The sequence below is a fragment of the Sminthopsis crassicaudata genome, chromosome 4 (assembly GCF_048593235.1).
Source record: "Sminthopsis crassicaudata isolate SCR6 chromosome 4, ASM4859323v1, whole genome shotgun sequence".
Classification (NCBI taxonomy): domain Eukaryota; kingdom Metazoa; phylum Chordata; class Mammalia; order Dasyuromorphia; family Dasyuridae; genus Sminthopsis; species Sminthopsis crassicaudata.
This window is the reverse complement of record NC_133620.1, coordinates 440,993,179-441,130,741: the sequence shown is the minus strand read 5'-3', so window position 1 is coordinate 441,130,741 and position 137,563 is coordinate 440,993,179. Positions and strand designations below refer to the sequence as shown.

General features: G+C 40.2%; 1 long non-coding RNA gene and 37 other non-coding genes across 38 annotated transcripts; 19 read left to right on the top strand and 19 right to left on the bottom strand.

The window, feature by feature from the left end:
* The first annotated feature begins 14,515 nt into the window (after nucleotides 1-14,515).
* TRNAK-CUU (transfer RNA lysine (anticodon CUU)) lies at nucleotides 14,516-14,589 on the top strand. Its single transcript has one exon. It is a non-coding gene; the product is annotated as a tRNA-Lys (tRNA).
* A 2,083-nt stretch (nucleotides 14,590-16,672) lies between these two features.
* TRNAV-CAC (transfer RNA valine (anticodon CAC)) lies at nucleotides 16,673-16,745 on the bottom strand. The gene has a single exon. It is a non-coding gene; the product is annotated as a tRNA-Val (tRNA).
* A 16,435-nt stretch (nucleotides 16,746-33,180) lies between these two features.
* Nucleotides 33,181-33,254, top strand: TRNAI-AAU (transfer RNA isoleucine (anticodon AAU)). The gene has a single exon. It is a non-coding gene; the product is annotated as a tRNA-Ile (tRNA).
* A 3,930-nt stretch (nucleotides 33,255-37,184) lies between these two features.
* TRNAG-CCC (transfer RNA glycine (anticodon CCC)) lies at nucleotides 37,185-37,255 on the top strand. The gene has a single exon. It is a non-coding gene; the product is annotated as a tRNA-Gly (tRNA).
* Nucleotides 37,256-39,168: 1,913 nt separating this feature from the next.
* TRNAQ-CUG (transfer RNA glutamine (anticodon CUG)) lies at nucleotides 39,169-39,240 on the bottom strand. The gene has a single exon. It is a non-coding gene; the product is annotated as a tRNA-Gln (tRNA).
* Nucleotides 39,241-42,511: 3,271 nt separating this feature from the next.
* Nucleotides 42,512-42,582, bottom strand: TRNAG-CCC (transfer RNA glycine (anticodon CCC)). The gene has a single exon. It is a non-coding gene; the product is annotated as a tRNA-Gly (tRNA).
* A 1,936-nt stretch (nucleotides 42,583-44,518) lies between these two features.
* On the top strand, nucleotides 44,519-44,589 carry TRNAG-CCC (transfer RNA glycine (anticodon CCC)). Its single transcript has one exon. It is a non-coding gene; the product is annotated as a tRNA-Gly (tRNA).
* Nucleotides 44,590-48,729: 4,140 nt separating this feature from the next.
* Nucleotides 48,730-48,801, top strand: TRNAQ-CUG (transfer RNA glutamine (anticodon CUG)). The gene has a single exon. It is a non-coding gene; the product is annotated as a tRNA-Gln (tRNA).
* Nucleotides 48,802-50,794: 1,993 nt separating this feature from the next.
* Nucleotides 50,795-50,866, top strand: TRNAQ-CUG (transfer RNA glutamine (anticodon CUG)). Its single transcript has one exon. It is a non-coding gene; the product is annotated as a tRNA-Gln (tRNA).
* A 610-nt stretch (nucleotides 50,867-51,476) lies between these two features.
* On the bottom strand, nucleotides 51,477-51,547 carry TRNAG-CCC (transfer RNA glycine (anticodon CCC)). Its single transcript has one exon. It is a non-coding gene; the product is annotated as a tRNA-Gly (tRNA).
* A 3,776-nt stretch (nucleotides 51,548-55,323) lies between these two features.
* On the bottom strand, nucleotides 55,324-55,397 carry TRNAI-AAU (transfer RNA isoleucine (anticodon AAU)). The gene has a single exon. It is a non-coding gene; the product is annotated as a tRNA-Ile (tRNA).
* Nucleotides 55,398-65,578: 10,181 nt separating this feature from the next.
* TRNAI-AAU (transfer RNA isoleucine (anticodon AAU)) lies at nucleotides 65,579-65,652 on the top strand. Its single transcript has one exon. It is a non-coding gene; the product is annotated as a tRNA-Ile (tRNA).
* A 1,161-nt stretch (nucleotides 65,653-66,813) lies between these two features.
* TRNAI-AAU (transfer RNA isoleucine (anticodon AAU)) lies at nucleotides 66,814-66,887 on the top strand. Its single transcript has one exon. It is a non-coding gene; the product is annotated as a tRNA-Ile (tRNA).
* Nucleotides 66,888-68,992: 2,105 nt separating this feature from the next.
* Nucleotides 68,993-69,066, top strand: TRNAI-AAU (transfer RNA isoleucine (anticodon AAU)). Its single transcript has one exon. It is a non-coding gene; the product is annotated as a tRNA-Ile (tRNA).
* A 4,094-nt stretch (nucleotides 69,067-73,160) lies between these two features.
* On the top strand, nucleotides 73,161-73,234 carry TRNAI-AAU (transfer RNA isoleucine (anticodon AAU)). Its single transcript has one exon. It is a non-coding gene; the product is annotated as a tRNA-Ile (tRNA).
* A 2,115-nt stretch (nucleotides 73,235-75,349) lies between these two features.
* TRNAI-UAU (transfer RNA isoleucine (anticodon UAU)) lies at nucleotides 75,350-75,445 on the bottom strand. Its single transcript has 2 exons — nucleotides 75,408-75,445; nucleotides 75,350-75,385 (listed from the first exon to the last, which is right to left on the bottom strand). It is a non-coding gene; the product is annotated as a tRNA-Ile (tRNA).
* Nucleotides 75,446-76,011: 566 nt separating this feature from the next.
* Nucleotides 76,012-76,093, top strand: TRNAS-UGA (transfer RNA serine (anticodon UGA)). Its single transcript has one exon. It is a non-coding gene; the product is annotated as a tRNA-Ser (tRNA).
* Nucleotides 76,094-76,488: 395 nt separating this feature from the next.
* On the bottom strand, nucleotides 76,489-76,561 carry TRNAK-CUU (transfer RNA lysine (anticodon CUU)). Its single transcript has one exon. It is a non-coding gene; the product is annotated as a tRNA-Lys (tRNA).
* A 234-nt stretch (nucleotides 76,562-76,795) lies between these two features.
* On the bottom strand, nucleotides 76,796-76,868 carry TRNAK-CUU (transfer RNA lysine (anticodon CUU)). The gene has a single exon. It is a non-coding gene; the product is annotated as a tRNA-Lys (tRNA).
* Nucleotides 76,869-78,213: 1,345 nt separating this feature from the next.
* TRNAK-CUU (transfer RNA lysine (anticodon CUU)) lies at nucleotides 78,214-78,286 on the top strand. The gene has a single exon. It is a non-coding gene; the product is annotated as a tRNA-Lys (tRNA).
* Nucleotides 78,287-78,542: 256 nt separating this feature from the next.
* TRNAK-CUU (transfer RNA lysine (anticodon CUU)) lies at nucleotides 78,543-78,615 on the top strand. The gene has a single exon. It is a non-coding gene; the product is annotated as a tRNA-Lys (tRNA).
* Nucleotides 78,616-78,811: 196 nt separating this feature from the next.
* On the bottom strand, nucleotides 78,812-78,893 carry TRNAS-UGA (transfer RNA serine (anticodon UGA)). The gene has a single exon. It is a non-coding gene; the product is annotated as a tRNA-Ser (tRNA).
* A 560-nt stretch (nucleotides 78,894-79,453) lies between these two features.
* On the top strand, nucleotides 79,454-79,549 carry TRNAI-UAU (transfer RNA isoleucine (anticodon UAU)). The gene is made up of 2 exons: nucleotides 79,454-79,491; nucleotides 79,514-79,549. It is a non-coding gene; the product is annotated as a tRNA-Ile (tRNA).
* A 1,494-nt stretch (nucleotides 79,550-81,043) lies between these two features.
* TRNAI-AAU (transfer RNA isoleucine (anticodon AAU)) lies at nucleotides 81,044-81,117 on the bottom strand. The gene has a single exon. It is a non-coding gene; the product is annotated as a tRNA-Ile (tRNA).
* Nucleotides 81,118-83,087: 1,970 nt separating this feature from the next.
* LOC141539907 (uncharacterized) lies at nucleotides 83,088-91,854 on the bottom strand. Its single transcript, XR_012481409.1, has 3 exons — nucleotides 91,707-91,854; nucleotides 88,486-90,085; nucleotides 83,088-83,102 (listed from the first exon to the last, which is right to left on the bottom strand). It is a non-coding gene; the product is annotated as an uncharacterized LOC141539907 (long non-coding RNA).
* Nucleotides 91,855-98,757: 6,903 nt separating this feature from the next.
* Nucleotides 98,758-98,829, bottom strand: TRNAH-GUG (transfer RNA histidin (anticodon GUG)). The gene has a single exon. It is a non-coding gene; the product is annotated as a tRNA-His (tRNA).
* Nucleotides 98,830-101,794: 2,965 nt separating this feature from the next.
* Nucleotides 101,795-101,867, top strand: TRNAV-CAC (transfer RNA valine (anticodon CAC)). Its single transcript has one exon. It is a non-coding gene; the product is annotated as a tRNA-Val (tRNA).
* Nucleotides 101,868-102,457: 590 nt separating this feature from the next.
* On the bottom strand, nucleotides 102,458-102,530 carry TRNAV-CAC (transfer RNA valine (anticodon CAC)). The gene has a single exon. It is a non-coding gene; the product is annotated as a tRNA-Val (tRNA).
* Nucleotides 102,531-103,142: 612 nt separating this feature from the next.
* On the bottom strand, nucleotides 103,143-103,215 carry TRNAK-CUU (transfer RNA lysine (anticodon CUU)). The gene has a single exon. It is a non-coding gene; the product is annotated as a tRNA-Lys (tRNA).
* Nucleotides 103,216-103,470: 255 nt separating this feature from the next.
* TRNAK-CUU (transfer RNA lysine (anticodon CUU)) lies at nucleotides 103,471-103,543 on the bottom strand. The gene has a single exon. It is a non-coding gene; the product is annotated as a tRNA-Lys (tRNA).
* A 661-nt stretch (nucleotides 103,544-104,204) lies between these two features.
* TRNAK-CUU (transfer RNA lysine (anticodon CUU)) lies at nucleotides 104,205-104,277 on the top strand. The gene has a single exon. It is a non-coding gene; the product is annotated as a tRNA-Lys (tRNA).
* A 386-nt stretch (nucleotides 104,278-104,663) lies between these two features.
* Nucleotides 104,664-104,736, top strand: TRNAK-CUU (transfer RNA lysine (anticodon CUU)). The gene has a single exon. It is a non-coding gene; the product is annotated as a tRNA-Lys (tRNA).
* Nucleotides 104,737-105,348: 612 nt separating this feature from the next.
* On the top strand, nucleotides 105,349-105,421 carry TRNAV-CAC (transfer RNA valine (anticodon CAC)). The gene has a single exon. It is a non-coding gene; the product is annotated as a tRNA-Val (tRNA).
* Nucleotides 105,422-106,011: 590 nt separating this feature from the next.
* On the bottom strand, nucleotides 106,012-106,084 carry TRNAV-CAC (transfer RNA valine (anticodon CAC)). The gene has a single exon. It is a non-coding gene; the product is annotated as a tRNA-Val (tRNA).
* Nucleotides 106,085-120,181: 14,097 nt separating this feature from the next.
* Nucleotides 120,182-120,253, top strand: TRNAH-GUG (transfer RNA histidin (anticodon GUG)). The gene has a single exon. It is a non-coding gene; the product is annotated as a tRNA-His (tRNA).
* Nucleotides 120,254-125,199: 4,946 nt separating this feature from the next.
* TRNAI-UAU (transfer RNA isoleucine (anticodon UAU)) lies at nucleotides 125,200-125,293 on the bottom strand. The gene is made up of 2 exons: nucleotides 125,256-125,293; nucleotides 125,200-125,235 (listed from the first exon to the last, which is right to left on the bottom strand). It is a non-coding gene; the product is annotated as a tRNA-Ile (tRNA).
* Nucleotides 125,294-130,371: 5,078 nt separating this feature from the next.
* On the bottom strand, nucleotides 130,372-130,445 carry TRNAI-AAU (transfer RNA isoleucine (anticodon AAU)). Its single transcript has one exon. It is a non-coding gene; the product is annotated as a tRNA-Ile (tRNA).
* Nucleotides 130,446-133,510: 3,065 nt separating this feature from the next.
* TRNAV-CAC (transfer RNA valine (anticodon CAC)) lies at nucleotides 133,511-133,583 on the bottom strand. The gene has a single exon. It is a non-coding gene; the product is annotated as a tRNA-Val (tRNA).
* Nucleotides 133,584-137,563: the final 3,980 nt, after the last annotated feature.

The window sequence follows — 137,563 nt, the reverse complement described above, 5'->3', positions numbered from 1 at the left end:
ACAGTTTTTACCTCATACTTTTTTTTTTTATCAAAGTGGTATTTAAATGTTATTATTTTTGCATTTTACCAATAGATGTAGGCACAAATCTTCAAGAATAACAACCCCTATCAAACCTTAGTCATCAAGCTAATGACTGGATCATTCTCACCAGCTTCTGTTAAGTTTGTTATTTTCCTTTTTTTTTTTTTTTTCCTGAGGCTGGGGTTAAGTGACTTGCCCAGGGTCACACAGCTAGGAAGTGTTAAGTATCTGAGACCAGATTTGAACTCCAGTCCTCCTGAAGTCAGGGGTGGTGCTCTATCCACTGCCCACCCACTGCCCCAAGTTTGTTATTTTCCTAAGTCAAAGGGTCCTTTATTCTAATGAGGGGTGTATGGGTGTTCAAGGAAGACCCACCTCTTATGTGAGTGCTGTTTTCATCTTCCATGTTCTTCTGTCAGTCAGCTTTCACCTGTGGTTTCAAGAAGCTATATCGTGCACAGCAACCACACCCTGGTAAAATATTTTTTAGCTTTAAAAAAGGACTAAACCAGATTGAGGGTAAACCCGGAACCTCAAACCTCTCTGTGAGTTGGGGAAGAGATGGTCTATCCCAAACATGTAAAGACTTCCCTGCTAGAATAGGTGGATTGAAGAAGCAGTGGAATTTAGCAACCCCCTGGGTGTCTCAATATTCTTTTTTTTTCCTTTTTTTTTTATTATAGCTTTTTTTATTTACAAGATATACGCATGGGTAATTTTTCAGCATTGACAATTGCAAAACCTTTTGTCCCAACTTTCCTCCTCTTTCCCCCCACCCCTTCCCCCAGATGGCAGGTTGACCAATACATGTTAAATATGTTAAAATATAAGTTAAATACAATATATGTATACATGGCCATACAGTTATTTTGCTGTACAAAAAGAATCAGACTTTGAAATAGTGTACAATTAGCCTGTGAAGGAAATCAGAAATGCAAACAGACAAAAATAGAGGGATTGGGAATTCTATGTAGTGGTTCATAGTCATCTCCCAGAGTTCTTTCAATGTGTGTAGCTAGTTCAGTTCATTACTGCTCTATTGGAACTGATTTGGTTCATCTCATTGTTGAAGAGAGCCACATCCATCAGAATGTGATCATACTATATGATCATATAGTATTGTTGTTGAAGTATATAATGATCTCCTGGTCCTGCTCATTTCACTCAGCATCAGTTCATATAAGTCTCTTCAGGACTTTCTAAAATCATCCTTCTGGTCATTTCTTATAGAACAATAATCTGAATATTCTTTTTAAAGAACCACACTGCTCACCTTCTGACATGAAGAAAGAGCCAAAAAAATTGTTTGTTTTAACCTAATCTAACTCTGGTCGCCTTACTGTGGCAACTGGAGAATCCTACCTTGTGGATGAAACACAGAAAAAGAAAGAGAAAGAAAGGAAAGAAAGGAAAGAAAGGAAAGAAAGAAAAGGAAGGAAGGAAGGAAGGAAGGAAGGAAGGAAGGAAGGAAGGAAGGAAGGAAGGAAGGAAGGAAGGAAGGAAGGAAGGAAGGAAGGAAGGAAGGAAGGAAGGAAGGAAGGAAGAAAGGAACAAAAACAAAAACTTTTCCAAAAATGATTCCTCTTATCATTGGTACATAAAAGATGTGCACATAAAATCCAGTAGATCCATAAGATGACCAGCTCTTGTTTCAAGACAACTTAAGAGGCATTGCATTCAAATAGTAGCCCCCCGGTGAAACAGTGTGAGCAAATAAAAGCCAGCTTACTGAAGTCAGAGGTGGATACATGTTTTTTTTTGTTTGTTTGTTTGTTTTTGGAGTGGTAACAGTGATGGGGAATACCACGAAGCTAGAATATGTTTCGAAATTAAAAGTAATCTAGTCAGTTTGTGTAACACCCAAAAGTAGTGAATGATGGCTCATGACAATACAATTGTCACTTGCAGGAAAGCACCACACCACCATCATCAATGTGTATAGTGTATATAATGAACCCTGATGAAATCAAAGTAAAATGTTATGAAGAACTGGAAACTATCATCATCAATGTACCAAAAGAGAATAAGCTTATAATTCTGGACAACTAACACCAAAGTAGGCACAGACTTATGAGTTATGATAGGAGATCCTTGGGAGAAAGGGAATCAGAAACAACAACAGACATTCATTAATGAAAAATTGTGAATCTCACAACCTTCTCATTACCAATACTGCCTTCAATTTATATAAATACAATAAAACTTAGTGGCTGCACTCTTACAGCAAACCTTGGCATTTAATAGATTGTCACTGCAAGAAGAGACAGACAAGATATGAGAGTAATGAAGGTGATCTGTATGCTGGAAAATCGTAAATTTAAATCATAAAATCACAAATTCACAAAATCAGTGGTCTCAAGGCAAGACAACTACCAGAAGACTTAATGTCATAAGATTAGAGTCCTTCTCTGAAAGTGTAGAATTCATTGCTAATTTGGAAGAAAAACTGAGCCAATACATAATTACAGCAACAGTGATTTAGAAAAGGAATGAGAGCAGCTTTCAGAGATTTGAGGTATAGCACCACATTTATTCATCTGTCCCAGAACATTCATAAACATCAAGATTGGTTTGACAGAAATGAAGGGGAAATTCAGAAGCTGCTAAACCAAAAGAAACCAAGGGGAAATTCAGAAGCTGCTAAACCAAAAGAAACCAAACAAACAAAAAAAGAATTCTACAGGATCTATCAGCAGATAGTTTGTCCATCTCTAAGAAAGCTTTTCACTCCATCAAAAGTAAAATGCAAAGATTATATGATGGTCAATTCTGATGAATTTCATTAACAATGAAATCATTCAGGTCAGTTCCAATGGTCTTGTGATGAAGAGAATCATCTACACTCAGAGAGAGGACTGTGGGAACTAAGTGTAGATCACAACGTAGTATTTTCCTTTTTTGTTGTTGTTTGCTTGAATTTTGTTTTCTTTCTCATTTTTTCTATTATGATCTGATTTTTCTTGTGCAGCATGATAACTATGGAAATATGTATGAAAGAATTACACATGTTTAACATATATTGGATTACTTGCCATGGAGAGGGGGGGAGAGAAAAATTTGGAACACAAAGTTTTGTAAGATTTAATGTTGAAAATTATCTATGCATATATTTTGAAAATAAAAAGGTTTAATTTAAAAAGTGAACTAGGGAAAAAATGGGGAATAGCTAAAAAAGAAAAAAAAAAAAAAAGGAAAGAAAAAGAAATTGCCCTTGCCTATAAGGAATATTGGGCCCCCAGATGACTGACAGAACCTTTTATGAGGTTCTGAAAATGCTCAAAAATGTTTTCATAAATAGCAGTCTAGGTAGAATAGGTGCTTTTCTTCTCAAAGTGATTTTTTCTAAGGATAAATTCACTTGGCTCAAAAATCTTGGTATTTTAAAATATACAAATCATTTAAATAGTGAGAAAGAAGAAAAAAATCACTAATAATTCCAGTACAAGCAAATGACAACTATCTTGTCAATACTGAATATAATAAAAACTGTTTGAATAGATGATTTAAAAAAAAAGTAAAGTGAAAACAAAACTTAGAGAGATGCAAGATTCTTGGCTCAGTAAGAAGGCAAATGAAATTCAATTTTACACTAATAGTAACAATCCAAAAAAACTTTTGTGATGTCTTGAAGGCTATTTGTGGACCAAAGATCCATAAATATTTATGTCAACCACTTGAAGCTAATAGCACCACAATGATTAATAAAAGAACATGATCCTGGAGAGAAGAGCTGAACACTTCCATAGTATTTTCAACAGACTGTCATCAGTGCCGAAGCCATTGACCATATCCTCAGGTTCATGTTAATACGTATCTCTCTAGCCAAATCTGAAACTGAAGAAGAAGAGGTTTTGAATACCATTAGGCTCTTCTCCTGTGACAAAACACCTGGTGTTCATTCTATTTCAGTAGAGATTTACAAGATAGGGGTCCACTGTTCATACAAAAGCTGACTGAAATCTTCCAGATTATATGGCAAGAGGAGGTTTCCCAGAAGTTAAAGGATGCCTTCACTGTTCATCTCTATGAAAGAAAAGAAAAATGGGTTAAACTGTGAAAATCATAAGAGAAGGGAGAGAGGGATTAGGGGAAGGTGAAGGGAAGGGGTAAAATCCTCTTTCTTAGGGATTGCTGTCAAGATTTTTGCCAGAATACTCTTTAATAAGCTTATCCTTCACCTGGAAGGTGGCCATCTATCTACCTGAGAGCCAGTGTGGTTTCAGAAAGGGTTAAGGAAAGGTAGACATTGGTATTAGCTGCCCAATAACTCCAGGAGAAATAATAGAAGCAGAACAGAGGTTTGTATAAATGTTCATTGGTCTGATCAAGGCCTTTGATACTGTCATGATAATTTGTAGAATATCATGACAAAACTTTGTTGCTTGTAGAAGTTTATTAGTATTGTATTCCAATTCCATCCATCGTGCCAGCATGGATTCTGGATAACAGACAATGGTCTTGAGCTTTCCCAGTCATCAATGAAGTGAAATCAGGTCTCTGTGCTTCCTTTTAGTGTGCTGTTTTCAGGTGCCTTCAATAAGGACAAAAATGGCATCAAAGTCCATTATCACGCTGGCCATAGATTATTTAAATTGAAAAATCTACAAGCCAAGATCAAAGTGGAGAGAGTTGGCTTAACTTTTTTGTTTGAAGATGTCTATGCACTCATGCACTTACTCTGAAGCTGAAATATAGCAAAGTAGAAGTGAAGTCTCTGCTGCTTGTGCTAATTTTGACCTGACAACACCAAGAAAAGTTTTTCCATTTGCCAGCACTGAACCAGCCATACAAGGAACCACTGGTTACAGCAATTTTGACCTGACAACACCAAGAAAAGTTTTTCCATTTGCCAGCACTGAACCAGCCATACAAGGAACCACTGGTTACAGCAAATGGAAAAATTATGAATATGGTGGATTAGTTCACTTACCCTGACAGCATACTTTCTTAGATGATGAGGTTGGTACACAAGTTGACAGAGCTAGCTCAGTGTTTGGGAAGCTCCAAAAGGGAAGTATGGGAGAAAAAAGAGGTATTATGTTGCCTATCAAACTGAAGGCATACAGAACCTTTGTGCTGACCTCATTGTTGTATGTCTATGAAACTTCCATTTGAATTACAATTTGAGTTAAAGATTGAGAAGATCATTTAGTAAGAAAAGGTACCAGAAGTTGTGATCCTTTCTTGAGCTAAGCTGCCAAGCATTCAAATTCTACTACAGAGAGCATAACTTCAGTGGGCTGACCACTTTGTTCTAAAGTCAAATCTAAATTTTCTTCAAAGACTGTTGTACAAAGAATTCACACAAGGAAAGTGCTCACATGGAGGTTTCTCTCAAGATTTCTCTGAATAACTTTGTAAGTGATTGTGAGACATAGAAAAACACAGGACTACCTAGCATGGTGTATCTACATCAGAGAAAGTGCTGTGTTCTATGAGCAAGCCAGAATGAGATGAACAAATTTAGAGTCACTCTGCTTCAGATGTTCATATAAACTATTTGTATCCTAGCTGTCATAGAGCCTTCTGAGCTCATATCGGTCTGATTGGCCACTTTGATGTCATTTTGTTCCTCTTCAAGCAGAAAAGGCAACAATCATTAAGTTACTCTACTAAGCAATGGTGATACTAAAACAAGATTTAAATTTTAATAGAGTTCCCCCAATTACATGTCAAAATTATTTTTAACATTCATTTTTCAAAATTTTGAATTCCAAATTCTCTCATTCCCTTTCTACCATCATTGAGAAAGTAAACAATTTGATATAGTTATACATGTGCAGTCATACAAAACATATCTCCGTGTTAGTCATGTTGTGAAAGAAAACATGGACAAAAAATAAAACAAAAAAATAGAATAAATGGCCAAAAGATAAGAACAGACATTTTTGCAATGAAGAATTCAAAACAATTCAGGGTCATATGGGAAAATGCTCTAAATCATTATTGATTAGAGAAATGAAATTAAAACAACCTTAAGATATAGTTTTACAACTATCAGATTAGCTAAACTGATTGAAAGGAAAAGCAACAAATATTGGAAAGGATATGGAAAAATTAGGATACTAATTCATTTTGATAGAATTGTGAACTGATATAACCATTTGGAAGAGCTATCTGGAATTTTGACTAAAGAATTATTAAACACTTATTTTTAATTATAACAATTATTATTAAATTATTAACACTTACTATGTGACCCTGGGCAAATCACTTAACCCCAATTTCATTAGGAGAAAAAAAAAAAGAAAAAAAAATTGCCAATACAATTTGATCCAACAATACCACTACTGAGGGAAAATTAAGAAATTAACAATAAATTTTTTTTTTGCTTTTATCTGCATTCAGACTCCATGAGTTCTTTCTCTAAAGGTGGACATATATATTTAATCATAAGTCCTTTAGAATTGTCTTGGATCATTGCATTGATGAAAATAGTTGTCATTTGTAGATGACTGTCACACAACATTGCTGTTACTCTGTAAATTCTTCTCCTAGTTCTGCTCATTTTACAACAGTTCATGTTAAGTTTTTCCAGGCTTTTCTGAAAGCATCCTACTCATCATTTCTTATAGCACAATAATATTCCATCTCAATTATATACCATAACTTATTCAACCATTTCCCAATTGTTGGGTATCCCCTCCATTTATAATTCTTTGCCACCACAACAAGAGCCACTATAAATATTTTTGTACAAATAGGTCCTTTTTGGGTTCTTTTTTTTTTTTAAGTCTCTTTGGGATACAGACCTCATAATGGTATTACAGGGTCAAAGGGAATGCATAATTTTATAGTCCTGTGGGCATAGTTCCAACAGGTTCAATCAGTTTACAACTCCACCAATGCTTTAGTGTCCCAGTTTCCCCACATCTTCATTTTCCCTTTTTGTCATATTAATCAATGTGATAGGTATCAACTACCTCAAAGTTGTTTTAATTTGTATTTCTCCAATCAACAGTGATTTAGAGTATTTTTATATGACTATTAATAGCTTTGATTTCTTCATCTGAATATTACCTATTCATATCTTTTGACTGTTTATCACTTGGGGAATGACTTATTTTCTTATAAATTTGACTCAGTACTCTATATAGATTTGAGAAATGAGGTCATTATCAGAGAAATTGTTGTAAGACTTTTTCCACATAAGTTTGGAAATGACTATTACTACTATGTTATGTATTTCCCTCCATCCTATTTTCCCCCATTTATCCTCTCTTCCTCTCTCTTCTCTCTTCTCTCTTTATCGTCCCCCTACCTGTCTCTACTTCTCCTTTGACAATCCCTCTTCAAAAGTGTTTTGCTTCTAACTACCACATCCCCTAATCCTCCCTCCCTCCCTTCTATCAGGTCACCCTTGAATTTCCCATCCTCTTCCTCTCCTACTTTCTTTGAGATAAAATAGATTTCTATACATAACTGAGAGTTGATATTATTCCCTCTTTAAACCAATTCTGATAAGGTTCATTCTTCTATTTTTTTTTTTTTTCTTTTTCTGAGGCTGGGGTTAAGTGACTTGCCAAGGGTCACACAGCTAGGAAGTGTTAAGTGTCTAAGACCAGATTTGAACTTGGGTCCTCCTGAATTCAGCGCTGGTGCTCTATCCACTGTGCCACCTAGCTGCCCCCACCATCTTCTATTTAAAAAAAAAAAAAAAAAAAAAAAGTTCTCATCACTTTATATTCTTTCCCCCTTACCCCAGGGAATCCCTCTTTCTCACTTCTTAATTTTATTGCTTTTTAGCTAACATACCATCATTGTCATCTTGCTTTCTCACCCTTTATTTTTTATAACATCTCTAATAATCAACTCATATCAGTATTCTCTTTCTATAAATACTCCTTCAAACTTCCCTAATAATGATTATCTTAAGAGTTGTAAATACCATCTTCCTATGTGAGTGGTTTAACTTTACTGAATACCTTATGATTTCTCTTTCCTGCTTACCTTTTTATGCTTTTCTCAAGTCTTGTATTTGAAAGTCAAATTTTCTATTTAGCTCTTCTTCAGGAATGCTTGGAAATCCTCTATTTCATTAAATATCCATACTCAGTTTTGCTGGATAGAACTTGCAACCAAGAATCTCCAAACTCTATTATCATCCAGAATTTCATATTCCAAACCCTCCAGTCCTTTAATATGTGTTTGTTGAGTCATTTCAGTCATTTCAGATTCTTTGTGACTCCGTTTGGGATTTTCTTTAAAAAGATATTGGAGTAGTTTGCAGTTTTCTCCAGCTCATTTTACATATGGTAAAACTGAGGTCAATAGGGTTAAGTGATTTGCCCAGGGTCACATATATGAGAAGTGTCTGGATTTGAACTTAGGTTTTCCTGAGCCATCTAGCTGCCTTGATCCTCTAATGTAGAAGCTGCTAAATCTTGTGTGATGCTCCCCTCTTTTCACCCCCACCCTCTACCAGCAAGGAGTTCTCTTTAATCTTCTTCTGATCAGTTATCCAATTCCCTTATCATCCATGGGCTATTTCAGACATCTCCACAACCTGCTACTGGCTTGCTGGGGTGTACCCGTATCTGGCTAGGCCCATATTTCTCAGATATGCCTTTTCTTTTTATCAACCTTCTAAGTTTTCTTGGGCTGGAAAATTGTTTCACTTCACTCTTTTGTTGGTTCTACTATTCCAGAATTCATTTTAAAAATCATTTGGAGGGGAATTTGACAGAGTGCAGGAGAGTATTCCTTTATCCCTTGGCTTCATCCTCCAGTCCCTGCTCTCATAATACTCACAGCTTAATGAAGAAGACAGCATTCAAACAACTATATACAAATAGACTATAAACGAGCTAAATTTGAAAGGGCAAAGGGCAAAATACAGTGCCTGCTCTCAAAATTGTGTTCTATTGAGATAATATAATAAGCAAACAACTATGTATAAAAAGGATAAAATATAAACAGGATAATTAGAAATAATCTTGGAAGTCAATAAGATTAAGGAGAAAAATCTTTTTTTTTATTAATTTTATAATTATAACATTTTTTACAACATTATCCCTTGTACTCCCTTCTGTTCCTCCTCCCCTAGATGGCAGGCATTCCCATACATATTAAACATGTTATAGTATATCCCAGGTACAATATATATGTGCAGAACCGAATTTTGTTGTTGTTGTTGCAAAGGAAGAATTGGATTCGGAAGGTAAAAATAACCTGGGGAGAAAAACAAAAAAAGCTAACAGTTTACACTCATTTCCCAGTGTTCCTTTTCTGGGTATAGCTGATTCTGTCCATCATTGATCAATTAGAATTGGATTAGCTCTTCTCTATGTTGAAGATATCCACTTTAAGGAGAAAATCTTAATAGTAGAAACAAACACCTACTTAGCAAATAGGTATGGAATTTCACTGCTGAATGTCCTTTCTCTTTCTCAGTATACTTGTAGGGAAAGTTGGTTCTATGCTAAATTGGAGTACTCACAGGAAAGACGGGATTGTTTGTGCTGCAAAGATGGACTACACTGAGGACAAATTAACCAGAGTTTGGGGGTCAAGAAAGTCTTCCTTTGAACTCAATGATTTCTCTCATCATGCTCTTACCTAGTAGGGTAATAATTCCTTCAAGACTTCAAAAGGAATAGAAACCCTTAGTATAGAATCTGCAGGAGTTTCTCCAGTTCTGCTCCTTTGGATGAGTTGTAAAGGAGTTTCGTTTTCCAAGAGGCAAATGACGGTACAGAGAAGTATACAGACATTTCTCATCTTATCCAAATGTACCATTCAGTAGACCTCTATGTAAATGGATTTTTATGTAATGCAAATAGGAAAGAGAGGGAGGGAGACTAGATGAGGGGCCTGTGCCCTAGAAGCAGGGGGTTAGTCACATGGTTTAAGGACATGTATGGGCCAAAAGCATTGAAACAAGACCAGGAAGAACATGCAGCAAAACTAGCCATAAGCAGTCGTGGTCCAAACCAAAGGAAAAACATGGTGCACTGAAACGAGAAAACAAGAGATCTTGCTCCTATTTAGGGTTATTGAGGCAGGATATTGGTGTTTGTTCAAAGATATTAGATGCTAATTGACCTCTAAAATTGCAAAAGGAAGTTAACTTAGTCTTTGTGTAGAAAGAATATTCAGCAAGGATGTAAGATGTTGCTTTAGTAGATGCAGTCCACCTTGTTTCCATACAAATATTCTGATTCAGATGTGATGTGACTTTTGTGTCTTTGGTACAATTTTCAAGACTGAAGTGTCTTGATTCTGCAAATTTAAACCTCTCATATATTTTTAAGTGAGCAGAAAGATGCATTTCTGTCAACAGAGATCACCAGAAAGCTGTATAAATGGAAATGTGACTTGCCTCTTTAACCAGTGAAGTCTGGAAGACATCTTCATTGCATTTTAGAAAACGAATCAGCCTAATCTACCTGGAGGAATGGAACCCTAATAGATATAGATCCAACTACAGATATGAAATTATGAGTTGCCTATTCAGAGTTTGGAAAAGAAGTATAAAGAATTTACAGTTGTTTAACAGATAGGAAGAAGTTCCTCCAATTATTTGATGAAATTGTAGCATTACTAACTACTAGTTGTCTGAAAGATCAGCCTTGTATAGCCTTTAAAAATCCAGCTATCTGTGCAGGCAGAAACATTCTCTAAGGTTTCAGCCATTAGAGCTAGTCCTTAGGAACAATTGTGGAGAGGAGGAAATATTTCTCTTCAATGTTTCCATGGTAGCATCTGGTAGACTCAAGGGAGTAAATAAAAAGAATCAAGAGTCCTGGAAGTCATTAAGTACATCTCTACAGGGAGGCAGATTGAAGGAGCCCACCAAAATGACTTGTCCAGAAAAGATATCACACCAAAAAGGGAGAAGAATGAAGAGAAAAGGCATTGGAATTCTGCAAAATCAGAGGAATTAGTTAACCAGGGTACATGTGTCTCCTAAACGTGTGGCTCTATCAATACTATAGCATCCTATACATGTACACATTCTTCCTAATGATGAATATGTTTCTGTGGGAGAATACACTCCTCAGATTTATAGGGGAAATGTTTTGATATTAACATTCATGATATGTTGTTTTCAAATTGTCAGTGACTCTTTGAAAGGTTGAATCAAAGCCCCCTGAGCTATTGTATCACTTGCAGTATCAATCCTGGGTTGGATCACCAGAGAATAGATGCTGCCTTAGGTTCCCAGATTATTTCTGAAATTATTCTCTCAAAATGAAAAAAAGGTCTCTACCAGACTAGACAGACTTCTCATTATCTTAGCACATCCAGGAGGGGCGAAAGAAAGGGAAAAAATACACAATTATTGTACACAAATGTGAATACATAATGTGTAATCCTCTCTGGAACCATTTAGGTATCATTTCTATCATAACCATTTTCTCCATGTGCTAACTTTTCTGGATTAGTGTTTGTTAGGATTCTTGCAGATTTTGTTCTTTGGAGTCAGAATCTGGGCGACTGTCACCAGATTGCTTATTAGGGGTATGTAATAATAAGCCTGATGCTACTACTTCTCTTGGTTGATAAATTACATTTTGTCTACCTGTGTTAGTGACTGGGATACTAGTTCCACATTCTCCAGTTTCCCATATCAGTGTATGGATGAACACTACTCTGTAAGCACTCTCAGGAGGTGAAATGGTCAAGCCTACTGTTCCTGGAGGCAAAGAATCCATAGGCTGAATAGGAACAAATTTCACCTCTCCGGGGAATATCTCAGTAGTCTCTACTGCATACAACTCTATTTTTCCTAATTTCAATCCCTTTCTTCTGTCTTTCAGTTCAATAATCCCAAAATATCATCCATATAACATAACAATATTACTTTTGGAAATGCTTTTCTTACTGGAGCAAGAGCAGCAGCAATATACATTTGGCTTCACATTTTGGCACCCAAACCGGGACAGACACAATCCTGATTCCAGTGGAAAAACCTTGGATCCAGATTTCAGTGGAAAAGTCTCTTTGACCCAGAAATTTGGGTGAGTAAAACAAGGAAACTTTGTTAAAGAGTTAAAGTAGAATTTCAGTGAAATGGGGCAAAGTTTTAGAAAACAGCTTTCTGTTTCTGTTCAAGGAAAATGTTTAGAGAGCATTGTCAAGGTTATGAAAAGCCAAGGACTGATTATAATTTTGGAGATCACTGAACTTTTAGAAACTGTACAGTACAAATCTCCTTGGTTCTCCAAGGAAAAAGAATTGGATATAGATGAGTGGAAATTAGTAGGAGAGCAACTAAGAGAACACTAGAATTCCAAACCAAACTGATACACTTCATATATACAATTTAATTCAAGTAGCTTTAAAAAGTATTAGACTAAAGAAAAGGAAGAAAGAAGGGGGAGGAGGTGTCAACTAAATTATGAGAAAAGGAGGAAGAATCAGCTAAGAATTCACAGCAGGAGAAATTAAATCATTTCCAATCCCCTGAGTTACCTCTCTCAATTAACCCTTCATGGGTGGAGGGAAAAAGAGGAGGGGAAGAGGCAGAAACACAAACATAATCACCTGTGAAGCAGCCTATGACAAGATTAGAAAAAGCATTAGTTAAGGCAAAAAAGGATGTAAGTGAGGACAGGATGTAAGTGAGTTTATAGATGTATACCCTATTATTGAAGAGCTTGACTCTTCAGGTCAAAAACGGAGAAGATATACTCCTTTTGATTGATAAAATTAAGGATTTGAAAAAAGGTTGCACTATTTATGGGGCTACATCATCTTATGTTAAGATGTTACTAGATAGTTTGGCTTATGAAATCCTAATAATTGACCTCAGGTACTATTTCTTCTTTTTCTTATGATGGAATGCTTCCTTACTTACATAAGGCCTTTCCAGAGAATCATGGGAATTGGTAGAAGCCTCTTTCTCAGTTGTATCCTTTGGGATGTAGGTTCCCCCCTTAACCTCAGCTGGGAGGAGAAAGAAAATAAAGCCAGAGTGAGGAAGAATTTGAAAAAAATGCATTTGGTAAGGAACTGGAAGAAACTGTTAACCCCATCAAAAAAAAAAAAAAAAAAAAAAAAAGGTGGAAATTTTCTTCTGCCAATAGAGTCAGTTTGCTGAGGTTGAGATGATTCTATTTTGAGGGGAGAGGAGGGATGAAGACAAGACTTCCTTGGTGAAAAGCTGATAGACACTTCACTGTGAGTAAAAGAGGAAAGAGAGAGAAGGGGAGGAGCATCAATGTAAATGGCAGCAAATGTCTGTTTAACTGAAAACCTTGTCATTTCTTGAAAAATTAAAGTACAAATTAGTGTGGATTGTATATTCCAAATGTCAAAGCAAAATAGTAAAAGATAACATTTCTTATAGTAGATCCATGTTTCAGTGGCCAACCCCTAGAACTTGAAAGCCAGTGGTCCTAATTCTCACTGGAACCATTTAAGTATCATTTCTACCATAATCATTTTCTCTATGTGCTAAACTTTCTTATTTACATTTTCAACCACCACAGGTCAATGGCTAAAGAGAAGAATTTTCCATGGTGATTATTATTGAGCCTGGAAACAGCAGAAAAAGGGGGTTCTGAAAGACAAGGATGGGATAGAGGGATTTGGCGACTTCAGAAGCAAAAATAGTGGAGAGAAGAGGGCTGTGAAAGAAGATTGATTATTTGTAGCTGAACTTCTCAGGTGACTGGAGATGCAAGATCAGCAGGGGATTTCACTGGGATCCTGGCAGCTTGCAGGATTACCTCCATGCCCCTCTGGGGATTGGTGCCCTGATAAAATCCATAGATCATCTCACCTTAGTCACAGAACTACACAATGTAATGTTCTTATCCAGGGACTAAGGAGATGATAGGAACTGAATCACATCAATCTTGGCTTTTCTGGGTTCTTTTAGAAAAACCCAGGAGACAAAAGGATGTTGCCGATTAGTGGAACTGGAGAAGTTGCTTTTATTTTGTATCCAAAGCCCCAAGAAAACATAATTTCAAGGAAGAATTGATGTTCATGTTGTCCCAAACTTTGGGAAGTCCGGAACATATTCTCTCTTCCGTTGTTTCCTTCAGTATAGTTCCGATTTCTTGTGAGCAGGAGCCCGATCCTAAGGGAGCCTTTCTGACCCTCTGTGCCAACTCCCCCACCACCTTTTGCATTTCCTGACTTGTCACTAGTCACACTTTACCAAAACAGTTACCTTTTTTGCACCTACTCACCTACTACCGAATACCGATAAAGTAGCTTGGGATCACGGAAGACTAATGCAGCTCCTGAGCAAGCTCCAATCAGACTTAAAATGGGAAGGTGAAAAATCCCTAAATGTTGTTTTTTGGGAACAAATGAGGTCTTACGTGGACTGGGCGTTGGAGATCTGTTGTTTCTTGGCCTTTCAATAGTCTTTCTTTGCCTCTTCCCTCTTAATCTTTTCCTACCCAACCTTCTTGTGACACAGAGCCCAAAGTGAAAATTCATTGGGAAACTGAAGATAAATGTATTTCACTTCCTGGACTCTAACACTAATATTTCTTTTGGAATACATGAAGGAAACCCTACACAGGGCGTCGCCCGGCTAGCTCAGTCGGTAGAGCATGAGACTCTTAATCTCAGGGGTCGTGGGTTCGAGCCCCACGTTGGGCGAAGATTTTTAACTTCTTGCCTTATTTTCTGTGAACTTGCTGGGTTCAGTTAATATAATAAACGTTAATAAATTGCCTACCTAGAAATCTGACAGTTCCAGTGAAGCAACTTCTTTCACTTCTTCCTTTCTTCTTTCCCTCCTACCTCTTTCCTTTCTCTTACCCCTCTGTTCATATAAGAAATCCTGCCTTTTCCTGCTGGTCCTCTGTTCAAAGAAATAGAAATTTTGATCGCTGAAACCTCGCAAGATTTCTTGGGGTTTAGGAATTAGATTTGTTGTTTGTGGCAGCCCTTTTCATAGTGGCAAGAAACTGGAAACTGAGTGGGTGCCCATCAGTTGGGGAATGGCTGAATAAGTTATGGTATGAATGCTATGGAATATTACTGTAATGCAAGAAACTATCAGGAGGAGGATTTTAGAGAGGCCTGGAGAGACTTACATGAACTGATGCTAAGGGAAGTGAGCAGAACCAGGAGGTCATTGTACACAGCAACATCAATATTGTATGACGATCAATTCTGATGAACTGGCTCTTCTCAACAATGACATAGTTGATGCCAGTTCCAATGATCTTGTGATGAAAAGAGTCATCTACACCCAGAGAGTGGGAACTGAATGTGGATCACAACATAATATTCTCACTTTTGGTTGTTGTTCGCTTGCATTTTGTTTTCTTGTTTACTTTCTTGTTTTGATCTGATTTCTCTTATGCAGCAAGAGAATTGTAGAAATATTTATACACAATTGGATTTAACATATATTTTAACATGTTTAACATATATTGAATTACTTGCCACCTAGGACAGGAGGTGGAAAGAAGGAGAAAACACAAGGCTATGCAAGAGTCACTGTTGTCAAATTATCCGTGCATATGTTTTGAAAATAAAAAAGCTTTATTTAAGAATAAAATAATTAAAATTAAAATTTTTGTAGAAAGGAATTTAGATTTATATTATAAAGGATCTTGCCTCTGGCTCTCATTAATTGGCCAACAATAAGTCCTAATCCAAGCCTCATTTGATCATTATTTAGGCTCAGATTTCTGTTTCGGCCAGAATCCCTAAGGGTCTTCCCTTCTCAGATTGAATTTTTTTTTTTTTTTTTTTTTTTAAGTAGGAAAGAAACCATTTCCTTGCTTTATACTTACTTAGTCTTAGTCACTGAACGGGAGTTGCCTAAGACAAACTGAGACCTGGAAAAGACCTTAGCTAAAAAAGGTCCAGGTCCCTCTGCATCCAGAGCCATCTCGAGTCATCCTGATCCCAAGTGGTCCCGGAGAGAAAGTGAGACAGCTCTTCCACACCTCCACCCAATTCACTTGTGTGTCATGGCATCACTCCCTGATGCTTTGATCCTTTTCGAGGACGAAGGACCAATCACAGTGACAAACTCAAATAACTGGACTAAGCTTCCCAAAGATTGATAAAGTGTGCAGAAAGATTGCACGTCAGACTGTAACCAAATTGCTTCTATCAAGAAAAGATTATCACCATAAAAACAAAACAACTAAAACAACAAACAAACAAAACCTATAGCCTCAAGCAATTTCTTCTCTTTTTCTCTGTATCTTCCAGGAACTGAACTGGAATAGAAAGTAGCTACTACTCAGAGCCCCTCCGGGGACAAGCATAAGAGAAAGAAATCTGCACTAAGAACATCTTTTTTTTCTTTTTCTTTGTTGAGTTTTCTATGAACCGCTAGGGAACTGACACATGGAACTGAAAAGGGAACGGTCCTCCTCTGGGATTTTTATACCTGGGTCACTGAGGCCAAAGAAAGGCGGGGAAGGTCTGGCGGGAAAGAGGGGCTTTTATTACTTTGATGTGGATGGGGCCGAACTCGGCCCTCGGACACATATCGCTAGAGGGTGCTCGCTTACTTCTCACTACCACGTCTCCAGAGGCCGGCGTGGGTGTCCTGGAAGTTACCCGCCGCGAGGAAAACACAGCAAAGTACACAGAAATATAACACAGAACCTCAAGAGCTCATTACGTGACGTAACCCTTCCTATATGGTTTATCCCACTTTCCCTAACAAATAATTGACAAGAATTTCAAAACCGAAAAAAAATTAGAGGGACCATGTTTCCGCCCGGTTTCGAACCGGGGACCTTTCGCGTGTGAGGCGAACGTGATAACCACTACACTACGGAAACTACCGCGGGAACTGCGTCTCCATTCTTCACAGCTGAAATTTGTTGCCCGCTTTCGGTTTGTTTTCAGAGATAGTTATGGTGCATTTCTTTGGAATTGTAAATGCAATCCGTACCTGAATCGCCCCACAAGCCTTCGGATGTTTGTCCTCCCGACTCTCCGCCAGTCGGGCAGCTGCTTTCCTTCCCCAGCGGTTTCACCTGAAGCTTCCCACGCCGGCAATCTCCAGCATACGTTTATTTCTCAGACCACTACTGGGTCCTACATGTTTACATTCCCTTTCTGATACAAGAGAAGGCTGGATGAAAGGCCTACGTCAGTTCAATACTAATTTATGCTACTACATATATCTCCACGAGAACTGGATAATGCAGCCTGTTGACAGGGATTTCTCTAGTGGAGAAGACAGAGTTGCTGGTTCCCAATTCATTGACAATACTCTCTCCCAAATCTATCTAAAATCTGAAAATGGTGTCATAGAACATATTTAAGGAATGGTTGAAAATGTACAGTAGTAATTAATTCCCACTCCAAAATGGACAGTTATAGATTATGAGGAGATACATTTTCAAAGAAGATAACAGTTTCCCTCAAAATCAGTCACTAATATTTATTAAGCTTCTATTATGTCCTATTCACAAAATGTTCTAAATCACTATTGATTAAATAAATACAAATTAAAACAACTCTGAGGTACCACCTGACATCTCCCAGATTGGCTAGGATGACAGGAAAAGATAATGATAAATGTTGGAAGGGATGTGGGAAAACTGGGACACTAATGCATTGTTGGTGGAGTTGTGAAAAGATCCAACCATTCTTGGAGAACAATCTGGAACTGTTAGGATTACAAGGCGAGAACTCAGGTTGTCTGGACAATTACAAGGTGAGAACTCTGGTTGACTTGACAGTTCTCTGGCTCAGACCTTTGGTTCCGGCCTTTAAAGGGAGTTTACACCTTAGGAATTTTAAGAGGAGCAAGTTTATTGGTGGATGTATTTCCCCACGCCCCATTGCGTTCTCACATGCCTATTCTCTGCGAGGATAAAAGAAGGACAGCATTGAAGCTGAGAGAATCGACTCTGGGATAGAGTTTTGATGCCAGGCAGGCTGAAAGGAGACCAGTCTGATTTGAGGAAGGACAAGAGTTGGAGGAGATTCAGAGCTCCCAAGAAAGCTGAGCACAGAGGAAAAGATTTTACAGATCTTTTATAGCCCAAAGGGCTATAAAACTGTGCATACCCTTTGACCCAGAAATGCTATTGCTGGGTCTGTATCTCGAGGAAATAAAAAAGAAGGGAAAGGACCCACATGTGCAAAAATGTTCTAAGAGAGCCATCTAAGGTAGACTGATTACCCTCCTTTTACTCTCCATGGCCACTGTTTCACTCTATTCGGTAATTAATGAACTAGTACAGCAAATAGAGTATAGAATCCAAAGAGTGGAAAGAGCCTTACACATTAGTTCATCCAAACCCCTCATTTTAAGAGATAAAAATGGAACCCAGAGATGATGTTTTTGACTGGAAGTTAAAAGAAAATAATCAAAACAGAGAAGGATCTAACAACTAGGTCATATTAGGAAGTGTTGAAGGGACTGGACATGTCTACTCCGGAGTAAAGAACATTAACCAGAAACATGAGGGATGTACTTAAATGCATGAATTCTTGTCTCTCTTCTCAATCATAAATGTGTGTGTACATAGAGAGAGACAGACAGATATAGAGACAGGGAGAGACAGAGCAGGAAAAAGAGGGGAAGGAGGGAGATTCAAATGGGGAAAGAAGAGAGAAAGAGGAGAGAGGATGAAGAGAAGAAATAGAAGAAAAAGAAAGAAGGAAAATGAGAGAGGGAGAAGAAGAAAAGGAGAGAGCTAAGTACAATGGTGGACACACACAAAAAGATATTCTTGCACTCAAGCAGCTTATAATATAATAAGAAAAATATATATTCAGTAAATATTAAAATATCACATGGCAACAGGCACAACTACCATAGAAATGAAATGAAGGATCAGAATAACCTTTATATATGAATGGCATTTGAGTTAGGCTTTAAAGGAGGTCTAATACCCACCACATCTAAAAGAGAACTCAATAACTTTTATCCCCTAAACCCACACTTCTTTAAAAATTCACCCTTTCTGAGGGCAACTTCCATAGTTCATAGAATTTTAAAGTTGGAAGAAACCCTAGCAAGTAGCCAGCTACTTTACCTCCTTCACAAAAAGGGATTGCTACTGTAGCATACCAGAAAAATGATCATCTAGCCTCTGCTGGAAGATTTTCAAAGGGAAGTTGTGTTTACTTTTAGATAGGTACAACTATTAGGAATATTAGGAATATTCCAACCACTCTGGAGAGCAATCTGGAATGTAGAAAGAGCTATAAAACTGTGTATACTCTTTAACCCAGCAGGTCTGTATCCCAAGGAAATCATAAAGGAGGGAAGAGGGCCCATATGTGCAAAGATGTTTGTAGCACCTCTTTTTGTAGTGGCAAAGAATTGGAAAAGGAATGAATACCCATCTATTGGGAAATGGCTAAACAAGTTGTGGTACATGAATGGAATATTATTTCTATTTTTAAAAAGTATAAATAAGCTGCTTATAGAAAGGCCTGTAAAGATTTACATGAACTAATGCTGAGTTAAACAAGCAGAAGCAGGAATGCACTGTACACAATTATAGCAAGAATGTGTGATGATCAACTATGAAAGACTTGATACTTCTCAGTGTTCAGTGATCCAAAGTAATCCCAATAGACTTTGGATAGAAAATGCCATCTTCTGGGAAAACTGGGACACTGATACATTGTTGGTGGATATATCCACCCATTCTGGAAAGCGATTTGGAACTATGCTCAAAAAATTATCAAACTGTGCATACCCTTTGATCCAGCAGTGTTACTGCTGGGTTTATATCCCAAAGAGATCATAAAAAAGAGAAAAGGACCCACATGGGCAAAACTGTTTCTGGCAGTACTTTTTGTAGTGGCCAGAAACTGGAAACCAAGGGGATGCCCATCAATTGAAGAATGGCTGAATAAATTGTGGTATATGGATGTTATGGAATATTATTGTTCTGTAAGAAATGAGCAGCAGGATGATTTCAGAAAGGTCTGAAGAGACTTACATGAACTGATGCTGAGTGAATTGAGCAGGACCAGGAGATATACTTCAACAACAACATGATGCGGCCCTCTTCAACAATGAGATGAACCAAATCAGTTCCATTTGTTCAATAATGAATAGAACAAACTATACCCAGGGAAAGAACTCTGGGAAATGAATGTGAACCACTACATAACATTTCCAATCCCTTTGTTTTTGTCCGCTTGCATTTTTTGTTTCCTTCACAGGTTAATTGGACATTATTTCAAAGTCCAATTCTTCTTATGCAGCAAAATAATTGTATGTATATGTATACATATATTGTATTTAACATATATTTTAACATATTTAACATGTATTGGTCTACCTGTCATCTAGGGGAGGAGTAGAAAAATTGGAAGAAAACATTTTGCAATTGTCAATGATGAAAAATTACCCATGCATATATCTTGTAAATAAAAAGCTATAAAAAAAGAAAAATGCCACTTGCATCCAAAAAAAGAACTAATGTAAATCAATACATGCTATGTTCATTTCTTTTTTCTGTTTTTTTTTTCTTTTTTAATCTCTCCCATGGTTTTTTGCTCTGATTTTTCTCTCCCAACATAAAGCAATGTGTATTAAAAATAAATAAACTTACTACAATTAAAAAATAAAGTCCTATTCACAAGTGCTAAGCACTGGGAATTTTTAAAGAGGTAAAAGACATCCCCCTGCCCTTAAGGATACTTCACAATCTTAGTCACCTCACCCACTACCTCATTTCCTATCACCCCCACCCCACCCTTATCTTAGTAGTGTGTTTTTTTTTTAACCCATTCTACCCATTATTTTATCTTCTATTACCCCTTCCTCCCTTCTCTTACCTTTTTCCATAGAGTTTCTGCCCTCCCTCCTATCCTGCCCCTCTCTTTTCTTTCTTCTTTCTCCTCCTACTTTTTTAGGGTTAGATAAATTTCTACACCCAACTAAATGATTAAATTATTTCTCCTTAGAACCAAAACTGATGACATCAAGCTTTAACAATGCTCATTTCCCTCCCTTCTTTCCCCCTTTCCCTTTCCTATTGTTATAGGTCTTTTGCATCCCTTTATGTGAACTAATTGTCCCATTATACCTCCCCTTTACTCTTTTTCAAATTCAGACCTTTCCCAGTCCTTCATGACTTCTTCTTTGATGTTATCACATCAGAGTCCAGTTGTAGCTACCCCTCAGTCCACGTGATGGCCCCCTCTGTCTGCATCAGTGACAGATACAGTTATCAAGAGTTACAGATATCATTTTCCCATCTAGGGATGTAAACAGTTTAACCTTTAATAATATATATATATATATATATATATATATATATATATATATATATATATATATATATATATATATATATATATATATATATATATATATATATATATAATATATACACCCCCCCTTTACCTTTCTATGCTTCTCATGAGCCTTGTGTTTGTAGATTAATTTTTCTGTTTAGTTCTCTCTTTTTCAATAGAAATGATTGAAAGTCTCAACTTAATTGAAGCTCCATCACCTTCCCTGAAAGATGATGCTGAATCTTGCTGGGTGGTTAATTCTTGGTTGTACATATTTAATATGTATGGGAATGCCTGCCATCTAGGGGAGGGGATGGAAGGAAGGAGGGGAAATTTTGGAACAGAAGGGAGTACAAGGGATAATGTTGTAAAAAAAATTACCTATGCATATGTACTATCAAAAAAAAAGTTATAATTATAAAAATAATAAAAAGAAAAAAAGAAAGAAAATTCTAGGTTGTAACCCTTTACCTTCTTTCCTTTGCCTTCTGGAATATGGTATTTCAACCCCTCCAATCCTTTATTGTAGAAGCTGCCAGATCCTGGGTAATCCTGATTATTGCTCCTCATTATTTGAATTGTTTTTGTCTGGCAGTTTGCAATATTTTTGACGTTCTGTATAATATTTCTGTGTATGTTGCTGTGTTTTTCTCGAAGTCAGTAACTTCCAGGACACATAGGCCAGGATTCTGGAGATGTGGTAGTGAGAAGTGTTCACCCTCTAGTCATATGTGTTCTAGATACAGTTCTAGAGTTTGTCAACAATGTTCCTGGGGTTTCCCTTGTGGGATCTTTCCAAAGGTGGTCAATGAATTCTTTCAATGACTAGTTCCTCCTGTTTCTAGAATGTCAGGGTAGTTTTACTTAAGGATCTCTTGAAGAATGCTATTCAGGCTTCTTTTTTTGGCCATGATCTTCAGGTAAGCCAAAAAAATCTATTTTCTAGGTCAGCTGTTTATTCCAATGAGGTATTTTACATTTTCTCCCATTTTTTCAGTATTTTTAGTTTGTTTAACTGATTCTTGCTATCTCACAGAGTCATTAACTTCCATTTGCCCTGTTCAATTTTTTAATGTGATTTTCTTCAGTTAACTTTTGTATCTCTCTTTCATTTGGTTAATTCTATTTTTTAACAGTTGTTTTCTAAAGAACATTTTTTTCTCCTTTCTTTTCCAAGCAATTTACTCTCTCATGCACACCTCTAATTTCCCTTTTCAATTTTTTTCTACCTCTCCTATTTGCCTTTTAAAGTCTTTATGAGCACTTCCAATAAGCCTCTTTGGGCTTGAGACCAATTCATATCACTCTTTGAAAATTCTTCTGTGCATGTATTTTGGTCTGCCGTATCATCATAGTAGCTTTGTATGGTCAAGGTTCTTTTCTGTTTCTTGCTCATTTTCTTTCCTTTTCTTTTGGTATTTTCTCTATTTTTACTTTTATGGTTGACCTCTACTCTACAGCAAAGGGGGTGCTGTCCCAAGCTTAGTTTTGAGCAGTGCGGCCCCTTGTGTTTGCAGTCAGTAGTTTGGCTGCTTTTTCCAGGAAAAGCCTGGTTTCCCAGAGTTTGCCTTCTGCACTGGAAACTGCCCCACTGATTTGCTCCTCTACTGACTTAAGCCTGAGGGACTTAGTTGCTAATTTGCTGTGGTCAAGACTCACTGGCTTTCCCAGAGTCAGCTGGGCTGAATACCCTTTTCACTCCACTGAGACTGACCTTTCTTGAAGTTTTTTCAGTTTGTCTTTCATTCTGTTAGTCTCTGTTCAGAGGCTTGGTTTCATGTGGTTTTTGAAAGAAACTGGGAAAGCTCAATCAGCTTCCTGGTTTTACTCCACCCCATCTTTGATCAGGACTTCACAATCTAATGGGGAGATAACACAAGCTACATACAGAACAATTAGGAGATAATTAAAAAGAGGGAAGGTATTAGAATTAAAAGGTGTTGAGAAAGGCTTCCTGTAGAAGAGATTTTAGTTGGGACTTGGAAGAAGCCAGAGAAGTTGGCAGGAAAAGATAAGGAGAGAAAGCATGGAGCACAGAGAAAATTCTCCAAGCTGAGGGATGGAGTGTCTTATTTGTGGAAGGGCAAAGGTGGCCAATGGACAGTGTTACTAGGTGAATGAAAATGTGTTGAAGAGGAGGATAAGAAAACTGGAATAGTGGTAGAGAGGGAAGGGAATGTGTTTTGAATGGTTTTAAATACCAGAGAGAATTTTGTATTGACTCTGGATGTGATTAAAAAGCCACTAGAGTCTATTGAGTAGAACCTCAGCTTTAAGAAAAATAACTTTTCTGCTGAATGAAGGATGAATTGAAGTGGGGAGAGACTTGAGGCAAGAAGACCTACTTAGATTATTAATATATTACAAGCATGAGGTGACATAAGTGGTAGCAGGTCAGAAGTATGAAGGGGGTTTGAGAGGTGTTGCAAAGATGAAATTGATAGACATTAGGCTCATATAGGATATGAGAATGAGAAATAGGAGTCTAGGATGATTCTTAAATTGTCAGCCTGAGAAACTGAGGTATTGTTTCATATAATATTAAGAAAGATAGGAAGGGGAAAGATTTAGGAAGAAAGATATTGAGTTCTGTTTTGAACATGTTCAATTTGTAGTGTCTATTGGACACCCAATTCAAGATGTCTGAAAAATGATTAGAGAAAAGATATTATTATTATGATGATGATGTTATTATATATATCTTCACATCCTTTTCTAGTCATCATTTCTTACAGCTCAGAATGGATTGTCAAAGAGAGTAAACAAGGAGTTGTAAAAAAAAAAAATAGAAATTCTTAACTATTATTGGCTAAGAAATAGACTAGTTGATCAGTGGCATAGGTTAGGTTCACAGGGCAAGATAGTGAATAAAAATAGCAATCTAATCTTTGACAAACCCAAAGATCCCAAATTTTGGGATAATAATTCATTATTTGACAAAAACTGCTGGGAAAACTGGAAATTAGTATGGCAGAAACTAGGCATGGACCCACATTTAACACCACATACTAAGATTAGATCAAAATGGGTCCAAGATTTAGGCATAAAGAACGAAATCATAAATAAATTGGAGGAACATGGGATGGTTTACCTCTCAGACTTGTGGAGGAGGAAGGAGTTTGTGTCCAAGGGAGAACTAGAGACCATTATTGATCACAAAATAGAACATTTTGATTACATCAAATTAAAAAGTTTCTGCACAAACAAAACTAATGCAAACAAGATTAGAAGGGAAGTAACAAATTGGGAAAAATTTTTTACAGTTAAAGGTTCTGATAAAGGCCTCATCTCCAAAATATACAGAGAATTGACTTTAATTTATAAGAAATCAAGCCATTCTCCAATTGATAAATGGTCAAAGGATATGAACAGACAATTTTCAGATGATGAAATTAAAACTATTTCCACTCATATGAAAGAGTGTTCCAAATCACTATTGATCAGAGAAATGCAAATTAAGACAACTCTGAGGTATCATTACACACTTGTCAGATTGGCTAAGATGACAGGAACAAATAACGATGAATGTTGGAGGGGCTGTGGGAAAACTGGGACACTGATACATTGTTGGTGGAGTTGTGAAAGAATCCAACCATTCTGGAGAGCAATCTGGAATTATGCCCAAAAAGTTATCAAACTGTGCATACCCTTTGACCCAGCCATACTACTACTGGGCTTATACCCCAAGGAACTACTAAAGAAGGGAAAGGGACCTGTATGTGCCAAAATGTTTGTGGCAGCCCTTTTCATAGTGGCTAGAAGCTGGAAGATGAATGGATGTCCATCAATTGGAGAATGGTTGGGTAAACTATGGTATATGAATGTTATGGAATATTATTGTTCTATAAGAAATGACCAACAGGAGAAATACAGAGAGGCTTGGAGAGACTTACATCAACTGATGCTGAGTGGAATGAGCAGAACCAGAAGATCATTATACACTTCAACAATGATACTGTATGAGGATGTATGGTGATGGAAGTGGATTTCTTCAACATAGAGAAGAGCTAATCCAATTCCAATTGATTAATGATGGACAGAACCAGCTACATCCAGAAAAGGAACACTGGGAAGTGAATGTAAACTGTTATTTTTACCTTCTGAATCCAATTCTTCCTGTGCAACAAAAAATTCGGTTCTACACACATATATTGTATCTAGAATATACTGTAATATATTTAACATATATAAGACTGCTTGCCATCTGGGGGAGGGGGTTGGGGGAGGAAGGGAAAAAATCTGAGTAGAAGTAAGTGCAAGGGATAATGTTGTAAAAAATTACCCATGCATATGTACTGTCAAAAAAATGTTATAATTATAAAATAAAATTTAAATTAAAAAAAAAAAAAAAAAAAAGAAATTCTTAACTATAAGACACTACTTCAGGGACTTCAAGACAAGATGGTGGCATGGAGGCAGATAGTTGCTTGAGCTCCGCATTTTCTCTCAGAACTTATTTCATGACATGCCTCAGAATTAATGCTTGACCGGAAAAGAAACCCACAAATAATCACCAACAGAAGACATCCTTGAAATTCACCAGAAAAGATCTGTGTTTGCTTGGGGGAGTGGATGAACAGACTGGGTGCAGACAAAGGGCAAGCAGAGCAAAACAGGCAGCTTACACTGCTCAGACCTGAAGGGAGAGGGGTGCAATCTCTTCCGTTTCTTTAAAACTACCTTTACCCCAGAGCACATACTCCATCTTGGCAGCAAGCCAGGACCAGCAGAGAAGGTGTAAACACCAGAGATGAAGAATAAAACCCCCGAACCTAGAGTCTCTCAGGACCGGCCACCCCCACCCCCACCCAGAATGACTCAGCGTATTGTTAGAGCCTCAGAGACCAGACACAGCACAGCCATCGCTGTCCTGCTAGTGCCTCACTGCTGTCTCTAGCAGTCTATAGAGAAAGCCCAGTAACACCATCCAGTCTCATCCCCCTGCCCAGAAACAGAACAATTGTTTCTCTTGTCAATTTATTTTCTTCGAGTCCCACTCCAACAAAATGAACAAAAAATGTAAAAGGGCTCTAACCATTGACAGCTTCTGTATGGATAGAGAGCAGACTTTGAACCCTGAGGAGACTAAAAGCAGACTGTCTCCAGAGGAATCCCATAAGGGAGATATGATCTGCTCCTCAATACACAAGAGTCTCATAGAGGAAATCAAAAAGGCTCTCACAAGAGAGCTAGAAGAGAAACAGGAAAAGGAAAGGGAAACTTAGCAAGAGAGTCTGGAGAAGTCATCCCATGTATTTAAAGACAGAGTGGATAAAGAAAACAAATCACTGAGAAATAAAATTAGTTAGTTGGAAAAAGAAAACAGCTCTCTAAAAAATAAAATGGATGAAATGGAAAAAAAATTCCATAGAAGAAAAAAACTTACTTAAAAACTCAATTGGACAATTACAAAAAGATAAAAAAAAGTGAGTGAAGAAAATACATTATTGAAAATTAGACTCCAACAAGTAGAAATGAATGACTCAAGGAGAAACCAAGAAGTAGTCGAGCAAAACCAGAAAATGAAACAATTGAAAAGAATGTCAAGTACCTTATTGGAAAGACAACAGACCTGGAAAACAGATCCAGGAGAGATAATTTGAGAATAATTGGACTCCCTTAAAAATGTGAGGAAAAAAAGAGCCTGGACACTATTTTCCAGGAAATTATCAAAGAGAAGTGCTCAGATGTTTTAGCAACAGAGGGTAAAATAAACACTGAAAAAATTCATCAATCACATACTGAAAGGGACCCTAAAATCAAAACGCCAAAAAATATAGTGGCCAATCAGATGAAGGAAAAAATATTGGAAGCTGCTAGAAAAAAGCAATTCAGATACAGAGGATCCACAATAAGGATAACCCAGGATCTAGCAGCATCAACATTAAAGGAACGAAGGGCCTGGAATATGATATTCCGAAAGGCTAAGGAAATTGGTATGCATCCAAGAATAACTTACCCAGCAAAAATGAGCATCCTTTTCCAGGGAAGAAGATGGACATTTAACAAAATAAATGAATTCCATCTATTCTCGATGAAAAAAAACAGATTTACACAAAATGTTTGATCTTCAAATACAGAACACAAGAGATTTCTAAAAAGGTAAAAAGAAATCTTGAGAACTATATTTCTCCCAAAAAGATATGTAAAGAACACATGTATAATTTGTCCTAGAAACCAGAAGTGGAAAGGAAATTATATCATAAAAAAGGGTAAAGTGGTGGTACTACATCTCATGAAGAGGCAAAGGTAACCTATTATATCTGAGAGAAAGAAAGGAGGGAACATAGTCTGTATCAATTGACATATTCGATTTATGGTGACACTTCTTCCACTTCATTGAAAAGTGGGTGGGAAGGAGTAAGCTAAGGGGAAGGGAATACAGTAATTTCAAGGAAAAGGGGTAAAATAAGGGGAGGATCTTTAAGGTGGGGGAGGGATCCTAAAAAGGGAGGGCTGTGAAAAGCAAGTGGTGTTCACCAGTTTAATACTGGATAGGAGTGTTTTATAGTTTTGCTCATATAATTCCTGACTTTCCTTTGGTAGATAGATTCCCAAATATTTTATACTATCGACCGTTATTTTGAATGAAATTTCTCTTTGTATCTCTTGCTCTTGGATTGTGTTGGTAATGTATAAAAATGCTGAGGATTTATGTGGATTTATTTTGTATCCTGCAACTTTGCTAAAATTCTGAATTATTTCTAATAATTTTTTAGCAGAGTCTTTGGGGTTCTCTAAGTATACCGTCATGTCAATTGGAACCCCCAAAACTAAAGGGGAAAACCTCCTTCAACTCTGCCTCAGTGGGGGGGACTGCACCCCAAGCACAAACAGTTTCATCTTTGTTATCTGGGTGGGGTTGGCTCAGTCCTGAAACCCATTGAATTCAATTCAAATTCTAGCCCTAATGAAACCCATGAGTCCCCTTCAGGTTGTAGCCAAAGCTCCTTATTACAAAAAAGAGCCAAATTAAAACCTTCTCTTTGCAGAGGTGCCAAACATGCCAGTCCTATGCTTGGTGTGTCAAGGGCCTCTGCCCACTGGAATACTGTTTCCAGTGCCCTCTTCTCTTTATCCTCACCTATTTCCTTAACCAGAACTTTACTTTCAATCCCCATAATAAACCTCTTATCAATCTAGGTTTTCAAGTCTGTAAATTCCTTTACAGAGAACTGCTTGCACTGCCACTAGACCTCATTTAACTCCCTACCCTTGTGCCAAATTCTGAGAAGTTGCAGGGGAGCTCCATTTGACTCCCTGAACCCCAAACCTGCCACTAGAACTCATCTAATTCCCTGTCCACCAGAAACCCTAATTTCATTTGGGTATCCCAAATGTAAACCTCATCAATGGGATCTTCACACAGTCTAAATTCTATTATTTCTGCTGAGAGAGGTGGGGAAAGATGAATGGAGGGTGGAGAGAAAGGGAATTTAATATCTGTCTAATTTCATAGCAAGTCCTTTGCCAGGAAATAACTATGAAGTTTAAAAAATATTTAAAAATATTTTTAAAAATTTAATGTTAGTACAAACAAAACCTCATAATTCATGAGCCCTTCCCCCACCAATGTCTTTAAACACCTTCCTTGGGGACACGTTAGTACATATCAAGGCACATTTAATAAGACAGCAATATAGCTTCTTCACTCATCTACTCCCCAAAATAAAACCCAACTATTTTTGTTTTGCCCTGCCATGCATAAATAATGTCTCCCACAAATTAAGACTGCATGGAAAATTCATGATCCAGCAATAGGCATAGAGGACACACTTGTATGGTTAAAAAAAATTTTTGGTGAAGATGCTTAAGCCAGAGATTTTTGTGGCCAGGGCATGGTGTTTTGTATATACATACACCCAGGGCAACTCACCCAACCAAAGCTTTATAGCAATTGATATCTCTGGTAATATCTCAATGATACACTCTGTTGCTCTTCTGATGAATATTTCTTTCCATTTGCCATTACATTGTTTCACTTTAACATCTCCTCTAATTTTGTAACTTTTCTTTGCAATCAATTTCTATGTTTATCTTTTTAGAATCATCTGTGGGAATCTCAGTTTCCATCTGCTAAAACAAAGTGACTAAAAAGTCTCTCCCAATAAGGATCACAATCCATAGTTATGAATACTGTATCTAGTTAAGGAAAACTTTACCAGAGCCAGACACAGTGACCCCCAGGTCTGAAGCGTCTGTAACTTGAGTTTCAGTTTACCTTTTATGCACATCCTTTGCCCACAAAATCTGTTTTAGGAGTCTCTTCTGAGGAAACCCCCAGAGTAATTTCATGGAAGCTAGAGGTATACCAAACTATTTTCTACTGATTTCACTCCAAATCTCTCTTCAGACTGTCATGAATGTAAATCTAAACAAAATAAAAATTGAGCAAAGAAGACATAGTCATTATCCTATACCCTGTAGCACCTTGATTTTATAGCCTATTTCTATCAACAGCAAAAGACAAACAACAACAAACCCAGTTTCAACCTCCCTCTTTTCCAGGATACCTTAACCTCCCCAACAACCCCAGTTTTTTTTTTTTTTTTTTTCCCAGTCTCACATCAAGCATAGATCTTTACTGTCTCCTTACATCCCTTCTGAGGACATAACATGCAGTTCCAACTAATTATATAGATAACACATGAACGTCTATGAACATACAATATAAGTAAATTAAAATAACCTAATTGACAGAAGAGATCATCCCAGTTACATAATATGATGTACAGGAAGGAACCTAATATCAGAAATTCATATTGTGATGAGATTTTAAATCTTTTACCTCTCTAGCTGAATGTGGGTGATGTATTTCATCTTTAGTCCTCTGGAATACTAGTTCATTTCATTAATCAAAGTATTTAGGTCTTTCAAAGTTGTTTCTCTGTATAATATTTCTGTCATCGTATAATTTGTTTTTGTAGTTCTGCTTCAGTTAGCTTCAATTCATAAAAGTCTCTCCATCTTCATCTGAAACTGTCGATGTTTTTCTTATGACACAATAATATTTTATTATGTTAATATATCATAATTTCTTAGGCATTCCTCAATAGATAGGCCCACTATTTGTTTCTACTTTTTGGCAACTATGAAAAGAACTGCTATAAATCTTTTTCATTTTCTTTGATCTCTTTGTTGTGTAGGCATAGAAGTAGTATAGCTGGGCCAATATGTACATATGATTTAATAATTTTTGCAGTTTAGTACCAAATTGCTTTCCAGAATGGCTAGACTAACTAACAGCTTCACCAACAGTATATTGTGATGCCCGTTTTCCAAAGAACCTTAACAATTGTCATTTTCCTTTTTTATTATATTTTTCAGTGTGACGAGTGTGAAGTAGAACCTCAGAGTTGCTTGAGTTTGCATTTCTCTAATTCTTTGTGATTTGAAGCATTTTTTAAATGTGGTTATTGAGAATTTGAATTTTTACTTTGAGAACTATCTGTTCTTATTCTTTGATCATTCATTTATTGGGGAACAATTCTTCATCCTATACTTTTGAATCAACTATTTGTATAACCTAAAAATGAAACCTTAATCAGAGAAACTTCATGCAAATATTCTTTCTCCATTACTTGTTTCCCTTCTGATTTTATCAACATAAAGTTCTTATCAACATAAAGTTTATTTAAACAAAATCTTTTAAATTTTACATAAACAAAATTCTCTGTTTTACTTTCTGTCATCCTTTCCATCACTTTTATAATCAGAAATTCTTCTCCCTGAAAGGTGATTTCTATTTTGCTCCTTTTAATTCACTGGTGAAATTACCTTTAGGTTTAAGTTACATAACCCATTTTAGAGTTTATCTTATGGTGTAAGATCTTGATTTACATTCAATATCTGCCCCAGTTTTCCCAGGGTTTTTTTTTTTTTTTTTTCCAAATAGTGAGCCTTTAGTCCTATAACTGGGGCACTTAGATTTATGGAACTACTATTTCTTTGCCTCTGTATACCTAATTTATTTCATTATTGGACTTCATATTTTTATTCTGTTTTAACCAAGACATTTTAATGATTATGGTACTGCCTTATTATAATTTGAGAACATATGCTTATCAGTACCAGATTTCCTTTCTTTCCAGACTTGTGGTTAACTGTTCACTGCAAAACATCCTACTTGTGTGCCCCATCTGTTTTACTCTCTATACTAATCCCTCTTCAACATTCTTCTTTGTAGTTTTTAGAATAAATTACCCCCTGCTTCTAAGCTGTGGGCTCCATTACCTGGTTGCTCCATCATGCATGACTAAAAACTTTCCCTTTTAACAAATACCCTCCCCCAATTCAACAGAAACTCCTCTGTATTCGGGGAATGGACTTCCACAGTTGACATTTGTGTTTTATTGATTGTATATAGAAATACAGGTGATTTAGGTGACTTATTTTATAACATGTGTCATATTGATTTTGTACAGCTTGATTGAATTTGTTTAAATTAATTTTTTGCTGAATTCCTTAAGATCCTCTAAATAAGTCATGTCATCTCCAAAAAGGCAAAAATTGTTTCCTCTTTGACCATGCTTATTCTCTTGAGTTCTTTTCCTTTTTTTAAAAAAAATTGCTTTAGCCCTCATTTCTAGGAGTTTCTTAAATAGGAAAGTATTCTTCCAATACTCTTTATCTTGTTAGAAAGCTTATCTCCATTACATATGTTTGATCTTGGTCTTTAGATAGCTAGGCCTCCTCTTCCTTGTTGTTTAGCAGAAATGGTTATTACATTTTATCAATAGTCATTTTTACCTCTGTTAATATAATCTTATTATTCCAATTATTTATATTGAGTGACATTATATTTATAATGTTCCTTATGTTGAATTCCTGCAACATTTTTGTTATAAATTCAAGTGATTAAAGTGTATAATTATTCTAATATGCTGTAGTCTATTTGCTAATATTCCATTTTCATCATATTTCCCCTCCTGATCAATCATACAAGGACAAAAAAAGCAAACATATTAGGTTGAAGACATTTCTCATTCACTGAAAGCATAGTCTTTGAGGAAAATGTTAGCAACAGATTTTGTTTTAAATTAGTATTTTCAGACTTCAAATCAGAACAAAGAAAAGGAAATGAAGGTCCTTCCTTTTAACAGTTAAATATAGTCAAGCAAAACAAGTTTAGTTATTGGCTGTTTCTGAAAATTTCTAGTTCACTGCCTCTGTTAGAAGATCTGGAATGCAAGGTTCATGATCAGTCTTCTGGAATCTTGATTGGGTTTTGCATCAGCCGTCTTTCTGAAAACTATGTAAGTTGTTTTTTGTTTGTTTTTTTTTTTTGTTTCCCCAAGATTCTCTGAATTCATCTCTTTTGCCATTTTTTGCAGCCCAAAGATATTCCTTTGTATTACTGTAGTATATATCCAGCCATTCTGCAATCAGAGGACACCCTCCTCACTTCCTGTGTGTGTGTGTGTGTGTGTGTGTGTGTGTGTGTGTGTGTTTTTCCTTAAGTGTTTCTATAAATTTTTTCTTATGCAGTCTTACTGCATCGCTGGGTCCGTCATTCCAAAATATGTAGGAAATGTTTGAATAAATTCCCATTTCCGACGACAATGAATTCATTCTTACTAAGTTGTATCCGATTCTTTGTGACCCTGTGGACCGCACAGTATATGAGGTTTATTTTGACAAAGATACTCCAGAATATTAAGGTAAACTAAACAGAAGGGACTTGCCCAGGTCACAGCCAAATTTGAATTCAAGTCTTCCCGATTCCATACCAAGAGCCATGAATTCATAATTTTGTTTTTATTCACATCCATTCCTTGGGGGGAGGAGAGAGGGAAAAGAAAAGGGGGGAAGGTTCCCAGAGAAAGAAAAACATTCTGTTATTGGTAGGCAAGTTTCTAGTGTGCAAAATACTATGGGAATGTTCAAAAAGTCCAGTCTGATGACATGGATTTATCTGACAAAATTAACTATTTTAGGAATCCCATAAACCTTTCAAGTATTCATGTAAGATTTGACTAAAGAGAGACATCATGTCAGGGCCGGTTAGCTCAGTTGGTTAGAGCGTGGTGCTAATAACGCCAAGGTCGCGGGTTCGATCCCCGTACGGGCCATCCTTTTTACGAAAGTCTATTTGTAAATCAATACCATCGGAAGCTGAAGGCCCTACTTGCTACACCTGCCCAAGGTAAATTTGAATGCTGCCTACTTAACCCAGCTAATGACAACCACAAATAAAGTTCCCAGCAACAAATTGGGCTGAAGGAGAATAGCAAAACCTCCCCAAGTAGAGTTACCTCACCTCCATTTCTGAAGATACTCCTTTTATTAGTAAACTGTACTTGCCCACTCACCTAAAGTTTCTAAAATACTTTTTATTTCAGGTCACTAGAATTTCTCTCTTGCCAAACCACTCCAGAAAACCATCCCATTTTACCAGCAATAGGCTTTACAGGAAAATAAATGAATGAATAAACAAACAAATAAATAAAAAGGGGAAGCAGAGGGAAGCAGAGCAAAACTGAACAAAACTTTAAAAAGAATAGAAACATGTGGAATGTGCCACCGCAGTGGACCTCCGACGCTTCCGCTAAAGAACGCAGGTCGGGATATCTTCTAAGGTCTCTCCTTTGAAGTTATGCTGTTTGTCATTTTGCAACATTCAGATCTGAAGGTTATGTGTGGTTGCTCTTTCCACTTTCGTCCGTGTAAATACCGTTTTATTGACTCTGCTTACTCACTGCATCAGAGTGTGGAAATCGCTCCATTCTTCTCTAAGCTCTAATGGGCTCTAACCTCGAACAATTAGTCCTTGTCTCTTACAGCACCGCCGTATTCCGCGACATTCATGCTCCCCCGTTGGTTCAGCTGCTCCTCCCGAACATCCGCATCTGATTCCTTGAAACCCTGCCGTGAGCAGTCCCTGACTGGTACATCCTCTGAAGCACGGTTGCTGTTCTCTTTCCCCAAAATACAGGGAACCAAAAGGACAAATGCACTCCGTGTCCAATGACACAAAGAGGGAGAAACCGTTGACGGGAACTAGGAAACACGCAGATTGGATTGTCCCAGTTGCTCAGCACTGAATCAACACCGTCCTCCGGATAAGTTGACAGGATTCGGAACTCAACAAGAATTTCTCTGGTCCAGAGGAGAACTAGAGATCATTATTGATCACAAAATAGAAGATTTTGGTTACATCAAACTAAAAAGTTTCTGTACAAATAATACTAATGCAAACAAGATTAGAAGGGAAGTAACAAATTGGGAAAATATTTTTAAAAACAAAGGTTCTGACAAAGGTCTCATTTCCAAAATATATAGAGAACTGACCATAATTTATAAGAAACCGAACCATTCTCCAATTGATAAATGGTCAAAGGATATGAACAGACAATTCTCAGAGGGAGAAATTGAAACTATATCCACTCACATGAAAGAGTGTTCCAAATCACTACTGATCAGAGAAATGCAAATTAAGACCACTCTGAGATACCACTACACACCTGTCAGATTGGCTAAGATGACAGGAACAAATAATGATAAATGTTGGAGGGGATGTGGGGAAATTGGGACACTAATACATTGCTGGTGGAGTTGCGAAAGAATCCAGCCATTCTGGAGAGCAATCTGGAATTATGCCCAAAAAGTTATCAAACTGTGCATACCCTTTGACCCAGCAGCGCTACTACTGGGATTATATCCCAAAGAAATACTAAAGAGCGGAAAGAGTCATATATGTGCCAAAATGTTTGTGGCAGCTCTTTTTGTTGTGGCTAGAAACTGGAAGATGAATGGATGTCCATCAGTTGGAGAATGGTTGGGTAAATTGTGGTATATGAAGGTTATGGAATATTATTGCTCTGTAAGAAATGACCAGCAGGAGGAATACAGAGAGGCCTGGAGAGACTTAAATCAACTGATGCTGAGTGAAATGAGCAGAACCAGAAGATCACTGTACACTTCAACAACAATACTGTATGAGGATGTATTCTGATGGAAGTGGAAATCTTCAACATAAAGAAGATCCAACTCACTTCCAGTTGATCAATGATGGACAGAGGTAGCTACACCCAGAGAAGAAACACTGGGAAGTGAATGTAAATTGTTAGCACTAATATCTGTCTGCCCAGGTTGCATGTACCTTCTGATTCTAATGTTTATTGTGCAACAAGAAAATGGTATTCACACACATGTATTGTACCTAGACTATATTGTAACACATGTAAAATGTATGGGATTGCCTGTCATCGGGGGGAGGGAGGGGGGGTAATTTGAAAAAATGAATACAAAAATTTAAAAAAAAAAAAAAAAAGAATTTCTCTGGTCCGTCGCCTTTAACTCCAAGCAAGAGAGCTGACTCGAGTGGGGCCGTCCAGCTAGCTAGCTGGGTGTTCGCCAGTTGGAATGGCCCAAAGAACGGTTCCGAGATCCTGCTGCACGCGAAGCCGTTACCCGCGAGGCGGGAAAGAAAAGCGAACTGCTCGGAGTATCGAGGAGCAGCAGCAGAGTTGAGGTGGTGTGTGGACACACTCAACCTGGAAAGAGACGCCACCCCATCCCCTCCTCCCGCGCCCACATCTAGTTTGCGGCTGCAGGAGCCCCAGCCCGGAGTCCCCAGAAGGGCACATGGCCTGCCACATCGGCGAGTACAGCCCAGTACTAGTAGCCTGAGAGCGTTCCGGAACGATGGCGCACTATTCTGTGCTTCGGGTGCCAGGAGCTAAGTGGGGTTGGCTGATACGAGGTCTACATCCCAGAGAGAACGAAGAAAGAGGGAAAGGACCCGCACGAAGCAACAGTTGTTATGGCAGCTCTTTCTGCAGAGACACAGAACTAGAAAATAAAGGCCTGCCCATGGATTGGGGAACGGCCCAACAGAGTGTGATATCTGAATGCAATGCATGCCAGTGTGCGGGAAGAAATGCAAAAAGAGTTTCAGGGAGAGCACAGATGTTATCCGATCCTTGACTTTTTACCGCCATTGTTTAAGGAGAGCGGTGAGACTGTCAGCAGTGCTTGGAGCAGTCGTACTGTTTCTCCCTTGCTTAAAACCCCTAGCTTCTCTTATTTATGAGACTGGTTTCGGCCTGGTTTTCTGACTGTCTTTATCGATCTTATTATTATGTTAAAAGCATCACCGATGCCGAGCCGAAGCCTGATCTCTCCCTCTCTGTCTGACTGTCTCTTTGTCTCAGTCTCCACCGTTGTCTCTCTTTCTGTCTCTACGTGTCTTTTGGTTTCTCTCCCTCTCTGTAGCATCGGGTTTGAAGTAGATACGTTAGCATGAACCGTGTGAAAATGTAACTGAGCCACAGTGAGCTGCAGAGCTCTCTCAGAAGCTTCTGGATCCGTTCTAGTCCCACCGCCCAATTAACCGCTGGGAAGCTGTGGTTACCTGAATCACTGACTTGTTTTCACTGAATATCTTTATTGAATGTCCTGTCAGAGTGTCAGAGTCTACTCCGAAGTATTCTGGGATCACTATGGCTGTACAACTCTCGGCACTTGGAGTTAGTGGTGTGGTCGTGTATTTCGGGCCCTCAGTGGACCCAGTGATCCAGAGCTCTCGGTTTTGTCTGGCACAAAGTCTTAGTCATCATTTTAACGCTTGTCCAAGAGGCAATGTGAGAACTGCGAATTTCCCAGACCTTCATGAATCAAGTCAGGGTAAGCTACTGTAATTGTTTTGGAGGGAGAGAGGGCTTTTTACGCATCCTGTCCTAGTTCCATTAAAAGCCAGATAGTTTATGCTCTCCATTGTATTGCGGTTGCTTATTATTCGTCAAGCCAAGAAAGAGAATGTAAGGGTGAAGCTAGAGAGTTCTATGTGGGAGCGACTCTAGTGAAGTCGGGCTTTGCAGTGGGTTGAGCCAGGTTGTGTGGACCGTAAGAGTTTGGAGGGGTGATCTTTAGAGCTATTTTGTATGAGTCCGTGAATTTACACAGCAGGAACGTGAGGCCTTGAAAGATGAACTGCCTTTAGAAAGAACTTCGAGTTTCTTTCCATCGAGGACCCTCCTAGGAAGCTGGGGTCTCTGTGTGCATTGGTGGTTCAGTGGTAGAATTCTCGCCTCCCACGCGGGAGACCCGGGTTCGATTCCCGGCCAATGCAGCATTGTTTTAGGAATCCAATCTCTTCCCTCTCTCCTACCGACCGCACTCGTTGCCCCTCCCCGTCCGCCCAAATAAGTTTCTCTGCAGCCTCTTTATATCTTGGACTAACTAGAACCTCCTGGCAGGTTGGAGACCTCACCCTGTTCCTGTTTTCTTTCTCTTTCTGGCCATTGCCATGCCATTTGTGTTCTTCGTCCTCCCCCCTCCCCCAATAGACTTTGTATTATTACAAAATATAATTATATTAAGTGCTCTTGGATAGGCCGAGCGAATATAATAAAGATGACAATACTCCCTAACTCCCTAAACTAATCTATTTAGTGCTATGCCAATCAGACTTCCAAGAAATTATTTTAATGACCTAGAAAAAATAACAACAAAATTCATATGGAAGAACAAAAGGTCGAGAATTTCAAGGGAATTAATGAAAAAAAAAATAATCAAATGAAGGTGGCCTAGCTGTACCTGATCTAGAACTATATTATAAAGCAGCAGTCACCAAAACCATTTGGTATTGGCTAAGAAATAGACCAGTTGATCAGTGGAATAGGTTAGGTTCACAGGACAAGATAGTGAATAAAAATAGCAATCTAGTGTTTGACAAACCTAAAGATCCCAACTTTTGGGATAAGAATAAGAATTCATTATTTGACAAAAACTCCCGGGAAAATTGGAAATTAGTATGGCAGAAACTAGGCATGGACCCACACTTAACACCACATACTAAGATAAGATCAAAATGGGTCCATAATTTAGGCATAAAGAACGAGATCATAAATAACAAAGGATAGTTTACATCTTAGACTTGTGGAGGAGGAAGGAATTTGTGACCAAAGGAGAACTAGAGATCATTACTGATCACAAAATAGAAAATTTTAACTACATCAAATTAAAAAGCTTTTGTACAAACAAAACTAATGCAAACAAGATTAGGAAAAAAAAAGTAATAAATTGGGAAAACATTTTTAGAGTTAAAGGTTCTGATAAAGGCCTCATCTGGAAAATATGCAGAGAATTGACTCTAATTTATAAGAAATCAAGCCATTCTCCAATTGATAAATGGTCAAAGAATATGAACAGACAATTTTCAGATAATGAAATTGAAACTATTTCCACTCCTATGAGTGTTCCAGATCACTACTGATCAGAGAAATGCAAATTAAGACAACTCTGAGATACCACTACACACCTGTCAGATTGGCTAAGATGACAGGAACAAATAATGATGAATATTGGAGGGGATGTGGGAAAAGTGGGACACTAATACATTGCTGGTGGAGTTGTGAAAGAATCTGGCCATTCTGGAGAGTAATCTGGAATTATGCCCAAAAAGTTATCAAACTATGCATACCCTTTGATCCAGCATTGCTGCTATTGGGCTTATATCCCAAGGAAATAGTAAAGAAGGGAAAGGGACATGTTTGTGACAAAATGTTTGTGGCAGCCCTTTTTGTAGTGGCTAGAAACTGGAAAATGAATGGATGCCCACAATTGGAGAATGGTTGGATAAATTGTGATATATGACTTTGTATTGAGCACCTACTGCCCCCTTAGTCTTTTGCTTGCGTACCTTTCTTCCAGAGCTTATAGGACGGGGCCTGGCAAACAGTGTTTAGATCCACTCACCACTTGAATGACTGTTTTGAGCTCCGTAAGACGAGTTCTGGATCCTCAGGGATCCTGGAATTTGAGAGTGAAGTCCAGAAATAGGAGTAAAAGATCAATTTCCTCCATATAGGCTTTCCCCAAATACACATTTCAAATCATGCACATTCCCGGTTCTCTCTTTCCAAAGTTTAACCACAACCCAGCCCACGAAGGAAAAAAAAAAAAAAAAGTAGTAATAATTGCAGTAGTCAGTCCATCACTTTGGATCCAATGTGACGTAACCGGGAAATCTTTTTCAAAAGAAGGTCCCACCGAGATTTGAACTCGGATCGCTGGATTCAGAGTCCAGAGTGCTAACCATTACACCATGGAACCACCTGAGGGGATTTTGTCTTTCACTCTTTTTCAGTAACATTCAGACCATTTACCTTCCGGTGAAAAGTTTTTTTTTTTTTTTTTTTTTTTTCCAATAAATTCAACCTCGTTCATGAATAAGAAACAACGTCCATGGCAACGAACACAGAACCAGACATTTCCTTTGACCGCCTGTTTGATTCTGAGAGTGCGCTCTGTAGTTCTGATTCTCGTCCTTCCTTTTTTCTGTCTCCGTCTCTAAAGGCCCTAGGTGGAAAGGAAACCAGGCCATCCCAAACGAGGAGAATTGATACTGGTCCTTCTGGACTGTGGTTCCGAGGGGCTAAAGTTATCAACGTGTTCCCTCTCCCGCAAGCTAAACGGGCTCTGCACCAGAACTTGTTGGTTGTGATCATTTTTGTGAACCCTTTTCGTAGTTGGATTCGAGGATGAATGCTTTAAGGAGATCGGTCTCAGACCTCTTTTCATTGTTTAAATCAGGGCTTCTTAAACTTTTCCAACTCGCGACCTCTTTCCACCCAAGTAATTTGTACGTGATTCCCGATATATAAGTATATCAAACATAAACAAATCAAATATTTGTTGAAAATGGATTATAATAAGTTTTGCTTACAATAGTTTCCATAGGATATTTGTTATCAGATCTTCCTATACTCCAAAATTCATGGATTCGAAATCCAGCCGAAACAGTTGTGTCCCCTCCTAACAGCACCCCCCCCCCAAATAAGCTCTAAGTCTGATTTTGGAAGAGGAAAGGAGTCTCTTTCACATAACTAGCTGTCTATAGTCCTTGAGAGCCCAACAGCATTTTCTTGAATCCAAGTTGATATTCTATTCTCGATAAAAATGCCTTTACTAGACATACGTATGAGGCGCACTTCTGGAAAAAGTCCCTGCTCTGACAGTTCCAGCGCTCCATCTCCTCAAATCACTCATCCTCCAGTCCAGCTATGATAGGAGTGCATAAAAAAGATCGTGACCACCAAGCTTTGGTGCAGAACCCCCTCAGAACCACAGTTCAGAAACGCCACCACCAACCCTCCTCCCCTTTTCCACTTAGGACCTTCCAGAGACATGTAAGAACCAGAAAAAGAGTTCTCAATCACAGGAGGGGAAGGAAAAGAAATGGAGAATGAGCGCATTTAGAAAGATGCTGGAGAGAAGGAATCAGTGTTGTCCAACAATTTTCCAGTTCTCTGCTCCAGAAGGAAGGGGAAAAAAATAGAAATGAGAATAGAGGGAAAGAGAAGAGGAGGACGAAGAGAACGAGGATGAAGACAGAGACAAACATGGAGACAGCGTGAGTCAGTAATTGAAGGCCTCATAATTTGCTCTTGCACAAAATAGAGCTGTTTAAGGAACGGAACTCCAAATTAAAGTGGGATGTACAAGCTCCAGATGTCGGTGAAAGCTGGTGAAATAGAGCAATGCTTTCAGAGGTTCGATGATCTACTTGTAGGCATTCTGGACACTGGACTCGCCTCTGAGTCTATCGTTTCAGGTTCACTCACTTGGGTTTCATTTTTAGGAAATTGCATTTCTCCGTGCATGGACAAATATGCTTTTAATCTTGATTCTTCTTTGGTTCCCATGGGACGGATTCTTCTACTTAGCCTTTCTTCCACTACTTTGCGTTGAGGCGCTATTTGACTAGAGCGCTCTGGGAGCATGGTTCTCCCAAGCTTTTCTGCCTCTTTACGCTGACTTCCGTGCTTCATCCACCAAGTGCTGCTCTCTTCCTTATCCGGATCTCAGCGTCTTTACGCATCTAAGTAAGGGTCTTGTGGGCATTTCTCTGACCTTAGTGTCCTTGGTTCCTAGTTTAGGACCTTGCATACTACGTGGTAATTTCTCGATGTTTTGGGATTTGAGCGTGTGCGCGTTTTCATGCGCCCGGGCGCCGAGTGCATCGAACTGATTATCTGTCCCCATTTCTGGGTCTTCGGCCCCCTGCTCCCCTCTCACCCTTTCCCCCTCCCCGCCCCCGCTCCAGAGAGTTCAGATACTAGCCAAGGTCTAATCCTGTAGCGTCAAAAGGTGCTCTTTTAGACTTTGAGTGAATGGGTTAATCCCAAAGAGAATATTATCAAAGACGTTAGAACACTCGTGCTTGTAAAATGTATAACGCCCCGCCCCCCAAAAAAAGTTATCAAAAAACTCGGATTGTGGAAACGGAGAGCAGAGAAATGGGTATAGCAGAGCCCATTTCCCAGTCAACTGTTTCCATAACTTAATTAAATTCCGGAGCCACCATAGTATTGCGAATGTAAGCATGTTTCTCCTCACCCTACCCATTCACTACACTCTACCTCAGTTCATATAAACTTTCCCAGTATATTCTGAAATGAGCTCATAAGTTACTTCTTGTGGTGGATTCCCTTGTATTTATATATCATATTTTGTTCAGCCACTCCCCATTTTAATGGGAAATCTCTCCTACTCTCAAGTTCTTTGTTACTTCAAAAACTATTTTTGTACACTTGTTTTTTCCTCTCATTTTTATCTCTTAGGATATAGATCTAGTGGTCAAAATTTTTCTATCAGCTTTATATAAATTTATATTTGTATAAATTTAGCTTAGACGTAGTTACACCCATTGGTTCTACCCTCTAAGACAAGTTTGTATAGAATAAATGAATTTAGTTGGGCCCCAAAGCATAGGTTAAGCTTATACCCTAGCAGTCTAACTTAGTTTCATTTAGATAAGCTTAGGTGGTCTCAAGGTACCGACGGAACTGTCCATACGTGTGCACCCCAGATAAAATGCCTTCTCCTCTTCTGAAACTTCTAAAAGTTGTATTTAAAGAAACTTCTAAAAGTTGTATTTAAAAAACCATGGTTTTGTTCACCTGTCAGCCGGCCTAAGCACTCCGTCACTCAACGCGACTCGCTAGCCTGGCAGGAAAGCCGGCCTAGATTCGGTCAAAGGAAATCCACAATCTCGCCTTGTTGGTAGTCGGGGTGATCCAGTACCCTTGATTTAAAATCTGTGACTTTCTATCCTTTGGAACATATCTGGGGGACTGAGATCGGGACAGGAAGTGGTGATTTGGCTTTGCCGGCAGCCTTAAGAGATCTTCCAAAACATCTGGTTAATTCAGGCAGCCCTAAGTGGTCTTACCTAGACAAACCCTTAAGCACCTGTTGTTTCAATAAATTATGTGTTGAAAATTAATCCCACCTGAAACTCAGTCACCTTCGGCACCAGTTCAGGACACTATAAAGAACCACTTAAAAGGAAAAAGGTGCTTAAGCGTTGAAAGAAAGAGCTTGCATTGGCCGGGAATCGAACCCGGGTCTCCCGCGTGGGAGGCGAGAATTCTACCATTGAACCACCAATGCTTTCTTGTAGTTTTTTGGCTTATCTACTTCTCTTCATTTATTTTAGGGGACTCTAATGAAGTAGGGATATCTTTATAAAATTACCTCAACTCTCTAGGCCTCAGGTACCTGATCTACAAACATAGCAGCACCAGTGTACTTCCTTGGCGCCTCGAAACTTATGGGCCTTTCCTCTCCTTAGCTTTCCTTGCTCTTGTCAGGGCTCAGTCCCCAAAGACTGTGTATTTCACTCATACCTGCATGCAATCTGGGTTCAGAAATACATTTCACTCAGACATAGGAATATCTCTAGCCCTGTATCCCTTCTCTGAAAAAATCGTTTGTTTTTGTTTTTGTTTTTGAGCTATAAAACTCTCCCTCGAAAACGGGTTGGCAGAAAATAGACACTCTAGAAAAATCCCCAGCCATGCCTTCTCCAAGCCACATCTAGTTAGACCATTGTGGACGTATATATAACTTACATGGAGAATACAATTTATATAAGCAATGGGCTTTTTTTCCCCATCCCTTTCTTCTTAACTTCCCTGAAGATTAATACTATTGAATATTGTTTTCCCCTGGACATCTTTTCCAAGCTTAGTTTTTTGTTTTTGCTTTTGTTTTTTTCCCTGGCACAATTGTATTATTTCTTTTCCTATCCGTCTATTTCTTCCTCAATTTCTTCCAGTTGTTCCTCATCCACATACCACATTTTAACTGAGGTTGTACCCCAAAGCTTTGTCCTGGACATTCTTGTCTTCTCTCTCTAAATATCATTTCTTTTTGGTAAAAAATAATACTAATGATAGACATGTTTCTTTTCCAACCCTTCCCCACATTAAAAAAAAATAAAAGGAAATCAAAAGCCCCATAACATATTTATAGTCTGGCAAAACAAATGCCTGCGCTATCCATATCCAAAATGTATGCCTCTTTTTACATTTTGGATTCATTGTCTCCCTGTCAGGGAATTGTCAAAAAACATTATCATCATTCCTCTGAAATCATTGTGGATCATTACAAAGGAAAGAAATCTGCAACCTTTCCCTGTTGTTTGTCTCTAGAATCTTGTTAGTCCATTAACTGTTTTCTCAGGTTCTCTCTGCCCATACTGTGTCACAGTTTATATAGACCTTCTCAGTATATTCAGAAATGAGCCCATCTTGTAGTGGATTTTCTTATATGTATATATCATATTTTATTCAGCCATTCCCCACTTGATGAGGCATCTCCCTTCCTTTCAAGTTCTTTGTTACTTCAAAAAGAGGTTACTTTTGTAAATTTTCCTTTTCCTCTCACTTTTATTTCTTTGGGATATAGATCTAGTGGTCCTTCAACATTTTCTTTCTATCAGCTTATCAGCTCCCATTAATTTGACTACCAATTCCAAGCAAAAGACTTAATATATGTATGTATTATTACATATATACATGTGCATGCATATTTGTAAATTATATACACATATATGTATGCATGCACGTATGCATAGACATATGTGCAAAGACATACACGTGTGCTATTTAAGTAAATACATGTGTACATATGAAATGGCTGGTTTCTGCTTTCTCCTTGAAAATTGACCTAGTGTGAAAATATAATTGAAGCCCAAGAAGAATTATGGCATTGTTGCTTTGGTGTGTGTGCGTGAGAGAGACAGAGACAAAGACACTCTAAGGATTGAGCTGTGGGTAAGAGCAAAGAAAGCTAAGAGGAGAATGAAAAGCACAGATTTCTAGGCATCAAGAACCTTAGGACTGGGGGGTCTGCTGGAGTTATTGGTGCCCTATTGTGCAGATCTGGGACCCGAGGTCTAGAAGGTTAGGTTATTTTGTAAAGATTTCCCTCTTTATTTTTGTAAAGATTTATTATGTCTTGTTGTTGTCCCCTGTTCTTAACCTCTCCTCCCTCCCCAGGCGATAGAGGAATAGAAGAATTAGGAAAAAAGGCTAAAATCAAGGCATTGGTGGTTCAGTGGTAGAATTCTCGCCTCCCACGCGGGAGACCCGGGTTCGATTCCCGGCCAATGCAGTGTCATTTTAGAGACCCGTTCACTCTTAAATCTTTGAATTGTTTTAAGTGATTCTCCTTATACTGTAAGGCTTTCCGACCTCTTAATAATTTGATCTCTCTAGGATTCACCCAATCAGTCAAGGTATAAATAAGTATCTACTGCAGCTTTAGGCGCCAGAACTTGACGTGTCCGGGCTCTACAAAGAAGCAGGAAGGGGGTGGTGGGGGTCCGACCATCAATACATAAGGACAAATACATAAGAACTGATTGTTCGATCAGCGTAACTCCTAAGCATCTGAAAACACGCACACGCGCCCTCGCGCGCATACATTTCTTATTCTCTCCCTACCAGGGATACAAAGCAATGCAAAAAAGAGCCTACAGTGTAATGTGCAGTTTAAAACTAGGAACCAAGGACGTCCAGACGAAGGGAGATAGACTCCAAGTGCTTAGTTGGATTGTAGTGACGCGGAGATCCGGCGGTCTAAAAGAGGGGTCCTCCCTCGCGTAGCTGGACTCGAGGATGAATGACCTGAAGAGAGGGACTATCTACCGTAGTTGCGGGAAAGGAACTCCTTCCTCTTCCAATCGCGAAGGGAGAAAGGGACCTAGGGAAAATTTGGGATAGCCGCGCAGAGTTCTTTTCGATTTCGAACAGTGGATGTTTGAAGTGGACGAACTGTGATAGTACAGCATCGAAACTACTGTAAAGAATGAAAAGGAGGGAGGTAAGGGAAGGAATACATACACACATAAGCATACAGAGAGAGGCAAAAATAGAAGGGACAGGGACAGAGACGGGGATCTGAGAGTGACAGAGGCAGATGCATCCACGGAGTTGATGAATGGAGAGGATATATTGGACCCAGACTTTAGCCCCTGGGCTAGCCTATGAAAATTATTAACATAAGCATTTTGTTTAAAAAAACAAAACAAAAAAACCTTTGCTGAGTCCACAGAAGGAATTCTTTCTAACTATTCTTGAACCCAGGCAACCACACTGCTGTTTTGATTATTTCTGTGTTCAGTAAGTGCTGTCCCTAGACTATCTAAATAATTAGTTTCTAACAACCTCTGCATTTCTGTAGTAATTTTAGTATACCCAACTATGGCTTAGAGCCAGATTCGTGGCATAGAAGCAAGCATCTGCCGCCTGACACTAATTGCCAATCAGTTGCCTTTGCTACTTGAATCACCTGCTTTTGCGAAATAAAGCTTTGACTAAAAGAGAACCTACGTGAGGTTTCTCACTCCTACGCCAAAACAAGCGCTCTCCCGAAGCAGTTTTTCCTGGTCCCGAAACCCAGAAAAGGGGATCTCCTTTGAGGATCCGGGCTTATTGTTCAACCAAAAGAAGCAGAGGTAGGTGCTTCCTGTAGCATCCAGATCTTCTTCACAACCCTGGCTCACTCAGCATGCCCCACTCCCCAGAGGTATGAATATCTCACTTTGTAGAGATTGCTAACTAACTCATTCCGGCCACATTACAGCCCCTTTGTCAAACCCTCTCATCTCCTATCAGATTAATAAAAGAGAATGCTGGAGAATTATAAGGAAACTCTAGGTCCACCCCACCTGTTAGAAGATAACAAAAGCAGTGGAGGTCCCACACATCTTGTCCCATTAGCTTCCCAACCCAATTGAGGGGTGTAAGAGTCAGACCTCCCAGGGTCAACATTCCCTGAACTCTTGACACCTAAAACTATTACTAAAAGGAAACATTGACTCCAGCCAGTTCTGGGCCCCTAAGTAGTGTACTCTGGCACACCCTCCCAAAGCCAGGTCAGCCAGTGCCTCCAAGCCTGCCCCAGACCTTCGCAGGGCCCATCCAGCTGCTGCTGGAGTGTCGGTACCCCTGATAAAACCTAGTGTGCAGCATAAAGTGGGGTTACCAGTCAACCTCTGCCTTTGGTAAGTCCACCCTTCTCTGTTTCAATTGCAAAAACGTATTAGATATATATCTATGGCAAATTATTTTATTTCTGTTTGCTCTAGTTTTCTCATTTGTAAAGAGAAATAATAAAGGTTTTTGTGAGGATCACATGATTGTAAAAATGCTTAGCATAGGGCAAATGCTAACGAATATTAACTCTTTATTGGAGAATGTTTTGTAAATACAATTTAGGAGGTTGGGCTCTTTTACTTGAAATGAAGCAGAGGTTACATACAGCTAAGGCAATTTGGCTATAACTTATGAAAATTCTAAGATTGTTAACTAAGTTATTTAGGGCTATTTTCATAATGCTAAAATCTAAAATTGGTAATTATTGGGGGGGGGGAGAAAAAAAGGGATGAGGTGAAAGCCTAACCAGTTCACCTTGGGATCTAAGAGTGGGCGCTTTCCAGGTTTTTAAAAACCATCTTTTGAGCAAGGTCATCAGACATGGGAAAAGAGCATTTGGGGTGTTATATATATAATGTTCTGGGTAGCTTTCTTGGGACAAGCTAGCGAGGGATAAAGTCCAAAATTTTATTATCTCCTTCACAGTTTGGCTCTGATAGCTTTCTGGAGGCCCTCCAGAAAGCGTCTTGGTTACAGTGGAGGAAGCAGGAGAGCCATCATAGTCTCTGTCTTGAAGTCTCCCTCTGACTGAGTTTGTCCCCAGTTTACATGCTCTATTACAATTACAGTATACCGAATATAAACCAATCATTACGTAACTAGGGAACCATTTTTTGTTATAAGATTAAATCAATCATACTAAACCAGAGAACTCATATGCTAAACTAAATAATCATTGTTATATCAATTCCATTGAGCAAACACCTTGTTTAAATCAATCATACTGAGCCTTTAAGTATATTTCTCCAAAGTTCCTGCCCTTTACATATATAGTTCTCTAACAGGAAATGTGTTCACTGAGAATCTGTTTGTTTATTATATAGAAATGAATTCTAATTAGGATAGGGCTTTACACCAGTCTCAATTCAAGAAGGAGAAGAAAAAGAAGAGAAAGAAATTAAGTGAACGCTTGTCTGTGAGTTCTGGTAAATTTTTATTGCTTATTGCAACTTTATGAGAATAGAATCAACTATTAGAATTAATGTAGTGTGACTAGTGAAACTTACTATTTGAAATAAAATCTCTTGAGACAATAACTGGTGTTCTTTTGAATTTTTAATTCAAGTATGATTGTCTAGTGGATCATTAAGTTAGTAATGAACCATTCCAGAGAAATGCCACAAACTAAGAGGGATGTGATCCTGAACTGGTTACAAGTAGAGATCTATATCTGGGTAAGAGCTGAGAGGACAACTTTGGTTTCTAGCAATTTCCACATTTCTATAGCAATTTTATTTTTAATTAATACATTTTTTTTTGTTTTGTTTTCCCCAGTTACATTTAAGACAATTTTTACATTTGTTTTCAAAACTTTGAGTTCCAGATTGTTTCCCTATCCTCTCCCTCAACTCCTACTAAGAAAGTACATATGAGGGCAGCTAGGTGGAGCAGTGCATAGAGCATCCGACTTGAATTCAGGAGGACCTGAGTTCAAATTTGATCTCAGACACTTAAGACTTCCTAGCTGTGTGACCCTGGGCAAGTCACTTAACCCCAGCCTCAGGGGGGGGGGGGGGGAAGTACATGTGAAGTTATGTACAACATTTCCCTAAAAGTCATGTTATGAAAGAAAACATAAATTCCTCCCCCCTGGGGGAGAGGGACAGGGACAGGAAAAAACAGTTTTCTCTTGATGTAATAGGATTTTTCACCATAAATCCTTCAGAGTAGTCCTGGATTTAGAATTCCAGTCACCCACAGCTGATCATACCAGAACATTGTCTATAATGATTTTAGTATTCCTAAGTATGGCTTTGAGCCAGTTTTAACATTAGAAGCATTCTTCCCTCTGACATTGATTGCCAATTTGCAATCCATCCAAATTGCAAAATCCATGCAATTTGGCCCGCTGGATTTTTCGAAATAAAGCTTTTACTGAAAGAGGATCCTGTGTGAATGTTCTCAGTCCAACTCCAAAGCAAACGCTCTCCCGCAGCAAATGGAAGTGTCAGGTGGTGTGTTTGCAGGCGTAGACATTGTTCCTTTTTCTGGAACAAAGCAGAATTTCTTGAGAAAAAAGGAACTCGCTTTTGTAACGGAAGGTGAATGCCGTATATCTTGCTGAAAAAAGTTCAAAAATGGAAATGTAATGTGTGGTTCCATGGTGTAATGGTTAGCACTCTGGACTCTGAATCCAGCGATCCGAGTTCAAATCTCGGTGGGACCTTTTTCCAAGTCTTTCTCATCTTTAGTGATGGGTCCTGAAGCTTCTCATGACCTTTTGTACTAAGCCTCAGTTACATTTTCACACAGATCGTAAGAATGTTACTCGCCTCAAACCCTGCACTGGAGCGGGAGGGAGACACAAAGAAAGAGGGAGGCAAACACAAAGAGAGTGGGAGAGAGAAACAGAAAGACAAAGAGGGGAGCGGAGAGGCATAGAGAGAGGAGGATGGGAGGAGGAAGGAGAGAGGGAAGGGAATGAGAAGAAGAGGGAAGAACTGGGGAGAGGTAGAGGGGGAGGAAGAGAGAAACTGAGAAGAGCAGGCTTCTTCTGCTTGTCTTTTACCACAGAGACATCTCTCTCCCAGAACTCCCTAGCCAAAAACTACCTCGACGCTAAGGAATGGAAGAAAGTTTAAGTAGAAGAGTCCATCCCATTAGATCCAAGGAAAAATCAAGAAAAAGAACTATATTTGTCCGTGCATGATGAATTGCAATTTCCTCCCAATAAGTGAAATTGAACCAATAGACTTGGAAGTGAGTCCGTGTCCAGAATGCCTGCAGGTAGATCTCAAACCTTTTAAAACATTGCTATATTTCACTTTCTTTCACCGACATTCGAAACCGTATTCATTCCACTTTAATACGGAGTTCCGTTTCTTAAACAGCTACACTTTGTTCAGTGCACGAATCTTTTCTCAGTCTGTCTCTATCTCTACTTCCTCTTCCTCTTCCTTCTCTTCCTCCTCCATTCTTCCTATTTCTATCTCTCCTCCCTTCCTTCTGGAGCTGAGAATTCACTTGCACCTCCTAAATACACCCTTACTCCATCTTTTCCTTCCCCACCTATGATTGAGAACTCGGTTTTTTTTTTGTTTTGTTTTTGTTTTTTGTTGTTGTTGTTGTTGTTGTTCCAGGAGTGTCTCTAGAAGGCCCCAGGTTGGAAAACACACACACACACACACACACACACACACACACACACCAAAACCAAACCAAAACAAAACAAAAACAAAAAAAAAAAAAAAAAGAAAGAAAAAGAAAAAAGAAAAAAACCGGGCTATCCTAAGCAAAGAAGCCAGGTAATGGTGTTTTGGGGGCTGCGGTTCTATGGGGGTTCCTTTTCGCTCAAGCTAAGCAGGGTCTGCCCCAGAGCTTGCTGGTCACAACCAGTTTTGTATACTCCTTTCATAGTTGGCTTCGAGAATGAGTGATTTGAGGAGATGGGGAGCTGGAGTTGTCAGAGTAGGGACCTTTTCCCATAGTGCGCCTCACGCGTCTGTCTGGTAAAAGTCTCGGCACCTTTATTGAAAATGGAGTTTCAACTTCGATGCAAGAGAACTCTGTTGTGCTCTCAGGGGCTGTCGACAATTAGTTATTTCTCCCTCTTCCAAGATCTGATTTAGAGCTTAAGGAGGAAGGCAACACAATTGTGGGGAACAGTTGTTTCTGCAGGATTTCGTGCCCAGGACCCTTGGAGTGTAAGGAGATCTGATAACCCTGAGGAGGAAATTGCTGTAAGAAGAGCTTTTTAAACCGCTGGTCGAGAACCTATATAGGGAGTATCGTACCTGAATGTGGGTGTCGCGAAATTATGATTTATTGTCAATAAATGTTTGGTTTGTATATCTAGTTGATATACCTATATGGTCGGAGTCACGTAAAAAAATTTCTCGGATAGAAAAAGGTCGTTTTTCGGAAAAGTTTAAGAAGCCCTGATGTAAAGAATGAAAAAATGAGGGGGAAGAGGGGAACGGAGACTGAAAGGTAGAGGGAGCCTGAGAAGGACGAGAATTAAAGAGTGACAGAGATGCACCCACACACAGAATCAAACAGGTGGTCAATGGAAATGTGAGGTGATATGTTCATCGCTATGGGCGCTGTTTCTAATTCCCAAACAAAGTTGAATTTCTTGAGAAAAGGAACTCACTTTTGCAGAGGAAGGTAAATGGTCTGAACCTTGCTGAAAAAGAGCGACAGGCCACCTATGCTCAGGTGGTTCCATGGTGTAATGGTTAGCACTCTGGACTCTGAATCCAGCGATCCGAGTTCAAATCTCGGTGGGACCTTCTTTTCTCAAGTAAAAGATTCTTTCCTTATTTACCAGTTACATCACATTGTATCCAAAGTGATGGACTCCCTACTGGCAGTTATCACTACTTTTTTTTTCCTTTTTTTGAGTGGGTTGGGTTGTGCCTTAAATCTAGGAAACCTAGGAAAGAGGGAACCAGGAATGTGCATGATTTGAAATGTGTATTTGGGGAAAGCCTAGGTGGAGGGGATTGATCCTTTACCCCATTTCTGGACTTCTCTCTTACCTTCCAGGATAGCCGAGGATCCAGAACTCGTCTTACTGAGCTCAACAAAGAGTCATTCAAGTGGTTAGTGGGTCTACACTGTGTGCGAGTCCCCGTGCTAAGCACTGGGGATAGGGAGACAGGTACGCAAGCAAAAGAGTATGGGGCAGTAGGTGCTCAATACAAAATTTATGGAGGGAAAAACGAAGCTTACAAACGGCATGGCAATGGCCAGGAAGAGAAAGAAAGCAGAGACAGGGTGAGGTTCTAGTTAGTCCAATACATAGAGGAGCGGCTGAGAAACTTAATTGGGCGGAGGGAGAGGGGCGATGAGTGCAGTAGTTAGAAGAGAGGGAAGAGGATTGGATTCCTAAAATACAACTGCATTGGCCGGGAATCGAATCCAGGTCTCCCGCGTGGGAGACGAGAATTCTACCACTGAACCACCAATGCACGCAAGAGCCCTTTATCCCTAGGAGGGTCCTCGATGGAAAGAAATACGAAGTTCTTTCTAAAGGCAGTTCATCTTTCAAGGCCTCACGTTCCTGTTGAACTCGTACAAAATAGCCCCAAAGATTACCCCTCCAAACTCTTACCCTTCTGCACATCTACCCACACAACCCGGCTCAACCCACTGCAAGGCCCGACTTCACTAGGGTCGCTCCCACATAGAACTCTCTAGCTTCACCCTTACATTCTCTTTCTTGGCTTGACGAATAATAAGCAACCGCAATACAATGGAGAGCATAAACTATCTGGCTTTTAATGGAACTAGGACAGGATGCGTAAAAGCCCTCTCTTCCTCCAAACAAATTACAGTAGCTTACCCTGACTTGATTCATGAAGGTCTGGGAAATTCGCAGTTCTCACATTGCCTCTTGGACAAGCGTTAAAATGACTAAGACTTTGTGCCAGACAAAACCGAGAGCTCTGGATCACTGGGTCCACTGAGGGCCCGAAATACACGACCACACCACTAACTACAAGTGCCGAGAGTTGTACAGCCATAGTGATCCCAGAATACTTCGGAGTAGACTCTGACACTCTGACAGGACATTCAATAAAGATATTCAGTGAAAACAAGTCAGTGATTCAGGTAACCACAGCTTCCCAGCGGTTAATTGGGCGGTGGGACTAGAACGGATCCAGAAGCTTCTGAGAGAGCTCTGCAGCTCACTGTGGCTCAGTTACATTTTCACACGGTTCATGCTAACGTATCTACTTCAAACCCGATGCTACAGAGAGGGAGAGAAACCAAAAGACACGTAGAGACAGAAAGAGAGAACGGTGGAGACTGAGACAAAGAGACAGTCAGACAGAGAGGGAGAGATCAGGCTTCGGCTCGGCTTCGGTGATGCTTTTAACATAATAATAAGATCGATAAAGACAGTCAGAAAACCAGGCCGAAACCAGTCTCATAAATAAGAGAAGCTAGGGGTTTTAAGCAAGGGAGAAACAGTACGACTGCTCCAAGCACTGCTGACACTCTCACCGCTCTCCTTAAACAATGGCGGTAAAAAGTCAAGGATCGGATAACATCTGTGCTCTCCCTGAAACTCTTTTTGCATTTCTTCCCGCACACTGGCATGCATTGCATTCAGATATCACACTCTGTTGGGCCGTTCCCCAATCCATGGGCAGGCCTTTATTTTCTAGTTCTGTGTCTGCAGAAAGAGCTGCCATAACAACTGTTGCTTCGCGCGGGTCCTTTCCCTCTTTCTTCGTTCTCTCTGGGATGTAGACCTCGTATCAGCCAACCCCACTTAGCTCCTGGCACCCGAAGCACAGAATAGTGCGCCATCGTTCCGGAACGCTCCCAGGCTACTAGTACTGGGCTGTACTCGCCGATGTGGCAGGCCATGTGCCCTTCTGGGGACTCCGGGCTGGGGCTCCTGCAGCCGCAAACTAGATGTGGGCGCGGGAGGAGGGGATGGGGTGGCGTCTCTTTCCAGGTTGAGTGTGTCCACACACCACCTCAACTCTGCTGCTGCTCCTCGATACTCCGAGCAGTTCGCTTTTCTTTCCCGCCTCGCGGGTAACGGCTTCGCGTGCAGCAGGATCTCGGAACCGTTCTTTGGGCCATTCCAACTGGCGAACACCCAGCTAGCTAGCTGGACGGCCCCACTCGAGTCAGCTCTCTTGCTTGGAGTTAAAGGCGACGGACCAGAGAAATTCTTTTTTTTTTTTTTTTTAAATTTTTGTATTCATTTTTTCAAATTACCCCCCCTCCCTCCCCCCGATGACAGGCAATCCCATACATTTTACATGTGTTACAATATAGTCTAGGTACAATACATGTGTGTGAATACCATTTTCTTGTTGCACAATAAACATTAGAATCAGAAGGTACATGCAACCTGGGCAGACAGATATTAGTGCTAACAATTTACATTCACTTCCCAGTGTTTCTTCTCTGGGTGTAGCTACCTCTGTCCATCATTGATCAACTGGAAGTGAGTTGGATCTTCTTTATGTTGAAGATTTCCACTTCCATCAGAATACATCCTCATACAGTATTGTTGTTGAAGTGTACAGTGATCTTCTGGTTCTGCTCATTTCACTCAGCATCAGTTGATTTAAGTCTCTCCAGGCCTCTCTGTATTCCTCCTGCTGGTCATTTCTTACAGAGCAATAATATTCCATAACCTTCATATACCACAATTTACCCAACCATTCTCCAACTGATGGACATCCATTCATCTTCCAGTTTCTAGCCACAACAAAAAGAGCTGCCACAAACATTTTGGCACATATATGACTCTTTCCGCTCTTTAGTATTTCTTTGGGATATAATCCCAGTAGTAGCGCTGCTGGGTCAAAGGGTATGCACAGTTTGATAACTTTTTGGGCATAATTCCAGATTGCTCTCCAGAATGGCTGGATTCTTTCGCAACTCCACCAGCAATGTATTAGTGTCCCAATTTCCCCACATCCCCTCCAACATTTATCATTATTTGTTCCTGTCATCTTAGCCAATCTGACAGGTGTGTAGTGGTATCTCAGAGTGGTCTTAATTTGCATTTCTCTGATCAGTAGTGATTTGGAACACTCTTTCATGTGAGTGGATATAGTTTCAATTTCTCCCTCTGAGAATTGTCTGTTCATATCCTTTGACCATTTATCAATTGGAGAATGGTTCGGTTTCTTATAAATTATGGTCAGTTCTCTATATATTTTGGAAATGAGACCTTTGTCAGAACCTTTGTTTTTAAAAATATTTTCCCAATTTGTTACTTCCCTTCTAATCTTGTTTGCATTAGTATTATTTGTACAGAAACTTTTTAGTTTGATGTAACCAAAATCTTCTATTTTGTGATCAATAATGATCTCTAGTTCTCCTCTGGACCAGAGAAATTCTTGTTGAGTTCCGAATCCTGTCAACTTATCCGGAGGACGGTGTTGATTCAGTGCTGAGCAACTGGGACAATCCAATCTGCGTGTTTCCTAGTTCCCGTCAACGGTTTCTCCCTCTTTGTGTCATTGGACACGGAGTGCATTTGTCCTTTTGGTTCCCTGTATTTTGGGGAAAGAGAACAGCAACCGTGCTTCAGAGGATGTACCAGTCAGGGACTGCTCACGGCAGGGTTTCAAGGAATCAGATGCGGATGTTCGGGAGGAGCAGCTGAACCAACGGGGGAGCATGAATGTCGCGGAATACGGCGGTGCTGTAAGAGACAAGGACTAATTGTTCGAGGTTAGAGCCCATTAGAGCTTAGAGAAGAATGGAGCGATTTCCACACTCTGATGCAGTGAGTAAGCAGAGTCAATAAAACGGTATTTACACGGACGAGCACCATGTCATTGGAAAGAGCAGCCACATAAATGTGTGAACAGTCCCTGACTATAGAATATATATTCTATTTCAACATATATATTCTATATTCTATAACTATATATATTCTATATTCTAGAATATATATTCTATTTCAACATATCAATTTTGCTCCTCTCCCTCCCTCCCTACCTCTCCCTCTCCCTCTGAGCTGAAAGATATCAATAAAACGTCCACTTTAGGAACTGGTCATTCTATGTGTTTTGGAATTTCTTTCAGCTCACCTGGTGATGGCTTTTATCTGCGGTGCGGATAGTTAGGACGGGTTAAGTAAGCTGGTATTTCAAATTTGAGTTCCGTTACCCGACCACCACCACCCGAGTATCCCACGGTAAATAAAGACAGGAAGTTTCGAGGTATCCGACTAATTCTTCGGAGTATCCCTCGTAAAAGAAGCTGGCCCGTACGGGGATCGAACCCGCGACCTTGGCGTTATTAGCACCACGCTCTAACCAACTGAGCTAACCGGCCTCCTATAGAACTAGTTGTCTTAACACTTATATAAATACTATAGAAAGGGTCTTCTTGCCTTCTAAAATTGTTTTTAGTAAAAGAGTTAATCGGTTAAACATTTATTAAAGTGTCTACTATTCGCCAGTTAACTCTGAGGATACAAAAAAGAGGCAAAAGACAAAGGATTTCACAATCTAACAGAGGAGAAAAACAAGCAAACAAATATCTACAATAAACTCTTCATAGAATAAGTAATATATAAGTAAAAGAGGGAAAGTAATAGAATCAAGAGGGATTGGAAAAGGCTTCCTGTATCGTAAAGGAAGGAAAAGGACTCACATGTGCAAATATGTTTGTAGTAGCTCTTTTTGTGGAATTGGAAAAGGAATGGATGCCCATCAATTGGGGAATGGTTGAACGAGTTGTGATGTAGGAAGGTAATGGAATATTATTCCTCTATTAAAAAATAATGAACAAGCTGATTTTAGCAACTCCTGGAAAGATGTACTTGAACTGATGCTGAGCAAAACAAACAGAACCACGCATACATTGTACACAATAACAGCGAGAATGTATAACGATCAGCTATCAAAGATATGGTTCTTCTCAGTGTTTCAGTGATCCAAGCTTTGGACAGAAAATGCCATCTGCATCCAGGAAAAGAACTAAGGAGACTGAATATAAATCAATACGTGCTATGTTCATTTCTTTTTTCTGTATTTTTTTTTTTAATCTCTCCCATGGTTTTTCCCTTTTGTTTCAATTTTTCTTTCCCAACATGATTCATAAAGCAATACTTTTTAAAATAAATAATTTTACTAGAAAAAAAAAAAGAAAAATTACTGTAATAGACCCGATTTTCGTTATGAATCAAAGGCTGGGGGGCCGGAAACCAAACACTAGAGGGGAAAATATTCCTGGCATGGCAGAGGTGGAGAGAGGGAGAATACAGTGAGGGAGACAGTGCTGGGAAGGGGATGAGAAGGCGGCAGTTTAGTTGGAATCATGCAGTGCTGACGCTTGGCAAGGCTACATCTGAGATATATGCGGCTAGGGACTTAAGGGATTTAAGGGAAGAAACAATGAAAAGTTATATTGGTTCACCAAGGTAGGAAGATGGCGAAGAGAGGAGAGAGAGCCTGGGAGAAAATTGAAGAACTGAAGGTCACTATGGGTACAAACACCAGGATTGTTAAAAGATGGCAGAGGAAGAGGTGGAAAAGCCAATGGATCGTTTAAATAATGAATTCCAATGTTCTTGAATACAGTGGTGGTGCATTTGTGAATGGTCACAAGTACGATGTGACCATCTTTGTGCCTGAGAAAGGCAAGACGGAGGAGTGGGAAGTGAGTGGATTCAGCAACTGAGTGGTTTGAGTATTTAAGAGAGAATGAAGAAGGCAGAAGTGAAAGAGGAGAGAAAAAACTCGAAAAAGATATCAAACTCATAGACGAAGAAAGAGGAGTGACCAGGAGGTATAGAGACAATAGCTGCCAGTATTTTGATCAGATAGTAGATATTAAATACATGGCCCTCAAAGAACGAGATGTTACTGAGGGATGGAGATTGGGGGAGAATGTAGAAGTAGCAAAGAAGAAAAAGGACCATTCTAAATCCACTCTCTTAACCAGTGAATCAAAGGGAATGAATAAAGGTATGGTGAAAGGGAGAGGAGTCAGGTTTCAGAAATAGCTTAAAGATGGAAGAAGTGAGAAAGGTAAAGCTCGAGCTCAAATTCTTTTGCCCTGCTTTAAACACTAGAACATGATTTTCATTAATAGATAGTTTTTCTTCCTCAGTCAATTGCCTTCCAAAATGTAGGTGGGAGGACAGGCTTGAACTGATGATGGTGCTAGTAATTTAACTGTTCCAGAAAACATTTTGGAATTTTGCATCAAAAATCAACAAAGTGACTGATCACTACTACTCACACCTCTTAAAGTGGTCCAAGAAAGGGGTGAAAGGCACATATAAGAAGATATTTATAGAAATAACTTTTGTTGCAATTATGAAAAACCTGAAAACAAGGGGGAAGAAGGGCAATAAAAGGATTGCACAACATTGTTGAAAAAAAAGTTTAATGAACAGAGGGGAAGATTATTTTGCTTTAAGAAAGAGCAAAAAAGAACAAAGGATTCAGAATATCCGTGGGAAGACTTACAGGAAATGAGGCTGCTAGGGGAGTAACTATTGGGAGGGTAGTGAGTTGAAGATGAGTTATGATTTTGAAGAAGAAAAGAAAAGAACAATAACAGGCATTTAAACACTAGAAGAAAGTTTAGAAGGGGACACAGACATTACCCTTGAGTTAAATTTAATATATTAAAATATTTTGTGCAATATTATATGTGATATATTATAATATATTATGTGTAACATAAAATTCAGTCTCATAGTCTTCTTTTATTGAAATTTTCAGGTTAAATTTATCATTTTAAAAATTTAAAGATAAGACTATGTCAACTTGAGTCAATGCTGTATTCTCTGTTGGAAAAGTAATTCTTCTTTTAATAACTGTTAGTTACATTCCTTTATAATGGGAGGGTTACATTCCTTTATAAACTCTAACCTCAACCATATTCAACTCACCTCAAACTAAATAATTCAAAAAATATTACTTATGTGTAGATAAAGCCCATACAAAATGACAATAATACCTAAATTAATTTACTCATTAATTGTTCTACCCATCAAAGAACAAAAAGTCAAGAATTATAAGTGTAATAATGAAAAAAGTTGGAAGGAAGAGAGATTATTAACACCAGATCGCAAACTATAATAATAAAAAAACAGCAATCATTAAAAGTGATTTGGCTAAAACTGGAAATTTTTTTTTTATTATATATATATATATTATAATATTATCCTTTGTATTCATTTTTCCAAATTACCCCCCCCTCCCTCTATTCCCTCCCCCCGACGACAGGCAATCCCATACATTTTATATGTGTTACAATATAGTCTAGGTACAATACATGTGTGTGAATATCATTTTCTTGTTGCACAATAAACATTAGAATCCGAAGGTACATGCAACCTGGGCAGACAGATATTAGTGCTAACAATTTACATTCCCCTCCCAGTGTTTCTTCTCTGGGTGTAGCTACCTCTGTCCATCATTGATCAACTGGAAGTGAGTTGGATCTTCTTTATGTTGAAGATTTCCACTTCCATCAGAATACATCCTCATACAGTATTGTTGTTGAAGTGTACAGTGATCTTCTGGTTCTGCTCATTTCACTCAGCATCAGTTGATTTAAGTCTCTCCAGGCCTCTCTATATTCCTCCTGCTGGTCATTTCTTACCGAGCAATAATATTCCATAACCTTCATATACCACAATTTACCCAACCATTCTCCAACTGATGGACATCCATTCATCTTCCAGTTTCTAGCTACAACAAAAAGAGCTGCCACAAACATTTTGGCACATATATGTTTCTTTCCGCTCTTTAGTATTTCTTTGGGATATAATCCCAGTAGTAGCGCTGCTGGGTCAAAGGGTATGCACATAAAACTGGAATTTAAAAAAAATTAAGTCAAATAAGTGGAACAAATTAGCTATACAACATAAGGAGTCAAACAAAGATGATAGCATAGCATTCCACAAATTCAAGTATCCCAGGTATTAGGGTCAGGACTCACTACTTGCTTAAAAACAAACAAACAAACTGCTGGAAAAAAATAGAAAACAGTTTGGCAGAAAATGGGTATAGATCAGCCCTCACACTTATACCAAGATATGTGCCTTAAACATAGTGACATCATAAGCAAATTAGAGGAGCAAGGAAGAAATTATCTTTCAGATGTATGTATGCTGAAAGAGTTGTTGATTTCACAAGCAATGATAAGAATGATAGAAAGTTTAAAGGACAATTTTGGTTACATAAAATTTAAAAGTTTTTATACAAATCTAATGCTATCTAAATTAGAGCAAAAACAGGTAGTAGGGGAAAGAATATTTGTGGGAAGTTTCTAGAATAAAGATCTAGATTTAGGAAAGATAAGGAGCCAATTCAAAAAAAATTTAATTTACACAGATATTTTTTATTTCTTACATCACTATAGCATCCCATGTATCCCTCTCCCATCTCTCCAAATGACAAGTAGGGTTTTTAGAGTGGAAAAAAGTTAGCACAACTGAATGCACTGAAAAACATGTGATATATAGCACCTATGAATCTATCAATTTCATGAATGATGGTGGTATCTTCTAATATCTCTTCATGTAAGTCCTATTAGATCTTTATAATTTTCTTGTATTTACTTTTGATTTCGTTGTATATGTGTGGGGGTCATTCTTTCAATTTGCATTGTTATAATTACTGTGTATATTGCTTTCTTTGCTATGCTTATTTTACTTTGCATTAGTTCATATAGATCTTTCCATACTTCTCTGTATTGGTTACACATGTTATTTCTTACAATGCAGTAAAATTCCACTAACATCCACCTATCACATTTTATTTAGCCATTCTCCACTGGATGAGCATCCACTTTGTTTACAATTCTTACTTATCATAAAAAATGCTGCTATAAATATTTTGAGTGTATAGGGACTTTTTTTCTTATCAGTAGTTTTCTTGGGGCTAAACTAGATTCAAACTTATAAGATGAAGAGCTATTTCCCATAGATTAAAAAAAAGTTTGTTTTTTTTTTTTTAAGTTCTCAAAAGAAGAAATTTAAGCTATCAATAAACATGGGGAAAAATTACTCCAAATTTCTAAGAATTGTAGAAATGTACATTCAAATAACTGTTAAGTTTCTACTCACACACTTTATACTGGAAAAGATAATGAAAGAGGAAAATGACAAATACTGGAGCTATGGGAAAACAAGAAGAATAGGGCACTGTTAGTGGGGATATGAATTGGTTTATTCATTCTGGAAGCTATTTAGGACTATACTACTACTTATAGATTTATACAACAAACAGACTGAAGAAAGAGGCAATGGACTTACACTTATAAGAATATTTCTAGTAGCTCTTTTTTGAGTGGCCAAGAATTAGAAACTAAGAGTGGATCCACCTATTGTGGAATTAACATAATGGATTATTATTATGCCATTAAAAAGATCAAATGGACAATTTCAGAGGAAGCCGGGAAAACTTTTATGAACTGATACTAAGTGAAGTGAGCAGAACTTGGGTATACAGTGACAGAAACATTATTAAAAAAAAAAAAAAAACTTTGAAACACTTGAGAACTCTGATCAACTCAATAGTAAACCACTATTTACTCCAAAGGATTGAAAATATAACATCACCCACCTTTAGCTAGAGGGGCAAAGGATTTAAAATGTCATCATAATATGAATTTCTGGACTTATGTTCCTTCCTATATGTCATACAGTGTAACTGGGATGATCACTTCTCTGTATATGATAGGTCAATTTAAATGACTTGTTTATATGTTCACAGGTGGTTCAAGTGTGTCTTGTGCAATTGGCTAGAATTGCAAATTCTGTCCCAGAAGGAAAGGATGGAGCCAGTTAAGAATTTGGGCTGGCCATGAAACAGGGAGGGAGCATTTGGAAGGGGTTCTTTGACTAGTTTTAGTCTTGCTTAGGTTCACTTTCATGCCAATGAGAGGGAGTTGGAGTAAAATTAATTTCATAATTCAAGCATTCATACCATTATTCTGGAGTTGCATCAAAAGAAACTGTTAAAACAAATTTTTTGGGAGAAAGTTGCCCAGAAGAGATAAAGTGAAATTTGAAATTCAAGTTACCAGCACTCCAAACCTAAGGTAACTCTGTCTGAGTTTTGTAGTTTCCCTGAAATGAGTATAGAGACTCATGGGTATAGATTAACAGAACTGTCAATCTGTCCTTATCAGGGAAAAGCTCCTTAGTCATTGTGCTTTAGCAGATGGAAGCTGAGATGTCCTGTAGATAGTTGGAAGAGATGAAACACAGAAACTGCTTGTAGACAGAAGCCACTACAAGATGAAAGGAGATACTGAAGAAAAATGCTATGATAGTATATGAAAAAAATAAGAAGCATTTATCATTATATTAAATGATCAGAGACATTAGTAGCCCTAAAATTCTGGGGGTATGGATTGACCTGTTGTATGTACAAAACCCAAAAACACTTGTGCCCCAGATACAGTGATTTCTAGCACATGTACCTTCATCAATGTTCCTTAGTCACACATGTGCCTTCCATGCCTGTTGTCTGATTAGATATGATCTCTATGCATGTCCTATTCACAAGTCTTAATCTGTAGAAGAGTGGACAACATAAATACATGACATTGCATAAATGTGCTGTTCTGGGAGGGGTGTTATTTTTTGTTTGTTTTGGGTTTTTTTTGAAAGCTTTTTATTTTCAAAACATATGCATGAATATTTTTTCAACATTGACCCTTTCATAGCCTTGTGTTCCAAATTTTCTCCTCCTTCCCTCCACTCCCTCCCCTAGACGGCAAGCAATCCAATATATGTTAAATCCAATATTTGTAAACATATTTATCCAATTATCTTACTGTATAAGAAAAATCAGATCAAAAAGGAAAGAAAATGAGTAAGAAAACAAAATGCAACCGAACAATAACAAAAAGAGTGAGAATGTTATGTTGTGATCTATACTCAGTTCCCACAATCCTCTCTCTGGGTATAGATGGCTCTCCTCATCATGAGACATTTGGAACTGGCCTCAATCATCTCATTGTTGGAAAGAGTCATGTTAATCACAATTGATTGCTGTATCATATTGCTGTTGCTGTGTACAATGATCTAGTTCTGCTCATTTCACTTAGCATCAGTTCATGTAAGTCTCTCCAGGACTCTCTAAAATCATCCTGCTGATTGTGTCTTATAGAACAATAATATTCCATAACATTCATTCATATATTGTAACTTGTTCAGCCATTCTCCAGCTTATGGGCATGCACTCAGTTTCCAGTTTCTTGCCACTACAAAAAGGGATGCCACAAACATTTTTGCACATGTGGGTTATTTTCCCTCTTTTATGATCGTTTTGGGACATAAGCTCAGTAGAAATTCTGTTGGATCAAAGGATATGCACAATTTGATAACTTTTTGAGCATAGTTCCAAAATGCTCTCCAGAATGTCTGGATCCATTCACAATTCTACCAACAATGTATTAGTGTCCCAGTTTTCCCACATCCCCTCCAATATTTGTCATTATCTTTTCCTGTCATTTTAGCCAATCTGAGAGGTGTGCAGTGGTATCTCAGAGTTGTCTTAATTTGCATTTCTCTGATCAATAGTGATTTAGAGAACCTTTACATATGACTAGAAATGGTTTTAATTTCATCTGAAAATTGTCTGATCATATCCTTTGACCATTTATCAATTGGAGAATGGCTTGAATTCTTATAAATTTGAATCAGTTCTCCAGATATTTTAGAAATTAGGCCTTTATCAGAATAAACATAAAAATGTTTTCCCAATTCATTCCTTCCCTTCTAATCTTGTCTGTATTAGTTTTGTTTGTACAGAAACTTTTTAACTTAATATGATCAAAAGTATCTATTTGGTGTTAAATTATGAATTCCAGCTCTTCTTTGGTTACGAATTCCTTCCTTCTCCATAGATATGAGAGGTAAACTATCCTATGTTCTTCTAATTTGCTTGTAATATCACTCTTTATGTCCAAATGATGAACCCATTTAGACCTTATTTTGGTATATGGTGTTAAGTGTGGGTCAATGCCTAGTTTCTGCCATACTAGTTTCCAATTTTCTCAGCAGTTTTTGTCAAATAGTGAGTTCTTATGAGGGGTGTTATTTGGAGGTAGAAATGGAGGGTCTATATTTTCTGATTCAGTGGCTCTTGATTTAAAGTCAGATGTATTTTAGGTAAATGGCAAAAATTAAGATATCATGGGGCTCATGAACCATAAGATTTTTGTTTGTTCCATTGTTTTAAAATTTTTATTAATTCTTTTTCATTTTTACTTCATTTTCTGGTGAAGGACTTGCAGACTATGTGTTTAAACTGTGCACCCCCTCCCTCCCACTCAAACCTTCCCTCCTCATTATATTCAGAGATTTCATAGCAAGAAGAATATAGACGATCTTAGGACCTGAAAGAGTTCCAGCCTGAAAGAGCACAGCCTATAAGCTGTGTATTAGAACGTGTCCTAGCTATGTGACATAAAATTTGTGACCAAAACTGTGCAGCCTACTGGCATTTAGAGTCTGGAGCCATGAAGGTTTGGAATTGTATCATTTTGGTACATTGTTTGAAATCGCTAATAATAAGAGTAGTTGTATCATTTTGGATGTTGCTGGAATCTTTCATCCATGAAGGTGTTTAGCCAGAGTCTAGAAGCTAGATTGTTATGGAGGCTTGTATGATTGTGAGAAGAGGGATGATCATAGAAAGAGGATGGAGGTGGGCTTTAATGGGGAGTGGGACAATTGTTCCACAGTGGAAGGGGAGGGGCACTGACTCCAGAGGAAGAGGTGAGTAAAGTGGAAGACATGGGGGATGGGAGGAGATCAAGTGCTCTTGAAAATGAAGCCCCTTCATTTGTTCCCCAGAGGATTTCCAAAAAACCTTATTGGAGAAATTGTCTTAGAAAGTTTAGCTTGAAAAAAATAGATTTCATGAGCAGAACCAGAAGATCACTATACACTTCAACAACAATACTGTATGAGGATGTATTCTGATGGAAGTGGAAATCTTCAACATAAAGAAGATCCAACTCACTTCCAGTTGATCAATGATGGACAGAAATAACTACACCCAGAGAAGGAACACTGGGAAGTGAATGTAAATTGTTAGCACTACTGTCTATCTACCCAGGTTACTTATACCTTCGGAAGCTAATAATTAATGTGCAACAAGAAAATGGTATTTACACACATATATTGTATCTAGGTTATATTGTAACACATGTAAAATATATGGGATTACCTGTCATCCGGGGGGGAGGGAGTGGAGGGAGGGAGGGGATAATTTGGAAAAATGAATAAAAAAAAATAGATTTCAGGATAACAGAATTATGGAAATTCAGAAAGATTCTGTTGAAAGTTTCTTGTTTAATTCTTGGTCTAATTGTTCATGTGCACCATACAGAGTTCATAATGTTGGGTCCATTATCTTAATACTAGCATGTTTCATTTTGCAAATAAATATAAAATTTACCTTTCCATTGTGTATGTCAAAAAATTCTGAAAATTCTAAATCAAAGAGATATTTTAGTCATTTTTTTTTAGCTTTTTTGCTTTCTTGAATATTTGGAGCAATGACATCTTCCCTGAGTGTTTAATGTTTCTGCTTTTCCATGACCTGTTCATCATTGACTATTCCTAACTAGCTTCCCTATATATACATATATATAGATATAGATATTATAGATATAAATTCATCTAAAAATAATAAAAAACTTGCTGGGAATGTGAGAACTCATTTAGGTAGACAATAGTTTCAGACCCTTTCTAATGTATAGAAGTTCCAAATGACATCTCTACCCAAACAGATCTTTATCATTTAGAGATTAGAGTGAGTTACCTTTCTTAACTACAGCTTAAGAAGAGAGACTGAGTAAAGAGTAGAGGAAAATATATCTATTAGTTCTGAAAACTTATATAAAGGAAATATGACAATTTACTCATCAATATTAGAGCAAGAATCAGTTCACTGGTTAACAAAATATGTCATTAAGTCAATGGGTATGAAGAGATTTCAAAAGATTTATGAATGAAATAATGCTACATGTGATAAATAATAAGAAAGATACAAATCCAGATAGCTCTGAGACCTCTTCCTACAAGAAGTGAACTGACAAAGATGGGAAAGAAAAAAAAAAAAAAAAAAAAGGAAATTCTCAGTTATTCAGTATTGGGAAGACAAACGATAATTCACTGATGATGGAACTGCAAATTGGTTCGATTATTCTGGAAAACAGTCAAAAGTCACAGACCTATTCATACCCTCATTATATATAATGTGGCCGTGAAAATTGGCTAAAAGCTCACTACTTTTTGGTTAGTTTTTTGGATAATTCTATCAATAATCATAGGAAATAGTAATACATAGGAAAGGGAAAGGAAGGAAAGGAAGAGAAGGCAAGGAAAGGGAAAGAGGAGCAGGAGGAAAGGCAAACTTTGAGTCTAGTTACCTAGCTGATTGTCAACAATGACAATTGAAGAACTTTCCCTGTACAGGCTGAGGCTTCAGACAAAACTGAGAAAGGGCTTGGAATAACAATTTTTCCGGGGCCGGTTAGCTCAGTTGGTTAGAGCGTGGTGCTAATAACGCCAAGGTCGCGGGTTCGATCCCCGTACGGGCCAGGTACTATTTTTCCTTGCAAGGGATTTACCTCCTCCTGAGCTTTATCTTGAATCTACCACTGATTCAAGATGAGAGAGTCTCTGTCTTGGGAAACCTGTGTCCCCTGTAGAAAGGGGCGCTAGAACTGACTCTAGAAAGAGCGGGAATTTGACCAGACCTAAGTGAGGAGCTAGTGCGTTCCGGAAAACAGCAACAAGTCCCTTGCAAGGCAAAGGAGGAAGGGCAATGGCCTGCGCGAGTAGGGAGAGGAACCAGGCCCGTGAGAGACACTGCTTAATACTTTTGGGAGCGGAAAACGAAAGGACTTTTGATTATGTCGTTTAATGAATGTCGAGTCCCCACCCCCTCTCCCTTTCATTTAACTTCTACTTCCGTTTGCCTTCCAGGAAAGGAAATTATAATGTCAGCAATCCGCCTAGATGAGCTTCGAGTCCTCCAGGACTTTGTCAACCAGCTGTTTGACAGAGATCTCACATTCGGAGATGTGCATTTCATTTTTCTCGATGGCATCAAATTTGTGCCTATTTTGCCAAACCATCACTCTTTCTAATTCTAGTATCTTCTCTCATTTTTATGACAACAATTAAAATGAGAAAAAAAAAAAAGTATGCACCCTTTTCATTGATTAACCAACAATCCTGGTTGTTAGGCTGTGTTCCTTGACCACCCAGATCATAGTAAACTCCTTGAGCAGGAGCCATAGAATCAAAACCCTCTGGTTCTGCACTCTAATTCTGCACATGTTCACTAAATGATGGATTAAAAGGACGATTTTCACTGAGCCCCCAGGGGATTTCACTTCTCAATGGGGCTCACATAGAAAGGGAAAACCTTCTCATGTGGGAATGCTAAAAAGGGTGGATATTGAACTCTTTCCGCTCAGCAGCCATAGTGCTTTCACCTCGGAAAATGGGCCTCGGAGAGTAACAGAAAGACGAAGGATGTCATCCTCTCATTGCAACGATTTTAGCAATCACAATTTACAAAGGGAAGGGAAAGCGGGGGAAGGGCAAAGAAAGCAAGGGCACAGAAGGAGACAGAAGGAAGGACAGACTCTGAATCCAGGTATCCAACTGACACGAATGGCAATGACAGACCCAGGATACTCTGAATTTCTTCACTGTAATTACAAAGGACTTAGGGAAAAATCCCTTCTGTGGGGCCGGTTAGCTCAGTTGGTTAGAGCGTGGTGCTAATAACGCCAAGGTCGCGGGTTCGATCCCCGTACGGGCCAGTTTATTTTGCCCAGGGTCCACCACTCCGGGTCAAATAATCGCGGATTATTTCACTATGAAAATTCAACTTTCCCACGGCATGCCATCAACGAATAGCAATGAAAACCAGTCTGTCCTCCAGAAACTATCTACAGTTTGAGCCTTGGAGGCCTTGGAGCTACAAAACAGCTAACAACTTTCTCCCAAAAACAAGTTTGTCTCCTGTACAAAAGGGCTCGCGTTCTAACTCTAGGAAGAGTGTAAATTCCACCAGGCCTAGATGAGGAGCTAGTGCATTCCAGAAAAAAAAGAAAAAAAAGAAAAGCTACAAGTCCCGTGACAGAGGCCTCAGGAGGAAGACAAACGGCCTGAAAGAGGTCAATGCTTAGCACGCCCGGGAGCCAAAACCAGCACTTTTGATTGTGTTGTCTGATGAATCTGGAGATTCATTTGTTAAGTCAACCTTCACCTGAGCTCTGTCACTACATTTATCATTATTATTATTTTATCTTTGGGAACCCTGCAAACTGTGTGAGAGAAATGATGTCGGAGAATCAGATTTTCCAAGCCAGGATGGATCTCTGTCCTTTTGTATTTCCTCTTTCATTCTAGGAGGGGATAATTTAACTGGCGAATCTGTCTCTGTCAGGCTTGTTACCAAAAGGCAAAACAAAGATCACAGAGTTTCCTGTGTCCCCTGCGCCAGGGTGCAAGGACGAGATGTTTCTTGTCATCACTTAAGGGAATCCGATGCACTCAAATCAATCCATTCCTTTCGTTGCCGTTTTCGAGCCTCCCCTCCCCCCTTCATTTAGCTCCTACTCCCTTTTGCCTTCTAGTTTCATTTATGACATCAGCAATCGACGTAGGTGAGCTTCGAGTCCTCCAGGATCTTGTCAGCCAGCTGTTTGTCAGAGCTCTCACATTCGGAGGATGTGCCTTTCAGTCATTTTCCTCGATGGCATCAAAATATTGTGCCTGCTTTGCCAAACCACCACTGTTTCTAATTCTAGTATTTTCTCTCATTTTTATGACAATTAAAATTATTTTTAAAAAAAATTACATCCTTTTCATTGATTAACTAACAACCCTGGCTGTTAGTTCTGTATTCCCTGACCACCAGATCATAGTAAATTCCTTGAGAAGAGGGACCATAGAATCAAAATCCTCTGGTTCTGCTCTCTAGTTCTGTACATGTTCACTAAATAATGGATAAAGGGAATCATCACTGAATCCCAGGGCATATCGCTTCTCACTGGGTTTCAAATGGAAAGAGAAAATCTCCCCATTTAAGAATGCTAAAATCACCAGCTTTACTTTCTCCATTTGATTCCCACGACAAGTTACAGATCGATAAGAGTAGAGATGGTTCTCGGTGCAATGGGAGATTTTAGCCTTTTTTTTTTTTTAAATTAAGAACAGCTTTTTATTTTTCAAAACACATGGAAAGATAGTTCTCAACATTCACCCTTATAAAATTTTGTGTTCCAAGTTTGTTTTCCTCCTCCCCTTCCCTCTCCCCTACACAGCAAGTAATCCAATATAGGTTAAACATGTGCAATTCTTTTCCTGTCATTTTAGCCAATCTGAGAGATGTGAAGTGGTACCTCAGAGCTGAGACTTTAGCTAAAGCTAAAGTTTTTCCCAGATGTCATTTTGTGTAAGGCAATACCCATTCAGTGATTAAGGCTGGGCAAGAAATGAGGCAAAAAATGACTTCTACTTTAGTTCCCCCTTCTCCCACCCCACCCCCCAAAAAAGAAGGACCTTCTGGCCAATAATGGAAACAATTGCCATTTCCATTCCCTCTGCGCCTTCAAGAGCCCAAACAATGACGAAATGGTTCTTGAGCTGGGATATAGATGAAAGCTGGAGTGTTTGGGGTTAAAGGCATGTTCCTTAAGAAAGAAATCTAGCCCTTAAACCCAAGATATGTTGCAAGTTTTATCAATCACAATTTACATAGGGAAGGGAAAGGAAGGCAAGTGCACAGGAGATGCAGGAGGAAGGGCAGATTCTCAGTTATCCAATCGACTCTGTCAGGAATGTCAACAACGAAGTCCCAGGATGCTCTGAATTTCTTCACAGTAATTATACAGGCTTTAGGAAAATTTCCCCCGTGTAGGGCCGGTTAGCTCAGTTGGTTAGAGCGTGGTGCTAATAACGCCAAGGTCGCGGGTTCGATCCCCGTACGGGCCATTTTTGCCAGAGACAACTCATTCCGTGTCACTTCACGAACTGTTTCACAATGAAAATTCTACTTTCTCACAGCATGACACCAAGTCTTGAAAAGCAGTCTGTCCTCCAGAGACTAAATACAACTTGAGGTTTGGAGATATTATGTCTAGCTACGTTCTCCCAAGAATCTGTTTGTCTGTATTAGAGGGCACTTGTTCTAACTCTAGAAAGAGCAGTAAATTCCACCAGACCCCCCGGGTGAGGAGTTAGTGCACTCCAGAAAACAGGTACAAGCCCCGTGACAGAGGCCTCAGGAGGAAGACAAAAGGTCTCAGTGAAGTGGGCCCGTGCTATACCCACTGCTTAGCACTCCCTGAAGCCAAACCACCAGACCCCCCGGGTGAGGAGTTAGTGCACTCCAGAAAACAGGTACAAGCCCCGTGACAGAGGCCTCAGGAGGAAGACAAAAGGTCTCAGTGAAGTGGGCCCGTGCTATACCCACTGCTTAGCACTCCCTGAAGCCAAAACTAGAGACTTTTGATTGTGCTGTCTGATGAATCTCGAGCTTCATTTAAGTCGACTTTCTCCTGAGCTCTGTAATTACGTTTTATTATTTTCTTTTGAGGAATTTTATCTTTGGGACCCCTGCAAACTGTGTGAGGGAAGTGATGTCAGAGACATTTTCCAAGCCAGGATGGATCTCTGTCCTTTTGTATTTCCTCTCTCATTCTAAGAGGGTACAATTTAACTGGTGAATCTGTCTCTGTCAGGCTTGTTACCAAAATGCAAAATAAAAGTGCACAGTGTTTCTTTCCTCTGTCACCTGCGACAGGGTATAAGGAGATGTTTTTTGTCATCTTCTAAGGGCATCTGACGCAGCCAACCCAATCCATGCCTTTCTTTGGCTTTGCAAAGAGAATTTCCCCCCCCCCCCCCCACTCCCCTTTCATTTAACTCCTGCTTCCTTTTGCTTTCTAGTTTCATTCATTATTAGGATTCTTACAAGGTGATAAGTCACTGAAATTGATAGAGACAATAATTATCTAATTTAGCATGGTTCAATATGATTGATCTGTTCCTACAAGGGGATGTTATGGGCCAAAACTTGAAATGAGGTACTCAGCGGAATTGATGAGATAATGATTCTCTAATTTACATGTACTTAGTACTTACTATAATTCCTCAAGATTCACACCTTTAAGGAGGAGCTGACAAGCTCACTATAGGAAAAGCCTGCTCTTGGACTTCTGGGAGATTCACAAGCTCACTCTCTCAGAGGAGGAGTTCATTCCAACTTCCACCTTTGTGCTGGCTAGAGGCTGAAGGACAAACCTTTGGATTCGGAGACATTTGGAGGAAACTCTTGGAACCAAGGAGAGAGATAGTCCTCTAAGAAAGCTAACCGGGCCCCAGAAAAAGAGACAAGACTTGGAACGACACAATAAAGGACCTGGACTTTAATTCCTCGCTGCATTTGGGGTTATTGAACTGAACTGAAACTAAGGCTGCCTACAGAAGCTCCCCAAGAAACCTGCTCCCAGAGAACATTATAATCTAGAGAGAACATTACAATTCATGACTACAGCAATTGACGTTACAAGCTTTTTTTGTTTTTGTTTTTTTCATTTTTCCTCCCCCAAGGAGAAATGCCCAATTCCCCAGCTTATCCCTTTGACTCCAGGCTTCAATGACTTCCACTCAATGCCTTCCTAGCTCTGTTCCCTCTCCACTCTGAGTCTCTAAGAACTGCTGACCTTTGTTTTCTCTTCTTGCTCTGAGGGAATGGTCCCCAGGAGAATCGCAACACTGGCCAGTTAACTAGTTTAGGAAAGCATTGTATGCAGAAGGTGGCAATCCAAGGATCCAAGTCTCTCAACTTCCCAGAAGCTTCCACCTCTATCCGGAGCCCCTTGGCTCCTTGAGTTCTGTTATGGGCCAGAACTCTATACTTGAAACAAGGATTCTTGCAAGGTGCTAATTCAGTGGAATGGATGAGACAATTTGGTTTACCATAGTGATTAATAGTTCTCTAATTCAGCATGATTAAATTAATCTTACAACAAATAATGGTTCCCTGGTGATATAATGATTGATTTATACTCAGTATACTGCATATAAACTGGGACAAACTCAGCCAGAGACAGACTCAGAAGAGTTCGGAGATTCAGAAGGGGACTGGGACAGACAAGGGGAAGATAGTAGCTAGAGGCTGGAGCACAAGCTTTTGGACATGGAGACAGAGACTGTGGTGGTGGTTCTCCTGCCTCCCCCACAGAAATCCGGACACATTAGAGAGGACCTCTAGAAAGCTAGTGAAGCTCCAGGCAAGGAGACAAGACTTTGAAGGAGATAATAAAGAATTTGGACTTTAACACCTGGCTATTCTCCTGGTGATTACTTTGTTATAACAAAAGCTGGTCCAGAGATCTACAGAAAACCAGCCAGAATACTACAGTTTCACACACTTGACCAGTTTCTGCCATGTCAGTTCTCTCTTTGTCTAGGGGACAGCTGGGGTCTGAGAGGTATCTGGCAAGCAAAGCCCAGGGTCATGTAGGGGGCCTCTCAAATTTTCCAGTAGGCAGATTAGTTTACTTAGTTTAGGCTTTATCTTCCATCTCATCGGGGGGATTGTAGCAGCCAGTTACCTGTTGTTCCGGCTTCCCATTCGGATCTGTCCTGCTGCAAAAAGAATCTTCCAGAAGTAGGGCGGCTGCCCAGGCCATTTTGTCCTTTGACAATCTTCAGTGACATTCAGTGAATTCCTCTTCAGCTGTTTTTCCTCAGTCTCTTTCTCTACCAATGACTAGCCTACACTTAAGGCTCACTTCCTTACAAGCTCCCCACAAGTAGTCCTCAGTTCCCCAGTTCTAAAGTTCAAAACCACTTCCATTCTCCCTCACATCAGAAGACAGTCTGACCTTTCCAATTTCCATAGCTCCAAGCATCACAGCTTCAGGTTTCAGCTCCTACCAGGCTAACTGTCCCACTCCACAGCTTTGGCCTCAAACAACTGCCAAGAAGCCAGAACGAATGTCTGCATCCACAGCTCCCGATCTAAAAATTGGTCACGTGTCTCAAGATCTCTCAGTTTTCAAATCCCAACTTGTTTGTGAGAAGACAAGGGCCCAGAGTTGGAGCACTCTCCTGGTAGACAAACAGTAAGGCTGCTTGTGGCCTGTAAGTTGTTGTTATGGTTGTTGTTTGTCTTTCGTTCTGGAAGAAGCCCATAGCATCGGAAAAGTGACTTGCGATGAACTGGATTTAAATGAGGGAGGACTATGCAAAATCACCAGCTTTACTTTCTCTATTTGACTCCCATGACAAGAATAGAGTCGACTAGAGATTGCTCTTGGTGCAATAGGAGATTTTAGCTTTGTTTTTGTTTTTGTTTTTGTTTTTAATAATAGATTTTTATTTTTCAAAACACATGGAAAGATAGTTCTCAACATTCACCTTTGCAAAACTTTGTGTTCCAAGTTTGTTTCCCTCCTCCTCTCCCCTCTCCCCTACACAGCAAGTAATTCAATATAGGTTAAACATATGCAATTCCTTTCTTGTCATTTTAGCCAATCTGAGAGATGTGAAGTAGTACCTCAGAGTTGAGATTTTATCTTTCGCCTGTCTCATGTTGTGTAAGGCAATACCCATTCAGTGATTAAGGCTGGGCAAGAAATGAGGCAAAAGATGACTTCTTTTACTTAGTTCCCCCTTCTCCCTCCACCCCTCGAAAAAAAAGGACCTTAGGATTTCCGGCCCGTAATGGAAACAATTGCTATTTCTATTCCCTCTGAGCCTTCAGGGTCTAAACAATGACCAAATGGTTTCAATAGATAGATCAATAGATGAAAGTTGGAGAGGTTTGGGTTAAAGGCATAGTCCTTAAAAAAGAAATCTAGCTCCTACGCCCCAAGATGTATTGCAAGTTTTATCAATCACAATTTACATAAGGAAGGGAAAAAGAAGGCAAATGCACAGGAGATGCAGGAGGCAGGGCAGATTCTGAGTCCAGTTATCCAATCGATTCTGTCAGGAATGGCAAAAACTAAGTCCCAGGAGTCTCTGGATTTCTTCACAATAATTCTAAAGGGTTTAGGAAAGCCGCCTTTTCGTGTGGCCGGTTAGCTCAGTTGGTTAGAGCGTGGTGCTAATAACGCCAAGGTCGCGGGTTCGATCCCCGTACGGGCCAGTTCGTTTTGCCCAGGGGTCCACCACTCCGGGTCAAATAATCGCGGATTATTTCAAAATGAAACTCCAACTTTCCCACAGCGTCACGCCAAGGAATGATAATGAAAAGCACTGTCCTCCAGAAACTAACTACACCTAGAGTCTTGGAGATACGAAAGAGCAAACAGCGTTCTCCCAAGATCCTGTCTGTACAAAAGAGCCCTTGATCTAACTCTAGAAAGAGTGTTAATTCCACCTGGCCAAGTTAGGAGCTAGTAGTGCACTTCAGAAAAAAGCTACAAGCCCCATGACAGGCTTCCGGAGGAAGACAAAAGACCGCGGTGAAGTGGAGGAGGAATTAGGCCCGTGCTACCCTCCGCTTAGCACTCCCGGGAGCCAAAAACAGCACTTCTGATTGTGCTGTCTGATGAATCTCGAGATTCATTTCAATGGATTTTCTCCTGAGTTGTTACTACGTTTTATCTTTTTGAGGAATTTTGTCTTTTAGAACCCTGCAAACGTGTGTGAGGGAAATACTTGATGTCGGAGAGATTCCCAAGCCCGGATGGACCTCTGTCCTTAATGTATTTCTCTCACTCTAGGAGGGAATAATTTAACTGGTGAATGAAAACACAAAATAAAAGTGCACAGTGTTTTCTCTGTCTCTTGCGCCAGCGTGCAAGGACCAAATGTTTCTTGTCATCGTCTAAGGGCATCCGATATCTCCAATTCAATCCCTTCCTTTCTTTCTTTCTTTTTTTTTTTTTTTTTTTTTGGCACTGCCACCTGAAACTTTGAGGTCTCCTCCCTCCTTCCCCACCTTTCATTTAGCTTCAATTTCCTTTTGCCTAATAGTTTCCTTTATGACAAGATCAGTCGAGATACTTATGCTTCAAGTCCTTCAATACCTTGAAAATCTGTAGCTTCCAGAGATCTCACATTTGGAGGATGTGCATTTCAGTCATTTTTCCCGATGAGATCAAAATGTTGTGCCTACTTTGCCAATCTATCACTGTTTTTAATTCTAGTATTTCCTCTTTTTTGTTTTGACAACAATTAAATTTAAACAATCATAAACTTTCTTCATTGGTTAACAACTCTAAAAAATGATTTCCCAAACTCCATTTCCAGTTCCCATCTGCTCTTTGTCATTCAGCCGACTGAGTAGAACGGAACAGGATTTGTCACTGAGCCTAGGAATGTTCCCTAACCACCCAAATCTTAGTGAACGCCTTGAGGGAAGGAACTTAGAAAATTAGAGGCAAATACAAAACATTAGGAGCTATAAAGACCCTCCGCTTACAAAGAGCCAGGACTAAAAGACAGATGTTGGAGAAGTGAAGCTTCACTTAACTCCTCTAAAATTAGGAGTTTGATCCGATGACCTCCGAGGGCCTCTCCATCTCAGATGCTGCAGCACACTTGCTTTAGGATTTGGAAAAGCCAGTTAGTTTAGGCTTTGTTATTCCTCTCACCCGGGCAAACTTAACAACCTGTTCTTCCGGCTTCCCGGGTTCCCCCTTTTCGGTTCAGTCACGCTACTAAAACAATCTTCCAGAATCAGGATGTCTGCCCAGGTCTCTTTGTCTGTGGAGAATCTTCAGTGGCTCCCTTTTACCCAAGCCTCCAGAATGCGAACTCGTCAGTTTGGCTTTTCGTTCACTACCGAACACTCTGCCCCCTACCCACGTTCCAGACCGAGTTCATATGCCTGTGCTTCAGACACTCCGGCCTACTTGCTGACGCCGTCTTCTGCCTCCGTGCCTGGAAAGGACCCGATCCTGCCCGTTCTCCGCCTTCCATTTGTCAGGGACTCTCCGTCCTGAAATTATCTGGTTTTCACACTATCGTGTTTTTGTTCTAGAACCCGAGTTCCCGTAGGGCAGTGGCTTTAGGGCAGCAGTCGGCGCGATGTCCCGGCCCCGGTGGTGGGCCCTTAATAAATGGCTGTTAAATGTTTGCTTCCTCCCCGCGGCCCCTGCACCCAAAAACCGCAACCTCAGCCCCAGACAGTTCAGTTCCCGCGCGCCCCGCTAACGCCGAGTCCGGCTCCGGCCCCTCCACGGCTCAGTGTAAGGAAAAACAACCATTCCAAGCGCCTGGCCTAAGTTTGGGTGCCCTTTGGGAAAAAAGGGACTGCTCCAGGTGAGGCTCGAACTCACAACCTCGGCATTTCTCGCCCGATAGTACTGCTGTATAAGTACCGCGCGCTAACCGATTGCGCCACTGGAGCCACGGAAGACATCCTCCTCGCCCCCTCCACCAACCACACGCCTCCAGAGCACCCGCTCTTCCGGACCGAATGTCCTCCACACGCCGCCGCTCCTGACCTCAGAATCGGAGCCGAGACCCAAGAAGCGTCTTGCAGGTCACGACAGCGACACGGGCGGCGACACAGAGCTCGGCGCTACGGCCCGGGTGGAGTCAGCGAGACTGGGGTGCATGGGTGGTTGTCCTTGGTCCTGGAAGAGGATCAACATGACATCCCCACGTTGGAGTCGAGGTATACAGTGTCTGACACCGCGGCTGATCAGAGCGATGGGAGCCGGGAAGGCTGCCCCACAGGTCGGCCGCACTGGTCCAGAGCAACATCTGGAGCGGACCTGTCTTGCGCGAAACAAATCATCTTTGAGGCAAACCAAGAAGTGTTTGCCTGCCATTCGAACAAGGGGTCCAGCCCGGCGGAGTTGCTGTCTCTGAGGCAGGTAGAGTTTGAACACTTGACAATTATTCAGGCAAAGGAAGTCCTGGTGTGTGACAACTTCTCCAGGCAGGTGGTGGAATGTAATCTTCTGCAAGGTAGTCGTGGCCGAGTGGTTAAGGCGATGGACTTGAAATCCGTTGGGGTTTCCCCGCGCAGGTTCGAATCCTGCCGACTACGCACATGCTCTTTTAAGAAAAGTATTCAGAATCAAGAAAGAGCTATCAATCTGTCAATCCTTTCCGTGTCCGGGCCGTGTTCTCTGGCCACGATCTCTTGAATCTATAGCAAGTATGTTGCGGCCCTGGAGTTCTGCAGCAAGCAAATCAAGGCGGGCTTGATAAGATGAAGGGTTGGGGGCGAGGGCGTTAGGGTTTCGTCCTTTCATCTTTTGGTCTCCCATTCGGATTCCAGCTCATGCCTCCTAGACATTCGTTGGACTCCTTTCATCTTTTGGTCTCCCATTCGGATTCCAGCTCATGCCTCCTAGACATTCGTTGGACATTTGAAAAGATTCCAGTGACTCATTGAACCAAAAGGAGTTCGAGAGGAGGGGGGGGAAAAAAATTCTCATTCGCCCAACGTGGGGCTCGAACCCACGACCCTGAGATTAAGAGTCTCATGCTCTACCGACTGAGCTAGCCGGGCGACTTGGCAGGTTTCTTGCTACCCCTCCCCCAATGTTAACACCTCATTACCATTTTTGGAATATAGTACCTGCTATGGTGAAATCTCTTAGTTGGTCCTCCCTTTGTGCCTGTCTGTCTGTCCGTCTCTCTGAGTCAGTACTCTCTGTAAGCTTAGTGAGTGTCTGAATAAATAGCTGAGCTTGTAGAATGGCCGGTTCTTCAAAGAACAGAGCCTCCCATGAAAGAAAAAACTCGCCCAACGTGGGGCTCGAACCCACGACCCTGAGATTAAGAGTCTCATGCTCTACCGACTGAGCTAGCCGGGCGCTGTTCTTAACTTCTCCCCACCCGATACTTGAAGAAGCCACTTGACCGCAGGGCGAGGCGATCAACTCAGCGGGTGGAAAAAGCCAATTATCATGCGGGCGCAACATAGAATAAAACCAAGAGAACTCCGCCTCCGCTACATTCCTCCGCCTTCCAATCATACTCAAGATAGTCCGGGTCCTTCTTTAGTCTTTAGCAGGGCTCAGGCGAAAGAAATGCGTGGAGAATTCTGTCTTTGCAGCACTATGCACCAACAACTACTCTCTGGGGAGGAGGAGTACAAGGGGGAGAGGGAAAAGGAGAGGAAGAAGGAGGGAAGAAGAGAGGAGAGGGAGGAGGGAGGAAGAAAGGGAGTGGGAATGAGAGAGAAGAGGGAGAGGAAGGAAGGGGAAGAGAGAGGGAAAGAGGAAAGAAAAGAAGGGAGGAATTGGGAGAAGGCGAAACCAATAGGGAGGGGAGGGATCTCTTTAACCGTTGCTTTTTTCCCTTTGCTGCTGACACCAAACTCCTTACTTTTCCCACTTTCCTTCTGGAAGAGCTCGCTAATTCAGTTATTATTACTGGGCATTAGAACTGAATTTTGCAATCATCTGCGTCACCTTATGTTTCACTTTTTAAAACATTTTGCTTCATAAGAATTGTTGTAACTTCACAAGAATGTCTCGTTCTATCAGTTTTAATGATCAAGAATACTCGGACTCAGTTTTCTTCTTTGCATTCTCCTGTTTGTTTTTGTTGTTGTTGATTTATTGGACAGCTTTTCCTCTCTACTGTGAAACCTTTTACTGTTAAGTAAAAACCAATTCTTTTATTTTGAGAATAATTTGGTCACCAATTGGGAAGCTAGAAGACGAGGGAATTATAGGAAAGAACGGCAATCATGATATAATAGATACCAAAGGATTTTCACCAATATTTTCCTTTTTGAAGGTCAAAATATTTTTAGTTTTACATTTTTACCTTTTTCCAATTACAATTTTTTTCTCCTTCGGTCCCCGCTCAATAGATAACCCTTTACCCCAAAGACAGTGGGTAAAAAGATCTGGAAATAGCTTAGAAATTCGGTTCAGAGAAACCTTTCCTTTCTGTTTCCGTGTAGTAGTGGAACTTTCCGCGCTTGAGTCTGTCTTTGCGGTGGGTCCAGCGTAAAGGTTGGGAAATATTGGGACTATCATGCTTAGGATTGGAAGGTGGAGGAAGCTAGCGGAATCGGAGAAGTTCTCTTGGTTTTGCTCAATGTTGCACCCGAATAATTGTTGACTTTAACCGGCTAAATGGATCTCAGCCCTCGGCTATTCAAATTCATCTTGAAGTGTCAGGTAAAGAGTGTTTGGCAGCCAAGGTGCCCGGCTAGCTCAGTCGGTAGAGCATGAGACTCTTAATCTCAGGGTCGTGGGTTCGAGCCCCACGTTGGGCGAGTTTTTTCTTTCATAGGAGGCTCTGTTCTTTGAAGAACCGGCCATTCAACAAGCTCAGTCATTTATTCAGATACTGTCACTCAACTTACAGAGATAGACAGACTGACGGAGATAGACTCAGAGAGACAGAGAGACGGACAGACAGACACAAAGAGAGGACCAATCTAAGAGATTTCACCGTAGCAGGAACTTTATTCTAAAAATGGTAATTTAGAGTTAATATTGGGGGAGGGGTGGGAGGTAACCTGCTAAGTCGCCCGGCTAGCTCAGTCGGTAGAGCATGAGACTCTTAATCTCAGGGTCGTGGGTTCGAGCCCCACGTTGGGCGCGTGATTTCTTTTTTCCCTCTCGACCTTTTCAAATGTCCAACGAATCTAGGAGGCATGAGGCGGAATCCGAATGGGAGACCAAAACATGAATGAACGGAAAACCAGAAAGTGCTCTGTCTCTCGCTGCCCCCTCTTCCCCTTTGAAACCTTCCTTGGTTTGCTTTTCGTGAACATTTTTTTTTTTAAAAGCATGTGCGTAGTCGGCAGGATTCGAACCTGCGCGGGGAAACCCCAATGGATTTCAAGTCCATCGCCTTAACCACTCGGCCACGACTACCTTGCAGAAGATTACACACCTGCCTGGAGAAGTTGTCACACACCAGGACTTCCTTTGCCTGAATAATTGTCAAGTGTTCAAACTCTACCTGCCTCAGAGACAGCAACTCCGCCGGGCTGGACCCCTTGTTCGAATGGCAGGCAAACACTTCTTGGTTTGCCTCAAAGATGATTTGTTTCGCGCAAGACAGGTCCGCTCCAGATGTTGCTCTGGACCAGTGCGGCCGACCTGTGGGGCAGCCTTCCCGGCTCCCATCGCTCTGATCAGCCGCGGTGTCAGACACTGTATACCTCGACTCCAACGTGGGGATGTCATGTTGATCCTCTTCCAGGACCAAGGACAACCACCCATGCACCCCAGTCTCGCTGACTCCACCCGGGCCGTAGCGCCGAGCTCTGTGTCGCCGCCCGTGTCGCTGTCGTGACCTGCAAGACGCTTCTTGGGTCTCGGCTCCGATTCTGAGGTCAGGAGCGGCGGCGTGTGGAGGACATTCGGTCCGGAAGAGCGGGTGCTCTGGAGGCGTGTGGTTGGTGGAGGGGGCGAGGAGGGTGTCTTCCGTGGCTCCAGTGGCGCAATCGGTTAGCGCGCGGTACTTATACAGCAGTACTATCGGGCGAGAAATGCCGAGGTTGTGAGTTCGAGCCTCACCTGGAGCAGTCCCTTTTTTCCCAAAGGGCACCCAAACTTAGGCCAGGCGCTTGGAATGGTTGTTTTTCCTTACACTGAGCCGTGGAGGGGCCGGAGCCGGACTCGGCGTTAGCGGGGCGCGCGGGAACTGAACTGTCTGGGGCTGAGGTTGCGGTTTTTGGGTGCAGGGGCCGCGGGGAGGAAGCAAACATTTAACAGCCATTTATTAAGGGCCCACCACCGGGGCCGGGACATCGCGCCGACTGCTGCCCTAAAGCCACTGCCCTACGGGAACTCGGGTTCTAGAACAAAAACACGATAGTGTGAAAACCAGATAATTTCAGGACGGAGAGTCCCTGACAAATGGAAGGCGGAGAACGGGCAGGATCGGGTCCTTTCCAGGCACGGAGGCAGAAGACGGCGTCAGCAAGTAGGCCGGAGTGTCTGAAGCACAGGCATATGAACTCGGTCTGGAACGTGGGTAGGGGGCAGAGTGTTCGGTAGTGAACGAAAAGCCAAACTGACGAGTTCGCATTCTGGAGGCTTGGGTAAAAGGGAGCCACTGAAGATTCTCCACAGACATAGATTGTTTTGGAAATTTCTGGAAGATTGTTTTAGCAATCTTACTGAACCGAGAGGGTGGAAGCCCGGAAGCCAGAAGAGCAGGTAACGGGCCTCTACGTACGCCGGGGTGAGATGAATGAGGACTACTTGACTACTGTGCCTACTGGAAAGGCCTACATGGCCTTGCACGCTGCTTGCCAGACACGTGTTTGATTTCTTAAGGGACACACACCTCCGGGACCCCAACTCTCCCCTAGGCAAAGAGAGAGAGAGAGCTGGCACTACAACGCATAGCAGAAGCTGGTCCAGGTGTGTGGAGCAAGGGTAGAGGGGGAAGCTTCTGGGAAGTTGGGAAACTTGCATCCTTGGATCTCCTCCTCCTGGATACAAATCTTTCGTGAACTAGCTAACGGACAGCGTTTGCGATTCTCCTAGGGACCTCAGAGCAAGAAAAGGAAGCAAAGGTCAGGAACCCTTAGAGATTCAAAGTGGGGAGGGAACAGAGCCAGGTCCGAGTGGAGAGGAAGTCATCGAAGTCAGGAATCAGAGGGCTAAGCCGGTGAATTGGGTATGTCTCCTAGAGAAGGAAAAATGAAAAAAGAGCATCGGACTACTGGAAAGTGGAGTGGGCGGGCTTGCTACCCATTATATAGAAGGGGAAACATCCTCCATCCTATTTCTCCCCGGTGAAAGCACTATAAGGGTTGACCACAAAGAACTTCAATCCCAATCCTTTTTAGCATTCCTACATGGGAATATTTTCCCTTTCCATGTGAAACCTACTGAGAAGCGAAATCCCCTGGAATTCGGTGATGATTCCCTTTATCCATCATTTAGTGAACATGTACAGAATTAGAGCGCAGAACCAGAGGATTTTGATTCTAGCTAATGGCCCCTGCTCTCAAGGAGTTTAATACGATCTGGGTGTTTCTGTCGTCCTTTAGCAAAAGGAAAACACATGGCCCGTACGGGGATCGAACCCGCGACCTTGGCGTTATTAGCACCACGCTCTAACCAACTGAGCTAACCGGCCCACAAGTGGTACTTATCCTAAGGCCTTTATAATTACTGTCAAGAAATTCAAAGTATCCTGTGATTTATTGCTTTTCTTGACAGAGTCGATTGGATAACGACTCAGAATCTGCCCTTCCTCCTCAATCTCCGGTGCACTTACCTTCCTTTCCCCTCCCTATCTAAATTGTGATTGCTAAAACTTGCTAGATATCTTGGGTTTAGGGGCTAGATTTCTTCCTTTAGGACTATGCCTTAAACCCAAACCACTCCAGCTTTCATCTATTGATCAACAATAGGTCCCAGCTCAAGAACCATTTGGTCATTGTTTGTTTAGTCATTGAGCTCTGAAGGCTCATGGGAATGGAAATAGCAATTGTTTCCATTATTGGCCAGAAACCCTAAAGTCCTTCTTTTTTTTTTTTTTTTTTTTTTTGTGGGGGGAGAGAGAAGAAGAGGCAACCAAGTAGAAGAGTCTTTTGCCTCATTTCTTGCCCAGCCTTAATCACTGAATAGGTGTTGCCTTATACAAAATGACACCTGGGAAAGACTTTAGTTTTAAATGCTAAAGTCTCAACTCTGAGGTACCACTTTACACCTCTCATATAGACTAAGATAGCAGGAAAATATTATAATGGAGGAGATGTGAGAAAACTGGGATACTCACGCATTGTTGGTGGAGTTGTGAAATGATCTAACCATTCTGGAGAGCAATTTGGAACTATGCCCAAAGAGCTATCAAACTGTGCATACCCTTTGATCTAGAAGTGTCTCTACTGAATCTGGTATCCTAAAGAGATCATAAGAAAAAAGTGAAAAACACCAAGTCTGCAAAAATGTTTGTAGTAGCCCTTTTTATAGTGGCAATGAACTGGAAACTGAGTGGATGCCCATCAGTTGGGGAATGGCTGAATAAGTTATGGTATGTGAATGTAATGGAATATTATTATTCTGTAAGAAATGATCAGGCCAATTGTACTAAGACCTAGAAAGACTTACATGAACTGATGCTAAGCAAAGAGGGTAGAACTAAGAAAACAAGTAACAAAAAGATTATGATTATCAGCTCAGATGGATGTGGCTCTTTTCAGCAATGAAGTGATTCAGGCCCATTCCAATAGACTTGTGATGGAAAGTGCCATCCTCTTCCAGAGAGAGGACTATGGGGACTGGATCACAACGTAGTATTTTCGGGTTTTTGTTGTTGTTGTTGTTGTTGTTGTTGTTGTTGTTGTTGTTGTTTTTTCTAGTTGCTCTTGGTTTCCTTGTTTTTTTTTTTCCCTTTTTGATCTAATTTTCCTTGTACAACATGATAAATTGGAAATATATTTAGAAAATTTGCACATGTTTAACCTATATTGTATTACTTGCTCTGTAGGAGAGAGGAAAGGAGACGAGGAAAGAAAAAATTGGAACACAAAGTTTTGTAAGGGTGAACGTTGAAAACTATCTTTTCATGTGTTTTGAAAAATAAAAGGCTATTATTAATTTTAAAAAACAAAACAAACACTAAGATCTCCCATTGCACCAAGAGCTATCTCTATTCCTCTCGATTGGTAACTTATCACGGGAGCCAAATGGCTCCAGGGGAGAAAGTAAAGCTGGTGATTTTGCTTTGCCCTCCCTCATTTTAATCCACTTCATCTGCAATCCACTTCCACTGCATCATTTTCCTGATTCTATGCGCTCTTCCCGAATGAAAGACAAACAACAATTACGGAAACAATTTAAGGGCCACAAGCAGTTCGTTTCTCAAGGGGCTTATGATCTACCTGGCGAGTGCTCCAACTCTGGGCCCTTGTCCTCTCACAAACAAGTTGGGACTTGAAGACTGGGGGATCTTGAGACAGGTGACCAATTTTTAGATCGGGAGCTGTAGATGCAGACATTCGTTCTGGCTTCTTGGCAGTTGTTTGAGACCAAAGCTGTGGAGTGGGACAGTTAGCCTGGTAGGAGCTGAATCCTGAAGCTGTGTTGCTTGGAGCTATGGAAATTGGAAAGTTCAGACTGTCTTCTGATGTGAGGGAGAATGGAAGTGGTTTTGAACTTTAGAATTGGGGAACTGAGGACTACTTGTGGGGAGCTTGTAAGGAAGTGAGACTTAGGTATAGGCTAGTCATTGGTGACATCTACAAGAAATCCCCAAACCACGCTAGGATAAGGTGTCTGACTGCAAGGTATTCACACCTTTCCTTGTTCAGGAAGTGGCATTCAAAATGGAGAAGTAGAAAGAGGAAAAACATCTGAAGAAGAGTGAATGAAGGCTTTTGGCAAAGATGCTCCTGCTAAGCATCAAAAAGCCTTTTGTGGGCAGAAACTGAAGGACTAGACTGTGCTTTCCCTGACACACACACACACAAAAAGATAGGAAGCCCCCCCCCCAAAAAAAAGATGAACTCTTGCGCCTTCACATACCTCCTTTCTTTTTCAATAAAAAACCATATATTTTCTCTCCCTTCTAGTTTTCTGTCTATCAAGGGAGAAAAGAGAAGGAAAACAATATCCTTGTAACAAATATACAGAGTCAAACAAAAGAAATCACCAAAGCAATTCTGTCAAAAAATGTGTCTCAGTCTACACTGAGTCCATGTCCTCTCTTTTAGAAAATGGGTAGCATGCTTCATTATCATTGCCCCTGAAATCTTCATCTCCTTTTTTTTCTTTATTAAAAAATAATTGATACTCTGGTGTTGAATTAACCATACTTAGTAGCATCCAACCACGAAGATGAGTCCAGTGTAGAACTATGTGGCAAAAAATTGTGCATTTAGCAAAGGTAATGGTGGCAGGCAGAGCATCAGCATCAACAATGGTAAACATCAAAATATCAATATCTGAAGACAATATATAAGCAGTCAAATTCATAAATAGCCAGTAAGCATTATTATATTATAGATGCAAATACAAAAAAGAAAGGGAAATGGAAAGCAGAGAGAAAAGGAATCCAACTTGGGGACATGGTAGAGAATGAGTCAGAGAAGTCCCAAAGAAGTGCAATCAAGTGAGAAATGAGATATCTGAACTGAGTTGTTTCCTTAAATGGAGATTTGGAGTTCATAGCCCCACCTTCTAATCCTAGAGAAAGAGAATGGTGATAAAATAGAGTATTAAGGCTGACAAGATTATTTACATAGGATGATGGGATTATCCCAATAATTATCTTCTTGGGCCAAGATGGAAAAGTTCCTCAGAAAAGTCCCAAAGTAGCACAGTCAGGTGAGAAATGAGGTCAGTTTTGGTCTTTTCCTTCCCTAGAAGCTAGTTCATCTGACTGAGTGACTTGTACTTAACATAAGAATAGTTAGGTTGTCTCGTTATATACATATACTCACCACATAACATACACATATACACACACAAACATACATAACACTAAGCTAATCCTGGTTGCTATGGCTAGAGAAAAAAACTTAATGAAACAAGAGATAGAGATATTCCAAAAAGTAAAATAATGTTAATTATGTGATATGCAAAAACTTTTGCATCAACATAATCAATACAACCAAAGTAATGATCTGAAATCCAGAATAATGGATCACAGATTATGTAAGTTATTTTTTCTCTTCATTGAAAAATTTTTTTTTATTACTTTTGATCTTAGCTTCAGTAAGTGAATAGACTGCTTGTACACAAATAACTGCTTATCAAGGAATATAACTCCCAACACCAAGTTATTTTTTGTCTCTTAAAATATACTATTTTAGTTCTTATTTATTCAGTGCCTGCAATATTCAGCATTTCATAGCATTCACTTTTTTAAAGAAGAGTTTGTAGAGGCTTTTGAGTAATTTACAAGAATTTATTCCTGTCCTTATTCTTTCTTCCTGAACTATGCCTTCTCATATAAAGTCTTATCCTTAACACTGCATTGAAATTATCAAATATCAGAGTATGGTTGATTTAATCTGTAGGTTCTGTTTTACTGAGCTCTTTGTAGAATTTATGTCTTCAGCCTCAACAATTAATATTGATTAAACTGCAAAGATTTCCATGGATCCTTTTTGCCAGGACATATTTTTGCATCACATGAGGACCAAATGTCATATGAAATGTTTCTTTGTTTCATTGGGTATATAATTAAATCCACTCTTCCCACTTCTTTCTTTCACTAACCTTTCATCAAGCAGGCACATGGAGCAATGGTCAGAGCCAGTCAAGACAACATGGATTCAAAATCTGTATCAGATGCTTAACTAGATATATAATCCTATACTTAACCTGTGTGGATCTAGGTTGGATTCAGTGAGCATTTTTCATCCATTATATTTCTAAACACATGACTCAATATTCTTTAACAATAGATACTCCATGAACCCACACTTAATACTCTACACCAAGATAAGATCAAAATGGGTCCATGATTTAGATATAAATAACGATATTATAAATAAATTGGAGGAACAGAATCGAGAAAGAGCTATCAATCTGTCAATCCTTTCCATGTCTGGGCCGGTTAGGTTTCCCATATTTACCTCTCAGACTTGTGGAGAAGGAAGGAATTTGTGACCAAAGAAGAACTAGAGATCATTATTAATCACAAAATAGAAAATTTTGGTTACATCAAATTAAAAAGCCTTTGTTTTGACCCAGCAGTGCTACTACTGGGCTTTTATCCCAAGGAAATACTAAAGAAGGGAAAGGGACCTGTATGTGCTAAATTGTTTGTGGCAGCCCTTTTTGTAATGGCTAGAAACTGGAAAATGAACGGATACCCATCAATTAGAGAATGGTTAGGTAAATTGTGATATGTGATATGAATGTTATGGAATATTATTGTTCTATATGAAATGACCAACAGGAGGAATACAGAGAGGCTTGGAGAGACTTATAGCAACTGATGCTGAGTGAAACGAGCAGAACTAGGAGATCATTATACACTTCAACAATGATACTGTATGAGGATGTATTCTGATGGAAGTGGATATCTTCAACATAGAGAAGAACTAATCCAATTCCAATTGATCAATAATGGACAGAATCAGCTACACCCAGAAAAGGAACGCTGGGAAATGAGTGTAAACTGTGAGCATTTTTTTGTTTGTTTGTTTTGTTTTTCTTCCCAGATTATTTTTACCTTCCGAATACAATTCTTCCTTTGCAACAACAACAACAAAATTCGGTGCGGCACATATATATTGTACCAAGCATATACTATAAGATATTTAATATGTATGGGAATGCCTGCCATCTAGGGGAGGAGGTGGAGGGAAGGAGGGCAAAAATTCAGAATAGAAGGGAGTACAAGGGATAATGTTGTTAAAAAAAAAAAAAATCTATGCATATGTACTGTCAAAAAAAATGTTAAAATTATAAAATTGATTTTTAAAAAGGCTTTGTGCAAACAAAACTAATGCAAACAATATTAGAAAGAAAGCAACAAACTGGGAAAACATTTTTACAGTTAAAGGTTCTGATAAAGACCTCATTTCCAAAATATGTAGAGAATTGACTCCAATTTATAAGAAACCAAGCCATTCTCCAATTGATAAATGGTCAAAGGATATGAACAGACAATTTTTCAGATGATGAAATTGAAACTTTCCACTCATATGAAAGAGTGTTCCAAATCGCCATTGATCAGAGAAATGCAAATTAAGACAACTCTGAGATACCACTACACATCTGTCAGATTGGCTAAGATGACAGGAAAAGATAATGATGGATGTTGGAGAGGATGCAGGAAAACTGGGACACTGATGCATTATTGGTGGAGTTGTGAATGAATCCAACCATTCTGGAGAGCAATCTGGAATTATGCCCAAAAAGTTATCAAACTGTGTATATCCTTTGATCCAGCAGCAGTGTTACTACTGGGCTTATATCCCAAAGAGATCTTAAAGAAGGGAAAGGGACCTGTATGTGCCAAAATGTTTGTGGCAGCCCTTTTTGTAGTGGCTAGAAACTGGAAAATGAATGGATGCCCATCAATTGGACATGGTTGGGTAAATTGTGATATGTGATATGAATGTTATGGAATATTATTGTTTTGTAAGAAATGACCAGCAGGATGAATACAGAGAGGCTTGGACTTACATGAACTTTTGCTGAGTGAAATGAGCAGAACCAGGAGATCAGTATACACTTCAACAACAATACTGTATGAGGATGTATTCTGATGGAAGTGGATAAGATATCAAAGAGAAAGACAAAGAGAAGATCTAATTCAGTTCCAATTGATCAATGATGGACAGAATCAGCTACACCCAGAGAAGGAATACTGGGAAATGAGTGCAAATGTGAGCATTTTTTTGTTTGTTTGTTTGTTTTGTTTTTCTAATATGTATGGGAATGCCTGCCATCTAGGGGAGGAGGTGGAGGGAAGAAGGGGAAAAATTCGGAACAGAAGGGAGTACAAGGGATAATGTTATAAAAAAAAAAATTACCCATGCATTTGTTCTGTCAATAAAAAGTCATACAAAAAAAAAAAAAATACAGCCACTCATTTGTCATTAAATAAAAATCACACATGGGAGCAATTCAATTTTGAATAGTTTCTTTAAAAATTAATATTCAGAAAAAGAATTGAAAAATGAAATTGATAATGACTGAAAATAATCCTGTTGGGAGAATTAAGCAATGGAGGACAGGTTCCAAAGTCAGGAAACCAGAAGATCTAAGAAAGCAAAAGAGCCTGAAAAAAATCTGGTCCCACTTACCAAATAAAGAAAAGTGGCTATGAAAGTCTGTACCTGCTTAAATATAGAAGAGAAGCAGTGCATCCCTCACTCCTCTCTCTCCCTGCTACCCTGCCTCCATTCATGTACTCTCCCATGTTATGATCTAATCCCATAACAGAAGCATTTACCTTTACACAGGGTATCACCAAGATTTGTCCATAATGTCCCCTGTCTATATCTTCATTGTTACCTCCAAAGTATTCCCACATTCACCCTGACTCCTTTTGTTGTTGGAAAAATGTTTTATTATACTTTTCAGGAAAAAGTATTTATATTGTTTAAATCCAAGGATATGTGATTAAAGATTGCCCACACCCACAACGTCTCTTGATTCTGTTATAGCCAGAGATGGCTATAAAGTATTTCTAATTCCTCTAGACCTCAGATTCCTGTTTTGGTATTACCACACCTAGGAATACCACCAGGCAGCCCATCCCAAGCCTTTGTTTTAGATTCCCTTTTGTTTTGATTTCACCCAAATTTTGATGAATGCCTATGGTTGCTCATATCTATCTCAATCTACTTTGCTTTTAGGCTGTCCTCTTGACAAAATTACTTAACTGTGTACATGGCCTTCCTGTGTGGGAAAACCTAGTTAAGCAGTTGATAACCCATAATTACTCTCCTCTCTCTCCTACTAAATGACCTAGTGTTGCGTCTTTGGGGTTCCTGGCGTGCTTCTAATGTGGGAGGAGTATCTGCCCTCTACTTACCCACCTATCTGGGGTCTTCGGGGTACCACCGGCTTCTGCATCAGAAGAATCACACTGAGTCGAACTGTGGAGGAGTTAAGCGGTGCTTTATTCAGGAATCGATTACATGGTGTAGAAAAGGTGTGGCTCCCCCGCAATTAGGCAATATACCAACTTATATACTCTTTAAGCAATGGCTAGCTCCAATCAAAAGCTAAGTACAGAGTTTTTCCTTTTATGGCTGTATATAGATCTTAAAGGCTATGTGTAATATAAGGAAGTGTATACGTGTCACATGCCTGTTCCAACGGCCTCATACTCTCCTTACTCAGCAGTAAATGTAGGTCCAAGTTGGTCTGTACTCCAACAATTCCCCCTTTTTGTTTAAACACGGAAAAATGGCCAAGTATTGCTAAGGAATTTTTCAAGCCATTGAGTGCTGGCTTAGGTCATAGAGTCAACCCTAGTATCCATGGTGCACCTGCCATGCCAGGTCCTGCCATTGGTAGGGTTATTCCTATATAGTGCCTGCGCAGAGGCGTTAATTATGTTTAAGAGCAATGTGGCAGAGGGAGGGGGTCCTACAGGCAGTGTTGGTTGAAACAAAGTGGTGATATGGGATACAGCAATAATGGAAGGGTTCAGGGTAGGGTGAGGTGGGGTGGCGCGTCCTTGGTCCGGCATTGGTCAGGGTTTGAGTCCAGGATGAAGTTCTGGATTAGGACCCATAGCTATAGGGGGCGGCAACGTAGGAGAGGTCTTTAGAAGTTTGATGGTGAACAGCAGCCCATCGTCATGTCGTTCTTTATATAGTCTTATCCCCCAGGATGCGCCCCTCTGCCAAGAGTTGTATTTCTTTCCAGATTCTGTGAACGTGATTTTTAAGGGGTGGCACCACCCTGCGCACTCAGGTAGGTATGTCCAACCTTTATTCCCAGGGGGAGGATGTGTATAATTGGCAGTGACCTGAATAAAGTCCCAGGAAGAAGAAGGGTTCCAATAGGTATCACCCGTGGTCTCACAGCCCCAGCTTCGGCAATAATAATCAGTTGTTCCTCCGCATTTGGGGTTTAAAGAGGGGCTTCTGTGGTAGCCGGGGCAAATATAAAAGGGGATCGTTTTTAGCATGCTTCTTCTACTCTCAGCTCCACACCCTCCCCAGGGGTCTAATCCTCTCTTATTTGGCCATGTATTTGAATTTGCTAATAGTTCTTCTCTTGTGGGCGCCTTTTGCTGATTGTGATAACCTTCTAAGTCCCATGACCCCAACGCTAATTTGCATAGATCTGGATATAAGGTAGGCCAGGGAGTTGTGACACCTAATTGGGACTGACTCCAGATAGTATCTCCCCACGTGTTTGTCACTATCCAAGTGTAGTTGTAAAGTTGATTCAGCTCTCCCTTATGGGTTGAGGTTAGGGAGATTAGGGGCAGCAAAATGATAATTATAGCAGGTATTTTCCACATCATTCTCACGTGTATGAAGCACGCAATTATTAGTATCAATATTGTTCAAATAGGGCAGGGAACTGGCAGTTTGCTTTGACAGCACAGGATACTAATGATGATTGCAGAAGCTATTAAGGAGATAATAATTCAGAGAAGCACAGGATCCATTTATCTGCAAAAAGAGAACACATACATATTTTCTCAGGGTGATTCCCTGGGTAAGTTATTATATTTTTTGTTCATTTGGGTTGTTAATGTCTAACTCTCGTACTTTATGAAGAGGGAGCCATATTTTTTCTTTCGTAGCATCATCATCAGGGTAGATTGACAAATATCCCTGTTTTCTGTCAACTACTGTGACAGGCCCTTTCCATTCCCCTAGTTCATTTTTCCACAAGATTTTTGTACCTGGTAAGCAGATTTTTGGTGGTTGTAATTGATCTGGCATAGTCTGGGGTAGTTCAATACATACCTTTTTACTTGTCTCAAAGTATCTTTGTGCTGCTGATGTCCTGTCTTGACGAATTTGTAAAATGTTCGTTGTAAAGATCACCTGAGCAAGTTCTCTCTTATTGATTGTTCTATGAATAACTCCCCCTTTTTGTTTAAAAAATGTTTCTTTCAGTGTTCTATTGGCTCTTTCTACTATGGCTTGTCCCGTGGGGTTATATGGGATACCCGTGATGTGTTGAATGGAGAATTCTTTACAAAACTGTGAAAAGGCTTTGGAAGTATAGGCTGGACCATTGTCGGTTTTAACGGCCAGTGGAACCCCTAAGAGAGACATTTGTTCATACATATGGGTGATAACTGCAGTGGCAGACTCCTTCTCCCCATAATTCTTCTACAATTTCCCCTTCATTAGCCGCTTGTCTCAGACTACGCGCTACGAGTCCCTCCAGTCCCTTTCTACCCGGATCCCGGAGTGTTCTCCCAAATGATATATCTCGGCCTCCTTCTTCGTACTGAGGGGGAGCCTGGGGCGATAAGGGTCCCTGTATAGGGAAGGTTAAAGCGGATGAATCTCCTTGTTCTATTCTCACTGTTGCGCTAGGGTTTAGTTTCGCTTTTGAGCGAGAGCGCCTAACGGGAGGACGATCCTCCTCTTCACTTGATAATAAATCTTTATGAGAGGTTTCTATATTTCTAAGGTCTTTCCAGGGGTACAGGGTTTTAGGCTCTTTTCTATCTTTCTCTTCCTTATTTTAATTCTTTCTTCATCGGACTCAGATGCGGCCAGCGAAGAGCCTACTTGCGTCATCTCGTCCCTCGGCATGAATATTGATTTGGGATTCAAGGCTGCATCTATAATTTTAAAGATCGAGGTTGGAGTACCCCAGGATGGGTGTGGTCATAGGCAGCCATTTGTTGTCCAACAATATGCCATTTTTCTGCTTTCACCCCCGAGTGCTGTATCCAGGGGCAGACGTCCCAGATTTTTCCTATAAACTCCCTGCATGTTTTTATGAGGATTTTACATTCCTTTTGAGCGCAAAGTTTATATAAGCGCTTACTGAGCACCGCCCTCTGCTCCGGCAACAGAAGCGGGATACTTCCCCCGCTTCCCATACTTTTCTTTTATTTCCCTCCCTATTCTCAATAGGGGCAACTCAGCGAAGGCAGAGCCCGCTCTGCTGAGGCAGTCTCTCTACTCCCCTACAAGCTCCCGGGCTTATTTACGTCCGGTCCCTGGTTCCGGGTTAAATTACACCCGTTCGGGGCCAGTTGTTGCATCTTTGGGGTTCCTGGCGTGCTTCTAATGTGGGAGGAGTATCTGCCCTCTATTTACCCACCTATCTGGGGTCTTCGAGGTACCACCGGCTTCTGCATCAGAGGAATCACACTGAGTCGAATTGTCGAGGAGTTAAGCGGTGCTTTATTCAGGAATCGATTACATGGTGTAGAAAAGGTGTGGCTCCCCCGCAATCAGGCAATATACCAACTTACATACTCTTTAAGCAATGGCGAGCTCCAATCAAAAGCTAAGTACAGAGTTTTTCCTTTTATGGCTGTATATAGATCTTAAAGGCTATATGTAATATAAGGAAGTGTATACGTGTCACATGCCTGTTCCAACGGCCTCATACTCTCCTTACTCAGCAGTAAATGTAGGTCCAAGTTGATCTGTACTCCAACAACCTAGTAAATTTATTTCTAAAACTAATTTGAATTAGTGGGTTTATTCTCATGAACACCAGCATATATTTAGAAAGGTGTCCATTATATCTTATCATGAGAAGCAAGAAGCATTCCAACTTTCCCAGCATGATGAGTTAGGTGGAGTAGGGATGGGGAACATAAGGAGGGAGCAGGATGGGAAGATTGTATGAGTTAAAGCATAACCAGTATTGAAAAAGGTGGGGAATCTAAGTTAACAAAAGCAGGCTAGAAGATGGAAGTGAATGAGAATGGAAAAGGTTTAAGATGAAATATATAGGCTGATTATGGGAACAAGCATTCTGAGGAGTAGAATGGAAATGGTATATAGCTTTAGAATGGAGAATTGGAGGTGGAGGTGGGTGAGTTAAGGGAAATGGGAATAAGGGAATGGTCAGGAGGTATGGTAAAAGGGATGTGAGCAATGACAATAAGGTTCTGAATTATTGGGCTGGGAAATTTTTATGGGAAATAAATTATTCATCAAGAATTGAAGTTACAACAGTGTTTCTGATGGGCTTATATCCCAAAGAGATCTTAAAGGAGGAAAAGAGATCCACATGTGCAAAAAATATTTCTGGCAATCCTTTTCATAGTGGTGAGAGACTGGAAACTGAATGGATGCCTATCAATTGGAGAATGGCTGAATAAATTTGGTCTATGAATGATATGAAGATAATTTCAGAGAGGCTGGAGAGACTTACATGAACTGATGCTAAGTGAAATAAGCAGAACCAGGAGATCATTGTACATGGCAACAGCAAGATTGTATGATGATCAATTCTGATCAATGTGACTCTCTTCAACAATAAGATGATTCAAACCAGTTTCAATTATTCAGTGATGAAGAGAGCCATCTATACTTAGAGAGAGGCCCATGGGAACTGAGTGTGGACCACAACATAGCATTCTCACTCTATTGTTTGCTTGTTTTTTGTTTTCTTTCTCAGGTTTTTTTTTTTTTTCCCCTTCTTTACCCGATTTTTCTTGTGCAGCAAGGTAACTATAAATATGTCTATATAAATATTGGATTTAACATATATTTTAACATATTTAACATGTATTAGACTACCTGCTATCTAGGGGAAGGAGAGAGGGGAAGGAGGGAAAATTTTGGAACAGAAAGTGTTGCAAGGGTCAATGCTGAAAAATTACCCATGCATATCAATAAAAAGCTTTAATACAATTTAAAAAAAAATAAAGAAGAGATAGTAGGACCTATCCAAATTGTCATTACAAAAGTTATCAATAAAAAGTGGCTCTATCTTGAAAAGAGAGAGAGACAGACAGAGACAGAGACAGAGACAAAGAGAATATTGAGGTCAATTAGACTGTTTGACCCAGTTATTAGCCATTTGTTATATAGCTGGAAATTGGGGAAAGCCAACCAATATGAAGTGGTAAGAAGCCTGTAACATGACAGAATGACTTAAAGAGGCTATTTCTGTGTTCCTTCCCAGTATGTGATCAGAGATATTTGGGGATTATATATTGAGATTTATGCTGGGTTTTTGAAGATTTCAGAGTATGGTAGAATTTCCCCATCAAGTAACATGGAAAAATATGAAGGTTTTTTTTTTCTTCTGATATTAAATCTCTTATATCAGAGATATACATCACTAGTAATTATGAAAACTGTGCAACAACAGATTTCCTTGACTAAACACTAATTTTAAAAAATCTTTCAATTAAAAAATTGAAATTACAAAATACAATTAGTTTTTTATTATACTTTATTATACAAATAAAAACAGGAAAAAAGAGTTATGAATGAAAGTTTAAATCTCTATTATGTGTAGCTGTATTTTTATTATTATTATTATTTTAGTGTGTAATAAATTCAATATGCAACCTGCAAAGATTTCCTGCTTTACTTTTGTACTTGCTTTTCTTCCCTTTGGACATTTTTATTTTTTTCTTTTTGACAACTCTTATCACTAACCTCCCTTTTATACAACTTCTTCCTCTCCAAAATTGAGAGTAAAGGGAAGGGAGCCTTATAACAAAGTCATAAATGAATGAAATAAATGCCTATATTCTCCATTGAAAAATGAATAAGGTTATCACTCTTTTGTCAAGAAATGGGCCATTTATTTCACCACAGGGCCTCCCAGTGATCCAAGATTAGACATCAAACTTCTTAAGTCATTCAAAATTGTTTTTCTTTATAATTCCTTGTGATACAATTCTTACTGTTCTGATTCTGCTAAGCCTTCTGTATATCAGCTCATACTCCCATGTTTCTTTGAAATAGTCACTTTCAATCTCACCCTTGATTCTTTACTCTCATTCATCCCATATATCTATTTGCCTTTCTCTTTCATACACAAGCAGTCCACCCACATAGCCACCACTCTGATTTTCACATGGACTGTTGGAATACCTTTGGAATTGGACTCTGTACCTCAAAATTTTCCCCATTAGAAGCTATCTCCCTTAAAGGTAACAAATGAATTTTCCTAAATGGTAGGTCTGAACTTGTTGCTCCCCTCCTTAATTCCAGAGTCTCACTATTACCTCTGATATAAAATATAAACTATTCTCTTGACCATTTAACTAGTCTGACCTGAGCCTACTTTTCTGAACTTTTAAAGCACATTTACCCCTCAATTGAGATGACCTTTTGAGTGTTTCTCATAGATGGCACTGCACATCCAGAATTCTTGTCTCTGCACTGGTGGTCCCTCATGCCTGAAATGCACTCCTTGTCATATCTGTGCCTTTTAAAAATGCCTGAACTCAGCTCAAATTCTTCCTTCTACACAAGACATTCCCTGATCCATCCTTTACTCCCCCAAATCTCCAAGACTCCAACTCTACCTGATATCACTTTCTAAGTGTTTTGTATCTACCTATTTATCTCTGTGCATGATGTCTCTCCAGACTGATGATAAATTCCTTTGAGAGCATCTGTATTTTCAGTGCCTATTACAGCTTCTGGCATGTTGTAGAGGCTCAATAAGTGTGTTTGATCGATTTTTAAAAAATTATAAACATGTTATAAAACAAGTGTCTAGAAAGAAGCCTCCTTATAGGGTCAAACAATAGAAGAGTTCCTGATTACCATTCTATAGGAATCTATTTCAAATGAGAAGTATATCAGAATAAGATGAGAATGAGGGAAACTTCACTCAGATGAATCAGTTTGGGATGTCCTTTATGAAATCTTTGTTCAATGCTTTTTTGTTGTCATTGCTAAGAAAACTTCCCTTTTTAAAACTGTTGAATGACCTATGGATGTCTTGTTTCATTCTAATAGTCAACATAAACTATCAAGAGATTGGCTAGAGTGTTGCTGCCAGTCCAGCCATAGCAGCCATGCAGCCAGGTAGGTTTTAGTCTTTGGGGGTGGGGGGGGAGGAAGGACTGAAGGACAAGTTGAAAATAAGACATGGGTGAGCTGGGAGAAGTGAAGAACAAATTCCCTTTGCTGATCTGAGGGTAAGATTTTATATACATTTTTAGCAAAAGCAACATTATGTATTTTTCCCATGGGAAACATGAACCACAACTGTTTTCCCAGCTTCCCTGTTATCTCAAAGATAATACTGTTCTTAAGAGACTAAGTGATGAGCTAACATTGCTAAATTTACACAGCCTTGGGCTTCAGGACAAACAACCGGGAAAACCTGGGATGGCCTGAATCCTCTGACTCTTCCGAGCTGGCCCTCAACACTAGAATTAAGCTTAGCCTAGAGCAAGACTTACCATAGAACACTCTTCAACTCCCTTATCTTCACTTTCTTTGATCACCTAGTTAGGGAGGATGGAAGGAAATGAGGAGATGGCAGTTAAATATTTCCTCCCTTTTGTCTAGTTTAGAGTACTGGTGGATAGGAATACAGAAGATCTTGTTTTGGGTTTATTTATTGTTTCCTATAGGTCTGCAGGCTGAGAGTAGAAATAAGAACTGACTGCTCTCATTTAAGCAAAAGCCAAAACATCAGTTGAGAAACCAATCAAGCATACAACATGTATACACCGACCCTCGCTTATTTTATATATATTTTAACTTATTTTATTTTGGCTGTTCTGTGTTTGCTATCAATACAATGTGAACATACTGATGGGAAATATTCCTCTCCCCAGATCTAACCTTGGTTAACAAGAATTGGATGGAGGAGAGAAGCAAGCCCTACAAGTCCAGCTGAGATGAGTTGAAAGTTTATGAGTACTCCAGCAGAAGAGATAAGATTTGAATTCCCTATAGTTCTGGAAGTGTGAATTGCCTCAGCCACATGCATTCTTTATGTGTCTGCTACTACTACTAACTACTGTTACTTTAAATGTATGCCCTCTTTTACTATAGAAATGGCATATATTTGTAGTATGCCTGAGTTGGCTACGATGACAGGAAAAGATAATGATAAATGTTAGGGGGGATGTGGGGAAAACTGGGACATTTATACATTGTTGGAGGAATTGTTCAATTTGGAGCTCTGCCCAAAGGATCTATTAAACTGTGCATGCCCTTTGATCCAGCAGTGTCTCTACCAGACCTGTATCCCAAAGAGATCATAAAAAGGGAAACAAATCCAAATTGTAAAAAATGTAGCAGCCCTTTGTGTAGTGGCAAAGAATTAGAAACTGAATGGATGCCCATCAGATAAAGAATGGCTGAATAAATTATGGTATATGAATGTAAAGGAATATTATTGTTCTATAAGAAATGATAAGCAGGCTGATTTCAGAGAGGCCTGGAGAGACCTACATGAACTGGCACTAAGTGAAGTGAATGGACCCAAGAGCACATTTTACAGCAACAAGATTAGGTGATGATCAACTCTGATGACTATGGTTCTTTTCAACAATAAGGTAATTCAGTCCAATTCCAACAGATTTGTGACAGAGAGACATCTGCATCTGGAAAGAGACCTGTGGGGACTGAATATAGATCACAACATAGTATTTTCACCTTTTTTTTTTTTTTTTTAAATGTTGTTTACTTGTTTTTTTTTTTCTTTTTCTTTTTCTTTTCCTGTTTGATCTGATTTTTCTTGTGCAGCATGATAAATGTGGAAATGGGTAGAAGAAATGTACCTCTCCTCAAACTTAAATAACATATATTGGATTACTTGCTATTTAAGGGAGAAGGTGGAGGAAAGGAGGGACAAAATTTGGAGTGCAAGGTTTTTCCGGGGTAAGCATTGAAATCTTTCTGCATGTGTTTTGAAAGTAAAAAGCTATTAAAAAAAAGAAGAAGAAGAAGAAGAAGTATGGGGGGGGGTAAGAAGAGAAGAGAATATTTAATTTACCACCCTTATCTTAATAAAAACCTTGGTTGAAAACTTATGTCTGCTCATTATAACAAAGGAAACATGCATTTATTAAGGTGACTACTATGTACCCTCTCATTTGATTAAAAAAAAAAAAAGTATGGGAGGTAAGTACTATTAACATTCCCATTTTACAGTTACAAAGAACGTTTCCAGAACCACACAGCTAGTATCTGAGAGATTTTAACTCCTGTCTTCCCAAGTTAGATAAGAGACCAGCCTTCTATTCAAAGTGTGACCAAGCCACCCGATAGGCCCAGAGAGAAAGTTCACAGATAAAGGATAATGAAGCAAAGTAGCAGGAGCCCAGCTGCACAGACCATATAACTCTATAACCTTATGGAGATCTAACCTGCAACCTGAGAAAGAAATTTGGAGACAGCTTCCAAAAAGGGATGTTATAAATATATCATGCATTATTTCGTTTTTTAAATATGTCTAAATATAGCTAGTCTTTTGGGTGTGGGAGTCCAGCTGCACTGAATATGGAGAGCATGGTCATGAAATTATAGGAACCAGACAGGATTCTGTTGAGCAGGCTGTTTATTGACCTGAGAGCCAGAGTCTATATACTCTCTAAATTAATATTGTAATAATACTAAACTTTTTTTGGCTATTTAGTGTACATTCCAAGATTACAGGTATACATTCCCAATATTCCAGCTTGATAATAACATTAACCAGTAACTAGCAGTAATAATCTACTTACCTATATAACGTAGAGCAATTAGCTATTAGATAAGTAGTTTATTATCTAAAAAAAGTCAAAAATTTCATTGTCTGTGATGTTTTGTTCCAGTTTGCTGCATTGTCCACCAAGATACCTCAAATTTATCTCAAGATGTCTTTCATCACTGTCAGGGAAGACTGTGAACCAAAGCTTTGAATTGCCATAGCCCTTACAGAGAGCAGATCTTAAGTAATACCTGGATCGGAGTCTTCTTGTACATTCAATGCTGGCCCTCTACATTTGGGGTTGGAAGTATTAAAAGATTTCATCCTTACTGGGAACCTCTCAAAAAGAAAACTTTATTAATAAAAATGAAGACTTTCTCTGTAACCTATAGCCTTTAGAGAATTGTCTGGAGCACAGAAAGCTTAAAATGCTCAGCAACCCCAGGCTAATTAGCTTCAAAAGTTGAAAGCAGTGAAGAGATAATTTTTCTATCCACTATCATGAAACTTCTCAGAGCAATATGAAATATACATTAAAGCCCCTGTGGCGGCACAATGAAGAAGTAGAAGGTTCTAGGAAATCAGATCTCAAACAATTCTTCCAAAGTTGGCTTACTATTTTCCACTACCCCCGACCCCCTTCTATCATTCATCTCCAAATAAACCAAATTGCAATGTCTACCTGGATTTTCATTTCCCACACAATAAAACTCATCAATAAAATGGCCAATAACGCTGCCGTGACTCGGATTCGAACCGAGGTTGCTGCGGCCACAACGCAGAGTACTAACCACTATACGATCACGGCTCACCACTTAACCGGACGTCTGTACTGTGAAATCATCCTCTTGATAGCATTTAATCTGCTCTCCCGAGTAAAGCGAGGGCGTATTTTCTTCAAGCTGTTTTTCCACTTTGCTTTCTGATGGCACTAGGTTCTCTTGTTCTAGTCTAAATTTATCTTCCAAGAGTGGAGTTCAGCAGTTCACAGTGTGTAAACAGTTCCCAAGAAGTTAATATTAGGACATGGCCTCTTCTCTCCATTCACAGGGAAACAGTCTCAGGCCACACTATCACCTGTCTGTCTGTCTGTCTGTCGGTGTCTCTCATTTCATGGTTACCTCTCCTTCATCTGTACTGGCCCACATTTCCCAGGGCCCCCCTTAGATTTAAGAACCCTCTCTCTGACTCTCCTGGTCTGTTACTACCTATGTCTCCTTCCCTCCCTCCCCCCTCACACTCCCACAGATCAGCCGAAAATCCTCTAGGTCCCTTACTGGGTTTGGATTTTCGTGCTTTGTGACATCTTAGGCTTCCCTGAGAAGTGGCAGTTGGCCTCCAGGGGAAATGGGAAGAGGTAATAGGTGCATGGAAGCTGGTTTCTTTCTTTCCCTCTCTTACCTTTTTACCACAGGATTTGATTCACGAGTGCCAGGAGATGAAATAAGCCAGGAGGACAACAGCTCCTCCCCGGAGATTGAGAGACAAGGCTTCCTCCTCACTTGCACCTTCACAATGCCCAGCCCACCGCTCCATCTCTCCTTGCCATCTGACTGGTACACCGCAGCTCTACTTAAGACACGGCCTGAGTCCTAAAGGATTTAATTGAGAGGACCCTTCGTCCATGTCCTGCGAGGATCTGGAAGGTCCGAGGTGGGAAGGAAGCCAGAACTTCATAAAGGAAACAAGAGACGCCTCATTATCCCCACCCCACTCCCATCCCCCTGCAGGTCAGCGGCTAAAACAACTAAACTTAATTTCAAATGAACCATTTTCATTTCATGTCAATTGAAGAAAGGAGACACTTGATATCCTTGAGGGACAGAGGCAAAGAAGGGGGAAAGGGGGTGAGAAGACATTAGAATGTGCCCTATACACTTCACTAAGCACAGCCTATCTTTCAAGAGTAAGCCAGTTTTATCTCGTGGAATTAACAGCAAAGTCAATGAATTAGTGAGGTCCTTTATTTGCTGCTTTCTTTTTCTTAACGAGCAAAGAGGAAACCCTTTGGTGTTTGTCGGGTTAGACCCACCCCGGGTAAGAATCGCGCTAGAGAGTAGTTTTGTTTTTCCTTTTAGACCTCCTTTCCCACAAGACGGAGCAGGGAACAATACGCCTTGATTTATTATTATTATTATTATTATTATTATTATTATTATTATTATTATTATTATTATTATTATTATTAATTATTATTATATTACCTCCGGGTTCTCTGAACAACAACAAAAAAAGGACAGATTTCTGTTTGAGTTGTTCGGTCATGTCAGTCGCATTCTGCTCTAGAAACAAGTAAAAAGCAAACTGCTCTAGAGTTTGTGGGTTAAGGTCATTGTTTGTCTCTCTTTAAAAAAAAAAAAAAAAAAAAAATCAGTCCATGGCTTTAAATCGATCGTGACCTCCATTCTCACGGAGAGAGAAGAGGTGAAAAAACTCTAGGTGAAAAATCCAGGCGCGTCTACCCAGTTTTCAGTTTAATGAGGGAATCTCTGAACCCTTCCAAGAGACCTTTCTTTCATTCCTAAGGAACATGCCTTAAGCCAAAATTACTCTGATTCTCACTGATTGTCCACCAAGGAGTCTCAGGCCAAGCTTTGTATGTTTCAGTCGTTGTTTGGGTCCTGATTGACTCAGATTAAACGTAAATAGTAGTCATTTCTGCTTTGGCCAGAAACATTGAGGGTCTTCCCCTCATAGATTTATTTAGCTCTTTTTTTTTGGGGGGGGGACCAAGGTTTGAGGAAATTCTTCCCTTCGATTGATATCTAGCCTCAATCACTGAATGGATGTGGCCTGTCAAACAGAGACTTGTGGAAGATCCTAGCTTAGAAAGACTCATTGCATTCAGAGGCATATGCGGTCATTCTGATCTATATCTAGCCATTAGACCCAGACGGCTCTGGAGGGGAAAGTGAGCCAGGTATCCTTGTACAGCCCTTGCTCACTTAAATCCAGTTCACTTGCATCTCACAGCATCATCTTCCTGATGTCATGGTCCTCTTTGAGAACGAAGGAAAAACAACTCTCCAAAAGGGTAATAGTCCGTACTGGGTAGCAGCACGTCATAGCTAACTAAGCTAAGGTTTTTTTTTAGGGGAAAACAAAATTAAAAAACAGTATAACAAAATTAGAAACAACTGGAAAGTGTGTATGTGTGTGTGTGTGTGTGTGGACCACCTAGAGTAAATTCATCAGAGAAAGGAAAATGATACACAGAATGACCACAATAGTGTGAATAAAGAGGACCCTCGGATGACAGCAGTCCTGACCCGGGCGAGAGATGTGGGAGGTCTTTCCTTCTGGCCCTAAATGCACAGATCTCCGCTTCCCTAGGGATGCTGTCAGACCTTCCCTTACGGTGGACAGGCAGGTTCTCCCACTGAGCGGTTTGCTTTGTTTGTCCTTTGCAAGTGCGGTAATGCGACTGTGAAAATCCTCAAAGATCTCCTTGTTGTTGTTGCTGCGGCCTCGGATAACGCTGTGGAAGTACAGCCCGCACTGCCAGCCAGAGGCTACACGGGGGGAAGAGGAAAGCTTCAGAGAGAGCGGCGGGCGATGGGACAGGCGGGGCTGGGCGGCCCTACAGCGGAGTTACATGGGTCGGACTCGCCCGCTGGGAGGCTGTGTCTCGGCATGAATGCGGGGCCTTCGCTTGGCCCTCAAGGTGCGAGTTCCCAGAGAAAATAGTCCCTAGCAGACAGGTGCTCGGCCAGAGCCGGAATGGACTGAGAGATGCCGAAGCAAAGAAGAGTCGGTGTCGAGAACGGAACGTTGTTTCCGTAGTGTAGCGGTTATCACGTTCGCCTCACACGCGAAAGGTCCCCGGTTCGAAACCGGGCGGAAACAATTCTCAGCCCCTTTTTGCACTTTGCTTCGCAAACCCTCCCCTACACTGCCCTGTTGCCCTTGGCAGCTCGCAGCAAATGTTGCTACCAGAACCTCTGGGGCTCACCTTTCTCGCCGTCTTGGCGCTTGTCAGGCCAGCTGCTGACTACTTTGTTGTGGCAGTTTGTTGGCTCCTGATGCTCTTTACCTAGCGGGGCCACAGTGGGCCACACAGGAGGGGGACCTGCCCCTCGAGATCAGTCAACTAGTCTTTATGGAAGGCTTGTCCACCAGGTGCCAAGCACGGGGCTAAACGTTGGCGACATCAGCAAGGGCAAAAGAGCGGTCCAACCCTCGAGGAGCTCACGATCCAATAAATGAGGGTGCCCCGGCCTTTGGGCGAGGGAGTTGCTGCAACATCGGGATGGTCCGCGCCTTCCCTCCGACGGGAACTGCCCGTAAATGCCACAGTGCGGGGCCCCGACCCGAGTTCAGTGACCCAGACAGACACCAAAATGTGTCCACCGCAAATCAGGTCTTGTCTTCCGCTTCTGACCCCCTTTTCTCAGAAGCTGCCGACGAGGCAGACCCACGAAAATAATGCTCACCGGTGTTTCCGCCCGGTTTCGAACCGGGGACCTTTCGCGTGTGAGGCGAACGTGATAACCACTACACTACGGAAACGCGGTGTGGGAGTCTCGCCCAGGAACGCCCCTTCGAGGGGGAAGACTCGCCCAGCCCGTTACAGGCCCGCTCGGTCACCCTTGCAAGCCAGCCTTCCTAGAACTCTCCCCGGGACTTCTAAGAAGCTGTAGCAGGCGCCCCGCACCGTTTGTTACGGAGGCGGAAGCAGGCGCTGGGGAGCGCTTAACGTCGCTCAGACACCCAGGCGCCAACGCCGTCCCCCGCGCCCCAGCCAAAAACAGTCGCCCTGACTTTTGTCTTGCCACTGCGCTGCCGTGACGATGGAAGACGGCCCAAGACGGCGACTTCGTGCGGCTCTTCCTCGCTGCAGTCCCACTCACTCCCGAGTCAAGAGCTCCCCCCGAGCTGTCACTTAGTCATCTTCCCAAACCAAGGACAAACGACCTTCGCCTGTGCAAAGGGGCTCCTGCTCTCCAGAGCGGCGGTGTGCTCAATGGCGGGTGCTCACCCAGCTCTGCTGGCTCCGTCTCTCTCCACTCCCAGCTCCACCTCCCTCCACCTCCCGCTCTGCTTTAGCCACGGAAGAAACGAGGGAGATGTGGAGTTGGGTGGCTAGTTCTTCAAAGAAAATGGGGGAGAAAAAGGAGAAAGCGCCCAACGTGGGGCTCGAACCCACGACCCTGAGATTAAGAGTCTCATGCTCTACCGACTGAGCTAGCCGGGCGACTTAGCAGGTTTAGTTCTCCCCCTCCCCCAATGTTAACTCCTCATTACCATTTTTAGACTATAGTTCCTGCTACGGTGAAATCTCTTAGATTGGTCCTCTCTTTGTGTCTGTCTGTCCGTCTCTCTGTCTCTCTGAGTCTGTCTCCGTCGGTCTGTCTATCTCTGTAAGCTGAGTGACAGTGTCTGAATAAATGACTGAGCTTGTTGAACGGCCGGTTCTTCAAATAATGTAGTAGGAGAAAAAGAAAACATGCGCCCAACGTGGGGCTCGAACCCACGACCCTGAGATTAAGAGTCTCATGCTCTACCGACTGAGCTAGCCGGGCGAACTAAGTTATTTCTTCATTTTCTTTTCCTCGCCCACGTGGGTACAATTCCTGGAATCCACTCGCTCAGGGATTTGTCTTTTTTAGAATCTTTTTGTTCTATCACGGGTCAACTCAGTTAAGGCCAAGTTTTCGTCTTCCTCACCCTCACTTGGCTGATTTGTGTATATTTTCAGTGAATTGTTCCCTTGTCCAACTTCCAGTCACATTTTGGCAAAACCTAACCACAGTTTAACACCACTTTCGCCCTTTTCTGCACCTGTTTACTTGTGGCTGAAGAGGAAGCGAGAGAATTTTGCGACATGGCAAAGTGGATTTGCTAGAAATTCACAGTCTGGTGTAACGCGGGCATACTATTTTGATCTGGATATCCGGCACAAAATCGTGTTGATAGTAAGTGTGCCTTCCCCTCTTCTCCCCCTCGCCCCCTTCTCTCCACGAACTTGGATTTAGCGCCTTTTCCATCTTTTTGGTCTCTAGGTGATGCTTCCCTTCCCTGAGCACGAATGAGCCTTTCTTGTGGAACCGGAATAAAAGTGGAGGAAACGCCAAGAAACATCGCTGGTACTTTAACTTTCCCTACATCAAAACCCAGCTTCAATGTCTTCCAATCTGAAAATAAAGTAGAAAAAATAAAGGGAAAAAGAAATTTTCTTGTGTTGCCCGGCTAGCTCAGTCGGTAGAGCATGAGACTCTTAATCTCAGGGTCGTGGGTTCGAGCCCCACGTTGGGCGCATGGATCTTTTTCTCTTCCCCATTTTCTTTAAAGAACCAGTCACGCTGAGTGACTAATTAATAGTCACTAATTAGGGACTAAGCTAATAATTCATTCACACAGTGGCACTAAACTTGGAGTGAGAGAAACACAATTAAGGGCTAGGCAGAAGGAAAAGGAGGGGAAGGAGAAGACAAGGGACAGAGGAGGTGGAAAAAAGGAGGAGGCGGGGAAGAAGAGAGTTTGTAGAACACTTCTCGGTATTTCACCTAGGACTTCCCCTTTACCCAAGCTAACCCTTGATAGAACAAAAGGATTCTAAAAAAGACAAATCCCTGAGCGAGTGGATTCCAGGAATTGTACCCACGTGGGCGAGGAAAAGAAAATGAAGAAACAACTTAATTCGCCTGGCTAGCTCAGTCGGTAGAGCATGAGACTCTTAATCTCAGGGTCGTGGGTTCGAGCCCCACGTTGGGCGCTTTCTCCTTTTTCTCCCCCATTTTCTTTGAAGGACTAGCCACCCAACTCCACATCTCCCTCGTTTCTTCCGTGGCTAAAGCAGAGCGGGAGGTGGAGGGAGGTGGAGCTGGGAGTGGAGAGAGACGGAGCCAGCAGAGCTGGGTGAGCACCCGCCATTGAGCACACCGCCGCTCTGGAGAGCAGGAGCCCCTTTGCACAGGCGAGGGTCGTTTGTCCTTGGTTTGGGAAGATGACTAAGTGACAGCTCGGGGGGAGCTCTTGACTCGGGAGTGAGTGGGACTGCAGCGAGGAAGAGCCGCACGAAGTCGCCGTCTTGGGCCGTCTTCCATCGTCACGGCAGCGCAGTGGCAAGACAAAAGTCAGGGCGACTGTTTTTGGCTGGGGCGCGGGGGACGGCGTTGGCGCCTGGGTGTCTGAGCGACGTTAAGCGCTCCCCAGCGCCTGCTTCCGCCTCCGTAACAAACGGTGCGGGGCGCCTGCTACAGCTTCTTAGAAGTCCCGGGGAGAGTTCTAGGAAGGCTGGCTTGCAAGGGTGACCGAGCGGGCCTGTAACGGGCTGGGCGAGCCTTCCCCCTCGAAGGGGCGTTCCTGGGCGAGACTCCCACACCGCGTTTCCGTAGTGTAGTGGTTATCACGTTCGCCTCACACGCGAAAGGTCCCCGGTTCGAAACCGGGCGGAAACACGGGTGAGTATTATTTTCGTGGGTCTGCCTCGTCGGCAGCTTCTGAGAAAAGGGGGTCAGAAGCGGAAGACAAGACCTGATTTGCGGTGGACACATTTTGGTGTCTGTCTGGGTCACTGAACTCGGGTCGGGGCCCCGCACTGTGGCATTTACGGGCAGTTCCCGTCGGAGGGAAGGCGCGGACCATCCCGATGTTGCAGCAACTCCCTCGCCCAAAGGCCGGGGCACCCTCATTTATTGGATCGTGAGCTCCTCGAGGGTTGGACCGCTCTTTTGCCCTTGCTGATGTCGCCAACGTTTAGCCCCGTGCTTGGCACCTGGTGGACAAGCCTTCCATAAAGACTAGTTGACTGATCTCGAGGGGCAGGTCCCCCTCCTGTGTGGCCCACTGTGGCCCCGCTAGGTAAAGAGCATCAGGAGCCAACAAACTGCCACAACAAAGTAGTCAGCAGCTGGCCTGACAAGCGCCAAGACGGCGAGAAAGGTGAGCCCCAGAGGTTCTGGTAGCAACATTTGCTGCGAGCTGCCAAGGGCAACAGGGCAGTGTAGGGGAGGGTTTGCGAAGCAAAGTGCAAAAAGGGGCTGAGAATTGTTTCCGCCCGGTTTCGAACCGGGGACCTTTCGCGTGTGAGGCGAACGTGATAACCGCTACACTACGGAAACAACGTTCCGTTCTCGACACCGACTCTTCTTTGCTTCGGCATCTCTCAGTCCATTCTGGCTCTGGCCGAGCACCTGTCTGCTAGGGACTATTTTCTCTGGGAACTCGCACCTTGAGGGCCAAGCGAAGGCCCCGCATTCATGCCGAGACACAGCCTCCCAGCGGGCGAGTCCGACCCATGTAACTCCGCTGTAGGGCCGCCCAGCCCCGCCTGTCCCATCGCCCGCCGCTCTCTCTGAAGCTTTCCTCTTCCCCCCGTGTAGCCTCTGGCTGGCAGTGCGGGCTGTACTTCCACAGCGTTATCCGAGGCCGCAGCAACAACAACAAGGAGATCTTTGAGGATTTTCACAGTCGCATTACCGCACTTGCAAAGGACAAACAAAGCAAACCGCTCAGTGGGAGAACCTGCCTGTCCACCGTAAGGGAAGGTCTGACAGCATCCCTAGGGAAGCGGAGATCTGTGCATTTAGGGCCAGAAGGAAAGACCTCCCACATCTCTCGCCCGGGTCAGGACTGCTGTCATCCGAGGGTCCTCTTTATTCACACTATTGTGGACATTCTGTGTATCATTTTCCTTTCTCTGATGAATTTACTCTAGGTGGTCCTTTGTCTTCAAATTATTTCTCTTTTTTGGCGAGACATAACTCACAGGTTAACTAGTTGTCTGGCGCACCTTTTCTTTTTTCCCAAAAAGGTGCTTTTTTTTTTCCCCTATTAAAAAAGAAATTCAATGAGTATTATGATGTATGTTGGTACTCTTATTTGTCTCTCGGCTTAGGAAATGTATACATACAGATATAAATACATACAGAAATGAGATCACTGGATCAAAGGGTAGGAACACTTTCGTGACGATCATATAATTCCAATTTCTTTTCCAACACGGTTGAACCAATTTGCAATTGAGTTTCACCATCAGTAAATGAGTTTTTCTTTCTTCCAAAGGTCCCCTCCAATAATGACGATTCCATATTTTGTTATATTTGCTAATTTGCTGGGTTTGAGGTAAAACTTTGGAGTTATTTTGACTTGTGCTTATTACTTTTTATTTGCAGCAATATTTCATAAGGTGGCTTATCATTTGAAATTCTCTTGGAAATTGATCATAATCATTTGAAACAATGATTTGCTTTGCCAGATGGTACTGTTTCATAAATTAGTAAATTTTCAGGATATCAGACTTCTTTCAAGTGGTTTCAGATGTAAGTTTTGCCGGTATATGTCTGTCTTGCTTCTTATAATGCCTGCATTGATCCTCTTCCTGCAGGAGTTTTTACATTTTCTGTGGTTTAGAAAAAAAACCCAAAACAAAAACAACAACAACAACAACAACAACAAAACCTTAATTTTCTCTTTTAATATCAGCTCTTATTTGGTTAAGAACTTCCACTGAGGTGTAGTTATGAAAGATAACTCCTTCCACTCGCCTCTAATTTGCATAGATCATCTATTTGGAATTTCAGTATATGATAGAGGAAATCAGGCTAAACTTATTTTCTGCCAAAATGAGTTTCATCGTCCCTGGAAGTTTTTTGTTTTTTGTTTTTTTGTTTTTGTTTTTTGTTTTTAATAAATGCATTTCTTATCAATATCTTTGCTTACATCCTCTACAACTATCAACATAGCCCTTCCATTATCATAAGCTTTTAAATAAGTACTCAAAAGAGAGGGGGAAATGATTCACCAAAGCTAAATAACACATAAGATGTCTGATGTTCTGTGCAGAGATATGTCTCCATAAAAATCCAATTGTTTAAATGTTTTTTCTCTAAGGTCAAGCATAGCTGATTTTGTCATATTCCAGTTTCAGTCTTTTTTGTTGTTGTTTTTCTTTCCATTTATGCTGTTCTAATTATTGTATGTATTGGTTTCTTGGTACTTAACTTCCCTTTATAGTAGTCCAGTTGTCTTCCCATGCTTTTTAGTTTTGATCATTTCATACAGAAAGAGGTGAATATGACAAACCCAACTTACCATGGTGTTAATATTTCATCATATCAATTGCCTTAGCTTATTTTTATTCTAGTTTATTATTTCCCAGTTGGCGAGTATCCACTTTGGTTCCATTTACTTGTTACAAAGTAATACTTATAGCAGGATTTTTTTGTAGTAAGTCAAAGTTTTATGTTTTATCATTGTATTCCTAGAGCAGATGCTATCGATATTGGTTTACAAATTTAGTATTATACTGATTAACCTAGCAACCAGATGTTTTACAGAGCTAGAAAAATAATCACAAAATTCACTTGAAGGAACAAAAGGTCTTTATTATTGAGTGACATAATGGGGGAAAGTAGAAATGAACAGGGAAAAAGTCACAGAGCACTTCCATTTGCCAGACTATTTTATAAAACTATATAATCGTTGAACATCACCTCAGCCCTTCACCTTTCATCACTTCCTTGTCAAGGCAAGTGGAGTTGCATAAAAGAACTGATTGAAAAGAAAAGAAAATAGATGCTTTTAGTTATAAGGAATGAAAATATCTTCCCAGGAGAGAATTATTGTAAGTACAATGGGAAAGGAAGCAGTTTATGAGGAAAGAAATCTCTATATCAAATCTTTCTGGTAAGGGACTAATATCTAAGATATATAGGTACCTAACAGAAATAATATAAAACCAAAAATCATCCCCCCAAAAGAATGGCAGACCATTAATAACCATATATAATGTTGCTCCAAATCACTAAGTACAAAAATCCAAACAACTCTCAAGTTCCTTTCACACCACATTCAGCAAAGTGGTAAAGATGACAAAAGAGGAGAATAGTCAATGTTAGATGAATCATGGGCAAAGAGATATAATAAGGAACTAGTGGATGCAGTGGTGATGCAGTGGATAGATAGAAAACTGGGCCTGGAGTTAAATCTCTAGGTGATCCTGGTAAATCACAGAATCCTTTTTGTCTCAGTTTCCTCATCTGTAAAATAAACTGGAAAAAGAAATGGCAAACCACTCCATTATCTTTGCAAGAAAACCCCAAATGAGATCACAAAGAGTCAGAAATGACTGAACAACAATAACAAAAGCACTATTAGGAGAACTGAACATTGGTCCAAGCATTCTAGAAGGCATTTTGGAATTGCTATTAGAAAATGATTAAAATGTCTCTTTGATCCTGGGTTTTCAGGTTTTAGTAGAATGGGAAGTTTTATGTTTATTCCCAAACATTAAGAAACTTGATATTTTTTCATTTTTTCAAAGGCACTTAATCTCAATATGTATTGAATGATGTGTGATTGAAATGCTGAGTCTGTAAGTTTTCTTGAGATAGTGAGTTATGGTTCTAGTCTTCATGATTTCTACCAAAGTCAGTATCTCCTTAAACAATTTGCTCTCCAATTTTTCCAACTTGTTTAGAATGGGTTAGGTCAGGAAAGTCTGAGAGATAAATGCTTTCCCCACAACTCCTTAGGAATTGTAAATGTGCAATCCAGATGAAATATTCTATCACTACTTGGAGGACGTTTATATTTCTCCTATGTCTTTTCAAAAGGCTTCCAAGAATTTATCCTAAGTATACGGTACTATTTAACAATATTCTTCTTTAGTCAGAACAAATACAAGTATCAAATGCTGTTTGGCAAAGCAAAATCTATTTCTCGGTAACTCAAGTATTTTCTCTTGACCCAAGTAGGCAAAGCCATTGCTTTCATGGATATAGAGTGGAATGTCTTGGTTGGCCCCAACTGCTTCTAATGTCATATATGAGAGATACATTATAAATTGGCACAACACTTAGTCACATATTTCTAACCTTTACCATTTTCTCAACAGTAAGACAATGAAATTTCAGTCCCCAGTGTTATCACCATTATTTCTAGGCACTGTCTCAAAAGTTTCTCATACCTGACTCTTCATCACACAATTGTTCTCAGGATCAGCCTTCCAAGGACTCAAGCAAGGAGGATTAAACAAATCTCTCAGTGATGTATATTCTCTGGTGGAAACCCAGTATCAGGTTCACTTTTAAGTTGTTATAAGTAAGCTGAATCTGATTCAGGCTGATTTTGTAGTTCATGTTCTAAACTATATGGGGATGAGATACTCCCAGTCAATCCAACAATTATCAAAGGGAAATTTACACAGTTGTAGCTGAGAAATTATATTCAACATGAATACAGACAGCATTCATTGCGTTTGATCTTTCTTGTAAACAATTTAAGATTATGAATTTAGCCATCATCAACAAATAGAAACAGTTCAATACACAGAGGGGAGAAAGTTGCATGTGAAATTGCAATTTTTAAAAGTAGAATTTGTTTAAATGTATATGAAATTTCATGGGACGATGACAATACTTCTCTACTTATGTTTTCCCTTCTCCTCTTTTTCAGATAGTTTAAAAATAGTTTTTATTTTCCTACTTATTTCTTTCCTTTCTTCCTTCTCGTCTTCATTCTTTCCTTGCTTGCTTACTTCCTCCTTTCTTCCTTTCTTTCTCCCTCCCTTCCTTCCTTTGCTTCTTCCTGTCTTCATCAAAATCACTATTCACCTTCCAACTGCCACAGTTCTTCCTAACCTACCCCAAGATAAAAGTTCCCCCTTGTAACAATCAAATATAGTTAAGAAAAATAAGTACATATATTTTGTTATTGAAGATACATATCTTAGTTTGCCTCTAGTCCATCACCTCTTTTGGGAATCATAAATAGCATTCTCTGATCAGAAAAAGGTGAATTTTCATGTGTCCACAGGTTAGAGTGAAAGAGATAGTCTGAGACAGAAGAACTAAGAGACAGAAACAGTGAGATAGAGAGAGGGAGGGAGCTTTCTAAATTGTGACTGGAGAAGTGTGTCCCGTGGGCAAGCTTGTTTTGCTGGTTGAGTGTGAGTTTGAAGGCAAAATAAGACGAAATAGTACAGGAAGAAGGACAAGTGTTTGTGGCATAGAGATGAGGTGATTTCTTCTGGCCTGGGGCAGGATTTCTTAACAGAAGTATAAATTAGTATGAGGTGTGGGTGCTGCAAAGATTTTAATGATAAAATATTGGGAAAAAAATAATAAAACATCTCAGAGTAGTTCTTTGGGGTAAAGATTTCTGCGATCTGAGTTTAAGTCTTGTTGGGACCTTTTTTGGCCAAGGTTCTCCCAGGCTGGATAAGCTGTTCAAGGTAGGCCCTTGAGCTCATGATACCTTTTCTAGTGCTCTGTTTTTGCCCTGCCTTTGGTTCCCAACTACCAGCTGAGCTATCTCCAGCTCCAGCTAGATTTGATGGTCCCTGCAAATGTAATTATGTTTCTTGAGGGCACAGTTTCTCCTTCTATATTAGTATCCTCAGAGTCCAGCTCTGGTTTTCACATTGCAAGTTCTCATCCAATATTTTCTGGATCTTATTGTATCTTAAACCTGGGGCAAAGAACAAGAAATGGATGTGGTTTGGTATGTCTAGAACAAACAAGTAGATAGAACTAAATTTTTTTTTTTGCTCCCAATTCCAGATTTGTGCCCTTCCTTCTATCTAGAGTACATATAAGTCAATAAATATTCATCGTATAGACTCTACCCTCACAGCAGGTACTCACTGCACTTGGATTGTCTGGATGAATTTCCAGAAGAAAAAGCCAAGTGCCATAAAATATTTACAGAATACAAAGTATCCTAAGGTATAGGAATAATAAAAGAGATTTAAAAAAAAACACATTGGCCAGGAATTGAACCCCAGGTCTCCCAAATGGGAAGCAAGAATTCTACCATTGAACCACCAATGACTTACAACTTTTCCTAAATAGATATCTCAGGAGCCTCTTTTTGCAAGGAAACTAGCAGAACATTACAGAATGATTTTAAATATTCTAGGTTTCACGTTTCTGATTTACACAAAAGAAGGATTGCACTAGTTAGCCTCCATAGTCTCTGACAACTTAAAACCAATGAACCTTTAGTTCTCTATGCTCCCACCCTTCTTCACTCTTGCCTGCAGCTCTAATACAAAAATTGACTAGAGAGTAGCTTCTAGATATAATCATCTCTAGCTCTTAACTATTAACATTTAATTATATTTCTTTCATATAAGAGTGTACTTCAAGGGAAAACCAAAGATCAACCACTTCAACTTCACAGTTGCAGATCACATTTTGACCCAGACTCTGGAATCTAGGCAGAAACAAGATGTAGGAAAGTGAAAATGAAGAGGATGGTGGAATTCTTTTAAACTTAGAAACAATTCTAACTCGGAATCTAGAGATATTATGATTTATAGTTTTCTATTCTATTTGTCCTGTATCAAAGGGACACCAGTGAGTTTACAACTCTTAACATTCATGAGTAATTAAGACTTATTATTCCTTGTTATGGAATATTATTGTTCTGTAAGAAAATAACCAGCAGGATGACTACAGAGAGGCTTGGAGAGACTTACATCAACTGATGCTGAGTGAAATGAGCAGAACCAGGAAATCATTATACACTTCAACAACAATACTATATGAGGATATATTCTGATGGAAGTGGATATCTTCGACAAAGAGAAGATCTAATTCAGTTCCAATTGATCAATGATGAACAGAATCAGCTACATCCAGAGAAGGAACACTGGGAAATGAGTATGAACTCTTTGCATTTTTGTTTTTCTTCCCAGGTTATTTTTGCCTTCTGAATCCAATTCTTTCTGTGCAACAAGAGAATTATTCAGTTCTGCACACATATATTGTATCTAAGATATACTATAACATATTTAACATGTATAAGACTGCCTGCCATCTAGGGGAGGGGGTGGAAGGAGGGAAGGGAAAAGTCAGAACAGAAGTGAGTGCAAGGGATAATGTAAAAAATTATCCATGCATATGTTCTATCCATAAAAAGGTATAATAAAAAAAAGATTCAATTACAAAAAAAAAAAAAAAAAAAAAAAAAAAAGACTTATCATTCCACCAAAACTGGCATCTTCAAAGTTCCTAATGATCTCTTAGTTGCCAGATTTCATGGACTTTTCTCAATCTTCTTTCTCCTTAACCTCTCTGCAGCCTTTGTCACTGTTGACAAACTCTCCTCCTTCACATTCTCTTCTCTTTAGGGTTTTGGGACACCATTCTCTCCTTGTTTACTTCTGCCTATTAGACCAATTCTTCTCTGCCTGCTTTGCTAGATATTCTTTCAGATCAAGCCCTCTAACTGGAGGCATCCCTCAGAGTTCTGTCCTGGGTCCTATTCTCTTCTCTGTCTTTACTACTTCACTTAGTGATTTCATCAGCTCCCTTGGATTTAATTACCATACTGTGCTAATGATGCTCAAATCTACCTATCAAAAAGCTGTCAAGGCCTGCTGATTTCACCTTTGCAAAAATTTCCTGAAGGCCCACTCACTGTTTCTTCCTCCCTCCTCCCCTTTCTTCTCAGTCATTGCCACCACTCTAAGGCAAGGCCCTATCACCTCACACCTTTATTACTGCAGTAACCTGCTGATACCTCTACCTCTCTTCTCTTTCCCCACTTCAATCCATTTTCCATACACTCACTAAAAGTGATTTTCCTAAAACACAAGCCACGTTTCTGGCACACACACACACCCACACACCATAAACTCCAGTAACTTCTTATTGCCTCAAAGATCAAATGCAAAATATTTGGCTTTTAAAGTCTTTCATAATTGATGCTAAGTGAAATGAACAGAACCAGGAGATCATTGTACATGGCAACAGCAAGATTGTACAATGATCAATTCTGATGGAAGTGGCTCTTCTCAACAATAACAAGATTCAGGCCAGTTCCAATGATCTTATGATGATGAGAGCCATCTATATCCAGAGAAGGGTCTGAGAACTGAGTGTGGACCACAACATAGCATTTTCACTTTTTGTTGTTGTTTGCTTACATTTTATTTTCTTTCTAATTTTTTTCCTTTTTGATCTAATTTTTCTTGTGCAAAAAGATAATTGTATAAATATATGTGCCTATATTGGATTTACATATACTTGCCGTCTAGGAGAGGGGATGGGGGAAGGAGGGAAATTGGAACACAAGGTTTTGCAAGAGTCAATGGTGAAAATTTATCTTTGCATATGTTTTGAAAATAAAAAGTTTCAATTAAAAAATGAATAAAAATTTTTTAAAAAGTCCTTCGAATCCTAGCATTCTCCTACTTTTCCAGTCTTTTACTTTACCTTACTCCAAGCCAAATACTTTTCTTTTTTTTTAAATAGTATTTTATTTTTTCAAATACATGTAGAGTTAGTTTCCATAATTCATTTTTGTAAAACTTTGTGCTCTAAATTTTTCTCCCTTCTCTCTTACCCCCTCCCAAGACAGCAAGCAATCTGATATAGGTTAAATATAGGCAATTCTTTTTTTTTAAATTTAATTTAAATTAATAATTTTTATTTACCAGATATATGCATGGGTAATTTTACAATATTGAGAATTGCCAAACCCCTTGTTCCAATTTTTTCCTCTCCCTCCCCTCCCCCAGATGGCAGGTTGATCAATACATGTCAAATATGCTAGAGTATAAATTAAATACAATATATGTATACATGACCAAAGAGTTGTTTTGCTGTACAAAAAGAATCAGACTCTGAAATAGTGTACAATTAGCCTGTGAAGGAAATCCAAAATGCAGGTGGACAAAATTAGAGGGATTGGAAATTCTATTTAGTGGTTCATAATCATCTCCTAGAGTTCTTTTGCTGGGTGTATGTAGCTGGTTCAGTTCATTACTGCTCTATTGGAACTGATTTGGTTCATTTCATTGTTGAATTGATCATCATATAGTATTGTTGTTGAAGTATACAACGATCTCCTGGTCCTGCTCATTTCACTCAGCATCAGTTCATGTCAGTCTCTCCAGGCCTTTCTGAAATCGTCCTGTTGGTCATTTCTTACAGAACAATAATATTCTATAATATTCATATACCACAGTTTATTCAGCCAATCTCCAATTGAGGGGTATCCATGTAGTTTCCAATTTCTGGCCACTACAAAGAGGGCTGCCACAAACATTCTTGCACATACAGGTCCCTTTCCCTTTGGGATACAAACTCAGTAGCAACATTGCTGGGTCAAAAGGTATGCACAGTTTGATAACTTTTTGAGCATATTTTCAAATTGCTCTCCAGAATGGCTGGATGTATTCGCAGTTCCACCAACAACGTAGCAGTGTCCCTGTTTTCCCACATCCCCTCTAACATTCTGCATTACCTTTCCCTCCCATTCTAGCCAATCTGACAGGTGTGTAGAGGTATCTCAGAGTTGTCTTAATTTGCATTTCTCTGATTAATAATGATTTGGAGCATCTTTTCACTAATCTAGAAATAGTTTCAATTTCTTTATCTGAGAATTGTCTGTTCATATCCCTTGATCATTTATCATTGGAGATTGGCTTGATTTTTTATATATTAGAGTTAATTCTCTATATATTTTGGAAATGAGGCTTTTATCTGAACCTTTGATTGTAAAAATGTTTTCCCAGTTTATTGTTTCCCTTCTAATCTTATCTGCATTAGTTTTGTTTGTACAAAAACTTTTCACTTTGATATAATCAAAGTTTTCTACTTTGTGATCAATAATGATCTCTAGTTCTTTGGACATAAATTCATTCCTCTTAAATATAGGCAATTCTTTTAAACATATTTCCATATTTATCATGTTATACAAGAAAAATCAAATCAAAAAGGGAGAAAACATGAGAAACAAACAAATAAAATGCAAGCAAGCAAATAAACAACAACAATAAAAAGTGAAAACACCATGCTTTGATCCACAATCACTCTGTATAATTTTCTCTCTGGATGGGGATAGATGTTTTCATCTTAAGTTTATTGGAATTGTTTTAAATCACCAAATTGTTGAAAACAGCCAAGTCCATCGCAGTTAATCATCATATAATCTTGTTGTTTCTGTGTAAAATGTTCTTTTGGTTCTACTCACTTCCTTTAGGTCAATTGAAACCCCAACTCTTATAGGAATCCCCAAACCTTCTTAATTTTAATGCTTTCCCTCTGCTAGTGAAATTATATTTGTCCTGTATATAACTTGTTATATGTAATATATACATATCTATATTTGTTTGCATGTTGTCTCTCCCATTAGATTTTAAGTTTTTTGAGGGCAGGTGCTCTATTTTGCCTTCTTTTTGTATCTCTAGTACTTATCACTAAGCTTGGTAGGTCCTTAACAAATGTTTATTAAATTAAAGATTATCTATGCTTATAGAAATGTAAGGAAAAAAAAAAAAAAGAACAGCAAAGGAAGGATTTTCTTCTGCCCTTTTCAGCAGCAGTTAAAAAAGAAGCTAAATAGGCACATCGAGAAGTATTGAGACTGTACGTGGAAATCAGGACTGCCAAAGGGACTTAAGCAACATTAGATTAAACTGTTCACTTCACCTATCTGTCAAACCTCCCTTTCCCCTCCTTCACTTTGGTGCTGCTTTAACTCCTTTTATTTTATGACTATTTTATGACTATGTAGCAGGAGGGCACCCTCCCTCCATGTGTCTGTTTGAGGCATTTCTCCACAACCTGAATTTGTGCCTTGGCCCTTTCCATGGGGCTCCTCCCTTTGGCATCTTGCTAAAGGATGCAAGAGTAGGATCCTCCTAGTTGCTCTCCAAGGTTCCCATTGTAGGGAGTCACTTAAAAGGATATCGAAGCAGGACTGTATTTATTTTGGGACTCCTTTGAACAACTCTCCCTTGGCTCATCCCAGTTTACCTCTATCCAACAAAGGCACCTAGCTTAGCTTCCAAACCTGACTTGATTCCTGAGCTACATCTGCTTCTAAAAGAGGGAATCAGGTTTTTCTCACTCCCTGGATCACTGTGTCAATGTCCCCCCATCAAAGAACAGAATTGCTGGGGGGAATCCCAAACAAACCTTAGGTTTGGCTCCTAAGTCTTTCCCAAAAGGGAGCTAGTAATATGCTTTCAGGAAAAGTTACTCAATCAGTAGAGTAAATAGTAGGTATAAGGTTGCTGTATATTTTCACCAATAAAAAAGAACATGAGACACAAACAAAATTGTGCATACTAAAACTCTCTTATACTCTTCCTCTTACATACATACTCCATAGAGGTAGGAACCACATCTCAAGGAATTGAATTTAAAAGTATCCATGCTTGTAACAATGTTGTACTTACATTCTCCACAGAGTTAGGAAAAAACTTCAGAAAGATTTTGAAGACTGTAATTTTTTTTTTTTTTTTTTTTTTTTTTTTTTTTTTTTTTTTTTTGTCTCACACTCTCTTATAGGAGTCACAGCTCAAGGGCCATCCATATTTTGTGGCTGTCCCAGCAGACATAATTGCTGTCACTTATACCTAAAAAGTTACAGCTGCACAAGCACCTCCTACTAGGCAACCAGCAATCACAGTTTTCAATGGACCTCTGGAGCTCAGGCAGTAGCTTCCGGGTGCAGAATCATTTTCCTCAAGATGAATTCTGGGTCACTTGTGCTCAGGTGAAGAAATACAAAGCAGAAAAAGCAGCTTGGGATCAATCTCTCAAATCAGGTAATGATGGATATGGTAATTGCTGCTGCAGAGGGAAGAAGGGAGAGGGGAAAAAATGTTCTGCCTACAGCCCCTCCCCATCCAGAGAAATGCAAAGCAGAATTTACAATGTTTCCATGTGGGTCAAAAGACGTGCCAGGAAGGAGAACTAGAACAAAAGTTATTTTTTCCTTTTAAGCCTTCTAAGTGAGTGGCTCTTCCTGTACAGTTGCCAATTATCTTTCAAAAAAGCATCCATTGACAGAGACCATGAGACCTGGACACTCTAAGCATGCAAAGGTCCAGAACTGTGAGTACTTTGTCAACAAAGTGGCCCAAACTTATCCTCAAACTTATCCCCCTTATAACTTCCTTCCTCAAAACTCTTCAGGGTCTCTGGCACAGTTCTCTATTGCCCACAAAACTTTCAGCTTAGCTTTTAAAGCTCCCAATAGCCTGAGCCCCACCTATCTTTCCAATTATATTTAATTACCACCTTCCCTTGCTCTTATCCCAGTCCATCTGTCCTTCTAGATCCCATGTACATACAGACTACCTCTGCTCTTTGTGCATTGGCATAAATGGTACTTTGGGTTACAGTGCAATCCTCCCCACCTAGGCCTTCCAAAATCCTCAGCTTTCCTCCGGGAAAAACCTATGCGTGACTTCTTGGGGAAGAACTATCCTGTTTACCTGTCTCACAGTAGTTCATGGATTCCACTTTATTAGCATTTCCACTTCCTCATGGCATTTCTTCATATATTCTTGAGGCTTCTGTGTATTTGTGCCTCCTCAGAAGAAAGTAAAGCTCAGTGAGACTGATTTTTACTACTGTGTTCTTAGCATCTAGCACAATGTTTCATACTTGGTTGGTGCTCAATAAATAAATATATGTTGCCTTTACATGAAAAAGCAGACAGCCACAATCACAAAGACCATTTCAGTGGGTAATAAAATGTATGATCTGTTGGGGCTCAGGATATGTCATCCTGAAGATACTGTAAGAAGCAGGAAAACCACATTATTTGAGCAGAATGTTTTGGAATTAAGCTTAGAATTGTAACTCCAATCAGTGCCTTTCCATGAAGAATGAGTAGGGATGAGAGGGGAAAAAAAGAGAAGCTTAAGCTTAGAGAGAACAAGCTCTGATTTAGGAATCACCTGAAGATGCCTTAATTTAAAACATCCAAGCACATTGCCCTCAGGAAGCTTCTGGACAGGGCCTCAGCAAGACTTCTACTTTTCCATTTGGCCCTTCAGGTTAAGAGGCATGCAGTGTGTTTTCCTTACTAGGACCACCAGCAAGAAACAAGACTGGAATTGTTCTCCCATGGGAGTCTTTTGTCAATCCCACAGTTCAATAGCCAACCATGAAGGGCTCTTCTTCACCAAGAAGTGAGTTGAGTGGAAACAGAATATCTGTTCATGCTAAAAAGTGGAGGCCCAGACCCCCTTATCCCATGTCATCCCCAGGAACTTCCAGAAGCAGGCACATCCAACACACGTTTTCCCAGGTCAGATCCTTGTGGCCTGAATAGCTGCATTATATATACAAGATAACTACAAGGGGGTAAGAAATGAGGGTTGAGGGCTGGGATAGCCAGTCTTTGAACTATACATCGATTCTTGCTTCCACCCTAACCCCATGAAAACTTTAGGGAGCCATATTCAGGTCACTAGGAGGTGGAAGTATTGGTGACAAGAGAGACCAACTGGGAACTGAGTTTGCATAGAAATGAAATGAACAAGCCTTTCCTTTTTTCCAGCCTTTTTCTTTGGTTTGTCTAGAGCATCCAGATTTCATACTCTTTTGCACTTTATTTTTTGTCCTAACATACTTTGCTCAGCAAGGAATAAGAAAGAGCAGAGTTGCAAGATCAAGAGTTCCATTCTTCCTCCACATCTATTTCACTGGTTGCCATTTTTCTTTTCCCCTCAGTGAGAAATATTCACTCAGGCTCTCACTTAGGAAGCTTAGTGTGCATCTTTATTGTTTCTAAAAAAAAAAAAAAAATATATATATATATATATATATATATATATATATATATATATATATATATATATATATATATATATATATATATATATATATGTGTGACCCAGAGGGAGAGACAGAGACAGAGAGGCTGTGAGGGTGTGGTATTAAGGAAATAACATACTTTCCATTGCACGAGTTGCTCTTTGTCCATAGATCTCAGAGGACCAATGACCTTAGGAGGGTGAAGTTTTGATTGCAAGTAAATTGGATTGAAGTGAACAGGAGCTGTGCCAGCTCTTCACCTGACTCTCTCCTCCAGACCTTGGAGTTCAGTGGCAAGACGTAAGTCAGGAAAAGTGGAGATGGCCCGGATTGCAATGGGAAACTTTGGCTTTCGCGTCCCCCACTCTCCCCCCCCCCCATAGTTTGTGTCGTAATTGCTATGGACAGAAGAAATTGGGCTGTAATTGCTCCTTGGGGCGAGGTTTCACAGTACTCTCCATGCTGAACTTGGGAATCGAATTTAGGCTTAGAACTCAGAGCACAAGGGAGGTGGTCAAAAAGGGAGGCTAAGTAGGGCAATCCCACAGTCCCACCCCCACTCAGAAAAGACAATTTCCTCGGAAGGGCGGATTTAAATGGTGGGAAGAGAGCGAGGGAGGAAAGTCTTTGCCATCCTGTCTGTAGCGAGCCGTGATCGTATAGTGGTTAGTACTCTGCGTTGTGGCCGCAGCAACCTCGGTTCGAATCCGAGTCACGGCATGGTGGGATTATTTTATTCATGGATTAATTTTTGCCCCTGGCCAACAGTTTTCTTGTCCCACTTGTGTCAGGAAAATGAGAAGGACTGTTTCAGTTTGGGGGTTTCTCCAAGTCTTCCTTGAATAGGATTGCCTCATCATTCCTTAGTCGGCTTCAAGCACTCCCTAAAGAAAATTTTTTAAAAAGTTTCATCCTAGGTAATAAAAAAGGATTTGAACTGAAGCTTCTTTAGTTAAAAGGCGTAATTCTTTTGTCTTGAAGTCGGGACTAGTTATTGAAAGATGAGCAGGAGGCATTTCCTTTTCTTTCCACTTATTCAGCCATTTCAGACTTTTCATGACCCTATTTGGGATTTTCTTGGCAGAGATAGTGAAATACTTTGCTATTTTCTTCTCCAGTGAATTTGATGGATGAGGAAACTGAGGCAGAGTTCAGTAACTTGCCCAAGTTCACACAGCTGTTATTTATCCTTCGTTTACAAAGATTATGATATCAGGGAGGTGGTAACGTGACATGCAAATGAACTGCAATTAAGTAAAGGAGGCTTATGCAAAGTCAACGCCCTCACTTTTTCCTAGGTCCAGTGGCAATATACAGATCAGGACCGCCCTACAGTGGGACATCTTGGCTTTTTTTTTTGGCTAAAGTTTTTTACAAGCGTCAGTTTGACTGAAGCAATGCCCAGTTATCAATTTAGGCTAAATAAAAATTGAGGCAAAGAATGTCTTATTTTACCTAGTCAAAAAAATAAATAATTAAATACATTTTGGGAAGGGAAGACCCTCAGGATTTTTGACCAAAACAGAAACATTTGCTATTTTCATTCACTCTGAATTAATAGGGCCCAAACACTGACCACCCAGGGCTTGACCTGTTGTTGGCCAATCAATGAGAGCCAGAGTGATTTGAATTTAAGAGATGGTCCTTAAGAAAGAAGTCTAGCTCCTAAACCCCAAGATATCTTAGGAGGTTTCAGCGATTCACCCAAAATTATCTACAGATAAGGGTATGATGATACCTTATAAAGGGAGAAAAAGAAGGAAGGAAGGAAGGAAGGAAGGAAGGAAGGAAGGAAGGAAGGAAGGAAGGAAGGAAGGAAGGAAGGAAGGAAGGAAGGAAGGAAGGAAGGAAGGAAGGAAGGAAGGAAGGAAGGAAGGGAGGGAGGGAGGGAGGGAGGGAGGGAGGGAGGGAGGGAGGGAAGAAGGAAGGAAGGGAAGAAGGAAGGAAGGAAGGAAGGAAGGAAGAGAGGAAGGAAGGAAGGAAGGAAGGAAGGAAGGAAGGAAGGAAGGAAGGAAGGAAGGAAGGAAGGAAGGAAGGAAGGAAGGAAGGAAGGAAAAGAGGAAGGAAGGAAGGAAGGAAGGAAGGAAGGAAGGAAGGAAGGAAGGAAGAGAAGAAGGAAGGAAGGAAGGAAAAGAGGAAGGAAGGAAGAGAGGAAGGAAGGAAGGAAGGAAGGAAGGAAAGAAGGAACGAAGGAAGGAAGGAAGAGAGGAAGGAAGGAAGGAAAGAAGGAAAGAAGGAAGGAAGGAAGAGAGGAAGGAAGGAAGGAAGGAAAGAAGGAAGGAAGGAAGGAAGGAAGGAAGGAAGGAAGGAAGGAAGGAAGGAAGGAAGGAAGGAAGGAAGGAAGGAAGGAAAGAAGGAAAGAAGGAAGGAAGGAAGAGAGGAAGGAAGGAAGGAAGGAAAGAAGGAAGGAAGGAAGGAAGGAAGGAAGGAAGGAAGGAAGGAAGGAAGGAAGGAAGGAAGGAAGGAAGGAAGGAAGGAAGGAAAGAAGGAAGGAAGGAAGGAAGGAAGGAAGAAGGAAGTAGAAAAGGAAAGAGGGAGGGAAGACAAAGAAAGAAACAAAGAACTATATTGCCCAACTGACCAGTTCCAATTGAGTCCCCAGTGAGGCAGCTGTACTCAGAGGCTGTTGTTTGTACTTTATGCTTGAAGAGGACCATGACATCATTTAGGTTATACTGATACAAGCTCAGAAGCTACATTTAGGGGCAGCTAGGTGGCGCAGTGGATAGAGCTCCAGCCTTGAATTCAGGAGGACCCGAGTTAACACTTCCTAGCTGTGTGACCCTGGGCAAGTCACTTAACCCCAACCTTTAAAAAAAAAAAAAAAAAAAAAAACTACATTTGAACTCAGATTTTCCTGAGTGGAAGTCTGGCACTGTCTTTACTTTTGCCACCTAACTTCCTACTTTCTAGTGGGCACTTGAGACCTGGTAAACCTATATGACTCACTATATCTTCTGCTGCTCAACTGGAGATGTATATTTCCATCTCCACATATCTCTTTCATTACAAACAACTCTTTCCTTATCACTGTCTGACTTCACCCCATTCCCTCGACATTCCAAGTCTCCCCAGGATCTCATCCCACTACCTGAACCATTCTTGCCTGCTCATTAACACATTAGAAAAATGAAGTCCTCTTTTCTCCAGTCTCTCAAAACCCACTTCTTCTTTTGGGGTTAAAGGAAACATATATAAAATAAATATTTATTCATGAATTTTATTTGTGTAGTAGTAGTAGTAGGGTTTTTTAATTCTGAATAACTAATGTATGCCTTTTGCTTTTCTATAGGTTTCTTTTCTAAATATATTCCCTTTCTTCCTTAATCTAGAAAGCCTTTACAAGATAAAATTTTAAAAAATACAAATAAAGAGTCAAGGAAGTATTTCAGCAAAACAAATTAATTTCACCTTTATTTTTAATCCCCTTCCTCTTCCAAGTGAAAGAGGTACATTCTGATACTCTTCAGTTCCAATATCATTCATTATAATTACACAATGATGTTATTTTTCCTCCATTTATACTGCTCAAGTCATTGTGTATATTGTTTAACTTTTTCTACTCACTTCACTTTGCATCAGTTCATAGGTCTTCCCTCTGTCTTCTCCTGTTTGTTTCTAGTGCATAATGTCACTGGACATGCATTGAGCTTTAACTGTTAGTTTTGTGGGTTTAGGAATGACAGATAGATAGATAAACCTTTCCTTCTATTTTTTCCCTTTTTTATTAATCTTTTTATTTTTCAAAACATAATTCTGCAACATTAGCTCTTGCAAAGCCTTGTATTCTAGTCCCCTCCTTCTCCCACCCTCTTCCCTAGATGGCAAGTAGTCCAATATATGTTAAACATGGTAGAAATATGTTAAATCCAATATATGCATACTTATTTATACAATTATCTTGCTGTACAAGAAAAATCAAATCAAACCAGAAAAAATGATGAATAAAATAAAATGCAAGCAAACATCAACAACAACAACAAAAAGAATGAGAATATTATATTGTAAACCACACTCGCTTCCCACAGTCCTCTCTCTGGGTGTGGGTGGCTCTTTTGGTCACAAGGCCAATGGAACTGTTATGTCTTTCTATTTCTTCACCCACACCTTTTCTACTCCTTTATGTGTTTTCTTTCATCATTAAACTGTAACTTCCTTGAGGAAATGACTATCTTAATTGAAGTGTTTAGCACACTTCCTGACATATATTAAGAGCTCAGTAAAATTTGCTCCATTCATGCCAGTTCAAACAGACAAGTCTTAGGTCCCAAAGCAAGGTTATTCCTTCCTCTCAAAGTTCTAGAGTTTCCTGGAGGAGTTAAGAGTGATTCTCTTATGCCTTTGATCCAGGATCCCACTGAGTGTGGTTCCCAACTCCTCTCCCTCCCACCAAGATTATCAAACTAATATAATTACATCATTGATAACTTAATAATTGTTATTTATCAATAAAAGTCAAATGCAAATTAATTTGATCAGCTAGACAGAACTGCTTTTCTAAAGGAGTATTTATTAATAGGTACAATTAGAACAGTAGATAAAGTGTCATCCCAAAAAGTCTGTGACTGTCTCATAGAAGTAAAAAAAAAAAAAAAAAAAAAAAAAAAAAAAAAAAAATTCAGGGAAAGCAAACAAAGCTTACAAGGCATAAGTAGAAAAGAAATGACCCAAATCCAGATTGCTAAAAGTGTTTTTCTCCTATTCATAGGGTGCTCTGAAGTTCCCTTTACAGGTATTGTATTTTCTTTGCTGAACTCCTTGTACAGTTGTGAATCTGTGTAGTTTCCTCCCCTCCCAATGCAAACCCTCCTGTCAGCTGCACCAGAGATATTACTAGGGCATCCAACATCCTCTAGGTCCTTTGAAGATCCTCTTCCAATCCAAGGAGTGGGAGAAAGAACCCTAAATCAAAGCCTCTCTCTTTTTCCTCCTACCACCAACCCCAGGAAATTCTTCAGGGGGTTTGATGGAAGCACTTTCTTTTTCTTCTTCACTGACTGGAACTCTCAAGTTCCAGCTAAAGCTATGCTCTTGTGAAGGATACAAGGGCATTACAAAAATCCTTTTATTCAAATGCAAACCTTAGAGTAATTACACAGAATCCAAAGACCGTCTAAGATTTTTCATGTAATATAAAGTCTATGACAGATTAAGTGAGCATCTTTTCATTTTCCAATGAATGATTATATATTCAATTATGATTATTGATGATTATATATTCAATTATCCCAATCTACCATTCTCCCACCAGATCTGATATTTACTGTCTTCAGCAAATTAATTTACTGAAGTGTGTTATGCAAAATCCATAGTTCTAAAGCTTAGATAACTCTCTAGTGAATGGGACATCCTTTTTGAGCCTTCTCGAATACTTGCCCTAAAAAATCTTGGGAAAGGTCCATGTGGCCCCTATTGGTAATTAAACGTGATCATTCACATTATTGAGTAGCTCCAAACACATGATATAATTTAATAAAGCAATACCATTTTACAAAGTTTTATTAAGTGCATTTCTGCCTGTTTTAGTGTTTTCAAAAGACCTTCCTCCACCCAAAGCAGTAAAGTATAGAAAAAGAATAGCCTTTCATCAGTCTATAATCACCCACTCTTAATATCCCTTCAGGAGTAAAATTCCGAGCAGTTAAAAATGCACGAGAAAAAACACCTGCTCCAGGTGAGGATCGAACTCACAACCTCGGCATTACTCGCCTTTGTACTGTCGTATAAGTACCGCGCGCTAACCGATTGCGCCACTGGAGCTTCCTAAGCAGCGGAAAGCCGAACGAAGACACATAAATCGGAATCAGAATTATTTTCTGCCGCTTTAAAGGTAGTTTCATTAAATAGGTTTTAAAGGCATTTTCCCTTAAAGGAATATCAGTCTGTGAAGATGCCGGGTTCATGTCAAAGTTGAAAGAGTGGGACTTAAGACTAGGGGTGCCCCGGTGGAAAGCAAAGAGAACTGCCCGAAGAACCCCATCCTGTCACTCAAAAGTCCCTCATCCCGCAGGACAAGCTTCCTTTGTCCGGAGCCCGGGTGGGTGAGACGCACGCGGCTGGATGTGCTCTAAGAAACATCTTTCCGGAAAGGAGAGTGACCACCGCGCTCGGACCACCAGCACGCGCGCTCTCGCAGTGGCTGAGCGTTGCCTTAGCAACCTGGGTTGCACCCCAGACGTACGCTCCGGTCTACAGGTGCAATCACAGCCTCAGAGAGGGACGAGCTTGTTGCGCAGGAAATTCATAAGGAAACAACAGAAAAGCCACTCAAGCTCACTGCCCCCGGCCAGCACACACAGACACGGGTCTATAACCAAGAGCACGCAGCCGAATAACGGTTTCCGAGCGGAGCTGCAAGTCAAAGCTTGGCCTCTGGCTCAGCACGCGCAGCCACGAGACACGTCGGTTCTGCGGCCCGAGGCAGGCTGGAGAACACGACTACTGGACAGTTCTAGGGCTAGCTTTAAATCACAGCAACTGCGCTGGGCAGATCTCTAATATTTCCTGATGGAACTGTCCTTCCCACCTGGAGCAGAGCGACATAGGACGTTCTCAGCCCCCCCCCCCCCCGCGCGCGCGCGCGCGCGCACACACACACACACACACACACACACACACACACACACACACACACACACACTCCTTTCCTGTATCCCTCCACCCCCACCCCCCGCGATGTCTAAAAGATTCCCAAGGGCTCTCTCTCCCTCTCCCCTTCTCTCCTTCTCCTTCTCCTCCCTCCCCCTCTCCCCCCCTCTACTTTTCATACTTTTCAACTTATTGCCAGAGAGAGATGTACAATTCAGTGGTAATCGTCTCATCTCAGAGAAATCTTGAAACAGAAAGCAAGAATTGGGAAACATTTTTTCCTAAGAGAAAAGGAGAGTGTAAAAATCCTGACGGGGGGTGGTGAGAAGGAGAAGGAAGGAAAACCAAAAATTCACGAATTCTTTTCTAGGTAACATGGACAGCTCTAGATTCTTATTGGGGCTGACTTCTGCATAGTTCAGTTTTATTCTCTTCTTAAAAAAAAAAAAAAAAAAAAAAAAAAAAAAAAAAGTCATCTCATCTTTTGCTTCCTAAACAGTTCTTATAGTGTCATCAATGGAAATGTGGGTCCCTGCTTGATAGCAGTCGCTTGACAAGGGTCTCCAGTTCAACGGGTTAGACTCTGACTATTCCATTTAGTCTTATGTGACTCCCACATATAGATCTGACTGCCCACTTCTTGGTCTGGCGCTTGATCCACATTTGCTTTTTAGAGTCTCACTTCTCCTCCGAGACTGGATAAAAACTATCAGTAAGAGTTGCAAAGCAATCTAGGAACTCAAACTAGTGAATTCCTGCATCCCAGCGGATATAGGTCTTTCTAAACATCCTGTTACATACAAAGTGCTCATAAAATGAATTATTAAGAAATCCTTAAGGGGCAGCTAGGTGGCGCAATGGATAGAGGACCAGCCTTGAATTCAGGGGGACCCGAGTTCAGACACTTAACACTTCCTAGCTGTGTGACTCTGGGCAAGTCACTTAACCCCAGTCTCAGGAAAAAAAAAAAAATCCTTAAAACTTGCAACAGTATTCTACCACATTTGGTATATTCTTTGGGGCAAGAAAGGACAATTTTAGAGAAAGTACTGAAAAGGTATTTCACTTTCATATTTGAAGTGTGATGTAGTGACATAAGTTCAGGTCTGTTGGCAAATGGGGTGACTTGGGCTTAGTCCTTTCACCTGCAGCATCTTCCTAGTGGTGATCATCTCCTTAAAGAAATTGATGAGGCATTTCCTGCTTTATTTCCTACAGCTGCTCTGCTTGGTTTTTAAAGTTATGGTTTCCCACCATCCCCAGGATAAGCTCATCAGCAGAAATTTCATCAACCTGGGGATTGGTTCAGCTTTAGTACTCCACCTCCTTAGTAGCGTCAGTAGCCTCTTCCCTCTGCTTTGATCATCTGGAAACTGGAGCAAAAACTTATTTTAAAACTTTTTTTTTTTTTTTTTTTTTTTTTTTTTTTTTTTTTTACCAAAACTTCAGAATATCCAGCATGGTGTACATTTCCCATTGGATGCTCTATTGGGCTTCCTCTCTATTAACATGATGTCCTTGCCTCAGGTTATCCTCTTGCACTCTCCCAGCACTTGCTTTTCAGTTTCCTTTTGGGGGATGGTTTCTCCCCTTTAGAATGTAAGCTCCTTGAGAGAAGGGACTGGTTTTTTGTTTTTTTTGTTTTTTTCTTATTTATATTCCCATTTCTTAGTATAGGACCTGGCATATAGGAGAGTTCACCCCTGTGGATAACCTGATATTTACATTGTAAACTAATTGGAAAAGGAAGTCTTAACACCTTTCTCCACTCATCAATCTCTTTTCTCTACTGTCACCATTTCCATATTGCATGGGAAATCTCAAACATTTTCTTCAAATTTATACTAGGTAAAGTCTAGATAGGAGTTATCAGAGAACCAATATCTCTATTAAGACCCCCACAAAAATGTTGAAATCAGGAAACAAAGTTTTGCTTGCCCACTATGGTCTTTCCCCCTGCTCATATACAATAGTGTGTGTGTGTGTGTGTGTGTGTGTGTGTGTGTGTGTGTGTGTGTGTGTGAGAGAGAGAGAGAGAGAGAGAGAACACGAACAACAGAATCAGATAAACATTTATCAAGCACCATGTCCATATCAAACCATATCAAGCAACATGTACTAAGCACTGGGGATATGAAAGGATGCAGAAGAGATCAGAGATACTTAAAGGTAAGGAAGCAGCTAGTGATAGTAGGAACTATACAAAGTTACAGTGTTCATCCTTTTGTTTGGAACAGGAAGGGAGGGAGGAAAAAGTGCCTATACTACTCTATTTAATTCACTTCCATTTCTCCCCTCTTCCCCAATGTGAGATAATGTCCCTTTAATTACTAGCTTCCTTTCATTAAAGTTTTAAGAAATTAATTACCATATTGATGTGACAAACTATAGTATTTGAGTGATTTGGATGTCACAAATAACTGGTTTATAATAAATTATAGGACAAATGTCTAATTAATCACAGAGAGAAAATGAGAATTTTATTACTAGTCATGAGCTAAGGTTAAAGCATTCTGAGAGCAGGCCCAAATTTTGGGCTCAGAAAGATAAGAGAAAAGAGAAAGAGGAGAAAGAACAGATTTCATAATTTTGTCAGTTAAATTTGAGGCTGGACAGAATGGAGATTACAGTTGTTGTTGAAAAATAAATACAAGTAAAGGGACTTCAAAACAGAGAAGTCACTTAGCATATTGACCAGTTTGTCTGAGACCAAATCAAGTGAAGTTTTAGTCAAGCATAGAATGGATCATCACAGTTTAGCAGTGGAACTATCTCTTCAATATAGAAACTATCTTCATCAAGGAATTTTATGGTCTGTTCAAGAAAGAAAGAAAGAACAATGAGGCTTATAGTCCTAGACCCCTTAGCACATAGGTTTTCCTAATTCATGAGCTCTCTTGGCATATTTCTGTGTACACCAAATCCTGCTCCCCATCCCACTTTCCAACAGACAGATACTAAGGGGCATTACTGTGACTGGTTTTGTGTAAATGAAAGAACATGGGAAGGCATCCCAAAGTAAAGTGGATAAAGGGCATGTATTCCACAACAATAAGGTTACACCTAGGACCCTGGGAGAGTTTGAGTGTAACCATGTGTAATAATCCTTCTTTGAGAAATTAGACCTTTCAGTGTGAGAGTAGAACAGAATGTTATAGTGTGGAGTCACTTGAAAATGTGACTTGAGGATGGGGAAGAAACAGGTGCTCTAAAGTAGTAGATGTCTGAAGTCCCAATTTTCATCTTGATGCCTCCGGATCCCTCACCACACTCCCCTTACTAAGGTATTAGTACTCTATATGGCTACAGAATCTGAGTGCCCTCAGTACCCATCCTTATTTGCCCCATTAGCCTTCTGAATCCTGCCTCCTTCATCTAAATTGTCTCCTGGCCTCCAACATCTAGGCACATGAAAACAGAATTCATTATCTTTCCCCAAAACTTTTATCTTCCAAATTTCCCTAATATAGTTTCCGGAACGGCTATCATCCCAGTCGCCCAGCCTCCCACTAATTAACTTCACATATCCAATATAGTGACAAATCTCAGTCATTTTCTATGTCCTCTTTCATAGAAGTCCTCTTCTCTCCACTTACACTCTAGTTCAGGTCATCACCTTTCATTTGCAGAACAGCAATCTCTGTTTAATCCATTCACATGCTTCGTCTCCCCTCAATCCAATTGCTGCTCCACTCAGCTGCCAAAGTGGTTTTCCTAAACTTCTGATCTGATCATATCATCTTTCTATTCAGTCAACTCCAGAAATTCCTACTTACCTCCAGGATAAAATATAAGATCCTATCTTTGGCATTTAAAGCTTTTTATATTTTGTTCCTCCCTTCCTCTACTTCCCTCCTCTCACACACTGTTTAATATATTTTGGCTCTCGCCTGGAAATATAAGCATACTAATTGTGCCATTATTTAAAGCATTGATAAAATTATTGGTTAAAACACGATTCTATTGCAGTCCACTGAAGACTGGCTTCTTTCATTCGGTAAATACCTGCGTGTCAAGGGCACAATTCAAAGTCCTGGAGAATGTGACGTACGATCTTTACCCGTGCAAGAAAATATTTCCGCGACTGGCATTAATGAGGACACTCAGTGTAAACTTACAGTTTTGTAAAGCATTTTTTATAAGATTAAGCTTGAAAGAGTTTTTCTGGGAGAATCTTTCCAAGAGCGTTAACAACGTGCTCAAGTAGTCTTATGTTTTAGAGACCCAGCGAGCTCCAAAACGTCGCGTTATGGCCCGTACGGGGATCGAACCCGCGACCTTGGCGTTATTAGCACCACGCTCTAACCAACTGAGCTAACCGGCCAGCTCGGAAGGACGCCTTCTAACAAATTTGTTAAAAGGAAAACCATTGTAACTGGACGTTTATGATGATGCAAATTCTTAGTTCTTATAAAGTTCTTGAAAATCTAGGAGAGCAACATGGGATTTCCGCATTCTCTTTCCAAGCACTATGGAATAGAACTTTACTCCGAATTTACCGCCAAAGGAGATGTCTCTGAGACCCGAAATTTCTCGCTCTCTTACTGTTTACTTACCTTTTGTAGTGGGTTTACAGATGGTTTTCAGACCCAGTTCCTGACCTGCCTCAGGGAAACAACCGACTTGGTCTTGAAGCAGAATCGTCCCAGTTCCACGTCCACCTCAGGCGCTTCCATCAGCGGTGTTCTCCATCCATATTTGCACAAAGCGCCACGTCCTTATCCAGAAGCCACCTTTCCCTGGGTACCGGGACCGACTCTCCCTCCTCCCCCATAGTTTTCTGTCTCTCTCTTTCTGACTCTCTCTGACTCTAACTGACGGACTTTTTCTGATTGATTGTCTCTGGCCTTCTCTCTTTATCTCTGTCTCTTTGTGTGACTCTGTCTCTGTCTCTCTGTGTGTCTCTGTGTCTCACTGTCTCTGTTTCTGTTTGTCTCTCGCTCGCTCTCTAGCTCTTTAACTCTGTCTTTTTCCACTAACTCCATCAGCTCTTGAACACTCCAAGTCAGACACATCACCCCCACCGCCGAACTCAAGCACCCTGGGCAGGATCCGGACCAGCTGGGAGTAATTAGGCTCTGATTACCCGGGAACCCTCGAGCCAGGACTCGGGAACCAGACAAGGTCCAAGCAGAGAAAGGGTGGAAGAGCAGGAGTCCACACTTCCTAGAGGACTCTTAGCTGCCTTTCTCTCCGTTGTTCTCACCTCGTTATTAGCAAAGCTTTCTCCCCCGATGAGCCACAAGAGGGAAGTCCGCTACTTTTTCACGGGACTACTGGCTGCCCCTGCCAACTCCCGAAATTAAAGGGGAATTTAATAGAAAAGCTGGGAAAGGGCGAGAGAACAAATTTTAAAGAAGGGACCTCGAGATTCGAGAGCTTCTGTGACTTTTGAACCGAAGGGAGCCAGAAAGGAGCGTGGGTTTATAATAGAAACAGAGGACAAAGATCGAGAAACGAGGCAGTCGGACCGACAGGGAGAGGGAAAGTAGTCTCTTTGGGCCTCTATCGTTCTCTCCCTGGGTCTTCTCTCTGTGTCTTTGCCTCTACCTCTTTCTGCGTCTCTTCCTCTCCGTTTCTCTCTATGGGTATTTGCTCACTCTCGCGTCTTTTTTGTCTGGCTTCATTTTTAACAAGCAGGCAAAACGGCAAGCCATTCACTCATCAGCCAGGAAACTTTAAACATACGAACCTGGTATTGCTTCTTCCTCAGTAGCTTCTGCTCTTGTTTGCCTTAGATGAATTATTGGAAATGGAAGTTTTGTGAGCTTGGACAGTTCAGGTAAGTTCAGGTACTAGAACATCTGTAAGAGTTTGTGGATTGTCATATCCCTTTAAGATTAAATCTTGGGGCAACCGGCCCGATCCAATCCATCACTGAATCAACATTAAAACTACTGGTTTCTTGAAACAAAGAAGTGACTTTGTCCTTTGGGTATATCACTTATATGGAAGTAAACTTGGTGGAGCAAATATTTTGTAGCATCCAAGTTAAGTTTGAGCCCAATTTTTCCCAGGGACTTGAGAAAGTGTATATACAGGAGACAGTGCTCCCCGGTGTTGGGCAACTTTTTCTGTTGTTACTCCACTCTCTCTGTAACTATCCCTTTATAAAAGGTAACTGATGTTAAATGATATTACTATACTAATCACTGAGTTTATTCTTGATATAAGGGAAATTTTAATAGCCACTTGGTGACTGAACACAATGGAATGGGCTCCACGTGATAGCATTTGAAATATATATATCATCCCCTCAGAAGCACCCCTTAGCACACTAAGAAGCGTAAGATGTAGCTAGTTATCTTTAGTCTGGCAGCACCACTAGTGGAAGTATTTAAATAAAATAAGATACGAACTGAAACTGTAATCTGGTTATGAAATATTATATTGAATAATCTCTTAAAATATTTTTAAAATGCTAAATCAAGTCTAGAGGACTCTGGGCCAAGACATGGGATCTTCTTATCCCACCAGAAAAAAAGTTACTTCATCTTCTTATCCCACCAGAAAAAAGTGGGGCAGACTCCTTTAATACAAATATGGGCGTTTGTCCTTAAGGTATGGTGGTTATGTATCATGTAGTACGTATATGGGTATACATATAATTTAATGTGTATTTATGTGTACATATGTTTATATGTTCCTCTTTGTATCTCCCTATATCTACCCATACATCACACACACACACACACACACACACAGAGTTCATCTCAGACTTAGGATGTTTTGGGAGGACTAGCACCTTGGGTGACCCCATTCAGGTTGCTCAACTACCTTTACTATCCACCTGCCACCCAATTCTTGCCAATGGCTCCAAGAAATGGTAGCATGCCCAGTGGCCACATCCTGTAAAACTGTTTTGGCAGACAGGCTAAAGCAAATTGAGAGGAACTGAAGGGACCCAAACCTGTTGGTGAGTTAGAAGGACGTCTCCTCAAGCTTATGAAGACTTCTCCCGGTGGAATGGGTGAAGGACAACAATACACTCTAAGGACCACGAAAAAAAGCTGAAGCAGGGGCTGGAGAGCGCTTGGACTTCGAAGAAATCAAGGTAGGCCATTCCATTCCACCCCGGCCCACTAATAATCCTCTTGAATGGATTTCCATGAAATCCAGCGAGTGAGGTGGACGACTTTACGCAGTTCTGCCTCGCTTAAATCCAATTCACGAACTTATCAAAGCATGACCCATGGTATCACTGGATCTCTTTGGAAACAAAGGTACGAACAAAAGACACACCGTGACAATTATCTTAGTCAATTTACAGGTAGAAACGATACAAATATACACTTAGATTGCATCCTTAAGGAAGAGGGAAGCTTGGCTGCCTTCCCCCTTTCAGAGAGCTATTTGTGCCTGGGTAAGGTGCGGCAATAAATTTAATGCTGTTTCCGCCCGGTTTCGAACCGGGGACCTTTCGCGTGTGAGGCGAACGTGATAACCACTACACTACGGAAACCAACTGTACAAGAACAGTTACCATTTTCCCCTGAAAAATCCACTTATGGGGGAAATGTATGTTTTAATGTATAATTGTAGAAGTTGTGAATAAAGAGAACTATATTGTATATTGAATACTGAACTTACTGGCTCGTCCCACACTTATAATTGTACTATAGAGACTGAAGCTCCATCTCTGATACAAAGAGGCTCGTTTTGCTAGCTCTTGTCCCTCTAACTTTCACTGTTCTGCTCCCCTCTCCATACCAGGCTAATCCTCTGCTTCTCTGGCGGTTTTCTCTGAAGCTTCTTCCTCAGCCAGTTTCCAGCAGACATTTCTCAGACCTTCACTCATTACTCTTCTTGATCATTCTATTCCCCGAGCCTCACAGAAGGGTGCTGGCTTCTCAGCTTGCTGACTTCAGGGCTAACAAGAGTTTTCCCGGTTACAAAATAGTGGGTTCCCATAGGGGAGCAGAAATCTCATTACCCATCGAATTGGTGCTAGTTCCTATTATTATCTGTCATGTTAGAAAAATGTCCTGCAGAATCAGCTACATCCAGAAAAGGAACACTGGGAAATGAGTGTAAACTGTTATTTTTACCTTCTGAATCCAATTCTTCCTGTGCAACAAGAAATTTGGTTCTACACACATATATTGTATCTAGAATATACTGTAATATATTTAACATGTAAAAAAAAGAAAAGAAAAGAAAAGAAAAATGTCCTGCCACCTCCAACTCCAAATAGATTGGAAGCCCTTCTATGGCACATGCTTTCTCTTGTTCCTTTGTGTACGCTTAGTGACTCTCCTTCGTAAAAATATAGATGGATAGATAAGTAAATAAATAAAAATCCCTTAATAATCGTTGGTGATGAAGACAGAGAAATGGCATAATTCTTTGTGTACTGATAAAGGTTTAACAACGGGCGGGGGTGGGGTGGGGGTAGGGGGGAAGGATTGTATGCAAAATATATTTTTAAGATTTAATCTGCATTATTGCCATTTTCTCCGACATTTCCTTGTCTACAATTAGCAAAACAAAAATCAAGTCCTGATATTTAGTCTTTCATAATTTCCTAGGTGAAAATACTCATTCTGAAAAGATAAACTAAATAGAGGTAGACTGCCTCTAGTTGGTGAATGGTTCCAGCTTACCTCTGGTTGCCATTCTCAACTCCTACCTTCCCAGTTGTGAACAGAACTGGATTTAAAATCCATTCTTATTTTGAGTTTTTCCTCAGATTCACTTTCGTGAGCCTTTTTGCTTCGCCTTCCATTTCTCCTCTATTCTCATCCTCAATCAATCCCCCGACCCCCAAATTTTTATTGTCTCAAAAAAACCCTGTATCTCTCTCAAGTCCTACCAATAAATAACTTTAGTTTCCAGTGTGAGAAGGGCCCAGGGTGTGTCTCAACCCCACCGATAATTTGAGAAAGGGAAAAGTTTAAAAACAGAGAGTGAACTGGGATTTATCCATCCTTTCCCAATCAGGTAATTTTCTTTATTATTAATTTTTATAATTATAACATTTTCTTTGACAGTACATATGCATAGGCAATTTTTTTTTACAACATTATCCCTTGTACTCCCTTCTGTTCCGAGTTTTTCCCCTCCTTCCCTCCACTCCCTCCCCTAGATGGCAGGCATTCCCATACATATTAAATATCTTATAGTATATCCTAGGTACAATATATATGTGCAGAACCGAATTTTGTTGTTGCTGTCGCAAAGGAAGGATTGTATTCTGAAGGTAAAAATAATCTGGGAAGAAAAACAAAAAACAAAAAACAAAACAAACAAACAAACAAAAAAAACAATCACTCTCACTGGAGACTGTAGGCTCAGGGAATATAATATTTCATTGACAGCTTCCTATTGTTGTCCTTTTATTGTCCTGACTCAGTTTCCCTAATTATTTTGCCTCAGTTTCCCTAAGTGTTCTGCCTCAGTTTCCTTAATTGTTCTGGCTCAATCCCCTTACTTGCAAACCCACCCCGCCTCGGGTGCATTAAGACTGGTTTAGCTCAGAGGTTATAAATCATCAATGTGTAAACTCAAAAACGGGGAATCCAGACTTTCTGTCTGTAGCCAGACATTTTCTTAACTTCCAGTTTGTTAGAATTTATGGTCCTACCCCCCCCCAACCTGTCAGAATCGAATTAATGGTTCCTGCCCAGAGATTCCTGATTGCCAGAGTTTGGAACCCCCCTACCTCTTGCTGGATGCTGGATTCTTAGGGATAATATTGTCATTCAGCCCTGGGACCAAACCATGAATCCATTTGGTCCCAGTAAATCTCTCCCTTTCAAATAAAATATTTAAAACTCTAATCTCTATCTTGCCTCAGTTTCTCTGGCATTACACTATGTGCTCAAAGAATCAAATTGTAGACTCAGGGAATAAAATATTTTATTGAGAGTTTCCTATGTGCCATTACTATACTAAGCTCTGGTTACAGAAAAGCAAAAAGATGCTGCTTTCAAATAGCTTACATTCCAATGAGAAGACAACATAAAAAGGAGCAACTGTTGTTGGTTTTTTGGTTTTGGTTTTTTTTTTTTTTTTTTTTTTTTTTTTTTTTTTTTTTTTTTTTTTAGGATTTAAAAAAAATTTAAATTAATTTTTATAATTATAACATTTTCTTTGACATTATATATTCATAGGTAATTTTTTTTACAACATTATCTGTTGTACTCCCTTCTGTTCCAAATTTTTCCCCTCCTTCCCTCCACCCTCTCCCCTAAATGGCAGGCATTCCCATACATATTAAATATTTTATAGTATATCCTAGGTACAATATATATGTGCAGAACCGAATTTTGTTGTTGTTGTTGCAAAGGAAGAATTGTATTGGGAAGCTACAAATAATCTGGGAAGGAAAACAAAACAAAACAAAACAAAACAGTGCTCACAGTTTATACTCATTTCCCAGTGTTCCTTTTCTGGATGTAGCTGATTCTGTCCATCATTGATCAATTGGAATTGGATTAGCTCTTCTCTCTGTTGAAGATATCCACTTCCATCAGAATACATCCTCATATAGTATCATTGTTGAAGTGTATAATGATCTTCTGGTTCTGCTCGTTTCACTTAGCATCAGTTGAGGTAAGTCTCTCCAAGCCTCTCTACATTCCTCCTGTTGGTCATTTCTTACAGAACAATAATATTCCATAACCTTCATATACCATAGTTTACCCAACCATTCTCCATTTGATGGACATCCATTCATTTTCCAGTTTCTAGCCACTATGAAAAGGGCTGCCACAAACATTTTGGCACATACAGGTCCCTTTCCCTTCTTCAGTATTTCCTTGGGATATACGCCCAATAGTAGCACTGCTAGGTCAAAGGGTATGCACATTTTGATAACTTTTTGGACATAATTCCAGATTGCTCTCCAGAATGGTTGGATTTTTTCACAACTCCCACCAACAATGCATGTGTCCCAGTTTTCCCACATCCCCTCCAACATTCATCATTATTTGTTCCTGTCATCTTAGCCAATCTGACAGGTGTGTAATGATATCTCAGAGTTGTCTTAATTTGCATTTCTCTTATGAATAGTGATTTGGAACACTCTTTCATATGAGTGGAAATAGTTTCAATTTCATCATCTGAAAATTGTTCATATCCTTTGACCATTTTTCAATTGGAGAATGGCTTGATTTCTTATAAATTAAAGTCAATTCTCTGTATATTTTGGAGATGAGGCCTTTATCAGAACCTTTAAGTATAAAAATGTTTTCCCAATTTGTTACTTCCCTTCTAATCTTGTTTGCATTAGTTTTGTTTGTGCAGAAACTTTTTAATTTGGTAAAAGGAGCAACTGTTAAAGGAGAAGGAGGGAGAGAGGAAGGTATGAGAACATGGTGACTAAGTCCAGGGCATGAGAAATGGCTAGTCAAGACCCTTTCCCAAAACTGAGGTTCAAGGAAGAATACAAGTGGAGAAAGGGACCACAAGAACAGAGTGAGGAAGCCATGCATGAGGAAA